The sequence below is a fragment of the Megalops cyprinoides genome, chromosome 2 (genome assembly GCF_013368585.1).
Source record: "Megalops cyprinoides isolate fMegCyp1 chromosome 2, fMegCyp1.pri, whole genome shotgun sequence".
Taxonomy (NCBI): domain Eukaryota; kingdom Metazoa; phylum Chordata; class Actinopteri; order Elopiformes; family Megalopidae; genus Megalops; species Megalops cyprinoides.
In genome coordinates this window covers 61,409,220-61,536,741 of record NC_050584.1, presented here as the reverse complement: position 1 = coordinate 61,536,741, position 127,522 = coordinate 61,409,220, and the positions used below count along the sequence as shown (strand labels likewise).

Below are 127,522 nucleotides of genomic sequence, written 5' to 3'. Positions count from 1 at the left end.
AGCTGAAGATATTGGATGTTTTCTCTCACGTTTATGGGTCTCTGATACCAATGCAAATTCTAAAGGTTAAGTACAATCTTTGACTCAAGTGGCAATTGTGTGTGTGTGTGTGTGTGTTTTAAAGTGGACACATGCAGCCAGTTTTCAAAGGAACTGAGAGTAGCCAGACATGATTTTTGTTACCCATGATGCATTGCAAGCTGGCTGCCTGCCGTCCTTTTTCCCCCTCAGCGTGAGCCGAGCTCCACCTAATCCCTCTATTCACGTTTGTTAACCCCGCCTAATCGCTTACACGAGCACTCTTTTTTCTCCTCGACACACACACACAGGGCCTAGTGAACACCCCGGTGCGTGCTGCTCTTTTAACCAGGCCCGCAGGCAGAAAGGGTAACATTACCCCCCTCCAACCCTCCACCCCAACCCCCTCAACCCCGCGACCCCGTCCCTGAACAGGCTGTGATGTCCCGGTCACAGCGGCGGGCCGGCGTTGGCCCTTACATTTCCCCACACGTCCGCCCTGCTATGTCACCGCGCGTTGTCAGGTATAGAAGCCTAATCCATTATTGAGCAGCCTGTGAATTACTCGGTCGCTGTACTTTTCGTTACAGGGGCTCAGTTACCGGCTTTAAGGCCTAGCTGTACAGACGTCTCTCCGCTCCCTATGGGAAATCCCGACATGTTTCCGAAACGTCTAATCCAGACGCGTTTCGGTAGGTGGCTTGGAAGAGACTCAAAAATGAAGCCCATGCTCTGCCAGATTAGCGCGAAAAAAAAAACAATATGCCGGCAACTGCAAGTAAACAAACTACAGCGCACGCCTGCAGTTCCGTCAGACTTCCGCGTATTCAGAGAGAGTATTGCAGCATTACCTTACTTTATTTGCATTTAGCAGATGCTCGTATCCAGACCGTGTCACATAGGTTGCTATTGTTACATGTTGTCCATTTATACAGCTGGATATTTACTGAGACAACTCTGTTGCTGCACCTTGCTCAAGGGTACAGCAACAGTACCCCAGCAGGGGAATCGAACCAGCAACCTTTTGTTTACAAGCCCTGCTCCTTACCACTATGCTACATAAAATCAATTTTTAGAGAATGTGTTGTACTACATAATTATGTGTGATTAATTTATAGAAACAGAGTACCATTGTGCACAGTTTCTGCTGTGTTGGTACCACAGGACGCTAACGGGACGAGGGTGTGGGTGTGGTACAGGGTGCACCTGCCGAAGAAACGGTATTTTTAGTGGCGTAACCAGCTTTGAGCTTTGTGAATGGCAGCTAAATGGGGAAGGGCTCATGTCGCAACCCCCCAACCCCCCCCCCCCCCCCCAAAGCTAATTCCCTTAATCTCCAAATATCTGCTACTACCTAGAATGCTTTCCAAAGCCATGCGAGGGATTTATGGTCAGATTAGCACCAGACTCCTCCTCTGGTGTTTACACTCACTGCCCGAACAGCTCTGGACTCAGCGTAGAGCCTTATGGCAATTTCTCTGATTCACCGAAATGTCTGACGATCGCTTGGAGAAACAATGTAAGTGAATTTTATTGCTGTTGTTGTTGCTGATTTAGTCTCAGTCTTGTAATCGGTGTGTGGATGACTCAGGTCAGAGCTGACTGGGCCTTCCGGATGCGAGTGTGAGCAGTGTGCTAAGCAGTCAGATTACTTTTGTGTCTGTGTATTCAGGGTGTCTTGTACAGGGATGCAACCGGCACCACCCCCCACACACATACACTTTACTTGCACAAGAACGTGGTCAGCATCCACAGTCATCACTTGTGCTTTATGGTTATTTGTAATTGAAATGCTCAACTTTTTAATAAGTTGCTACTCTCTTGTCCTGTCATGCCTCTAAATTTCTTTTCTTTCTGATGATGGTGATTTTTGCTTGGGGTGTCAGTGCCTGGATTTTAGGGATAACTTAAACTCAAAGCCATTAATCGGGGCCCTTTCTAAATTTTGTGTGAAAGGAGCAGGGGGGAGGCACAAGGCCGGTGTAAAAATGCTCGGTTCTCTGGTATCTGGCACTGGGATCTGGACTCCCGGTGACAGCAGGGTGTCGAACATGGCTTTGCCGCGGCTCTGGGGAACGGGAACATGTCAGGGAGCTGGCCTCCACCCTGTCCCTCTCGTGAGAGCCCCAGATTAAGGACATTTTTGCAGCAGGTAGGGGTAGGCTAAGGTAAAGGCATCCGTAGCCACAGGGAGGCTTACGCAACAGTGAGAGCTCACCGAGAGAGACCGCTGCGTGCCCTGGTTATGACGCCCCATGATTATCACATGCATATTACACTCTTTGGTTTATCCGTATATATCCTAATGCACGGTAAACTGACAGCATTAATACGCTTACTGTGACTGTGCTCACAGCCTGCAGAGAGGGCATTACTGTCTATGACTGAGAGGCATTGCATCAAATCAAATGTCTTTAAATCGAGTTTTAATCCAATGTTGCACAAATCAGATCACAATCACATTGTTACAGGGTGATTTATAGTGCAAATAATTTATTTAGAAATGGATTTGAGAGTATTTGACAAAAAGGCTGAAAATCATTCTCATTCGCCTTGCAAATGACTATAGAGACAAACTCTTGTGATCAAGAGTGAAAACGTAACTTGTTGGCCTTATGTAATAAATCGTTAACGTCAGTGGCGCTCGGCCTGTCACAGAGAATATGATGAGAGAGGATGCAGGGGATCTGTTTCTGTCTGTAAAGGACATTAGCACTGTATACTTTGCATGGAAGATGTCATTCGCTGTGCCATATGAATCATTGCCAGGGTTTGGTGGTTGCAAATTACTATGAAAATTCAAAGTAATGGGATACTACAGGAACACATTTCCATACAATAGTCAGAGCCAAAATGCCACTGCCTTTCTGTCATTTTAAAGTTGTTACAGTCCTCCGCGTTCAATCCAAGTATTTGTTTAATGCCGCAGTGGTGCACCGCGGTTTCCGCTGGTGGGTGTGTGCATTCGAGTGCCGGAGTTTGAAGGGAACAAAGAGGAAAGGATGGAGGAAAATTATTATAGCTTGTTATGTGGGGGCGCTGAAATCCCTTTTGGAGTGGGCCTCCGAAATTGCTGGCATGCTCTTCACTCACAGCATCTGCGATTCCTATTGGGCCCTGAGAGAGTGGGCAGGGCCGGGTGATCATTGCCATGACTCCAGAATCTGTACACATCATCATGGATGCATGTTCTTGGAATTGTTAACAATTTCAACAGTAATGTCAACAATAGGGTTAAAGTTAATTAACGGCTGCCAAATTCACGTTTGCAATTGAAAGATTTGTGCCCTTCTTGAGCTCAAGGTCACCTGCGATGCCTTTTGCGCTGTGTGGCTAATTTAAATATGAAAAGTGCATTTGCATCTACCTTTTGTGTCCTAAAGCTGTATCTTGTGGTACGCTGCGGGGGCCCATAAGGTCAGACCTGTGGCTGTCCCTGGAGAGTGACTGGGATCCATTTTATTGTTATGTTGAATTAAATGCTGGTCTGTTGACAGGCGGTAACCGCGAGTCAACCTCTCCTCACTGCAGCCCCCGGATTTTCAGACATTCCATGGTTTTCCATAGGATTACCAACCTCTGTAAAACGTTCCCTTTAATCACCGACGCTCATTGTTTAGGAAGCAAAACTTGCCTGGGTTATGCAAAAGTTAAAAAAAACACAGGGATCTATTTACACAACATATTTTGACATAGGCCCTTAATTAGACTCCTGTGTTTACAATGGGTACCCAGTTATGCTCGAAGCCTTTGATCTTGAAATTGACCAATGAGAGGCGACCAGGCATCCACACCTCAGTCAGGGATTACTGTAGCATTTCCCTGAACTCTGAGGCCATGTGCTTCCGTGTTCTTGCAGGAATTCCTGCAGGTTTTTTCTCAGGCTGAATAGCGTGGCAGAACACCATTTGCCACCAAACAGAGTGAAGCTGGCTTGGGCAGAGACCTCTCACTGGGCGCTAGGCACCAGCAAACCTTCTCGCTGTCAGCTGATTTCGTCTTCTGCCAAGCACTTAAAACCATGTACTGATACCTTCCAACAGCAGAGTAGGTCCACATGGTGGCCTGTCCACAGTAAGCCTACCACTGTGCTCTGAATAACAGTAAACTAGTGGTGAAATGTGTTATTATAATTATTCTTGCTGTGCTTCAAGCTCCCACCTCCACTACAACTTCTACATCCTTTTTGTTTTCACTTAACATGGGAAGGACAGTTACTCTACCCCCTATGTAGTACATAGCATTATTCAGCGATTTAAGATATAGTCTTTAAATCCCTGTTAGCAATCACCATTTATTTTCCCCAGCCAGTTGGTGTGATGTGATTGGGAGATCACAGTATCACAGTACTTGCGTGCCTGCATGCACCTGGTTGTTTTATGCAATTTTGCAGAGACTAAGTAAAGAGAGCTCTTCCCAGAATAAAAAAAAAACAACTCCTGACCTCCTTTTCTTTACATGCCACCATTAAAGAGCTCGACGCCCTGCCCTTATCTAGCTGTTGGTAAGGCATGCTGGGTATTGCTACAGTTCCTCTTGGATTTTTTTTTTTTTTTTTGGGGGGGGGGGGGGGTCTCTTGAAGGGCAGAGTCAAAGGCTGGGATTAAAAGATGTTAATAGCTGTTAATAGCATGGTTCATATAAATGCACAGTACCAGTCAAAAGTTTGGACACACCTACTCATAGAAGGGTTTTTCTTTATTTTTACTATTTTCCACATTTTAGAGTAATAGTAAAGGCATCATAACTATGAAATAACACAAATGGAATTATGCAGTGATCAAAAAAGTGTTAAACAAATCAAAACAATCTTATATTTTAGATTCTTCAAAGGAGCCAATGTTTAAATATATAAATATAAAATACATACCATGTAAAAATATAAAAAGTACAAAAATATAAAAATACATATTTTTATTTTTGTTTTGGAAAGAAATTCATAGATAGGCATCATAATGTCTTTAAGATAATGAGCAACATGCATTTAATCAGATGTGTCCAAACTTTTGACTGGGACTGTACCAAAAATCTGTTGTCTGAATTTATGAGTTCTTGGGCCTGAAGTATAAATCTGGAGTTTCTGAGTGATGTATCACACTGCACATGGAAACGCCCTCCTTTTCCCTTCACTAATCACCTTAGGTATCCTACTAGCCCTGTTGTTTGGTGCTGTACCCTTCTAGTGATCTTCACCCTGTGCTAGCCCCTTTATCTGCTAGACTGTACCCTTCTCATGAACTTAACTGGTCACAGCCTCTTTATCTGTTTTGGCCATACCCTTCATGTGAACCTCACCTGGTCACAGCCTCTTTATCTGTTTTGGCCATACCCTTCATGTGAACCTCACCTGGTCACAGCCTCTTTATCTGTGCATAAAACCCGCTCCTTAGCTGGCCTGCTGACCGTTGAGTTCCTGGAGAGATTTCAAAGCGTGACTTTAAAAATACACGTGGACTCAGTATTATTGAACAAAGCAAATCTTTACAGAGTCAGCAACCCACGTGGAATCAGTATTATTGAAGAAAACAAATCTGCATTTTCCTCTCTAAAATTTCCTGAGCAGTGGAGTCCTGACTGAGCTTTCCAGCACTTAAAACAGCAACACATATAGGATATAAAAGGGGTTGGCATGTTATATAAAACAAACAGTACCATTTTATCAGCTCATCTGAAACATAAATAACACATTTTTAAAAATAATTATGTTCACCCTCTAAATGGTGACCTGGGTGACTCATTTCTTAAGGCGTTGAATGGCCTCTGAAGGAATCGGCCACTGAAAGATGATCCCTGACGAAAATAAATATATAAAGCAATCATGACATGTATTTTCATGCATGTAGAGAGTTGAAGTAATTACATTACATTGCATTACATTACAGTGTAATCAATGGATGGAAGCCTAGCAATTTAAGCTTCCATTATGCGGATGCAAACACCACATTACGAGCGGAAGATGTTAGCGCAGGGATGGGGTCGAGTTTAACGGAGAAAGGCAACCCGAGGAAAGGCGCTCTCTGTCATACTCGAATGTTGACGAGGTGTTTTGAATTTCCAGGAGAACTCTCATGAAGATGTTTCCGCAGTCGGGGAAATCGATCGTCTTTGACAATTTTCCCGACCCCACCGACACCTGGGAGATCATCGAGACCATCGGGAAAGGGACATATGGGAAGGTCTACAAGGTGCTCAACAAGGTCAACGGAAGCAAGGCGGCTGTCAAAATCCTGGACCCTGTCCATGTGAGTACAGGACTACAGCTCATATTCTCTTCATACAGCATATGAAGCTAGCAGCTATCTCTAGCAGCCAGCTTGTACCTTGTCTGGCCAGGTATTGAAACCTGGTCATGCAGCACTTCCAATATTGTTGGCTTCTTATATGCCTTTTTGCTTGTGTTGTACTCTGCCTTACTTGGAAGCCCCCTTGGATAAAAGCATCTGCCAAATGAATAAATGTAAATGTAAATGTAAATATAGAAGCCTGCTGCACTTTCCTACTGTATAGATAGAGGAGGTGACAGCAATTACAGCATAACTGCATGCTTCATTTAGAACGTTACAGGATGTAGGGGCATTTGAATGTGTGTGTGTGTCTGTGTGTCTCTGTGTGCGTGTGTTTGTGGTTGATGTGTGATGGGGGGATCTGGGGAATGAGTTGGTACATAGGAATGTAAACATTTTTAAAGGGTGGCATACTTGCAGGCACAGTAAACAATATCTGGTCAGATTGGGCATTGTTTAAACAAATAGCAGATGGTACGAAGTCTTTCAGGCTTTTTTGACATCCTGTACTAGAAATACCTAATTAATTCGTACCCTTTGCCCTTTGTGTATGAAAACCAGCACGTTTCCATTCCAGCACCCAACCTCCTAACCTTGCACACACTGCTCTTGCTCACAGATAACCTTATCCTATTTTCACCCAGGCTCTAAAACCAACGTAACGTTGCACGCAGGTACAGCACAGTAGTCATTTCGTGTTATCGTTCGTGCCCCAAAACGCTGGTGGCGCAAACAGACAGAGAGCACGGCGCTTCTCCCATATCCCCAAGAATCGCCCCCGTGGGCCACACATCTGAATCCGGGAGACGGCTCAGGGCTGACATGGATCACGATGAATAATTACTGTCAGGCTGAGGCTCAGAAGGCATGTAATATCTCGCCCTGGCTCCATTGCAGAGCGCCTCTCGCTAATCATGATGAAACGCCGCTCGGAAGCAGGTTGTGATTTGTATTCATTAAAGATGGCCAAGGATTCACCACACTCTTCACACACTTCCTCATGAAGTCCAATTTTGAGAGAGAAGGGGGGAAAGGGAGAGAGAGAGAGAAATTATTATTTGGCTTCCCTTAGCGCAATTTATTTCCTCAGAGTTACACTTCTGACTTATGAATTGGCTGCACCTTGCTTGACACAACTTGGCAGTTTTCCTGCAGTGAAACTAACACCAGTGTGAACCATACCTCCGTTCTGCTATGGAAATTACCAAATGATATTCAAGTAGCTATACTCTCAGAAACCAGCATAATGTTTTCACTGAGCGAAGGCCTAGGTGTAGATATTTTCATACATGATACAGAGGTGGTCACTGCACAAATTAGGTGTTCCATTTTCTGACCCAGGATTGGCAGCAAGGAGGCTGGTCCTGTGCTTTGTCCACTCACCTTCATAAGAACATTCAGTGATGTGAAGTAGCTTGTGCAATTAAGATGCATTTTTTTTGCTTTTGTTATTCAAATCACACAATTAACTGTATTGTAAACCAAGCATAATGAGGAACAATTTTCCTCAATTAAATCCATTCTCACTTTTTTTGATAAGTTCCTAATTGTACCTCATTACACTTTAGAAAGTCTATTATTCTTTCTCATTATCATGGAATATTCTATAATTAACCACCAGCTGATTTGTTGAACACATTAATTATGTCTGGATCCGTTTCCATGGGTGCGGATAGACAGACGTCTTGACATCTCAGACTAAAAATGATGCTATAGAGGCCTTGATACTTCACCTTATAAAGTCTCTACAGCCACACTCTTAAAGGGCCGGTGTCTGAAAATATTATCCATATTATATAAGATAAAAATAAAAGTGCAAGATGAAAAATGCATGCAAATGTCTGTTATATTTAAAACTAAATGGTGACAGGGACTGATGCACGATAAGAACAAAAACCATGTAAACTGGCCAGGCATGAGGCCTAATTAAATCTAAAAAGAAAAAAAAAAAAAAAACAGTGCAGACAAACTTATTTGTTGAAATACGTTAGTGATGGTGAAGGACACGCTTCATTGCATTTAGGTTGAATATGGCCCTCAGTATGACCAGAAAGTCCTTGCACTGGTCTCCCAACTTTTCACAAGTCGAAATTCCATTGTCACTACTAAAGAGAAGGCATGTGAAATTAAGAATTATGCAACCAAACCTCAGGCCTGATTGTCTTTACTTCACTTTCTTTTTTTATGTGAGGGCTTTTTAGCACTTGCCTGTTTGGTAGAGTGCTGTTAATTGCTAACTTCCACTCCTCCTCTACCCACGGGCTACAGGCCACCAAGTGGGGCGCTGTAATTCTACCTCAGCTCTGCCTACAGCTTTCCTCTAATATAGCCCCAGTGTCCCCCTCTTCAGGACCTGCAGAGCTTCTTGGTTCATTTTTTGTGACCTTTTTTTTATCCCGATGAAGGCTATTTGGCAAACACATCGTTTAATGTGTTTTGCCCACTGAAACAGGCATTTTATACATTATACATATTTCTGTGGTTGAGTTCCCTGTTTTTGGCAGCTGTTTTGCTATATGCGATTCCATTCTTTTTTCAGTCTTTGATCCCTTTTCTTTTCTATTTGTGACCCTCACATTCAGGGGCGCCTTTTGGAGTTTTACTTGTCTTTTTATGTGCTCCTACTGTACTTTTTTTCTTCAAATTTTCTATTTGTTATGATAGGAGGTATGGTAGGGACAAATATAATACAGAAGAAAATGAATAAATACGTGATGACGCATCAATTTAAAACATAAAAACACAACAAGGGAAAATAGTAAAATTTCCCTTCTCCTCTCCCACTCCCCCCCCCCCCCCCCCCCCGAAAGACCCCAAGGGAACCCACCACTGTCACCAGCAAGATATCACATCATCTTAGCTCAGCATCAGCATCACTCTATAGCTTGACCTTCTGGCTGGTTCATACGGGGCGTTTGCAGTGACTTACAGTTAAGCTTCAGCAGGTGGGAAGAAACCAACAAGCAGCAAAAGAACATGGCCCCAGGAGCGTTTCCTGAAACGGAAGATGCCCCAGATTAAGCGTTAACATTTATGCACTTGGCAGACACCCCCCCACTGGGACAGATACAAAAGAGCGTATGATAGGATCACGTGAACAGCTCTGCATACGGGAAACAATGGATCACAGCACACAGCTGCCAGTGCATCACATGGTGATGTCGTAACAACCATTGTCCTGAACACAAATGTCCTACAATACTAATACTACATCACATCACATTACAGTACATTACGTTGCGTTATTGTCGTGTAGCAGACGTTCTTATCCATTTACATTTACATTTATTTATTTAGCAGACAAGAATGACTTACACAGGTGGATCCTTACTAAGGCGATTGTGGGTTAAGTACCTTTCCCAAGGGTACAACAGCAGCGTCCCAGCATGGAATCAAACCACCAATTACTACTATATATATATATGTATATGTATGTGTGTGTGTGTGTGTGTGTGTGTGTGTATCACAATACACATAGATATATAAATACCAATATAATATAACACTGCAATATAATATGTATACCATCACGTATTATGTTTATATATATTATTGCAAATTCTACACACACATGGCATTGCAGTCATAGAAGTTTAACTGGAAGCAAACAAATTACAGATCCATACTTAATGGAAGCTGTACACCACGTGTTGTGGGTTTTGGCTATGCTGTGTTGAATAGTCATTGTTTTGTCACCGCAGGACATCGATGAAGAGATTGAGGCTGAGTACAACATACTCAGGGCCCTCTCGGACCACCCCAATGTGGTCAAGTTCTTCGGGATGTTCTACAAGAAGGACTTGAAGAATGGGGATCAGCTATGGCTGGTTCTGGAGGTATGTGCCGGTCTCTTTCTCACCCCTGCACTCTGTGTCACAACAGGCCCCGCAGTGTGTCAAACCCGCTGTAACAGACGTGCTGGCGTGAACCTCAGCTACTGCTGCCAGCTTCTTCACACTCGATCTCACGACTAGAGGGACCTTGATTTGACTCAGAGGTTGAATCCAAGCCTGCAGGGGCAGAACTGTACACAGCCTCTCCGGTTCGTTTTGAAAGCGAAACAGACCACAGTGAATGACATACATGAGGTGCAGGTGAAAAGTATCCCTGCTATACTAAGTCATACCTTTTGTGAAGTCCCAAAACTGATCTTCAAAAGGGCTAGATTTGTCGCAAGGTGCATTTGGAATAAAAAAGCAGCTGAGGGTGGCTGAAAGGTTATTAGATTTGGCAACAACACTGACCCCCGTGTCTGTAGCTAAGCAGTGGTTAGCTCCCTGTGTGCTGTCCCTTTGAAAAAGGGAAGACCGCTGATGTTGGGTTTCAGATTATTTCAATATACTATATGACAGCAAAGTTGGTCAAAGAATTTATTTTGAATATATTCGTGTTTTTGCCAATTTCAGTTTCATCAAAATCTTCTCTATGGTAGCGACATAGAATAGAAACCATTCCCTAATACTTGCTCCAAAAGGCTGGACTTGGCTGATTATTCCAGTAGCCAACTCTCCACATTGCAATGGGATATATTAACTAATATTATGCCTTTATCTTTACTCCAAATCTTGTTACAGTAATGAATGATGTGCACTTCAGTTTTAATAAACATGGTATTTTTTTTAATAAAGAAAGACAAAGAAAGACAGTACACAACTATTTGTTGTTTTTTAAATTTTTCTCACTGGAACCACCAACTGACAAATCATAAAAAATCTCTTCAGAGTTTAAATCTTGCAATCCGTCTGTCAGAATTTTCTGTTACACAATAAGTCTTTGACTCTGCTTGGCATGGGGATGTCCTTGTGTGGCTTGTTAATGCGAATCAGAGCAGAATCACGTTTGTGGCATTTTGGTCTCACTGTGACGTACATCCCATACAATGGTTGCCAAAGTCAGCTTGGATCATAACTTTAACTCCAGTGCAGTTTACATGTGTCCTGTATGTGACTCTGTGCACATTATAGAGCACCATATCTGTGTATTTCGTCCATATGACGTCTTATTCATGTATGCAAAACTGTTTTCGGATAAGGTGCACATTATATAATAGTCTAATCCATGTGGGATTAGACCGTTTGACACATTTCGTCAGCCCTGTTGGACAGGAATGTTTTGGATTGGACCTTTTGGACAGGGTGTTTTGGATTTAACAGTGTCTGGCAGAGACGGGCAGTGCTGGGATTGTTCCCCCACAGCGTCACGCCTAATTGCCTCAGACACAGACTCTTCGTCAGTCCTTGCCGGCTTTCAGAAAGGTGTGTGCTCCGGGTCCAGGGGAAGGGTTGGCCACTGTGTGATTATCCTTTGGTCAGAGTGAAGCTTTAAGTGGCAGATTTCTGTAACAGTGCTGACATATAAGGCCATAATGGAGAAAACTAGGATTAAGTATTCTCTCTGTGAAAATGCCATAAGCGTTTGAAGATTAAATGTTTGCTGGGGAAAAAAGTACCGCACGAAGACTGTTCTGTCAGATCAGATTGAAATCAATTCTTAAAACTTTACATTACCACATTGGTATTGTTAAATTTCGTGGGAAGTCACCCACTGAATGCAATCTTCACAATTCTTTTTTTTATCTTCATATACATTATTTATCCAGGCACTGAACACAAAAATATATAAAACCATGGCATTCAAGACATAAAATAAAAAAAAAAAAAAACATCTCGAAAAAAACCCATCCGTTCATCTCGACAGCACATCCATTTTTACCTCCCAAAGATGCTGCAATGCTTTAGTTCTTCCAGTTCTGGAGTTTGAAGGGAAGTTGACAGAGGCATGGAATGGCCTCTTTCTTTCGTTCAACAGTCATGCTCTGAAGTGACCCTCGGTTCCCTTCCTTCATATGTCATTCGGCCCAGAAGCTCTTTCCAAATGCCAAGTGCTCTGTAAGAGTATAATAGAGGTCAGGGAAAGCTCAGGAGTCTCTGGGAGGTTCTGACGTGGTCAGTGTGAAGGGATTTATTTGCGCATCACAAATTTGCCCTTTCAGTTTTTTTTTTCTTTGCTTTGCGAGGTCGGCTGCACCAAGCAAACAAACAACAAACAGGGAAAAAAAAAAAACAAGTTACGGAGGTCAGTGTGTCTGAGACTGTAGGAGACAGTGGGTTGGCCAGTGGGCAAATGTCACAGTCAGTTATTATTATTATTTATCATGAGAAAAATTCATTCCAAGGAGATTTGCTGAGTTACAGAGTATTGCTTTCGTCATATTTCCACCTGGGCCTGCAGTCTGAAGAGGCACCTGGTTATCGACCATTCAAAAAATATGTATGGCGCCAACCATACAGTATCACTCTGGTGGATCCACTTGATTGGTCCATTTCTTCTTACGTGAAAGGAGAATGGGCTCTGATTGGTCGGTTCTGATTGGCAATGCCATGTGGGTGTGCCCCTGACTTTGCTTGTTTTGCTGGGACACGGCAATGTTGATGCTTGCTGTTCCACACAAGACCCCGGAAACGCTCTCATCCTCTGAGCTATTATGGTCTGTCTGCCACCGCGGCCACGCTCATTGTTTTAATCTTGTTAAGGATCTGTAACGCAAGGAAGGTTTCTAGGCTGCAGAGGCGGGAGCGGAGGGGACATATTTTAGTAACTTAAGCAGCAGACAGACGGCACCCCCCTCCACGGCACTTGGAGCTCTTCTCAGGTAGACGGCTCAGGTGTCTACCTGATTTGATCCCAGTGTCCCCTCTTTAACATTCAACACGGTGGCCAATGTAAATGCAGCATAATTACCTGTCTCCATTTAGACACCATTGTCAGGTGAACCCCCCAGAATAAAGGCAGGTCACTGCCTCAGTGGCCATTCAGTCTAATCCAAAGTAAAGCTGGATTGATTTTTTTTTTCCGCACTGCTAGGTTGTTTTTTTAAACGGCTTATGAATAATTGATCCCTGACACATTTATATGATGGTATCACACCACTGACCTGTGAGACTGTCAAATCAACAAAACGTTGCTGTTACCAAGATGTTATGCTTAATTCTTACCACCGTCACTTCCATGGAATAGAGTAATCTGATGTTACTAAAAAAGCAAAAAGCACTGTAAATAAACTGTTGTGATAGAAAAAAACATAAATCCTTCTACTGTTTTTTTTTTCTTCATTTTTTTTACAGTAGAGCTTTGCATCTTGGTATGCAAAGTACTGCCTCAAGTAAAGACAGACTGGCAGTCCAAATCTTAAAGAGCTAATCCTGAGGCAGGAATTAATGCCTGCCATTGGGGCCAGGCATAATTGTGAACTTGGGGGTGGGGGGGGGGGGGTTGGATGGTTGTGATGAGTGCAATCACCATGGTTACTGTTCTTCCCTCTGAAGTGTAATTGTCCGTGATTTTTCAGAGATCAGACGAGCTGCTCGACCTCTCATTACACTGCAGCCTCCCACAAATTGCGCCCACCATATTCTTACCCATTGTTGCCTCTTCAGTTTCACCCACCACCCCCCCTTTCCCTATCTCTGTCTGCTTTATACTTCCATTTATATCTAAAAGACTGAAAACACATAGACGGATATGTTTTTTAATGCCTTGTACTTGTGCCTAAGCAAGCACCATTATGCCCCTCGATCTTAAACATCTGCACATTTGATAGTCAGCGCCAGACAAGAGCAATGTGCTGTTTGTTGGTTATGGATCTGGGCCTGCATCCAGAAGGTGGCGGATTCAGGTCCACTGCTGTTGTAATAAACATAAGTTGCAATAAACAAAGTTGTGTCACTTAATATCCAGCTGTTTTGCATCATTCATAACAGTGCTGAAAGACAGGCGTAATGTGCATGTACACAGCTGGATGTTTACTGAGGGAATTAGGATTCAGCATGATGCTCAGCAACAGTGGCCCCTCCCAGGAACTGAAATATAAGGGCTATAGCAAGGACTGAAATACACTAACTGCCTGACAGCACGGCGTGGCACAGCTGAAGCTTTTCGGGCTGTATTATTATGTCAAACTGTCTGGTGGAATTCTTCAATGAAGCTCCGTTCTTACTTTCATTCATTTTGGATTTGTGTTAATAACATTTGGTAAATTTAGTAGGACACGTGGTACCGCTAATGTGATCAACTATATATCATACTGAGGTAGCTTTCACCGAAAAAAAAAAAGAAACATATAATTTGATCAGCCAGGCTATTCAAATCAGCCCTGTATGCCAACTCTAATGTGGTGACTTTTTCCTAAGATGCTCCTCGATTCGATTAAAAATGTTTTTGTTGTCTTTTTCATTTGATGAAGACAATTTTCTCAGTATTGAAGGTCACATTAGTTGTGTTTTGTTGTTGCATTCTTAATTAAATGAGTGGATATTAATTTGGCCTTTAAAAGCATCACGAAAACGATGTAGCTCCATGAAACATAAAGCAACGGGACATTAATGTTAGAAATGGACTTGCTTTTACAACGGCAGTTTGTTTCGCTACACCCATATATTACATAAGCCACTCATCAGCTCGGCTGAGAGGGTGCACCATCCCAGCTTGTTCTCAGGGCTTTCATAAGCAGGGCAAGGGCAGTTTGTCAGTATCCAGAGCACACTGTTCCCTGGAACACATTGTTCCCTCTTTACTGTATATTAGTGTACACAGGGTTTCCCCTTGCTCTCGCAGTGGCATTGCCCCTACGCATTGAAACAGGCCCTGCTGAACTGACTGCTCTGTTCTCCCTGGCCCGGCTGGTCCCATTACCCCATGACTCAAAGCTGCGTTCCCATTTCTCCTTGTCCTTCAGAGGGAGCCGTCAGCAGTGAGGCTCCAAGCAGTGCCCAAAAGACTCCTGTCAGGAAAGTCTCATGCGCTGAGCTCTGTTACTTTTTCCAGGAAGGGGGTGGTTCTGCCTCTCCCTGTTGAGGAAGACATGCCAACCCGAACCGGGGATGGTCGTGGGATCCTATGTGGTCGCTTTAACACAGCGAAGCAAAAGGCCTGTGGACTGGGTAATAGTACAGTGGTTTATGTTAGAGCAGCTGATGTTATGGACTACAGCATAGCGCCCCCTATTGATGTGGTATATGGATGGCACCTGGAAAGGTAGGATGGGTATGACAGCTCATGGTCTGTTCTTACTGGCAGCATATAAGCGCGAGTGACCGATGCTGTAGAGGCTTGGAACCCTTCAGAGCAAGGTTGTAGATGACATAGCGAAGTTTTTAATATCACATTTTGAATGGGAGAGAACCTTTCTAGAATGGCGGAGTCACAGAGTTGTGTAGCGTGAAAGTACCTGTCAGAGTTCACTGCACAGGGTGACACCACTCCCACCAAGCATCAGAGCGATGGTGTGATTGGCTCGCTTGGATCGGGACTTTAGTCTTTAGCCTTGAAAGCTAACTGTATCTCTTGTTGTGCTATATGGATGGTGGAAGCTGAAGTTCGAAGCCAGCAGCAGACCTACAACAGTGCCGTGACCCGGACAAGGTAGACTGATGTCGGATGTCTATCAGTTGCCTAAGAGTTTCCAGGAGATTATATGTGGCAGCTTTAAAGCTTGAAGCAGGCATGAAAAACTAATTTAAACAATAAATTCAAAATTAACCTTTAAGTAGGCTACCCTAGAAATCAATGCATATCATACATTAAATAGAATAATTCAGTGGTGAAACTTCCTGTTGGAGTAATGGAGGTTGCTTATTTGATGACCTCCTTGATTGTAGGGAAAAAAACAGGTGGCCCTCAAGCCTGATATTTTATTTTACAGCAGGAGTACAAAATTTATTTCCCTTTTTATGCAGCCCTGATTTGGAATCGCCAATTCTATACTAGGCTCATTTCGCTGCGATAACCTCTGCCCTCACACAGGAGTACTGAGGCGAGGCGAATTCAATCCTCTGATACACTCACGTAGCCAGCGGCCATTTTTCATGCTACAAGTCACACAGCCCACTACAAGGGAGTGGACACTCATTAGAGGAATGACGTAACTCTGGTGATGTCATCCCAGCAACTTGGAGGCCCCTGGTGAAACGCTGGGTGCCTCAGAGTAGTGAGGCGAGAAAACCCTGCCAATATACCGACCCCTAAAAGCCAATTTGCTCTGCTACTGTGGGCACCTGGTCATCAGTGACCAATGACATGGCTGGGATCAAACCCAGGCTGTCGAGTTCAGCTTGCACTCAGGGAAACTGCCTTAACCACCAACATACTTGAGAGCATCGAGAATATAATCTTGATAAAAATGAGCATCTTCATGGCTCCAAGCTCCTCAAACATTGTTTTTGATTTGGTCAGCTTGGCTAGTTGTTAGATGGATGCTTATGAATTATTGCTTGTGGTGTAGCCATGTGTTCATTTAAAAGTTAACAGGTTAAAGGCAGTTTATCATTGCTATGTCAGTGAAATTGCTATGTTTGTAGTTAGCCCAACACACACAATATAACTGAGTTTTAACGTAAAATAGATTGAAATTCATTTGCGTTACCTCAGTAGTTTAATACCCACAGTAGGCTAAGTGATTTTCTAATTTCCTGCTCTAGTTTGGTGTGATAAGGTGCATCGATCATAGGAGTCATTTCCACAAGCTCACCTGTAATATGGTCACAGGTGTCCTTTCAGTCTCAGGTGTGTTATTTTGATGAATGAGGCACAGGAAGAGACAGTGTTTATTGTGTGCTTGACCTGTCCGACTTCCAGCAGCACGGCTTGTGTTGCCTGTAACTGTGTTGCTAATGCTATTTTTCTGCTTTTCATCAGATTGCAGAATGAGCCTTCACCGCGTTTATTGTGACACCGAACCTTAACCTTGTACATCACAGCTGACAAACTGCAGACAGCAGTTGCATTGTGATGTAAGTGTAAAATGAAAGATGCATAGCACTGCAAAATGGTTGTCTGGCCATGGAGAGAGATTTGTTTTCACATTATGACCTTGGGGTTACAGTATCATACCTTCAATAACAATGCTAATTTGGAATGGCTGACATTGGGACAATATTAAGGGTACGTTTGTGTCCATTATAAAGTAAGAGACACAAAACGATCATTAGAAATCGTCTGCCACCGCTTTCTACCCAATTTGACAAATTAGACGGAAGCTGAGAAATGAGCCAGCTGTCATTTTCCTACCTGCTGCGGCTTTCCCTCCCTTAACATCAATCATAGGTTTTTTTTTCCAAAACCCCAACATTATGTCACCTAACAAATGATGGAGCTATTGCCACAAGTCTGAATGCAGTGTGTGAGCATATGTGGGGTGGCAACGCAACGAAGAATCACCCCCAGGAAGACAGGCAGACCATGAACGCCGACGTCTCTTGTGGATTTGCATTACCATTGCAACAATATGCATTTTGTTGCATGCACGTTTCTCTGCACAGCGGACAATAAACCCGAAGGCATTGTTTTTACGACAGCCCAATGCATGATTCCGAGACAGTAACGTGACACATTAGGTTATCTGCAGTGCTCATTGTTTCATACATCATGTGTACGTTGACATTGGTGTGCCCATCCATGCTTGGTTCCTTTAAATAATCAGAGCCCGCTCCGAGCCTTTCAGCTCTGATAACTTTATTGATTTCCCCCGCCGCTTGAAATGAAGCCTTTTCTCACGGTTCCAAGTCGTCTAGTTTGGCGTTATTAATTGACAATGAGGTTTAAAAAGCCATTGTTCGCACGGGGCCTTTCATTAAACGTGGGCAGAAACCGGACACCTCGCCATTATCGGAGTGTAAACGATAACGGCGCGGGCACAAAGGAGCGTTTCTCCAAAGCAGCCCCGTGGAGCCTGTCCGACAAAAAAGCGGTTTTGCTGACGCCTGTCCTGTCGCGGCGCGACGTGATGATTAGGCTGATCCACGGGCCGTGGCTTAGTTTGCGGCTGGAAATTCAGTGCACTTTTGCTGCCGTTCCTAACACTTACTGTAATGTATCCGGTTAGTCAGAACCGGGCGCCTGGAGAAAATACAGAGGGGGTGAACTTTTCAATTCACGGGGGGCACAAAAATCTTTAAATAAATAAATAAATAAAGAGACAAGTGGGGGTGCACTGCACCCCTAAGCACCCCCATAGCGCCGGACCTGGGACTCAGAACCCTATATGCAGTTTCGTTTTCATTGAATAAAGTGTATTGAAGCTAACCATTTAGAGGCTAGATTGATGAATAGAAGAATCTTCTTTACACTATAAGACAGCGTTTTCTGCTTCTCATAAAGTGATCATCAATGCTGCATTTGGCTCATGGCGACAGAAAAAAACATTAATAGCTATTTGCTTTCCAGGAAATGAAGGCCCTTTAAAGGTCAGTCGTGGAGCTACGCACCTGTTTGACAAATTACCTCTGAAGTTGCGCGGCAACACATTAAAAGCCTCATTTACTATACATATCTTAATAAATTCGTCCATTTGATCTCTTCATCTTTGATGTATTCGTTACATATGAAAGGCGAGAAGATTTTTTTTCGATTGGGGGTGGGGGGGGCTCACGGCTGTTTTTCTGTGTAAGCGTTCTTAAATCCCATGACCGGGGACTGGTCAGGTGTTTTCATTCAGAAAATTTTAGTATTTAAAAAAAAAAACACATTTCACCGGAGCATTCTGTACTGTCCCTGTACACAACGTAGAATCTAGAATACAGAAACATGGGGATTTGCAACAGAATGGGCTAGGTTCAAATACCATGACAAAACCCACTCTTACCTAATGCATTTTAGGGAGCTGATGTAAGACGGTCTGCTAACATGAGACTTTACACTCCAAGCCAAGAGTCCAGCGGATCGGAAACCACATTAACCATAGGTCCTATCTTAACGGATGCGAGAAATCAAGTTGATGTGTTGTTTAGAGTTCACATCAATAACGTGCTGACAGATACTTGAATTTAATCAATGGTGATAGGCATGAGGTATAAAAATAAACCAATATCCACCGTTAAAGAAGTTACTTTTCTTTTTTCAAACAGCCCTCGCGTTTTCAGCTGTTATTACAGAGTAGCTCCATTATGGATTGGTGAACTGTTTTGCCATGTTCAGACTAACGAGACTACTGAAAGCACGTCGACTCCATGACATCCCACATGCAATTGTTTGATGGCAATAATCTGACTCTTGTCTGTTTTCTTGTCAACTGTAAACTCTTGTTTCGAGCGTGCAGCGGGAAATAGGAAACGTAACCGCTAAAGATAATTCCGTCTAGCAGTCGTATGCCAAAATACTTAAGCTTTGCGTATTAAAATGTATCCCTTTCCTCTCCGTGTAATTTAATGATGACAGGTGATCTTAGACGTGCTGTGGACTGACGTCAAGCTGCGCTAGCCCCGCGGCGGCTCCCGTCTGTACGGAATTCTGATATGTTACTTTGCTTGAGTGGAGTCCGCCTGCAAATTGATCGGAAATAACCGGGTCTTTAAAGCATTTATGAACTCTCTCTCTATGAGCAAGAATTCTCGTGTATTATAAATAGTTCTGTGCCACGCGAACGAATCGTCATCATTAGTCATTATTATCACCATCATTTTAGCCATTAGAATTACAAGATTTCAATTTACACTAAAAAGCAGGAATTTACAACCTTAGAAGGTTTAAATATTCAGAAGAGGTTAGGTTTACGAGAAAATGTGCGCTGAAAAAAAATGCACACGAAACACAAATGCATCGTTTATATCATTTGTCATCATTTTCAATATTATGCCTTTTTTAATGAAGGACCTATTCCAAGTGGCACAGACGATTTGTAACTCCCTGCGGTGCGTTTAATTAACTGCTTTAAATGGCTGGAGAAACGTAACTGAAGGAACACATTTGATTACAACAGGAGACCCTGCAGCAAGAATTGTATGGAGGTTGTAAATCGATTTGGCAACCGGAGGAATTCTCCAGAAAATGGCCAGCGGGCCCTCTAACACATTGTTTTAATTTAGCACTTTCCCACCTTCCTGAGGGATTAATGGACAAACAATTTGTCGTAACTAATGACGCCAGTAACTGTCTTGTCGTCTAAATCAAAGTAAGTGTAAATAAATATCTGGTGATTTATGCCTTTTTTTCCAGTGAGCTTTATCACCTAGTTATTATTATTATTATTATTATTATTATTATTATTATTATTTTCAGTTTAGCTAAGCAGGAGAGCCCTCAAATTGTATGATTCTTCGCCAGGGTTTCTGTCGGGCACAGAGTACATTAGAATCACATTCCCGTTGAAATTCTGGCAAAGCTTGCAGTGTCTGACTACGGTTTTTTTTTTAGAAGATCTAGGCATACGGTAACCAGTGGGATCAGGAAGTGGCACCTTTCACATGAAAGGAGACAAAGCTTAGTTATGTACACAATACTAATGTACATAATGGACATTAATAGTAACCTGTACTAATGTACATAATATTAAAAAAAAAAAAACCTTGGTTACCATAATAAAACAGCAGACGCTTTACAATGATCTAACGGCAATATCTTAACATCAAGCGACAAGTCAGTAGGCCAATATACCTATTTGGAATAATGCACTGCAAGGAAAATTAGGCATTTTAGTGTTTTAATGTTTTAACATGTTTACACATAAAACGCAGGTAAAATATATGAACATACAGCAGAATTACGTAAACATTGACACTGGTGTTGCAGAGGCGCTGGATCTGATGTTCATACAAGACAGTAATAACGGTTTGGTGATGGAATAATGATGCAGAGATGTTTCAGAAATTCATTTAGAGCAATGATCCATTCCATTTTTCATACAACATACTGTATTATGTGATACAATTCTAAAATGTAAGTAGACACTGGACCGGGTTCGTTATTTTACATTGAGGCCTACTTGGCGCATTGACGTAATCATTGATGACATGCAGCATTTATGGGGGGGTGACTGGTCTTTTTTTGTATGTTTGTATTCAATTTGCCCAGAACTATGCTAACTATCTAATGGAAAATCCATTTATCTTAAAGCCACATGCATTTTCATTAGCAGTTTGCCAGGTTGTCGTGGCCTTCATTTGTGGCATGAATCCAAATTTTTATAAAGCTACCCACTTTGATTGCATGTGAACTGAAATTGACGATGTCACGGCACGGACATGATTGCTTTGTGGGTTGTTTGTGGTTCCAAAAATGTAAAAAAAAGCCCAAATGTTTCTTTCTAAAAAACAATAAATTACTCAAAATAAGATGCTTCAGCATGCGCTGGCATGTTGTTTTGGCAGAGGGCTTTTCAGCAGTAATTATATTCTCTCGCTCTGTGGGATGACTGTGGGGTAAACTCAGAGCACAATGATCCAGAGGACGCTACCAAAGAAGAGATCATGCACAATAGTTGCAGCACTTGCACTTGCAGTTGTTTACTAAAGTGTGTGTGTGTGTGTGTGTGTGTGTGTGTGTGTGTGTGTGTGTGTGTGTGTGTGCATGTGAGTGAATATGCACACACACATTTGAGTAAGTATGTGTGTCTGAGTGCATTTATGCATTTACACATGCATTCCAGTGTGTATGACTGCATGTGTGTATGCATGTGTGTGTTTGTGTGTGTGTGTGCCTGCATGTGCAATAACAGGGATTAACCCACCCACCTACCTACTATGACATAAATAGACAGCTACCTGGAGGCAGAAAGTATTTAATTCCAACCATGTACCCAAGGAGCTCAGTATTTTAGCACTGAAAGCAATCTACAAAATCTGCTGGTTTGCGGCATTCATTAACCTGGATGTCCTGCCTCGTAGTTGAGGAGCCTGCTGCCGACACAGTATACAGCCAACAGAGTATGCAAACGGAAACATGTCTGCCTAAACCTCCATGAACAGGGCTGCTAATGATCTTATCAAGTATCCTTTACAGGCTAATTATCTCCAGTGCTGCTCAGTGCTTTGTGGGCCTGCCACATCGAAAGAGAACTGAACCATAAACTACACACACAGCAGAACAGGGTTTTTCTTATTATGTTTAAATCAGACCGTTATTTTCCTCAAAAGAACCTCCTTCCTAGGCAATGATTATTCGCATATAGACGAATAGGGAAGAAAAATGGAAAGACATTAGGGTAAATTACGTTGAAAGCGCACGGACCTGGGCTGTTCCATCTCTTGTCATTAGTGTCCACGCAAACGCACACATCGCCTTTTCATGTGACTTTCCGAAGTCGGTGTTGTTTGTGTCCCCCCCCCCCCCCCCCCATTACGCACATTCAAGGGTATTTTGATTTTCGTTTATTTTGGGGGCAGACTGAGCCGGCAGAAAATGAGGGGTTATTGTTGTTGCCATGACAACACTTGACAATTTTGTACAATTTTCCTTAGAGGGCTTGCTGTAGACCAAGGAGATGCGGCTCACTTTCTGCACGTACAGACACCGCCTCTACTGTAGCGCAGATAGCAGGGGCGTTTTTCAAGTAGCCCCATGCACTAGAGCACAGCTCTTTAGCAGAAAAAGCCTTTGAGGAATTAAAACTGCAGACAGAAATACTGAACTGCATCAAACGTGAGTCACATCAGAGTCAAATAAATTCAGAGGAGTTAAAAAAATTATTTGCTGGAACATGGTGGTGGTGGTTGAAGGGGGGGTTAGGGTTCGGGGGGGGGGGGCATAACTTCATGGAGGGAACATGGCTCTTTCAACTCTATACAACTAAACAGCGTCAGGCACTGTCAGCCCACGTTTCAAACAAATTTGGAATAAACGCTGTAGTTTTCTGAGATCCTCTCCACTTTTTCAGTACATGCAGTGCAGGAACGGAGGGTGGTTTGTCCTTCATTGATTTTTGTTTTCATCACGAGTGCCGGTAATTAGGCACCCGCCGGAGTTATCCCCGACTCCCTTGAGATAAAGAGAAGGCGCAGGGGTACGACCTGGCCCTCGCCTCGGCAAGTTCAGACGGCCAGGAGGACACTGATTTAGCACCAGAACGCAACCTGTGCGCATGGTCATTGAACTAATGCAGATCAGTTGTTATTATTGCCATTATAGTATTTATTAGCCTTGTAGGTGTCCTTACCCAGGGTGACTTACATAGCCTGACCTTGCGAAGCTGCGTGTTTTACTGAAGAAATTCCAGCCGAGTGCCTTGCCTTAAGGACAAAGTAGCAGAGGTGCCGTCTGGGAATTGCAGGTGCATTGTCTATACATTTATACTGTATGTTCAGTTCCTAAGCCATGACGACACCAAACTTTTAAAAATGTGTACATCTTTTCCATATCAAGGTCTTTTTCTCTCTTAGCCTTTAGATGTGTTTTCTGTGTACCGTTAGTAATGTTGCACTTGTAAACATAAACCGAACTGTATAAAAGTAAGCAGTTCACAACACAGAACATATAATGCTGAAAAATATGAATATTGATTTATTTGAATGTAGATGACGCAAAGTATGGGGGAAATCTGACTTCATATTTCATGACATTAACAGCGCATTCCACGGCAAAAATAGTACAAATTCACAGAATTAAAAGGGTTGCTTAATTTGAAGACCACGGCTAGAACATCCTTAATAATTGCAATGTTTAGTCATCGCAAAGCTGAATAAATCCTGCTTATGGAAATATGTGGATTTTTTTTTTTCCAAAGGCAAATTCTCTCGCCTTCCCCTGACTGTTTCTGATAGATAAGCTTTTAGAGATTGGAGAGCAGACTTCACACTGTCAGGGAAGCCGCTCGTCTTTGAAGCCAGATTTGCTGTGACATCATCACGTGGTTCCAAATTCCTTATCTTAAGGAGTAATACATAAGAAATGAAGCAAGTTCAGATGCCGCCGATATGAGCTCTTTGTTCAGGCTCTGGTCTGACCAGGGTTTGCCAAGTCAACTCTTACCAAATAATAAACGAACGAAACAGTCCAACTGTCTGACCCCAAAACGTGAATCGTGAATTATCTGTGAAATATTTGCCTAATCAGCATTTGATTGACTTTGTCCTTTTTGGTCATTTTTTCCCTATTTTTTTCCGGCTGACTGTTGTGTACTTGTGCTGTTCAGACGTTTGGATAATAGTGAGGCTTTTTTCCTCTCTCTTTTTTCTGCAGCTCTGCAATGGTGGATCTGTGACTGATCTGGCCAAAGGCTTACTGAAAAGAGGGGATCGCATGGATGAGGCTATCATCGCTTACATCTTACACGAGGCATTGATGGTAAGCCTGCGTCTATTATTGGAGAGGTGTTTGTGTGTGTGTGTGTGTGTGTGTGTGTGTGTGTGTGAGAGAGAGAGAGAGAGAGAGAGACATACATCCCCAATAGAAACAACCTGTGAAACAGTAGGGAAAAAAAAACATATGCTGATCACTCTTCTAAAAAAGTTCCTGTCAGCATGCATTCATTGACCCATCCATTGATGTTTTACATATATGTACTGTGCTGTCCCATAGCAAAAGCCTACCTGGAATCTCATGCCTGTGCTCCCTACCTGTCTCTCATGACTCTCCATTGCCAGCCAATACAGGCTGTGCAGAACCATGGAGTCCTTTTCACCGTCTTTATGGACCAGCACCATCAATGCAAGGGGGTGCATTGTGTTTCCTGAATCATGCTGACTTACTCAAGGCAGTTACTATGAAAGATTGTTATTATCAATCTGTCAATTAAGGTTGCAGTTCTAACGGCTAGGATGATGATGATGATGATGATGATGATGATGATGATGATTATAACCCATGCATGTGGTACAGAACTATTCAGAATACATGAGAATTCTGGCTCATCTTAAGTCAATAGTATGGCAGAGAGAGGCCTACATGGCCTTGGGACTCATGCATGTCTTTCATTTGGACCAATGAAAGCCAGCTTGTGTTCTGTGGTGCAAAAGGAAGTTTATTGTAAGGCTTACTAATTACATTACATTATTTAGCAGACGTTCTTATGCAGAGCAACTTACATAAGTTATAGTTTTGCTTTTTTAACAATGTTATCCATTTATACAGCTGGATATTTAGTGAGGCAATTGTGGGTTAAGTACCTTGCCCAGGGGCACAGTAGCAGTGCCCCAGCAGGGAAATGAACCAGCAACCAACATGTCTTCTCTGTAGGCCTATACACTACACCCCTCACACACCTTTAGGACCTTTAGGACCCTCCCCACCTCATTTGGGCTGGGATGTCATGACTGGCCTGTCTCCCTGTCTGCAGGGCCTTCAGCATTTACACAACAACAAGACCATCCACCGGGACGTCAAGGGCAACAACATTCTGCTGACCACCATGGGAGGGATCAAACTGGTGGACTTCGGTGTGTTTTCCAGAGCACTCGTGTGTGTGTGTGTGTGTGTGTGTGTGTGTGTGTGTGTGCTAGAGTGCATGTGTGTATGAATGTATGTGAGTATGCCTGTAAATGTGTGTGTATGTTCATGCATGTGAATGTGTGCATATGGGCTTGTGTATGCATGTGTGTCTGTGTTTGTGTGTATTTGTGTGTGTATTTTTCTGTGTGTGTTTGTGTATGTATGTATGTGTGTGTCTGTGTGTCTGTGTGTGAATATGTGCTTGCATATGCACATATTTGTGTGTATTTTTGTTTGTGTGTGTATTTGTGTTTGTGTATGTGTGTTTCTCTGTGTGTATGTGTGTGTCTGTGTGTGAATGTGTGTGTGTGTGTGTGTGTGTGTGTGTGTGTGTGTGTGTGTGTGTGTGTGTGTGTGTGTGCATGCTCGCGTGCTTGTGTGTATTTGTGTGTCTGCGCATGTGAATTGTGTATATGGGCTCGCTTGTGCTGGGCTCCCACTGATGGGTCGTAGCCTTTTATGCCAAGCTGTTTGTGGAGTTAATTGTTTGGCCACTTTATAAAGTGCAGAATACATTAAGGGCACACAGTGAGAGTGGGGGTGGGGGTGGTGGTGATGGGGGGGGGGGGGGGGGGGTCAGGGCTGGTAATGCGCTTCTTGGGAACATTGTTGTAGTGCATTAAAAACGGAGCCCCTGCTCATTTGTCAACAGCGTGGAGGGCCTTTTTTATCCTTGTTATTATCTGTTAGGAATAATTTGCTTTAGATTTCCTTACACAAATGAAGCTCTTTCCCATCCCGCTCTCACTATAAACAGGCTGATGAAACGAAAAGGTTCCGGAATAATTCCGCCGTTGAATCACTGAGTCTCTCCAGGGGCTGGAAACACCGTCTCTCTCCATTAGAGCACAAAGGTTGAACTTTTTTAAAAACAGATATTAAGTGTAGGATTTAGCATGAGAAAGCACAGCCTCCAAAAAAGGCCTTCTCCGGTCTGCTATAACAAGGCTACATTTTTTCCTTGTTTTAAACAGGCACCATTAATAAAAAAGCTTTTAGACCCCCACATCTATTTGCTGTCCTGATATGCTTTTCAGAGCTCAATTATGATAAACACCCTTTCTATGGTTTGGTACATTCTCCGCAGAATTCTCCACTCTCAGTGGAAGCTCTCTTTTTGATTTTGAGGTCTGCATTCAGGCTTTGTCTTTAACTTTGTGCGTCTGAAATGAGTGTTCCTTTTTTTTTTGACGTAATATTTTTTTTTAGTTAATTTCATGGGCTGCTGAACTTGTGATGGTGTGCAATACAAAAAAAGAATGAAACAAAAAAAAAATATATATAACTCTTGCTTGAGTTAGTTCCTCAAGGTTAAGGACAAAGCCCTATAGCAGTTAGATTGAATGGCTCTTGCATAGCCTCTTACATAGCCTTTCCCTGTGTGTCTATGCCTCGGCAAACCACTTGACGTCTCTGTCACCTTCTGTCTGGTGAAGCATCTGCCTGAATGAAACATCAAATAAAGCCTTCAATTATAAAAAAAAAAACCCTATGCATGACGCTGGTGCACTCTGGAATGACTGTAAAGGATCCACAGCACTTCTTGTTGAGTCATAAAGTTAAAAGGCCTTTATTTATGTCTCATTTTCTTACCAGAAAACAATATCTTTAAAAAGGATTAATTTAAAAGTGACTACCACCACGTTGCTGCCGCTATCAGACCTCAGAGCCCTTAAAGATTTTGAGGGGAGGGGTGGTGGTGTTGAGATAAGCGAGACCTCTGAGTTTTGGGATGGGGCACAGATATTTGGGATGGGTGTGGACCCAAAGCTCAGGCATGGTAGAGGACAGGAGGGAAGGGGGCTCTGTGTTTCAGACAGCACGGTAAAGCCTATGACTTCAGCATTAAAGTTGAAGCTCACCTGGCGTAGGGAAAATGCAGTTTCCTCGAGGTTAGAGGTTTGCAGAGAGGTGATGTGTCACAGTCTCCCTGTGTCACAGGGAGGTTACGTTGTGATCAGAGCTCAAGTTTTACCTACCTTCTGCCATGTCTGCCTCTAAAGAGTCCCTGGACTTGCATAATGATATGCGCAAAAGGGGTGCCTTATTCCGCCCCTCCCCAAATTAGCAGAGAGGTTACAGTCATTTGATTTGCTGTTGTGCCAGGCATTATGTAACTATTATTTCGTTGTATTGAGAGATAATAATTCAAGTGCAGTACTCTCTGATGTGGAAGGCAAAAGACGTGACCCTTGGGATATTCCATAGTAACCTATGCAAGCTTGACTTGAAGACTGCAAGCTTGACTTGAAGAACAGGGTTGCTGGACTGGAAGGCTTGTCACAGTGCATTAGAGTACAGTGTCACTGGAGGTGTCAGTTTTGAATGAGTGGGTGGTGGGGGAGTGGTCACATTTCCGAGTTCTGATGAAATCTTTCTAGGAATTTGAAGCACCATCTCAGATTACACATTGTTTCTATGATACTGCGGGTTCCTACCTTATGTTGCTAATTTTATTTGCTGCCTGACCCAAAAAAAATGATGTCATAGATTCTGACAGCCAGGTGAAAGAAGCATTGTGTTTTATGATGTGATGCTACCTGTTCTTTGCATGTTACTGAAGCCACAGATTGTAATGTATGACTCGGATAAGGAGACTGCATTCACAAGAATTCATCAATGTGCACACAGAAAAATGACTATGAAAAGTTTACCGAACAGGTAGCGAGCTCAGTATATTTTGTAGTATAACAAAGCATGCAGACATGAGATATATATATAAAAATACATGATTCAGACAACAAGTTTGTCCAGTGGTGCAATTGTCCAGCGGTGAATTGACTTACATGAGGTTTTAAACCAGAGGATTGATGTCCAATATAGTCTGAGGACTGGGATTTTTTACCATTCAGTGGACTTCCACATCTTTAGCATATCACTTCCTTATACACATGTATATTTAACACTGATACTTACGATTACTGCACCAACGTCCAGTGTGGGATCTGAACTAGTAACTTTCTGATTGTAAGTCCACATCCCTGACCACATAACAATGTTATTCAGGACATGATTTTGGGGAAAAGTGGGGAAGTAGAGATGTGGGTGGAGGTGGAGGTTGGAGTGGGGGGAATGAGAGTCGGGGTGGAGTTTGGGGGAGGTTGGGGAATGGGGGTGGGGGTGGAGTTTGGGGTGGGGGGAATGAGAGTCGGGGTGGAGTTTGGGGGAGGTTGGGGAATGGGGGTGGGGGTGGAGTTTGGGGTGGGGGGAATGAGAGTGGGGATGGAATTTAGGATGAGGGGCGGGGAAACGGGGTGGGGGGGCTGAAGTTGGGGGATGGGATGTGGGAGTGGGGGTGCTGGTTAGGGCGGGGAGACCCACGCCCAACACTGCGTGTTCAGTGTTGTGTCATGCTGTGATAAACCTGTGCGTGAAGTAGAGCGTTTTGAACGGAGCTCACGGTTGGCCGAGCCACTGAATTGATAAAGCCCCTGCAGTGACTTATCGCTGAAGGAAAAAGGACATTATTTGGCAAAAAAAAAAAAATAACCCACAATGAAGGCAGCTTTTGGGTTTCTTCATGAATATTCAGATTGACAGTGTTATCTCCGCTGATAATTATTAAGAGGCCTGGCCCCTGGATAGTGTGGTGGAAAGGAAAGGGACAGAGGATGCTTAAAGCTGTATGTGTATTTATACAGGGGGGGTTTGTGTGTGTGTGTGTGTGTGTGTGTGTGTGTGTGTGTGTGTGTGTGTGTGTGCATATGCGTGTGTGTGTGTGTGTGTGTGTGTGTATGGAGCACAGTGTGCCTACCTTGGAAATGGTTCGCACAGTACATTTCCATAATCTCTTTCTATCACTGCTGCTGTTGAGAATCTATTTATTCTCAATTGTTTCTGGTCTCACTTTAACCCATCAAATCAGTGAAACAGTGCAATCTGCAGGAATAGGCTTCTTATTATCCTATAAATTCATAATAGCAGTATTAACTTTAAGATTATGAATGCCTTGGAAAAATGGTTGATATCTAAAGACAGGCTGGTATGATCCCTTAATGCCAATGTGTGTGTGTGTGTGTGTGTGTGTGTGTGTGTGTGTTGGTGTATGTGTGTGTGTGTGTGTGTGTGTGTGCGTGTGTGTGTGTGTGTGTGTGTATGTATGTGTGTGTACAGACAGGCATACATTAAGGACAGACAGACATGCATTCTTTTATTGTCTGGCAGTCTCCATGACTCCAGATCATTTGCGAATTCAATTTGATCATTCCTCTCACAGTCCATTACAGCTTTACGTGGTGATTTGTATGAAGTGAAATCAGCAGCTTCGGCCAGCGGTGGTTGCCAGAGTACTTTTCCACATACTAAAGCACTAAAGCAAAACCAACTGGACCATATTGGGCACAACTTTGTGTCACACACCGCTAAGGGCACAATGACGACATTTGCTGTCAATTATGTTGGATGTAATTATGCTCTTTCATCATGCTTTAGCTGCAGAAGATACAGACAGCATATCATTTATGGATACAGCTGAAAGCTTGTGTAGCAAAGCTGAAAGTAATAGCTTAAAAGTCTCACGTAAAGCTGGTGGGGTAGCAGGTAGCAGAGCACTGAATGGTGATGGCACTCACCAAGAGTTAGCTTGCATCATTGCCTATGGAGCTAGGGAAAATTTCTTTTAGCTCAACTGGTAACGATGTTGGTGATGAGCTGTGTGACAAGAACACAGGTTCGGCTATCACTTGTGTAGATATGGACCTGTTTAATGTTCACTACACTACATTACATAATTGGCATTTAGTGGATGTTCTTATCCAGAGCGACTTACATCAGTTACAGGTTTTTACAATGCATACATTTATACAGCTGGATATTTACAGAGGCAATTGTGGGATAAGTACCTTGCCCTAGAGTACAACAGCAGTGCCCCAGTGGGGGATCAAACCAGCAAATTTTCGGTTATGAGACCTGTTCCTTAACCACTATACTATGCTGCCACACCTCAGTAGAAAATATTGAATGATGTAAACTGTTCTTGCTGTATTGACGTTTTCCTCAAAGGCCCATGGGCTAAAGTGACAATGTCATCCTCAATGTTCTACTCAAGAGTATAAAGTGCACTGTGAGGATGTTTTTTTTGTTTTGTTTTTGTTTTTTTGTTTTTTTTACAAAAAGAGCAGCTAGACCAAAGGAAAACATTAAGTAGTAACACACAGCAGCGCTGAGGCAGGCATCTTTTGGAAAGACGATTTAACAAACAAAAATCAAATCCTCCTTATCCTCCCAGCTGCTTTGCAATAGAATGTTTTCACTGATTCTCCATTCAAATGATTTGTTTGAGCCTTGGTTCACCGCCTGGGGTTGCATAACTATTTGTAATTCAAAGTGATTCATCACTTGCACGCAAGATAACAATTTGCGTGTGTGCGTGTGTGCGTGTGTATAAGTGCTCATGCCCTTGTGTGTGTATTTTGTGCAGTCACTTATTTTTGATGAGAAGCAAAGCTACATACACAGTGCTTATGCGTCTTCGGCGTAGGCTTGGATGTTGAACAAAATAACACCCACCAATTTTAGACTAAGCATAATCCTTAAAACCCAAACTGTTTATAATGAATTGAGTTATGAAACAAAATCTAAGCCTAAAACATTGTAATTACTGATTATGCGGTTTATTATAATGTGATTATTTGAACCACCACATTGGCTATAAATCCAGAAGACCCATATAAAAATACTCTATGGTCACAGCTTATGTTAACCCATTCATGTCAACTGAAGACAGCGGGACTGTGACCCCATATGTTGCAATATTTTAATTTCATTTGGTTCATGAAGTTGTTTGTCAGTAATGGTTACAACCCCCCCCCCCCCCAAAACAAAACAAGTTAAGTTGATCTCCTTCAAAGTGTCAGTGCTGCTTGCTGATTGGTAGATCCCCTGACCGATGTCTCATTCCTTGTCCAGGTGTGTCTGCACAGTTGACCAACACGCGTCTGCGCAGAAACACTTCGGTGGGAACGCCGTTTTGGATGGCTCCAGAGGTAGGCCTCCCCTTCCACCTCAGTCCTCACAAGCCGTTACAGCTTATGTTCTTATCTCCTCAGTCCATTCACCTGGTGGTCATGGGTTCAAGGCCCAGGTGGAGAAGTTGGTGTTGTACTCTTCAGTGTGGTGCTTCACGGTTGCCGTCTGAAGCATATTCAAGTGCATGCATGGATTGCATCATGCGAATATGGTCTGTTGCCCTAGATAGGTGCACCTGTTTTGCCAGTCAGTGACAGGACCAAGATGTTAGCGGTCTGTTGTAATGAGACATTAGTCTCATTAGTCATCATCATCTCTATTATTACTATTACTACTACTATTATATAGCTTGGCAAGTCTGAACATATAGGACTATACCTTTTATGTTTTGGTTTGGAAAATGCTCAGCATGGCTCATCTTATCATATAATCATATAATATGATTTATGAAAAAATTACTCAGCTTACTACTCAAACTTTGACCATTGTTCTGGTCTATTGTCTCTAATCTGTGCATAATAATAATAATATGACTTTATCATCCACAAATGTGGAAATTTGTCTTTGGCTCCACAGGTAGTTGTTAAAATACAGACACAATAAATACAATAAAACACAGTTAATAAATAGTACACATACACGAAACAGACAGCAGTATAAATAAATATGGATTCCATATGGGTGGCCTATTGTGAGTTAAGCAAAGTTATTGCACTTGGTATGAATGATTTTTTGTAGATATTCTTAGTTGCTGTTGCGGCTCTATAACGTCTTCCTGAGGGCAGTTTAATGAATTCTTTGAACAGGGGATGTGTGCAATCAGACAGGATTTGTTGGGCTTTTTGTCTCATCTGTGTTTCATAAGTGTGTCCCAATTGTTTAAATTAAATTAAATTAAATTAAAAACATTTTTGTAAAACTTTATTTTACTCTGTATACATCCTGGTTCAGAGGTCAAAGGTCATCTACTTTTCATTTGTTTTCTGGCATTCCTTTTTTAATGTTTTGCTTAACACAAGAAAAACAGCAAAGATTTTTCCTCCTCCCATTGGAAAAGGTTACTTTTAAGTTTACATAAAGTTTACATGAGGGGAAAAAAGAGGAGGTTCGCAAGGTACGGGATTACGTACTCCTCAGTGTGATTTGAAAGAAAAATAGTATCCAAAGGTATCCAAAGTTAGCAGAATCCTTCGGGTGGGAAGGACAGGGGGCTGCTGGACTTCAGATATGGATTAATGATTCAGGATATGTCTTTGAAATATCTGGAATCAAGGTCAGACGGATAGCAAGCCAACCCTGGAGAAGGAACAGAACAAGCAATAAAAACAATCCGTTTTTTTTTTTCAAATCGAAGAAATTAGGCTTGTCAGAATACATTGTCCCACAGGTTGGTAAGATTTATTATTATGTTTGTTCAAACCTAATTTACTTTGTGCTTTTGAGCTATGCGTGAGTTTCACGTCAGATAGGGATCTCATGACAGAGTGACACCCATTGAGTATTGTTATTTATAAAAAAGGACACAATGCACACAGATTTGAGCAGAGAGTAAGCTACCTTGAATTCAGTCTACTTCTTTTTGATCGTGGGGGTATTGTTTTGCTCCTGACGTAAGCACACACCTTTCAAACTTCCGTTCTTTTTGGGGAGTTATTGTTTTTTCTTTTTTTTTCATTTACCGTGAGGTGTTCAGTTCCATGTAATCTTTTTTTAATCCGTGCTTTGGGCTGTAGTGACCTTTACCTCCAGTAGCGATTATTGTACACCTGCGCTCTCCAGGTTATAGACAGCCCAGCATATCTCTCCTGTGGGGCGTGCTTATGGACCAGCCCTGAGGTGAGAGGAGAGGTTGGTCTGCCGAGGAGAGGTTGTGTTTTTGGGGATCTCCCTCTGATACGGGGTGCGCCGTGACCCTCCGCAGGTGATCGCCTGCGAGCAGCAGCTGGACTCGACCTATGATGCCCGTTGCGATGTGTGGTCCCTCGGCATCACCGCCATCGAGCTGGGGGACGGAGACCCGCCACTCGCTGACCTTCATCCAATGAGAGCCCTCTTTAAAATTCCCAGGTAAGCGGGAAGCTGGCGTGGCTGGTTTGCAGACCACAGACCGGCACTGTTAGTCTTAATAAGCAGTGTTACTATTGCATTGCCACCTTTTCTAGAATCTGTTTCTGTGCCCATTTTATTGTGTATTTATGGGCAGCAGTGTAACATGGTGGTAAGGAGCAGGGCTTGTAACTGAAAGGTTGCTGGTTTGATTCTATGCTGGGGCGCTGCTGCTGTACCCTTGGCCAAGGTGCTTCATCAAGAAGATCCTCAGTAAATATCCAGCTGTATACATGGATAATATGTAAGAGTTGTAACCTGTGTATGTCACTCTGGATAAGAGTGTCTGCTAAATGGCAAAAGTGTAACGTAATGTACTGTTTTGTACGTAACGTAATGCACTGTTTTGTACGTAACGTAATGTACTGTAGTGAATCCGTTTTCTGCTGTGCCCCTTTGCAGTCAGTGAATGGAGTAATAGAGGAGGTCTGTATGTTCTCAGAAACCGTCAGATAGCACACAGTCTCTCTGGAAAGTTATTTCCATACGTAAGCGGTGATGTTTCACGTCTTTGTGTGTGAGCGCAGTCAGGGCTTCTTATGTTTATAGATTGTGTATGAAGACAAACATGCACTGGTGCCCTCTGTTGCAGAGAAACCCAAACAAAACCCAATGCAAATGCAAACCCAGCCATTTCACAATTCTGACACTAAGAGCAACCGATATTCAAAATGTTGATTTTGTGTTGGTTACATTTAAGTGTAAGTAATATTGGGTATGAATTTGCATTTCAGTGTTAGTGAAGTTGGAAATGCTTATTTTTAAATCTTGTGAGAATAAGACCAAAAGTGGAGATTTTCTACTGCAATGCAAAAATGTGGGAAAGAAGCAGAAGAGATAAGCAGATTTTACGTAATATTTGGTTCATATAATAATTGCAATTATTCCCTGACAGGAATTTCTAAAAGCAGTGAGAAAGCATTGCTGAGAAGCATCAGTACAATCCCTTTTTATTTCCTCTGTTGGAATGTACAACTGGATGAATTTCCTTCCCAAACAACCTCTTTTAAGTCTCTCACAAGGCAGAAAGCAGTCTTTTGGCCCCAGTGGCTTTGTTTGGCTTAATGCTGCTTAACTGTTACCCAGCTTTCTCTCTGTTGTTATTATGTTCATTCCACGTGGGTGGAGTGGGGGGGGGTTGTTTTTTCTTGCTGCCTATGAAGGTAAATTCAATAATCTATTATGCTCTCAAGTCATATTTATATTCAGCTGCGGTGCCACATCATTGATGTCATCTCAGAGGCTGAGTGCTCAGTTGGTTTGTTTTTTTTTCTTCTTCTCCTTCTTCCCCCTCCCTGTGTCTAATTGGGTCACAGACTGCCACCGTGGCTGTTCCCTCTCTTGCTGGAGGGGGGGTTTCTCCGGTCAGGAGTATGCATCACCAATCTTACTCTCGGCCTCCGCGACTCCCGCGAAAAAAAAAAAAAAAAAAAACCTCCGCCGAAAGCGGTCTCGATCCGATTGGCTGATTGGTTCCGGAGATTCTGACACAGCCTCCCCCAGTTTGAACGCTTATGACTCACGCCGTCTCCTCCTCTCAAAGGCACTGCCAAAAGATCAGGGGGAGTTTGGGCCAGGAGGAAAAAAAAAAAGCGAACCCCCCCCCCGGGGCTCCAAATAAACTCTGTCACGGGATTATGCTGCAGTTTTCCCTCCTGCGGATGCTGCCCGGAGAGGCGTAGACTTCAATGAGGAGAAACGTGAGAAACGTGAAACGGCGCTCTGTTAGTCAGCCGCATCTGCTGTTCCTCTGCAAATTCATCAATACACTAAATGGCAACAAAAAGACACATAAACACACACAAAAAAAATAGGTGGTGGTGGTGATGGTGGGTGGTGAGGGGGTGACAGATAATAGTTAGACAGATAGTGAGAGCAAATTTATGAATTTAACTTAATTAAGTACAAAATCATGTATACGTAATAGAGGTTAAATCAGACGTCTGACAATCTGGTGTCTCCCATACACTGGTGGCACATCTGGTTGATAGCTCAGGATGAAGGCATGATAGCACAGTACAGTAGGTATCACTTTGCTCTTTGTTTCTGTGTAATGAGTGTCATGCACTGCTGAATTATGGGTAACCAAGCCTTCCCATTGCAGTGTTACCACATTTTCGTCACATTGCAATAGCTCTGTCGTGAGCTGAGCTGAAGTGCAACCGTGTAAGCGAGATGTTCCCATGTGTCGGATTTGAAGCGAAAGGCCGTAAAGTGTAGGTGCGCTCGAGAGCCGTGTTCATGCTTAACCAGCTGTCTCTAAGATACAGAGATCGCGTGCGCTCCCGGTGATTCACAGTAAGATTCATCGAATCATCCGTGAGCCACGGCGAATTACTGGCAATCTTCTCCGCCGTGATCAGCGTTCGCGGAACCGTTATCCCATCAACGATTCGAAATTGCTCTCGAGTGGTGTCCTTCCTGGATCTTGCAATGCAATTTGACTGGGGTGGGTGGGGGGAGATTCATCCCCCATTCCCTCCACCATAGCTAGAGACCATCGAGAACACTGTTCTGAAAAAATTATCTGTAATAAACCTTACCATTTATAATGTAACACTTATATATGGCTGGATCCAGGGGGAGCTTTAAATTGAATGCTTGTACCTTGCTGTCCTCGGTGTCCTGCATTTTTTGTACATTTTTTGATCCCACAAAGAAGAGCCCTCCATTTATGGCAGGCTTAATATAAGCAAAGAAATCAATGCATGAAGGCTGAAAGTGGTATGAAATCTGTATGGCTAGGTTATTATTTACACATCCTTATTACAGAGAGATGTACTGCTAAGCTCCGTAGGGCCTCTTCCAAAACCTTAGATAACTGATTTTGTCAGACATCTGATCTCTATCATGTATATATAATTTGTTGTACATATTACATAACTTTTCTCTCACTGTTTTCTTATTTATCTGTTTGTCTGTCTGTCTGTCTGTCTGTATGTCGGTCTTTGTGTTGCTGTATGTTTGTCTTGTGTTGCGTCCCCTGGGATTTTCACAAGTACGTTGTCACAGAACGACTTACGGTGTCTCTTAAGAACAATCTCATAAAAGCCGCGGTGACATCACAATAGCTCACTGGCCTGGCCGGTGGCCCAGGTGGCAGGAAACGATCCTATTGGATTATGCAGTGGGCAACCTGTGCTGAGGATTATCCCACAGTGAAAGCTGTGAGGACCTCTAAGCCCTCCCACTTTCTGGCACGGCCAATCACACGCTCCAAGTCATGAGAGGGAGTCCAGGGACAGGGCCCGGGGTCTTTTCCAGAGAACATACTGTACAAATCAAACCGCATAGCCTGTTCCTATTGGTTCCGATCAAGAGAAGTCTACCAAAACCGCTCTCTTTCTGTTGTCTGAAAAATAAGAGGAAAAAAAATCTCTTCGTTTGTGGTAGTTCTGTCATTAGCCCTAAGAAACAGACTCCATGTGAGGGCTTCAGTCACGTATTTGATTCTGCTGATTGTGCTCTACATGTTTCTTTTTTTCCTGTGTGTATGCAGATTTTAAGTAGAGTTCCTCTAACATAAAAGACTGCATTTTAATAGTCTGAGAAGCTTCCACAGTGGGGGCAAATTCCCTTTCAAAAACCTGACAGACATACATCTGTGTGGGGTGCAAAGAGTGATACCCTGGAGGCGCACACTGCCTATTAAAGCAATTTATCGCTGTCAGGTGGTCCAAGGAGAGGCCCTGCTTTTTCATTCATGGTCAGCATTGACTGCTGCCTCACTGTGGTAAAGCACACTTCCTTAAAGAGCTGTTTAACCCGGGCCAGGAAAATTACATCAAATTAATGTCGGGGTTCTTTAGTGTTACTGCCTGATTACCGCTGCAACGGCATCTGTATGTGTGTGTGTGTGTGTGTGTGTGCGTGCGCGTGTGTGAGCGCGTGCGTGCATGCATGTGTGTGTGTGTGTGTGTGTGTGTGCATGTGTGTGCGTGCATGCGTGCGTGCGTGTGTGCGTGCGTGCATGTGTGTGTGTGCGTGCGTGCGTGCGTGCATGTATGTGTGTGTGTGCGTGCATGTGTGCGTGCGTGTGTGCGTGTGTGCGTGCGTGCATGTGTGTGTGTGAGTGTGTCTGTGTGTGTGCGCACATTCACCCATGAAGACAGATGCTGTGTCTGACGGGTGCGTGTGGCGGCAGCCTAATAGCCTATGACGTTTCCTCACATTAGGAGAGTGACTAAGAGCATCATGGGTTTCATCCCCCCCCCCCCCCCCCCCCACAATGATGTCCTGCTTCTCTGGCCCTGCTGTGGAGGAACTGTCTCTACAGCTGCATCTGCAAGCACGATAAGCCTAAAAACAAAAAGCCATAGAGAATCATTTTTTTACTCCTCGTTGAGCAGCTCCACTCACTCTTTCATCTTTCAGTCCGAGGGATTTTTTTTTTTTTTACTCTTCCTGTTTGTCTGTCCTGTTCCTCACAGAAATCCTCCCCCGACCTTGCAGCAGCCTGAGCTGTGGTCCGCCAACTTTAACAACTTCATCTGCAAGTGAGTGGCCTTGGGGGGGGGGGCACGCTGGGCACAGAGGTCATCGTGACAGTGCAAGTGGACAGGGGGGAAGGTGGGGGTGTGGGGGTGAGAGCGATGGTTGGGGAAGTGTTAAGAACCGAAAAAAAAGAATTACTGGAAGTACTTTCCCTACCAAAACAATGTACTCAAACAAAGTACTCAAAACAATGTCCAAAGCATTATGCAAAGTCTCTCTCTCTCTCTCTGTCTCTCTCTCTCTCTCTCTCTCACACACACACACATATTCAGACAGGCAGATGCATAAAAACACTACAAATATAAGCACACGCACACACACACACGCACACACAAGGATATGGATATGGAAATGTATACACACACACACAGGCAGATGCGCACTACAAATTCAAGCACATACATGCACTACACAAACACACACACACATACACACACACACACACACACACACACACACACACACACACACACACAAACACACACACACGTACACAGTGATCAAATATGGTTTACATCACATATTCCCATTCCTACAGCTAGCACTCATCGCAGTAATTTGGCATCTGTACCTTGTTAAGGGGTGCACAGCGATTCTCTGTCCTGACGTAAACCTCGCTGATAGCCATCTTTATTGTCCAATCAGAGATTAATGCCTCTGGTAAAAGAGAGAGAAGACACTAAGAGAATTGATGGTGGAATAATTACTTGTAGCAGTGATAAATATCAGCATGTATTTTTAATGTATATTGACGGTGCATTGTATTGTACTCTGTTTGACATTTCCCAAACACATACCTTACTTTTGTCTTCAAAATTTATTTTTGCTTACTGCTCAAGTGACAGCCTGGTCTTAAAAATGATGTCCCTGCCATAAACTAACATATTAAATACATAAGAAGCATATTCTATGATAAATAATGGCATGATAAATATATACCCACAGTATCCTCTGTGGCAGCTGACATAGCTTAAATTTTATCCCGTATTTGTATGTGTGTGTGTGTGTGTGTATCACCAGGTGCCTCATAAAGGACTTTGAGCTGAGGCCGAACGTGCCCGATCTTCTCCAGCATGCCTTTATCAAACAGATCCACGGCAGAGAGAGAACTCTGCAGAAGCAGCTGATGGAGCTCATCGACCTCAATCAGCAAATGGGAGTCATCGAAAAAACCAGGTGACATAACGGGGAGCAGTCATTGGCCAGATTTCACTATCGTTACCCTAACTGTGCATGAAAGCACGCATACAGGAAACACACTGACTCTTTGACTTAAAAGCGAACTAGCTTGTCAAAGTGCTTTTCCACACCTACTACTATACAACCTCTGATGGAAACATAGTAAATGAATGTGATGCACTGTGCTTTAAAGTTAGTATAATGTGGTACATTTAAATCAGCTTTCACTAAAAGGGATCATAGATTATTTTAAAATACCTCCTTTAGTACTCAGTTCATTATTTCAGAACTTTTTTTTTTATCTCTTGATCTTAACTGTTGTGCTGTGACATGTTTAAATATAAATTAATTTGTAACATGTAATTTATGAACGTCCTGCATAGCTGTGCCCACGTTATTTATGCTCTGTAGTCATAGGCAGTGTTTTATGTGTCGTTAATTAAACTCTCTCGCTTTCTGTTCTTTACAGTGCATTTCTTATTATGAATTCTTTTTTTCTTCTCTCGATGTCCTTTTACTTAGCAGCATAAATAATAAGCACAATTACCATTCCCTTGTTTGTTATTGTTTTGTAAAATTAATTTAACAATGAGCCCCGGGCTCACATTGCATTAGGGTTGATACAGAAATACGTCATAAAGGGTCCAGTTTTGACCAATCAGAACGTGAGCACATTAGCAATGCCCCAAAATGCCCCCCCCCCCCCCAAAAAAAAAGCAGTCTAATCACAACAAGATCTTTGTCCAATTTTTCTAATTAATTTTGTCCTCTAGAGAAAAAAATGCATATCTGTAATACAATTACTGCCAATTCCAGTTGGAAGTTAGTTGTACTGATAGCAGACACATAGATATTATGTATACAGATTCATATTGGGGTGTGTGTTGAGATGGCTCCATGTTGCCTTGGGTAGCTGTGTGTGACAGAACACAGAGAACTTCCAAATACCTAACGTTGTATGTGTCATGTCTGTCCAATAAGCTGAAGAGTGTTGTATGAAATGATCCGTAGAATAAATTATTGAAGGCAAAAAAAGAAACACTGGCCCACTACAGGGTTTAATTTTCAAATAAATTGCTCTGCTAAATGATTTCTTATGAGTTAATATTTTTTGTCAGCTTATATAGCTATATATTCTGAGCTGAGGGTTATTATGGGTCAGAACCAAAATGATAAGCACTGATCTCCTGGATCTGGATGGAGGACAGGGAGGGGGAGGGGAGGGGAGGGGAGGGGAGGGGGGGGACACACTACAAAAAAAAAAACATCAGTGAAATTTAAATGTTATTTCTGTCATTTAAGCCAACATGGAAGGGCAGAGAGAAGCACAGACAGTAAAGACAGGTAGGAGATACTGATGTCGGCGCTCGCTAGCTAGAGGGGAGCCTGCTTGCTTTGTGATTAGCCTGTGCGGCCGTAGAAATAGGCTTCGCTGTCTGTGCTGTGGAGAAATCGGGCAATGCTGCGCACCGGCAAAGCTCCCGCCCTGTTTGAGTTCATAGCCCCCATCCCTGTGCCAATAATATTCCTCTCTGTCTCTGTGTACTGAACCCCTGGTTTTCCCTGATTTTTTTTAGGTTATTTTAACCAATCGTGTTGCTATTCACTGTTGGAAATAAGTGCCAAATCGAAAGCCGCTGCAATTTTTACGTGTTAAAATCTTAGGAGGGCCTGCGTGCAATTAACTGATCAATGCAGTGCTTTGTTCACCTGTCGAAAGCCCTGCTTTTTTTTGGTGATGTGGTGAATTGCCTTCATGTTGTGTTGGAACAGTCAACGGTCCCTAACTGCCACTGGCGAATGACATCACCCAACAGAACCACAGTTTTTTTTTGTTTTGTTTTAGTTCTTTACTGTCCTGTTTTCTCAATGTGAATCTCCGCTTAATTCCCTGAGCAGGTTGTTTTAAAGGGATTAAGGCTAGCACTGTGCTGGGGCAGACCGTTGCGTGTGAAGTGAAGGAGATGAGGTGAAGCCGGGTTTGGGTGCTCTGTGTGCAGCCCTTGGCCGCGAACTGGTCTATGATGATGCAGTAGATTAAGAGCCTGAAAAAAGTATTGGAGAGCAGAAGTCCTTTCCTGTCCACAGGATAGCACAGTCAGGGTGGCAGGGGAAGCAGAGAGGTACCCAGTGGCGATACTGCCATACTAGAAATGGTATTTTTTTTTCACAATCGATAATATTACATCAATATAATTGGCTGCTGTCAAATGGGTAGAGTAGTATGTAGACACAGGAAATTAAGACCGCGCCATTTGAAGCGTTTGTTGTTATTGTATTTATTGTGGCAGTAAGGAAGTGGCAGAAGTGATTGATGAAATAACTGTAGCTCATATTGCGAAGCAGGCATGGGCCAGATGAAGCCGCAACATTAAATTGAGTGGATTCTTTTTTTTCTGTCTTTTGCTTTTCTTTTTTTTTTCTTTTGTAATGCGCTTTTCCAGTCATGGTCATCTCTCATTGTCTTAGATATTTTGCAAGATGCCATTTTTATAATGTGTTATTTACCAAGAGACCGGTTTAAAAATAGAGTTTGACTGATGATATACTTCATCTCAGGCTTCAGAGGTAACTGTGACCTCTGTGTTGCAAATTTTTTATTACCGAAAGTCCTTGGTCCAGTTTTGTTTTCTTTTTAAAATATTTTTATCTTCACATGATCATGCTGACTTTTAAAAAAATGTTTAAAAGTGTTATTTTTATTTGTAGTGTTTTACGACTTGTTGTGAGACTGTCTGTTACCATGGCGTTCCAGGCATGAGCGAATCCACACAAAGAAAGGCAGCCACATGAAGACTTTAAGCTCCGCCCTGGACGACGTCGATGACTTGGCCACCCTCGAGGTGCTTGATGAAGTAAGAGCCTTTATTTTTACCTGTAGTCTGATCACCTTTTATGGACACAGCGTGTTCCTTATCTGTGTCACAGCCCTAAACTTAGGCCTGGATTTAATCAGCATTTGTCTTTAACACTGACCAACACATAAATGCAAGTGTTACTTTCTTCCAAAAAAGAAAATGCAATTTATTTACAATTCACAATTACATTCACCAAAATATTTCTCTTTGGAGATTGCTGAACTGTGATAAGAATGAAAGAAAAACTTGAATTTCTCAATTTTGTGAGCTGAAGACAAATGTTGATTGAATCCAGGCCTTGGTGCACAAAGGCACCTGCGTGAATTATTTCATTGGTCCAATTTTATGGTGATTTTAATTTGCCTTTTGAAGGCATGGGCTATCCGCCAAATACTCAGCTCGTAGTCGAACATTTTCTGAATACTGATGATCGTGCAGCCACAGATGTTTTTGGCGGGCAGAAAGAATAATTCTTGAGCCATCCGTCGCTGGAACGCGGCGTTTTTCGTGAAACTGGATGGAAATATCATGGGAGGAGCTGCAATGTTTACGCAAAACGCATTCAAGGTGATTTATTGCACCGAGGGGGCCATTGGCATATTGAAAGATAAGGATCGCTCGGTCGTGTGCCTCTCCCCAATATTTTTTCATCCTCCACCACACAGAACTCTGTCCTCACATCATTTCTTAGCTGCTTCAACGGCTTCTACAATATTCTGTGAGAGACATTTGTTTTACTGACTGTAGGTGTCTGTGTACACTTGTTACATTCTAACCAGAAACAATACATACACATTAGTGCAGTATAATGTGCCGTTGTTTTACAACATGTAGTTGCTCTGGTGTTCAGTTGTTACCAGTAACTTGATATAAAATTTATATTATATATTATTATGATATACTTCTAGTGATAGTTGTCGTGTAGTTATTTAAGTTAGACTGAATTCATGATGAACTCTGATCTGTTTGTCGTGGGAGAACTTCCAAAGAACAAGGTTAGATAACCCAGTGGCCAATGAATGAACTTTTAAAGCCTTTAAAAAGGGGTGAGACAATGTTAAGAAAATAGACACTCTCGTACATTCCTTTCTTATCCGTTTTCTTTGCAAATGCCCTAATCCGTTTAAACATACCTATCACCTGTTTATACATCTTGATAATCACTTAAGCAAACCAGGGTAAGCACCTTGCTGAAGATTACAGCAAACAGAAGCTCCCCACTTAGGAACTGGATTCGCAGCCTTCGGGTTATAAGCTCAGCTCCCTCACCAGCTCACCACTCCTCTGTCCAGTTGCTCTGCAGTCATGATGCGCTGATGAAGACACCCTGGCTGAATATCGATGAACCTGTGATTTTTGTTTTGATTTTGTTCTTTTTTTTTCTTATCTTTCAGAACACAGTCACAGATCAGTTACAGAAGCGCTATGCCAAGGAGCACATCTACACCTATGTGGGAGACATTCTTATTGCCGTCAACCCCTTTCACAAGGTGGAGCTGTACAGCCCGCAGGTGAGAAGGCTGCCTTTCACCACATTAACTCTGTTACCTATTCAGAGCAGGCTGCATCTCATTAACTCTAACTCTCCCAGCATATCAGAGCAGGCCACATCTCATTAACTGCCCCAGCCTATCAGGGCAGGCTGCATCTCATTAACTCTCACAGCATATGAGAGCAGGCCGTGTCTCGTGAACTCCCCCAGCCTATCAGAGCAGGCCCCATCTCATTAACTGTCCCAGCCTATCAGAGCAGGCTGCATCTCATTAACTGTCCCAGCCTATCAGGGCAGGCTGCATCTCATTAACTCTCCCAGCATATCAGAGCAGGCCACATCTCATTAACTGTCCCAGCCTATCAGAGCAGGCTGCATCTCATTAACTCTCCCAGCATGTCAGAGCAGGCCGCATCTCATGAACTCCCCCAGCCTATTAGAGCACACTGCATCTCATTAAATTCCTAGTTTGGCTCACATCATATATTTAACAGATTTAACATCATGACCATTGTCATAATTTTGTAAATGCTCTAAAATCACATTAACTGAAGGTGGCATGTCCATCACTTAGCTCTTTGGGTTTGTTAAATGTTACTAAAACTAAAATTGAATTATTTCTGCAGAACTCACAGACGTTTTGCTTAAGTATTGAACATTGATTATGTAACTGTAACTAACAGTAAATGCTATTTTACCTTCCTCCCTCTGACAGTACTCAAAGATGTACATTGGGGCCAAGCGAACCGCAAACCCTCCACACATCTTTGCTGTCGCCGACATAGCCTACCAGTCCATGGTGTCCTACAACACAGATCAGGTAGAGAAGTGTTTTTTTTCCCCAAGTACAACATTCATATGGGGTGGCAGTGGCATAGCAGTGAAGGAGCTGTAACCCAAAGGTTGCAGGTTTGATTCCCAGATGGGGCACTGCCATTATACCCTTGAGCAATGTGCTCAACATGAATTTCTTCATTAAAGTATCCAGCTGTATAAATGGTTCAAATGCATAATAAGGGTGCTTGCTCAGGAAATGTGTAATGTAATATTTGAAAAACTAAGCTGGCCTTTTTTTCAGTGCATCGTGATCAGTGGAGAGAGTGGTGCTGGGAAGACAGAGAGCGCCCATCTTCTGGTGCAGCAGCTGACGGTACTTGGAAAGGTAAGTGTGGCATAGGTTAGGGACCTTGACTTTTAACCAGAGCGCTGCAGGATCCAGTTGAGGCACTGCTGTTGAGAACCTAAGGATGGTGCTTCGCCTCCAATGTTTTGGTAAATATCCAGTTGTGTAAATGGACAAGGATGTTTTTGGTTATCTGAAAAAGCTCAGTATTTTATGAGTATCTGTTTGAAGCTTGGAATGACCTTTAAGCTCCCAGAAGGTAATGTGGTGTTTGGTATTTTTAAATGACCCCAAAGTGCAATGTTTTTTTGAATACACAAATGGTGTTAACACAAACACGCTTACATGCACACGACATGCGCGCGCGCACACACACACACACATGCGCACATGTACACCAAGCGCTCGGCGCACACACACACACACCAGGTGCACAAGCACATGCACACACAAATGTTTGCGTGCACTGTAGGGGTAAACAGTCCACACAAAATCCACCACAGGATCATAGAAAAACAAATCCATAGTCATAAATACCTACCGCAAAACAGCAGAGCCCAGATGCGGTACCCGGCTCAGCCTGTGAGCCGAGCCAGACGCCCTGTCGTCTCCTTTGATTATGATTATGTAGTCCTGATTTGAAGATCCTGCGGCCGTCACCGAGAGAGACAGCCGTGATTTTATAATGCAATGTGAAAATTTGCATTTCAAGTGCTACAGTTCATCATCTTTGATTTAAGCATGGGTGAAAAAGAAATGCACATGAATTATGGGAGAAGGAAAAAATGTCTTTTGTGATAAAATGACAAAAGGGGGGCTGAATAATTAGATGGTGTCAGATCAGAATTTTAATCAGTTTCTCCCTTCATGTTTTATACAAACCATATCTGTTTTCCCGCAGTCACGCGAGTCGAGTTGAAACACGGTTTCATAATATTGAATATATTATTTGTTTTTTCTCATTTATTTTCACTTTGCCAGAGGAATGTCACCCTTTCCACACACGTGCGGGCTTTTTCTTTGTAGGCAAACAATCGGACACTGCAAGAAAAGATCCTTCTGGTCAATAACCTGGTGGAAGCCTTCGGGAACGCCTGCACCGTCATCAACGACAACTCCAGCAGGTTCGGGAAGTACCTGGAGATGAAGTTCACCTGTGGAGGCACAGTGGTGGGGGCCCAGATCTCCGAATATCTACTGGAGAAGTCCAGAGTCATCCACCAGGCTGTGTAAGTCCCTTCTCTGTCCACACCTTCCCTTATATGCACACGTATGAGGTCAGATAGTTGGGTAGTCCTTCATTTTACCCACAGAGGGATTGAGCTAATTGCTTGATTTGTTTTTTTTCAGAGTCTTTAGTTGCTCTCAGTAGGCTCAGAGAGTAACTGTTTTATCATTCCACCCCCCCCTCCCTTTTGAAGTCACTGACATGCTATCACACTCAAGTTAATACATCCCTCTCTCCTGTCGCCTGAGGGGGGGGGGGGGGGTGCAGGAGTGGGGGTGGATGGGATTTTTTTTTTTTTTAATTTCTCCCTGGATCCAAGATTAGAGCTCTGAAATCATGCCAGTGGGATTTTAAGATGTGGCTTTTAAACCTAGTCCTTGTGTGGAAGGAAGACTGAGGATGAAGTAACAATCTGCTTTTAATCAGTCCTCTTTGTTTTAGCTCATCACAACACGTATTACGGTGAAATCACTGGAGCATCATGAATTTGGCTGTTGTCCCGGACCATTAAACAGGTTTAAAATGCAAGCAAGGCGGAGAGCTTTGAAAAAAAAAAATGTTAACAAAAATGAAATCTGACTGGTATGGTCTCATAAATCCATAATTGTAGCCCTTTAGATTTTACATGCAATAGTCAAAATCAATACAAAATAACACACAGTAAAGATAATAAAAGACACCCTACATCTGTCTACTCACCCCAGTTTTACCTGTTGTCCTTCCCCTGAGTTATCCAGAGCCTTTAATACGCTTCCAATCTGCATACAGCACTATATATGAGCAGCACAACAGTCAACCAAAAGAAACATCATCATGATCAAAATGCATTGACATGAGTAACATTTCTATTTCAAATGATTAATATCTTTTTCCATTGTTCTCATTTCTGTGACAGTATAAAGCATACTTTGGGAATGCCTGCATATGGCTGTGGCCATGCGTATCTAGCAATAATAATAATATACAAAACAAAAACTTAAAAGAAGTAGTGTCGTATGTGTTCTACGCTATTTGTTGACAAATGTTTGTTTGATTGCATTATGAATGGGAAACTGTCCAAACCTCACAGTCTCTATTATCACCCTACTGTATTTAATCACTTATGGGATTTTTCTTCATTATGTTAAAGTGTTTGAGTTATTGAGTGTTTATTATAATGTTAATTTTTAGTCATATCCTGGAGCTCAGTGTTAATGGAGATAGCTGATGAACCATCTGTGTGCTGTCATCTGAACTGGGTACCAAACCCCATCCAACTGTTTAACATCCATAATAACACTGAAAATGGTTAAAGGCGTGAGCCTAGATTGATTGCTGAGAAAAAGACAGCTCGTTCTTCTTCGCATTGAAACTCAAACGCCACACATCGCCGGACATATGACATTTTGTCACTGTGTCTTCCCAGAGGAGAGAGGAATTTCCATATTTTCTACTACATTTATGCTGGTCTGGCCGAGAGGAAGAAGCTGGCTCATTACAAGCTGTCCGAAAACAAAACCCCCAAGTAAGTTTCTGACGAGTTAATCGATTTTGTTTTTGTAGATCTGCTCATGGATCATAAAGCAGTTTATGATGGGGCCGGGGGTAGCACGCCTCAACCAGCTCAAATGTAGAGGAGGCATATTGTGTCTGAATGCCCACCACATATCAGTTAAAGTGAAGAAGGAGGGGTTTATTTAACCAGTGAAAGTAGGAGATGTCTAGATGCTCAGACTGATAGAACTAAATAGGGAATTTGGACAAAATACTGAGCCTCCCCACTGCTTTTTGCAGTAGGAGTAATGGGCCTTTAATGAACACAACGAGTCAGAACCTCAATTTAATGCCTTATCATTTTCATGCCATTTCTGTGTCTATGTTTTCTATACATATATTTTTTTTTCAAATTCGCATTACCATTTGGTCCACATTTAATTAAATTCCCTTTTTTTTATCTTTTTTTGTGATTTGTCTTTTCATGTTTTCCTTCTCAGGTACCTTCACAGCGAGCACATTAAATTAGTGCCTGACATTGTGAACAATGCCTTCTATAAGGAGCAGTTTGCATCTGTGGAGCAGTGCTTCAAAGTCATTGGCTTCACCCTGGAGGTATGCATGAGAGAACAACATTAATTACAACTGCAGCACAGCTTTACTGATTGCATAAATAAATAAATAAAGTTATTTAAACTGGATGTAAAAAAGTGTACACCCTCTTATGCAAACCATTTTAAGTCAATGTGCACAGTTTTTTTTTTTTTTGTAAATTGCCTTTTTGTGGCATGTAATTTCACATTCTCAGAGACAAACCAGGGAATGCTTAGAAGGACACATATGTGCTTTGCTTAGCACACACATATCCTTGTTCCGTTTTACACTCCTAATTTTATGAAGTGCCTGAAAGTGGGATTTTGAAATTATGGAGATTCGTCAAATGAATCAATTCAGTAGATATGAATTTCCATACAATCAAAGCATGGCGGTTGTGTGTGATGTGGTTATAGGGGTATTTTTATTTGGCTTGGAGTCTGACAAAGGGATCGCACCTGGCCATGGGCCAAGGTTGTTGACCCCCCGAATTGGACATCATAGACAGGGAAAAATAAAAAGGGGGAGATGGGGTGGAGGAGGGATGCTGTGAGCAGCTAATATGAGAAGGAAGTGGTAGGTGCGATTTTTTATAGTCGTGGACAGGACTGGTTTATTTAAGTCTGATTAATTGTACAGGGATCGTCTGAAAAGTCTTCTCCAAAATCTCTCTCTGGAACTTCAATCAATGGCAGTTTCTGAGAAGTAATCAGTTCATAAGCAACAACCTCAAGCTGGCACATTAGTGAAATCTTGTATTGTATTGTTTTGGATGAATAATAAATAAATAAATTGCTCATTGCTGTCATTCGAGAATGAGGATGTGCCATTAGTATGAGCAAAATCAATTCATCTTCCCGAGGTGCTGTGAATTTCCAATCACTGGTGGAATCCACACATGAGTTGCACTTATCACATGATCACAGACACTGCTGTGCAGCAGTGGTTTCTGCTTCTCTGTTATCTCTGGCCAAGGAAAGCCACAGATTAAGGACATGAACATCATTAATAACATATGAACATCATGCCACACAGCCATAATATGTGCCAAGAAAAAGCGTTTCACCTTAAAGTAGTGATATGAGCATAAAGAAACTCTCGGTACAGTAGATTGTTTTTAATCAGTGAGAGATGCAGAACAATCAGGTATTTGTTGGTGACGGTGGCCTGACTTGAATTTAATGGGAGGAGGCAAGTAACAGGGATGTCATGTAATCAAGGAGAAGTTCATGTCAGCATGCCTCCGCCGCTGGTTAATCCAAGACAGACATAATCCAGACGTAATCCAGACGTAATCCAGCGTTTGGCACTCGCATGTCAAACGGTGAAATGTCTCATGTCTGAAGACAAGAGTGCAGCTCACAAGCAAATACAGTCCAGTTTGTGTTGCCTCGTATGATTCTCTGCTGTTGTGGCGATTTGCTTGTTGTTGAGTCTGGGATTTATTTATGTACTCGATGATTCATTTGTGTACTCAATCTTTGTGACGCACTCCGAGTGAGGTTAGCCTGACTCGTTTGTTCTCCATCATCTCTCTCTCTCTCTCTCTCTCTGAACCTTCAGGAGCTGGGAAGTGTGTACAGCATTCTAGCTGCGATCCTGAACGCTGGCGACATCGAGTTCGCCTCGGTCGCCTCCGAGCACCAGACCGACAAAAGCAATATCTCAAACATGGGCGTGCTGGAGAGCAGTGAGTCAGTTCTCCCCGTTATATAAGTGTAAAATTACTCTCACCCCCCCCGGCAGCCCCACCAAGGGTGACCTCTAAATAGAGTCAACCTGGCCTGAGCCGTGGAGGGAAATTTACATAGGCTCACGACAGCCAGTGTGTGTGCAGTTGATACATCGTCGTGTAGGGGCTATATGTAATGCTTGACTCTTACCATCAATTCATGCTACCCCACAAACTGTGCATGCTCGCATGAAATACATATTGTATCAGCTTGCCACACACACATGCACATGCATACCCACACACACAGACACACGCACACAGACACACACACACACACAGACACGCATACGCACACAGACACACACACACACACACACACCACAAACACACAGATACATACACACAGATACATACACACATGCACACGCATTCCTTTATGTTCTATAATTTCCTAATCAAATATTTGCAGCACAGAAAAACATTTAAGTTGTCGTGACATGATTTAAATGCTGTATACAGCTCATTTTGTTAGTTTAACATAAATGAAAAGAGTACAGGCTCGACTCCATATAAGTCACTGTCCCAGTGTGTGTGTGTGTGTGTGTGTGTGTGTGTGTCTATGGGGGGGACCCTGACATACCTGAGCCTCTGTGCGTTTGTCCCTCAGCGGCATCCCTGCTCCGCATTCGCCCGGACGAGCTGCAGGAGGCGCTGACGTCCCACTGCGTGGTGACCCGGGGCGAGACCATCGTCAGGCCCAACACGGTGGAGAAGGCGGTGGAGGTGCGGGACGCCATGGGCAAGGCCCTGTACGGCCGCCTCTTCAGCTGGATCGTCAACCGCATCAACAGCCTGCTGAGGCCAGACAACCAGCTCAGGTGGGCGGGGTGCTGGGTTCGGGGGCGGGGCTTAGTACGTTGGGTGTGGTTAAAGCGGCGCGGGAGGGCGGTGTAAAGACATCCACTGCTAGGGTGTGGTATAGCTTCTTATTTTTTACAATGTATCTGAGTTGATTGATGCCATGCACCCCTTTATTCAAGGTTAATCGCTTCACACAACTGCATGTATTTCATATTGTGCAAGCCTATGGCCATTTTACACATTAAATATCCCCAAACCACTTGAACTGCACCACCATCCTTTACATCAAGATGGGCCTGCTGAAGGCACAATCCCCAGCTGATCCCCACACCCTTTGTTTCTAAGGTTAATTGCGTCATACAGCTGTGTATATTTCATAATGTGCAAGCATATGGCCAGTTAAACAGCAAATATCCCCAAACTATGTGAGTTGCACACCATCCTTTACATCGAGACGGGCCTGCTGAAGGCACAATCCCCAGCTGATCCCCACACCCTTTGTTTCTAAGGTTAATTGCGTCATACAGCTGTGTATATTTCATAATGTGCAAGCATATGGCCAGTTAAACAGCAAATATCCCCAAACTATGTGAGCTGCACACCATCCTTTATATCGAGACGGGCCAGAAAACTTCGTCCCGCTGAAGGCGCGCGACTCGCATTGAAATTCAACAGCAGCTCCACGAGGGCGAGTCTGTCAACGAGGCAGACGCAGTTGTTTGGTTTCATTAAGCGGGAGGATCGATCCAGTGAAGTTCCTTAATGTTTACAATGAACAAAGAGCTGGAGATCCCTGCAGGTGCCAGGGCACTGGGGCTGTAATCCTTTCACTTTGTCCAAGTGACAGACTGGTCAGGAGTTCCTTATTTTCAGGTTCATCGTGGGTACACAGACGGTAGACGAGCATTAATAAGTTAAATAAGGTAATAAGGCAAGTCACTAGCATCAGTGTGGAGGTCAACTATAATTTGCATTTTTGTCGATTTATTTTATATTTTAATGTGCTCATTCATTTAGCAGATGCCTACATCCGGGGCATGTAACTGGTCACTAAATGGTGGAGTGAATGATCAGCCAGGTACCCATGGCCCACTGACTTGAGCAGGCCAGCAGATGAATATGTAGTTTATTTGTTTTACTGATGAAGCTTTAGTGAATTCACCTGCCCTCATCGGGTTAAGTGTTACTCAGAATGTGTCAGAACCCACGCCCTCCCAAATCCAGCCCATGAAATGATCAACTTGTTGCTTTCAGAACTCAGTGTGTGTATTAACCCTTCAGTTCTTCATCTTTATGTAGATATTCTTCACCTCTCCTTAAACTTGGGTAATTCTTTCCAACCCCCCAGTGAGGAGGACAAGGGTCTGAACATCGGAATCCTCGACATCTTCGGCTTCGAGAACTTCAAGAGGAACTCCTTTGAGCAGCTGTGCATCAACATCGCCAACGAACAGATCCAGTTCTACTTCAACCAGCACATATTTGCCTGGGAGCAGGTACAGCATACAGCTCTCCCTCTGTCTTCTTCATAGCTGTCTTCTTGAGATATTAATAGCATGCTCAGTACTGCGTGACTCCTGGGAGCAGTTATAAGCTTTTATAAGCTTTTATTTTCACCTTGAAACTGCCTTATTTCCATCTAAATGGTGATTCATATTAATCTTTTTGCACTCCTGGGGTTTAGGATGGAGCAGGCAGAGAGAAAATGGCTCTGGTTGTTATTGGAAAGATGTTAACCTTGCTCCCAATGCTGAAGTTGCTCTCGAGGGGTGATGTTAAATCTTTTGATTTTTTTTTTTTGACTGCAGCCTTATATCCTAAACCCCCTACATAAACTTAATAATCCTAAATTCTTCTTCTTTTTCCTTCTTCTTCTTCTTCTTCTTATTATTATTATTATTATTAACTATAACAATACTACTACTCCTACTAGAAGTGACAATAATAATAATAACAAAGCTCTTTTTCTTAGTAAACAACTTCGAAAGTAACTTGCAGTACATATATTTTGAAGAATGTACATTAACAGAAGGTTACCACTAAAGCAACCTACAGCCGCAGTGGCCCACCTACAGACCGCACTCCGGGAGGTTGCAGGTTCATTTCCTGAGTAATACAGTGCTTAAGTCAGATACTTGAGTTGCTTCAGTGGAAATTCGGCTGTTTGAATGGACTATCTGTACAATGTAGGTAAGTCTTGTCTCCTGAACCCCCTGAACTTGGAAGTAGCCACAGGGCAAAGGTCAATGGGGATGGGATATAGCAGCGACAGCACAGACAGGACCGATTCAGTGTCACGTGTTTTTCCATAATGAATAAATATATGCAGAACAGAAGAACAAACACAAAATTGTTTGCCTTTTGAGATTTTGCATTTACAAAGCTGACTTATGCACTTGTGTGTCACTCAGGACACACATAACTGATGAAAAAGTGTAGCATATATTATGTGATAAATATCATATGGTGAGCTTTTTTTGCCAAGCAGAGTACTGTTTTACTGGAGCAATTGTATAGTAAGGGCGGCTTCGTGCACCTCTACATAAATATTTGTCCCTTGTTATGCAGTGCTTTGTTTTTAATCCACTGGGGCATATGTTTTCAGATGCAATACTTCTGTCCCAAAAAGAGGATGCTTTGTGACTGCGAGATGACTTTACCCACGGCTAGGAGTAGTATTTTATTTTCGGAGATTAGATTTCTCAGACGCGCGGAGCGCAGCTACCCCGGGGGGCTGCGAATAGCAAACGTTCGCTCGCTTCTCGGTTTTTCTACCTCGCTCCCGCGTAGAGGAATGTCATCCCTCCCTTCCTCCGGCTGATTCGCGCGCTGCCCTTTCTTGGTCGGTCATCGCGATTTTTATCGTGTCTGGTAAACACGAGGGCGGAACGCCGCCACGGTGTCCTTGCGCTTTGAGGTTATGTTGGAATGCAGCATCGAGGGCCTCCAAACTCCGCGCTGTGCCTAGATGTGTGGAGAAATGCGACCACCCAATCCAGCGCTGCCTCTGCTGCCTGTCGCTCAGGGCTAATGGCTGATTGGCTATTCCCAGGTCAACACCCCCCAGGCCCGACTTCAGTCAACACTCATCCTTCACTTAACAATAAATGCATTTTTTTTTTGTATTCGAGTGTACAACATCGTTTATCTTATTATTTTTCGCTGAACCATCCAACCTGTGTTAAAAAAAAATTAACAGTTGTGATTACTTATGGGTCAAAGTTCAAAGGACAAATTGAATTGATCACAGCTGATTGAATCCAGCCCGTACTGTTAACATGGCAGTCTTCGCTTCGTTAACTCTTCATCTGAGATTAAGTCTGAGGAGTGGGCTACGCACTCCTCAAGTATACCTGGGGTCAAAGAATCATTTTTCAAGTTTTTGGATTCAGTTTATGCAGTTCAGTTCAGTCTGGCCAGCAAATATTTCTACAATGCAATTGTAAAAACACACTACTACACAGAAAATGCATTTTCACTGATTGGTCAGTTGAGTGTTTCCACAACTACCATTGCCATTGATCGCCTGCCTTAAAAAGGGCCAGAGGGGTTGGCGACAGGGTGTTCGTTCTACACCAGTCACACACCAAGAAGGGGGGGGAGATAACAGAAATGTGAGTTCCCTTATCGCCCCCTGTGGCAGGACGAGTACCTGAACGAGGATGTGGACGTGCGCATGATCGAGTACGAGGACAACCGGCCGCTCCTGGACATGTTCCTGCAGAAGCCCATGGGCATGCTGTCCCTGCTGGACGAGGAGAGCCGCTTCCCCCAGGCCACCGACCAGACCCTCGTAGGTGAGTCATCCCCGTTACCTAAACCGTGACATCGAAGTCACCAAACCCCCTGCAAGTGTGTGGCTATGACCACCCTGCTCTGAGATACGTCATGGCGGCCATCATATATAATATGTCTAAATAATGTCAAATAATAATAATAAATAATATAATGTCAAATAATAATAAATAAATAATGCCAAATAAGTCTCATTGGCCACTCCACCCAGAGCAGAATGCCCCCGGCGGCTGTTCTTTTCCCTGCCGAACGCTTCGACCTTGAAGTGTCTGGTGACAGAGGCCCGAACAGACACACACAATGAGACGCTTTCATCAAACATTTACCACCATGCTAAGTTTACACCTGTTTTCTCCTATTAAGAAACCGACACAATGAATTTGCGAAGTGTCACATGAATATTTAAGGGCCCTAATTTAAGAGGCCCTAAAGGTAGGTTAAACATAGCTTTTTAATTTGTAACATGAGAGGCACAGTTTATCTTTCTCATGCTGATGTTACATGAATATGTTTTGGGACACTGTACATTGATTATAATGCACCTTTTAAACAGTCAAATGCATAAAATGAAATGCATAAATGGGCCCTTTGGATTATGCAGTTTAATATTGCTTTACCTGAATTGGCTTTGAACCTTTGAAATGAACAGATTTTTCATTTACGCAGAAAAGTTTGAGGACAACTTGAAGTCTAAGAACTTCTGGAGACCAAAGCGGGTTGACCTGGGCTTTGGCATTCAGCACTATGCAGGAAAGGTAAGTCTTAAGTAGTGTTTAAACATTCCCACCTTCTCCAGCACATCACAGCAAGTGAACGTGCCCTCTTTGTTTTGACATCTTCAGGTTATCTACAACGCGAGCGGCTTCCTGGCGAAGAACAGGGACACCTTGCCTGCGGATATCGTCTTACTGCTGAGGTCCTCGGAGAACGAGCTGATCCGCAAGCTGGTCACTCACCCCCTCACAAAGACAGGTAAAGCCTGGCAGCACCAGTGGTGACGTGCTGTCAACAGGTGGCGTGTTGCCACTGCTCCTGATCTCTGAGGCAAACTGACATTCAGCAGTCTAGCACAGTGGTTAAGGAGCAGGGCTCGTAACCGGAAGGTTGCTGGTTCAATTCCCCATGTGGGCACTGCTGCTGTACCATTGGGCAAGGCACTTTACCCAGAATTGTCTCAGTACATATCCAGCTGTGTAAATGGGAAACATTGTAAAAACTGTAATTGATGTAAGTTGCTCTGTATACGAGTTTCTGCTAAATGCCAGTAATGTAATCTATCAAACCCAGCAGCTATCCGATAGGCAGCCAGTGTGTCATACAGGTACATTGTAATTTAATTCTTAATAACCACAGTGCACACTTGCCTTTAACCTGGCTCTAGTAACGTGCAACTAACCGTGAGCACCTAGTAGTTTTTAAATGTCAGTCATTTTATGGTAAGTGTTACATGGATGAGATTGTGGAAGAAACACTCACACCTAACCAACACTGTCGATGCAATGATTAAAAGTGAGATTATTATTTGTTCCAGTGTAATGGCTGTGCTGTTGGGGGAGGAGATAAAAAAAAAAGCAAACCGGTTGATTTCCCCTTTTGCAGCGCGTGGTCCTGCAATGGGATCCCAGCCTTTCGTTGTGAATGGCTGCTCACTGCAGCGTGAGTACTCTTCCTCACAGAGGAGCATCCAGCGCCAAGCCAATCAAATCAAGTAGCCCCGTAATCAGTCTCGCGCGCTCTGCTGTCCGCTTTGAAAACTGTGAAAATGAAAGGAAGTGCAATGATGAGAGCTGCAGCTTTTCCTGATTTCTTCGTGGCGTCGCAACCCCGGCGAACCCGTGAAAGCACATGCGCTGTCCGGGCCTCCGGCCGACGGAGCCACAGGTGACACCTACGGAAGGGGTCACCTGTGGGCACGGGATGGGCAGGTGGGTGGGGGGAGAGTTTTCAATGGTGCCTCTTTAGCCGAAGAAAACAGAGCGGTCTGCAGCGGGCCGTGCAGCGGAGCTAACCGCCCAACCGCTGCAATCTCACTTGTCCGTTGTCCACGTAGCCCACGCAGAAAAATTGACTTGAAAACACAAGCTACACTCAGGCCTCTTCCTGACGGCTCTTTGGGCTGCGAGGTGCCCTCTGTGTGCTGTTTTGACACAATGTGCATCTGTGCAATTCATTTTTCCTCATCTGTCATTGGTCAGGTAGGTTCTGGAGTGGTCAGTGGGGATTCTGGAAATCCCCCACACCAACCCTGGCAACCGCTTCCTGTGTTTTTAGTCCATCCTCCTGTCCTGATTAGTAACGGTGATGGGAGTGGGGTTGGGGGTGGGGGTTAGGGGAAGGGGAGTCAGAGAGAGGTCACCAGACACCCTGCTGATGGAAATCGCTGGGATCGATGACATTTGCAGCGTGCTCGTCCATCTCCATCTCCAACAACCCGTGGTTTTGGGCCCTGACTGAGTCACGAATCACCACACCCCTGCTGAACCAGCTCAGGGTGCAGTCAAATATCACCTGAGACAATGAGACTAAGAGGATATAAGCTTAGGCTAAGCTAAAAAATTGGGTGTTTCGTTCATTTGATTTTGGCTGTGAGATCTCAAATCAAACAGTGCTTTGAGATAGCACTGTTGACATAGCAGTACTCTCTGAAAGTGTCCTCGGGATATTGTCCCTGAATAAATGGTTGCTTTACGCTTACATCTCAGTTACAGTTTGAATAAACCATAGGATAACAACTGGAAATTGACACCCTGATGAAGGGTTAGGTCGTTGGTTGGGTCATACCAGGAACACAAAGTTCCAGGGTTGTAGATGTGTGGTATGTCAAGCGATACCCTTATCCTGAGTTACATCACTGTACATTGTGGAATTTTTGAGTCCAGCATTTTTTGCCAAGGCTAAAGTAAGCAGATACAGGCAAGCACATGCAGTCAGAAATAGGCCTATGCACTCAGACAACAGTAGAAACAGACACAGTAAGAGGCAAGCAGTCAGACAATGGCAGCTGTAGATACAACTGCCCTATATATTTCAACAAAGGCAAATATTATTATATATTATTAATATTATAGACAAAAATGAATGATGGCATGGTTGATCAAACAAAGATACCTACATATAATCTTATAAGAGCACATACTTTAAAGTCAGATAAATCCAAATATTCTGTTTATTAAACAGTAATAATTTAATCATTTATTTTCCATCCTAGACCACACTTCAATGGTTTGAAAATGTAGTGATTCATGTGACTGTAAGTACTTATAATGATGTAATATATAGAATATAACAAAAATATACTATATATAAACTCATATAAACATGCAATGAAAAATGAAAAGTAAGAGATGCCTCTCATCAACACTGAAAATTTAAGCACATAATGATATCCATGATGGAGAAACCATCTGCAAGCTCGCAAACAGACAGACAGACAGCATCTCAATTCAAAGCATGGGACATACATGGTGATTATTAGAGAGTTTAGGACAGTAGGGTTTGTGGACAGCAGTGGTAAGGAGCAGGGCTTGTAACCCTGCTGGTTAGATTCCCCACACCTCCTCTTATACAGTTGGGCAAGGTACTTAATCCACAATTGGCTCAGTAAATATCCAGCCGTATAAAGGGACACAATTTTAACCTACTGCATTCTAAGTCTCTTTGGATAGGAACATCTTCTAAAACCGACAATAACGTAATATGCAGAGAAGGGGGATCCTACAGTAAAATACTATAACACCCTGTGTATTAAACTTATCCTTCTGTTAGGCCTGACTACCCGCAGTGGATGACAGCCTGAAGTCACTCGGCTCCTCTCTCTGCCTCCTCTCTGGGTGCAGGGCACTTCAGTACAAGGCGTTCCCCTCTCCCTTGCGGCAGCTCACTGCTTCTGAGTTTTGTGCACTAAAGCTGCTTATCAACTTCTATCAAAGTCACTTGCTCCGGTTATTAATGCACTAACACTGATTGCTTCCTGATTGCTTTATTAGTGTCTGCCGGCACTAACTGCATCCCTCACGGGGGTTTGTAAAGCCCGATGCTTGTTTGGGTAGAGGACGAAGTCACGGACCATCCCCCAAGAGATGGTGGCAAATTGATAGGAACTATATGGCTCAGTGGAAAACATGTTCATACACTTTTTATTGCCATATAACGAGTGCTCAATTTACTGTGTAATAAAGTTTACAAACCTAATATGTGATAGTAATATTGCATATTAGGCCTGGAGGGGTATTGTCAGTTATTACCATTATCAGTGCTGAAGCATAAACTGAGAACCACCCACCTAATTGTTGGAACGGCCCTGTTTGACCCCCTAATGTGGCAGTGTTCCCCCTCTCTCCCCCCCCTCCAGGTAACCTGGCCCACACCAAAGGGAAGACAATGGGAACCATGCGCACCCGCACCCCTCAGCGCACCATCAACTTTGCCAAGGTACACCCATCAGCCCCATCGCTGCACGGATCATTTAAAATATGCATGAACTGCAGTTTTGCATGCTGTCTCTCTCTCTTTTTTTTCTCTCGCTGTCTCTTTTTCTCTTGTCTGTCACTGTCATTCACTCATTCACTCACTCTCTCTTAATCTCTGTCACTCACTTGCTCACTTTCAAATTCACTCACTCACTCACTTGTTAATTCTCCCTCTCATTCAGTCATTCACTCACTTGCTCTTTTTCTCTTAAACTCTCTGTCACTTTCATCAGCCTCTCTTTCACTCACTCACTTTCACTCTCACTCAGTCATTCCCTCACTCTCTTTCACTTATTGTCCCACTTGCTCACTCTCTCTCACTCACTCACTGATTCTCTCTCTCTCTGACTCATTCTTTCACTCGCTCACGCTGTTTCTGTATCTCTCACTTGCTGACTCACTGTCCCTCTTTCTCTCTCTATCTCTCTCTCACTTTCACTTACTTCTCACTCAGATCAATTAACCTCAAGTGTCCTCCCTGTCTCTCCCTCTCCCGGTTTCTCCTTGTATAGATGGGAATGCTTGTGTTGTTGAGTTCATTATCAGTCAGTGAGGTAATAACAATCTTTTCCCCCCCTCCCTCCATCTATACTCCATTCCCCAGAGAAAATTAGACAGTAGAGCAGATTAAAAACACGCTTTACTCTGCGCTTTCTCCCCTTTCCCCGCTGTTTTTTAGGTCCCGCTACCACATAGCGGCGCGGGACAATGTCTGTCATCACTGTGGCTTTCTGCTTTCTGTCTGTGAGTGTACGTGTGTGTCTGGCTCTGTGTCTGTCAGTAGATGCACTCTGGTAGACTGATAACATAAGAGCGGAGCTCACTCAAGTTGATGGTCTAATTAAGTTCAGGGATCAAGTGCTCTTACGTATATTATGTAATATATAATATTACACATTATATATATAGTATTATATTAATATTACAAAATGTATAATTTAATATATAATAATTTTTATATAATTTTATACAATATTATTTATTTGCGTATCTATAGATGCACGAAGAATGATTTGTTTTTGCAGTATTATATACATTTTATGGGCTTAAGGCAGGGGTGTCCAAACCTCTCCTGGAGGGCCACTTGTCCTGCATGTTTTAGATCTCTCCCTGCTCCAACACAGCTGATTCAAATGATCAACTCGTTACGAACTCCTGAAGCTGCTGAATAACAAACTGATCATTTGAATATACACTCATATATATGTATGAATCCCTGTGCAATTTTGTTTTAACTTTCCTTCCTAAATGTAATAAAGAGAAGGCCCTCCTCTTGCCCTTTTTCCCCCTCCCTTTTTAATGTTCATACATACGCACATACAGACTACCATATAACTTGTGCAAAATCACATAAATTGTTTTTTTTTAATCCACCTGCATCAAAAAGATGGTGCTTTACACAATGTTGAATGTAAATTATATTACCTCATAGGAAGGAACAGCCTGATCAGCACACACATATATTTGCATTTTATTTGCATGCTTAATTGGGATATTGTATTTTCTTAAGATCTTGAGCTCAAGTTTAAGGATCATCTGTTTGGCAGTCAGTGTTTCCACCCAAAGCGAAATTGGACTAAATGACAATGAATTAAACTTGCAGATATTATGTGCCCGTCCACTTTTAATACTTCTGCAAACATTTGTTCACTATGCTCCCTCTGTGGCACCTACCATTACTGAAGGTGGTGAAATTATTACAGCTTTACACAGCATGCATGTCTTTTATTGTTTTTTTTGTTTTTTTTTTTGCTTTTGCCAGTTGCTTAGCATTTACAAAGAACTAAAACAGTACATTTAATTGACTGTGGTCAATATTAGAGTAAAAGTTTAAATACCTTCTATGGATCTCCCTCTAAGGATTTTGTTAGCGGAACATTTTATTAAATGCTGGAAATAAAATACACCTGTGGGTTTCAGAGCCACACATGAGTTAGTTTGCCTCTTTAATTTAAAACTGTCTAGTCAGTACCTCTGAAACTTTGCGAAATGCCAGTGAGTTCTGAGGGATTTTTCAGTTCTGCGTATGTATGTTTTCCACCTCAGTTTATTTTCTTACAGGATTTTAAAATTAAACAAATAATTCATAATGTGCTTTTTCAAAGGTCACTCTTGAGGGTGGAGAGGTTTTTTTTTCCCTGAATGAAATCATGTCTCCACGTAAAGGCAGGCAGAGTTCCCTCATGTGTACATATGAACGCGTGCAGTGTGCAGTGAATGTGGTGTAATGTTTTAAGTGCCAAGTGTCTTACTCACATGCAGGCTGACAGTGGAGATTCTACCCGTCATCCCAGGGAGACCACCAACATGAGAACGCAGACAGTTGCATCTTATTTCAGAGTAAGACAACAAGATGACCTAATAACTACACTGGCGTAAATGACTTAGCTTATCAAAAGGGCTTGACTTTTGATCAGCTGATATTTCCTTTGCTATGCCAGTCCCTTTTTATTGTCAGTTCTAACGTTTGCCCTCTTATTAACCTTTATGGCTGTATCAGAGATTCACAGGTTGCCGTGCATGCCAATCAAATTTGCCAATCAGAGTGTTTCTGTAGTGATGGCAGGGCAAGGCTTCATGAACCCCAGAATGGGTGGAGCTACAATGAACTGTCAATCACTGATCTTACTGAACTGATTTGTTCAAGTCAGTCAGTCATTGATGGCGTATGGTAGCCCCTCCCATTCTGTGGTTAATGCGGCCTCACTCTCACACCAGTGGACAATTTTACTCAAATCCTGTAAGTGTAGCTGAAACCTCCATGTTAGATTGCTTCTGTGTAACTCATATTTTGTACTCAACACTCACTGGTCTGGGAGTGTTGTTAGCCTGGTCTGTTGCTCATTCAACTTGAACAGATACACTTCTGTTCTCTTGTGCTGGAATTTGCTCTGGATAAGAGTGTTTACTAAATGTAATGTAATGTAATGTTATGTCATTCAGTGGTTATGGCTCACTATCTGATTCCTCCTCCAGTACTCCCTCATGGACCTGCTGTCCAAGATGGTGGCGGGGCAGCCACATTTCGTCCGCTGCATCAAACCCAACAACGACCGCCACGCCCGCAAGTTCGACCGGGAGAAGGTCCTGGTCCAGCTCCGCTACACGGGGGTCCTGGAGACTGCGAAAATCCGTAGGCAGGGGTACTCTCATCGGATCCTGTTCGCCAACTTCATCAAGCGGTGAGCGTGCACGCCTCTCGCGGTTGGTCTCGGTGTGTCGGCGTGCCTTCTAACAGCGATTTAAAAAAGGCCCTGATTGTTGGGGCCAGTTTGTGTAATAACATGTTTATTACAGGTACTGCATACTGGCGTTCCGAGCCAATGAGGACCCCCCGGTGAGCACGGACACGTGTGCCGCCATCTTGGAGAAAGTCAAACTGGAGAACTGGGTTCTGGGAAAAACAAAAGTAAGGCTTCCCCACGGACACCGCTGCTATAGCGTCATGTGTCACAGTTAGGTGCGATGATCAGACAGTATATATGCATTCGTGTAACGTTGAGGATAGCACAATGATAATGAAATGAAGTATTGACAGGCTGGGATGACAGATTGACTGAATACGTGTCAGTACAAACTGTGTGTGGTTGCATGAAATTATGGCAAAGGGCACTATAAAGCTATCAAGCTATTGGGCAAAAAGCAGTTGTCATCAGATCTTATTGTCGCTGTGTGTGTGTGTGTGTCTGTACGTGTGTGTGTGCACGTTTGCACATGTGTGTATGTGTGCATGTATATGTACGTGTGTGTATGTGCGTGGGTCTGTCTGCATGTGTGTGTGTGTGTGTGTGTGTGTGTGTGTGTGTGCGCGCGTGCGTGCATGCGTGTGTGCATGTGTGTGCGTGCATGCGTGTGTGTATGTGTGTGTATGTGTGTGTGTGTGCACGTGCATGCGTGTGTGTGTGTGTGTGTGTGTGTGTGTGTGCACATGCATGTGTGTGTGTGTGTGTGTGTGTGTGTGTGCGCATGCATGCATGTATGTATTTGTGTGTGTGTGTGTGTATGCACGTATGTGTATGTGACAGGTGTTCCTGAAGTACTACCACGTGGAGCAGCTGAATCTGATGGTGAGACGGATGACGGACGGGATCGTGCTGCTGCAGGCCTGTGTTCGGGGCTGGCTGGGGGCCAAGAGGTACCGCAGGATGCAGGAGAAGAGGGAGCAGAGTGCAGTGGTCATCCAGTCCGGTACGCACACACACTCACACGGTATGGTCCTCTCTCTGTGTCTCACAAACATTCCCTCTCTCTGCCCCTTTAAATCGCTTTCTCTGTCACTGAATCTCTCTCTCTCTTTCTCTGGCCATCTCTCTCTCTCTCTGTCTCTCTCTCTCTCTCTCTCTCACACACACACACACACACACACACACACATACGAACATGGGATGGTCCTCTCTGTCTCTCACACTTTCTCTGCCTCTTTAACTCTCTCTGTCTCAATCTGTCTCTCAATCTCTCTCTCTCTCTTTGACACCCATTTAAAAATGATGTTTGTATAGATGATATTCCAATGTGTAGTAGAAATTCAGAAAATCAGAGGGTTGTTTCTCAGTGGGAAGATGTGATGTAGGCTTGTTGTCAGTATACTGCACAAATTTACCCTTGACACCATGGATACCGTTCCTTTGGGACATATGCCCATTTGACATATGGGCATAATACGGTTTATGCTTTGTGGAATCTTGTCCGATATGTCATTTGAAAATGTATATGCGCATCAAATACAAGACTAGTTATTGGCTGACATTGAGGAGCACATTCCTACAGTAACGATACTGTGTGCTATGGTATGGATAGTGATTGGTTGTTACCCAAAGGACCCCACCCTGAATGGTAATCACAACAGTTCCATTGTCTTCTTCTCAGAGCATTAAATTTGGTGGATATTTTCCAATTTTTAAATTCAAATTTCATTCTCACCAGCATACAGAGGCCATAAAGTCCGCAAAGGGGTCAACGATGACAAGAATAAAGCTAAACTGGAGGCCTTCATCACCCGGTTTCAAGCTGGTAAGAGATACCTTATGGGCAGTTTCTGTTTTATAGATGTGTATATTGCAGTATGCAGTCTCAGGCTGTTTGTGAGTAAGGAGAATGTATACTTTACATATGTGTAGATTTAGGTAGCCATTCACTAAACAAGGTGATTTTACTAATTAGCTCCTCTACCTGGCTGAAGAGTTGTGCTAATTAAATTCAGCTGGTGTATTGAATGGGTGGAGCAAATACATGGCAGGACTTTTACTTTCTGAAGCCAGGGTTTTCCACCTCTGGTAGGGACACGTCCCTACCATCCCTACCTAAATCTATGCCCATGATACTTTATGTATTTTCTAAGATATAGCTGTACAATTCAGACGTCCGGTGAAGGATACTGTCACACCTGTTGCACTGTTTGTTAGTCTGCAGAGCCTACCTTGCAAGGAAGATGTACAAGGAGTTAATAGATGAAAAGAATAAAGCTGCTGCCAAGATTCAAGCTCAGTACCGTGGACACAGACAGAGGAAGAGCTTCAAAAAGAAAAAGTATGTGTTCTGTGTTTGGGCTGCTCTCCCTCTCTATTATCCTCAAACTCCCTTTTTTTACCTTTCCTATGGCACTTAGCAGAATGCTGTACTCAATTTAATCCCACTATCAGTTGCAACTGATGATTTGGTATTCCTCTCTGCCCTTAGCCTAAACATTTCTATTTGCTTTTGTAAGTCGCTCTCGCTGAGAACATCTGCTAAATGACTAAATGTACATGTGAATGTATTTGCCTCCGTTACGTCTAAATTTGCTTGTCCTAGTAGGTTCATCTGATTGTCTTTGCGCAGCTGTAGGATAATGGTCTGAAACAAATGGGAGACAGTTAAGAAACAAAAGAGTGTGTAACAAGTACCTGTATGGTCCTTTCCCTCCCTGCGTTTAAGGGAAGCCATGCAGAAAGACAAGCAGCAAGCGCAGACCGTTGACAACGCGAAAGAGGAGGCTCTTCCAGAGGCTGTGAGCGGAGATCCAGGGGGGACAACCATACAGCCGGCGCCGGGGAACGGCGCGTGCGTGGACGAGGAAGAGGAGGCCAGAGCGGCCGTGGTCCTGCAGAGCAACTACAGGGGCTACAAGGAGAGGAAGAAGTTCAAAGAGCGGCGTCAGGCCGGGACCGGCGGCGAGTCCACCTCGGACCCACTGAGCCCGGCAGGCGAGGACGACGACGAGGTGGAGATGGCTGTCGCCGTGGAGGAGGATTTCGGCATCCACGAAGAGGAGGAGCCACAGGAGGGGCAGGAAGTGGACCCCGAGCAGGAGGCCAAAGCCGCCACCGTCCTTCAGAGCAACTTCCGGGGGCACAAGGAACGTAAGAGGCTGCAGGAGGAGGGGAAGATCCCGGCGAGGGGGAAGCAGGGAAATGCCCCAGACGCCAATGAGCATCAGCCCTCTCAAGAGGCCGTCCAGATCCCCACCGATGAGGAGGAGGAGAGGGCGGAGCTTGTGGACGGAGGGGAGGATGAGACCAAAGCCGCCACAGTCCTCCAGAGCAACTTCCGCGGCCACAAGGAGCGCAAGAGGCTGCAGGAGGAGGGGAAGCTGCCCAACAGGAAGAAGCAGAATGCAGAAAGGGAACCGGCGAAGGAGGAACCCGAGGCCCAGGAGCAGGAGGAGCCGGGCCGGGAGGCGGAGTCCGAGCAACCCGGAGAGGAAGCGGATGCGGACGCGGATGAGGAGAAGGCGGCCACGGTCCTTCAGAGCAACTTCAGGGGCCACCGAGAGAGGAAGAGACTGAAGGAGGAACAAGAGGCCGGGAAACAGTCCGATAAGAAAGAGGAGGAGATCCCAGAGCCAGCTAACGTTCAGCCAGAGCATGAGGAGTCCGGCCTAGACGATCAGAAAGAGCAGGAGCAGGCGGCTGTGAAGATCCAGAGCAACTTCCGGGGCTACAAGGACAGGAAGAACCTCAAGGCATCTGCAGAGAGGGAAGTGGAGGAGCTGCAACGTTTTTCTAAACAGGTAAGGTGAGACAAGGTGATCAGGCTGTTTCTTTTTTATAATAATTGCTCTTAAGTAGTCTAAAATGGGAAAACTTCTCATCTGGTGATTCACTGTAAATAACACATGTGGTTTGTTTGCAACCATATATGTACATGTTTGCTTTCATGTTGAGGGACATTCAGGGCAGCCGTTTGATGTAGTTGTAAGGAGCAGAGCTAGTAACCAATAGGTCGCTGGTTTGATTCCCTGCTGGGGCACTGCTGTTGTACCTTTAGGTACTTAACCCTCAATTGCCTTACTAAATACCCAACTGTATAAATGCATAAAATTTTAACCTATGCAAGTTGCTCTGCTAAATGAGAATAACCTAATATTAATCACGCTAGACCAAAAAGGTGTGAAATAATTACTTTTCTATCTGACATTTACACATGATTCCTCCTGGTTCAGATAACCAAGGCATCAGAAGACTACCTGTCGCTCCAGCTGAAGCTGAATGAGATCATTCTGGCCCACCGGATAAGCCCTATCAGCAACGGCATGTTCATGAAAGTCAACGGGTATACCGCTAACTATTACCAAGCAGGTGGGTTTCACAGTGGGCTATACTGAGTGATCAGGCATGGCTGTCTGGTTCTTAGATAGCAGTAGTTAGTAGCTACTTAGTTAGTAGCCTGCATGAATTCAAGTTCAGTGTTTTTTGAGTTAATTAATTAATGAGTCTTGCTGAGTATGAATTTCTTATCATTTGGGTGCTTGCGCCATATTGTTAGAGAACCTTGAAGAGGATGACATTTTGGCCTAGATTTACAATTAATTACCTGAGGGGGTAAAATTAAAAATCTATTCCCAGGAAAGTCAGCATCCCTTTTTTGTGAAGCGGCGGCTCTCGTTCATGGATTCCGTCTTCGATCACACCGTGTTCAGGAAGGCCCAGAATTACTGAGTCATCCTGCAGTTCAGCAACCCTTACAAACACCGACTCGTGCAAGAGCTCGTCTCCGAAGAGACGAGCAAAATGATGTCATCAGACGAGACGTGAATGGTATCAAAATCACAGGCTGCGTGAAATTAAGTGGAGTTATTTAAATACATGTGTTTTCAGGAAAAAAACAAAACAAAAGGTAATAGGAGACTATGGTTCTAATGTTGGCAGTTAAAAAAGACACTTAGGGACTTAGAGATTTAGAAAAGGTGGAACACACCAACGGAGAAGTAGGTTGTGAGGAAATGAGAGCATTCATAGGAGGAAATGATTCTGAGCTCGAAGATAAAGAGGAGAATGATTAAGCCAAAAGCGGGAAGCAAAAATAAAGCTTCTCTAACGACTCTGAGTATCAACAAGGAGTCAGAACAAGGCGCTGAGCAATGCATTGGTGTGGGAGATGTGAGAAAGAGAGAAGGCAGCTTAGGCAGCAGAAAGCCAAGTAAGTTTAAGGGGAATAAGAGTATAGGAAAAAAAGGCCGGGACGGAGAAAACCGCAGCAATCAAGCAGCTGCCCTGTGCTTTCCTGTCTGAACAAAAGCATGAAGTTCAACGTCTATCAATAGATCTTCTCGACAGCTCTTGCCCCCTCTGCCAGCGCACAGCAGGAGGGTGGCTCCCTCATAAACGCTGAGCAGAGAGGGGTCTCTGACATTTGCTGAGAGGAGACGGAGTGTTCCCGCAAATTGCCCGCGCCTTTCATCTACCTTGGAAAAAAAAAAAAGAGTACTCGTCCTGGCCACACATCTTCCGTCGACTGATTGATCGAGCCCGCTCTCGTGTTTGATTTCTCCCAAAAATAATGAGCGGGAAGATTCCAGTAACTGCGTTCCTTTCTCTCTCGCTTCACCTGTTCCACTGAGTTTTTCATTCATCGTTCCTTCCTGTCACGCATTTCAGTCACGCCTTCAGCGCCTCACCTCCTTATTGTATTTCAATAAGCCTGTCTTAATTTCATACGTAAACTCAGTTTGAAAATGCTTAGCTTTCTCTTTTTCCTCTGTCACTGATTTTATCAGTGGAGGAAGTCCCGTTCTTGCGTCTTCCGAAACCCGACATCATCACAACCAAGGGATGTCAAGCGCCGAGACAGGAAACGGGTGGTTTTTTTTTTCCACTGTGATGTGACATCTGGATTTGGCAGAGTTCTGCAGATCTATTGTTCACTTGATTTTTGAGATTACGCAGGTAATTGCTTTGGTGTCCGGGGTGATGAGTGAGGAAACCACGTGAGTGAAGTTCGCCGCCGTTTCGCTCCTCACGTCAAACTGCACCGGCGGCAAAGATTCTGTTATCTGAAGTTACCGCTGTCCAGGGAAATCGTAATCATGGTGTCAACTATAATTATCTTTATTTCCCGTTGTAATGATGGCCTCCGCTTTCTCAGTCGTGGCAGAGGGTTATTTCTATCACTGTTTGCCTCCTGCACTGTTCTCTACAGTTTTCCCTGTGACCTTTTTACACTGTGAAAAATTATTTTGGAGCAACCTTTTATTTTATTCCCATTCCCAGACAAATGCATGATAGTGAAATGATGTTTTGTGAAACCAGATTGCCCTAAGAACTTGAAATGTAATTTTTACTGGCAGTATTGCAATCATGTCTTTTTTTTTTCAAATAATATCTTGATAGATTGGCCTTGCTTAATCGAGTTCTGTTTGTGAGTTCTAGTGTAATAATAATAATTATAATCACAATCCATCATTTGCAGATGGCATTTTTTTCCAGGGGAAAAAAGTTGATTGCACTTTGAATGGCAATAACATTGTTCTTTATGCCAGTAGGTCATTAAATAATAATTGCTTTTCATTAAAACTAGCATGGCAATTATAAACACTAATGTGTGAATTTCAAATGGCTTTTATTCCTCTGAGCGATTCAATATTTACAATGACCTTTTAAGAACCGCATTCAATAAATATGACAGCCTTTTTCTCCAATAACCAATTAACTTTGATATACATTCATAAATGGTTTTTAACATTCACTGCCAGGTCAGGCTGGGGGCTGTCAAAATTATTTACTCTGGAATACATCACCTGGATATCATTCATACTTGACATAATACCACCAAAAGAAAACTTCACCTATGAAGGGATATGTAGAAGAATTACTGTACTTCATACATGATCATATTCATAATTGCATCCATTCATGGCCATTATATGAGACTTGAAACATATTTTGTAGCATTTATCAGGAAACAAATGTGTATTTATCTTCTGTTTTTATCTTTCTGCAATTTATTAAAAAATACATGTGTACATAAAGGTTCAGACAATTTGTGCACCTGTAATACATGACACAATTGTATGGGTTAAAGGTACATTGTGTCTTTATCTGATATAGACACACATGTCAGTATTTCAAAAGGGCTTCCAGGAATTAACCTGTTCACTACAGAGGAAAATGAAAACAAAAACATTTTTGCTTCTGTAGTTGGTAAAACATTTCATCTCTGTCAGTGCTCCACCTCCTTAGCTGTTGTGTTTTTGTTTTTCCTTGCCCATGTGCTTTCGTTTTCCTTGTGTTTTAGTCCTGCCCTGCTCCCCACCCGGTCTCCGCCCGCCTGATTGCCTGCACACCTGCTTCCCATCCCCTCGTCAGCCCTGCCCTATATCTTCCCTGCTTTTCCCTGTCCTTTTGCTAGTTCATCACAGTGTGTTTCTCCTGTTTTTCGACCCTGCTCGTATCCTGACCTCGTTTTTGCCTGCCGCCTTGCCACGTTCGCCTGATTGCCTGCCTGTCCGGTTCCCGACCCTGCCTGCTCCGGTTTCCCCATCCCCGTTCTGTCCACGGACTGCCTTCCGGTTTTCGACCCTGCCCGTTTCCGATTAGCGATCTGCCTGACGATTTCGTTAAAGACGCTTGGAACCCGAAGCTCCCGTGGTCCGCGCCTGAGTCCTTGCCTGAGCCTTGACAATCTCAAAGCTTTCCCTTTCTGTTTTTTGTTTACAAATTGAAAAAAGTACACCCATTTTTGAGCCTGGATGAAAAGGGGACCCCTTGAGCAACTCTACAACCTGTTGTATTTGTGTTCAGCTGTTCTGTTATGGCGTCTGTGTTATGAGGGAAACAAACCAGAAGAACATTAGGAAGGTGAAAAGTATGAAGCAAGCATGAAATATGAACATGCAATGAACAGTTGTATTTTACGAAGAATCCATCTCTAATTCTCGATTTTGAATCGAGAAATCCAGTGTAAAGTGCCTTGACTCAACAGAAGTGTCTAGTCTTGGAATCAAACCGATGATGATATGCACACAGGTCGGCAGAGATAGTGCTGCTTTTCCATGGCTGAAAATGCATGCATTCGTTGCACTTGAGTCCTTGCCAAGAACTGCAGGAGGTGACTCCTAACACTGTGCGTTGCCTTGCGTCTGTGCAAAGCTCCTTTCTCCACAGGTTCATGCCCAGTGAGGTTAGACGCCTCTTGAGGGGAGACTTCTCTGGGGCTGCAGAGTGCTTCTCTTTTCTGCAGACAGCAATTACACAGCAGGGCTTTTCCTTATGATTCCCCTCTCCTTGCTAGCTGCAGACACCTCTTACACAATGGGGAGCCATTTTCAGGCAGATATTGATTTTCAACAAGATGAAAAAAAGTTGTGTGTTCTCAGCAACTTTATTCAAAAGAATGGAAAAGTGCCCGTCAAATCCCTCCTATTTCGTCTGTCACGAGGCACAAAAAAAGCCAAGACCGTGACAGAGATGAGGGTTTCTTTAGAAGTCGACCAGAGAAATTGTTCTGTTGCCATAGCTCAATCTGGCACGCACAGTATTCCTTCTCTCAGTGGAAATCTCTGGGCTTTTGAGGCTTTGACGTGCGTTTTGTTCCTTTGCTGCCTCTAGTCGATCAGAAACAGACAAGGACACCCCGCAGAACGCAGCAGCCAAAAACGCTGAACACCCCCGAGGACTCCACTTACTACAACATCATCCATGTGAGTCACTGTTGTAGTAGCATGTGTGTGAGACTGTTATAATAACTGTTATAATTACCACTTCCTTGCAGAACCGTGCATGTTGTACTTCTGTGTGCAGGTAATCGGAATTTATACATTTTGTGGAGTCTCTGGACCAGGTCTTAGTATTGGTCTTGGTATAAGATTTGGTCTTATTCTCAACTACCAGGCCACAGAAATGTTGTCATAGTCTTGGCTTCAAAAAGAAAATGTACTGAATTTGTGTCTTAATATTTGTCTGGGCTTTGGTCATGCACTGAAAAACAACTGATGATCACTTTAGGCATTGTCTTATTCATAATCAGTTCTCTGTACATATAGACATGCATACATGTATATGAGTCACAGTCTACATTTAGGTCTTCTACTAAAATGGTCTTAAAACCTGGGGCTCAGTCTTGGTAGTCCTCACTCGTGCTGTTTTCAGACCTGGGGCCCAGTCTCGGTAGTCTTGACTTATCCTGTTTTCAAACCTGGGGCTCAGTCTCGGTAGTCTTGACTTATCCTGTTTTCAAACCTGGGGCTCAGTCTTGGTAGTCCTCACTCGTGCTGTTTTCAGACCTGGGGCCCAGTCTCGGTAGTCTTGACTTATCCTGTTTTCAAAGCTGGGGCTCAGTCTCGGTAGTCTTGACTTATCCTGTTTTCAAACCTGGGGCTCAGTCTTGGTAGTCCTCACTCGTGCTGTTTTCAGACCTGGGGCCCAGTCTCGGTAGTCTTGACTTATCCTGTTTTCAAACCTGGGGCTCAGTCTCGGTAGTCTTGACTTATCCTGTTTTCAAACCTGGGGCCCAGTCTCGGTAGTCCTGACTCATTCTGTTTTCATCTGGATAAATGCAAATAGCCCTTATGACTCACAAAAATATCCCTTCCTGCTATGGAAGGAGAGCAGTGCCATGACCCAGTGTCCTGCAGTACTGCTCCACGCAGCTGCATCAGTATTCACTGTGAGCTGCGGTGTCTGCAGTGCCAGATCTGTGTGGTCACTGCGTACAGTGGGATTTAAAAGGCTACGCAGGGGACCTTGAAGCTTTAGCCACTTCTTAATGAGCATTAATGTGGAGTGATCGTACGGACTGAAAACAGGCACTTACCGTATAATGCATCAGGTTGGAAAGCAGGATGTCTTAAGCAGGCTATCAAGACGTATGATTACATTTAGGAATTACGGGGAAATTACAAAGGGATAATAATTTTGAAATCCAGCTGGATTACACAACTGCCACAGCATCATCACATCAAAAAGTGTTTAATTTTATTCACATTTTATCCACAATTTTACCCACAAAGTGGGTGAAGTGAAAGGCCTCCAGGCATGCGTGGCCTAATGTAGCTGAAAAAACTAAACTGTTGTTGCTTATACTCAGCGCATCCGCTAATGTGTGTTGTGAAAGCGGTCGAGATGGCTGTAACTCACCTCTCTCTCTTTGTCTACTCATCTACAGAGATCGGTCCAGGACGAGAAACGGAGGCCAAGGAAACAAAGGTAAATCGATATGTTTGCGTTGCGTTTGGCGTTAATGACCCTGTCCCGCTCGCCGGAGCCAGCACGGTTCTGCTGCTTGCTATTCAGGGGATGAGTAATGACAGTGAGGAGGAGAAAAAGCCCAAACAAGCCAGTGGGCTGAGGCTTGATGCCAGGACCACAGCACTTTTACAGACGCAGAGATTATCTGACAACAACCCATATTCATCAATCAGCATCAGTGAGGCCTCGCTTTGGCTGTTGCTTACAGTGTTTGCCTAAAGCACATGAGGGAGAAATTAAATATTATCATTATAAATACAGCATAGGGATGGTGAGATAGTATGAGAAGAAGGCAATGTTGAATGCAAGTTATGACACTGTTGCAATTTCTGATATCTTTATGCTATTTCTTAACTACAACTGGGTAATCTTTATGCTATTTCTTAACTAGTGTACAACTGGGTAAATTACCTAAATATCAGCAAAAGGTTGTTGTGAACCACTTATTATTTATTCATACACAGTTATGCAATCGATCATAATGTTAAAGCATGGCAGCCTCATTTTGCACTACATTGATTTTGATCCTGTATGATTATATATAAGTATTAAAGGTTATTTAAGTAAATATGAGTAATTAATGTTGTAGTTTGTCCTTAGATTAAATACAATCCATATTTCCTTAAATAACATGTGCAAGCATGTATGTATGTGTGTCTGTGCACATGCTTGTGTGTGTGTATGTGTGTGTGTGAGAGATAATGTGTGTTTGTGTCCGTGCACATGTATGTGTGTGTGTGTGTGTCTGCATGTGTGTATATGTGTTTATGTGCACATGCATGTGTGTGTGTGTGTGTCCGTATATGTGTTTGTATATGCGTGTGTGTCTGCACATGTGTGTGTGTGTCTGTGTATATGAGTCTGCGTGCATGTGTGCGTGTCTGTGTGTGTGTGTGTGTGTGTGTGTGTGTGTGCGTGTGTGTGTGTGTACCTCAAGGTGAGCCACCGCACAGAGAGATGATGGGCCCCCCCCCCAAGAGTAGCAGCAGATTGACAGAGAGGTCTGTGCTACAGCAGGAGAGGGGGCACTTTATTACCACAGCCTCAGAGACGGGTGCTGCAGCCAACACAGGCGCAGGCCGTTAGCATCCAGGCCGATAATTTGTTATCAGATAAATAAAGCTGGGGATGGGAGGTGGTAGTTTACATGCATCATTAAGGAGGAGAAGGTCAGTGGAGAGATAGCATCTCCGCCTCCTGTTGACAGCAAGCCGGGGGGGGGGGGGGGGGCAGCAACAGAGAGGGTGTCTGTCCAATGTGTTACATTCGCAGTTCATCTGGCCCACAGGCAACAAGAGCAAAAGTCACTCTGATAAAGTGGGAAAACACAAGGCATAGAAGGAGGTGTCCCTGTAAACCACCAATCTGCTGCAAAAATACCATCTAATCAGTGGTGCTGTGGTGTAGATTGTTGATACAACAAAAATGAAAGTCAGTTTGTTACTTTGCAATGCTACTGCATGATGTTGGCATCCATTCCCGCGCAGAAATGGCTCTAATCATGTATTTAAATTATTAGAAATGAGGTGATATTGTTGTGGAGTAACATCTCAACTGGCAGAGGATTATTCCAAAACCTTGGCAAATGTGTTCATATTTTAATGTAAAAGAAATAATACGTTTATGAAGCATGATGAAGAAATTTGCATAGAGTTGTGCCCTCAAACATAATTGCTTACAATCTGTTTTTTGGCGCGCATACTGTTGTGGGTGATGTCGACACTTAGTTTGAATTCTATCTGAGTTCTGTGATTAGACAGCCATACAAAGGACAATATTTAATGCTGCTTATCAATATACAGCACTTTTGCTTTTTATTGTGTATATAGAGAGCCTTGTATTCTTTTTTTTTTTTTTATGATTTCATCTTGAATCTGAAGTAAAATGTGAGGAAAAAATGTTTATAAGGTTGTCCTCTAAAGTGGAAGGCTAAAACAGTGGGGTGATTTTATTCCATCCTTAAGACTCTCTGCACAGGAATTCAGAGGAATTTGACCTATTTCAGATTATACTAGATATTACATTACATTACATCAGAGTCATTTAGCAGACACTCTTATCCAGAGTGACTTACGTAGGTTACAATTTTACATGTTATCTATTCATACAGCCGGATATTTGCTGAGTCAATTCTGGGTAAAGTACCTTTCCCAGGGGTACAACAGCAATGCCCCAGCGAGGAAATTGAACCAGCAACCTTTTGTTTATGACACCTGCTCCTGGATCCAATACATACCTTCATACTGAAGACCAACAAATTGAACATGTCCAATTTAATTCACATTAAAGCCCAAATGTATTTAACCAAATTATATTCACTTTTAAACCCAACTGTACATAATTAGTCCACAAAGGCAGGCTGCTTCTCTCTGTAGAAAAAATATATAAATAGATAAAGATGTGAATTCAAATCCATCCTTGTTCTGGCATTAACTGTGCACACCGCATTCAAACTCAAGGCAAATTTGAGACTGTGGAAAGAAATTTAAGTAACGGACCAAATTCAACAGGGAAAGAGATTTGCGGTACTTCTACAGTTGGATAGTCGGAATTGAGTGATATAATACCTTTGGATGCCTGGTTGACAGATTGGAAGCAATGGAGCTTGCAAGTAGCATAGATTGCTTTTTTATTACGTAACACAGCCAATAGGCCTAAAGAATGGAGATAAAAAAAAACCTTCAAGGGGAAGGCTTCCATTTTAGGAATCAGAGGCAAATGACTGGCTTTATGAATTGTTACGAGAATCAGGAGGCCTACCAGCATGGCTGAGGGAGAGGGGTCACGTCAAAAAGCAGGTGTGACGTTGTCTCTTCTACAAACCCCGATTTCTTTTCCGCACCATAAAAGAGGGAATTGGGTTCTAGAGGCTTTAACACTTTGTTGCCTAAAAATAGAAAGCACCCTAACCATAGGCTGAGGCAGGATACCAATACCTCAGCTTTTTAGAAGGGGAAACACCTCCTATGTGCTACACCCACTAATCCAGGGCACCATTAGGGTGGTGGCCGAGGATGCTGCACTGTACTTGTGCACAATATTTTACTACTTCTTTGCAGAAAATACTCGCTGTGCAAGAGCTGAAGAGTTGAGTCTGCCTTGTTCTGTATCTCCTTTTTTCCCCCAGTTGGACAATACCCTGAATAAGCAAATGTTCTCAAGGATATAGGTTTGATAAGTTGGGGTTGGACGGAGTTCTGTGTTTCAAAGGACAGTGCGCTTGTTTCAGTTTCACCTTTATGAACGCTTATGTGAATATGAATGAGGTTTGGCAGTACCTCTGTACTGGTCTCCTTGCTTTCTTTCAAAAAGATGTTTTTTTTTTACATTACATTGCCTACACAATGTCATAAATTAGCTTTTAGCAGATGCTGTTATCCAGAGCGACTTACATAGGCTACAGTTGTTTACAATGTTATCCATTTATTCTGCTGGATATTTGCTTTAGCAATTGTAGGTTAAATACCTTGCCCAAGGGTACAGCAGCAGTTCCCCAGTGGGGAATTGAACTGGCAACCTTTCAGTTACAAGTTCAGTCACATGTTTGAAGGCATAAACCTTTTTTAACTGTCTTTGTGCTCTTTCCCCTTTATGTCAGCCCAGGAAAGCTCCTGGACATGGATGACCCATACTACCAGGGGCTCACCACCAGCAAGTCCACAAGCTGCCTCCCAAGTGAGCGGAGGACTGAGGCGGCCAGGGCAGGGTCGACAGAGAGGAAGCTGTCCGCAGAGAGGCCGGCCTCGGAGCCAGACTTCCCAAAACCTCCCAAAGAGAAAAGGTGTGCTGCCAGTCCCTAACGGGGAACGTTTTCCAGCCCCAGTGTGGGGATACAATCTCTCCGATTCCCACAAATGAACATTAGTATGTGGGACAGAAAGCAGTTACATTTACATTTATATTTACATTTATTCATTTGGCAGATAATTTTATCCAATGGAACTTACATGTGAGGTAGAGTACAGTTAGAACCAAAGGAATCTTAATTCTGATTCCTGATTATGATTCTTTTTAAAAAAAAAATTCCATTTTCTCCCCAATTTGAAATGGCCAATTCCCTGAATTCTGGGATGTCCAATGTGTCATCATTGATGTATGCATGTGGTGTGTAGTGTGTAACGGGGGGGTGTGTTTTGTGGGAGATCAGTTAGATGTTTTATTCTTTGTTTGCTTGTGCATTTCTACTTCTTGTCGTCACCCTGTTTTTTCTGGACATTCACACTCCATCTTCTCCCCTCCAATTCCCAGGCATTCATTACCCAGAATGCCCTCCACGGACAGCCAGGCCGAGGACAACCCCTATGACTACAGAAAATTGCTCAGGAAGACCTCTCAGAGGCAGAGACTCATAAAGCAATACTAGTGGTGATCTGGGAACCCGTGCATCATAGGGACAATGCAGTGATGTGTATGTGCGTTTTTTTGTAAATAGCGTTTCACAACTAACGGTCTCAGATTCACTTGCATACTGATTGAGACTAACATTGCCATGCTTGGAGAACTCTGTGACTCAGACTGAGAAAACTGTCTGCATATGGAATGCGGGCTGCTTGGTACATGCTGTCCGTTGCGGGTTGTGATGTCCGCTCTGTCCTCCCCATAACGTCAGTCAGGAGGAGATATTTCCAGTCTTGTGCCAGGCGCATGGATGTCTTGGCATGGCAGACGTGAAGACTCCTGCACTCAGACCTGAAGACTCTGGATGTGTAACGAGTGGGATCTTTGCTGCATTGTGTATTAGGTGTTACCGGGGTTCTCACTGCTTGCTGCCCACCCCTTATGGCCAGCGTCGTTGCCAGGTGAGCTAAAGGCAAATTGCCCCTAGCCTGTCGGCAACAATGCTACTTAACCAGGTCTCGGGGAGTGATGTAGCCGCTGCAACCACTCGGCTACCTGCTACCCACTACCAAGGCTTTTACGCAGGACTCACACAAGCTATTCACTTCAGCTCTGCTAGCCATGTTCATACAGGTGCGATTAAAAAGAACGTGGTTGATATCCCTTCTGGGGTGACGTCAGTACCCACCACAGGCCCCCAGTAGCTGACACAAGGTGGACGTTGTTGTGAATATAGTGATCACTTTTCTGATCATCAAATTCAAGATTGTCCTCTGAAAAGTGAAGGTACACACAGTCTGAAATGTTTTGAACCAGCTAAGAGATCTAAACTTACCCTGGTCCATCACATTTTAAATTACAGTGTCTGAAGTCATTGTGACATTTTTAAAAGGCCAAAATGGGATCAAACGTCAGTGTTTTCTCCAGGAAAAAAATCACTAGCAGATTGAAAGATTTGGAATAACCATCATTTTTTCATTATGCACTAATGTGATGTACTGGAACAGAGGAATAAAAGCATAGGGCATTAGAAGAAAAAAATAAATACTGAAGTGTGTGAAAGGGTGCTCTTATAAAGCACATTTGTACAGTATGAAATTTATTTTTGATTGCACTGAGGCATTAGGAGAAAATTGTTTTGACATGTGTGTGGACGTATAACACATAAGCCCACACTTATTATTTTCGCACACTTTATACAATTTGTTAAATTTATGTAACGTTTGGTGTAAGCTTTTAGTTCTGTGTATCAGACAAAGTTTGAAAATATGTGTTAAAAACTTTGTGTATAATATGGAAACATCTGTAATTACTTGTATTTAGAATGGGACCCATCCCAAGAGTGACTTTTTTAACTACAATGCAAGGTAAAGGCTATATTATGTAATATCTTGGTTTTTTGATAGTTGTTAAAAAGAAAAAGAGGGTTTCTTCGTTTACTTTGTATGTGTCATGGTAAAAGCCAAACATGCATTTTCTGGAGTGTATTTGGAAACATGTATATTTGCAGCGTACATTTCATGTCATCTGTTTCACCTATAGCTGTAGTACTGGTTTAGTTTAATGTTCTTTGGTTAAAAAAGGCAAAATACATTGACTGCTTTATTACTTTTGACTGTTCACATTTTGTCCTTTAAAATACATTATTACTTATGAACTTTTGTCCAGCTGTTTCTTATTATCTAGCAGTGACTGACAGCACAAGTTCTTTGTGTCCTTGTTGGGACAGTTTGGGTTAATGGTTGTTTAGTGGGAGTTTGGGGAGGGAGGGGGAGGGGGAGGGGGGGTCCTGACAAACTGTCACTCTTTTTGTTTATCCTTTGTCCATATTTCCAGGTTCTTAAGTGTCTGTCTGCGGCCCAAGATGCTCAGACTCCATCCGTCAATAACCTTCCCTGTATCCTAAATCGTTTACTGATGTGAAAGTCCTTGAATCGTTGATAGCCTGCCACACCAAAGGACACCTTTTTGTTGCTATCCTTCATGTCTTTTGTGAGCAGGGTTGTAAATATCTAGTCAAGTCCGAGATTTGTGGGTATTCAGATTTTTTTTTTTACAAAAATAGCCCGGTGATGACATGAATTTTAATTAAAAAAATGTCCGGGGGAGTCCCATCAGAAGCAGCGGCACAACAACAACAACAAAAAAAACTTACGCAGCCAGTCTTAAAGACACACACATGGCCCATCCGTCAAACGAACGTATAAAAATCACACAGAAAGATACATGGCAAATACGTGTCATTCCATTGTATTTCTGTGGCTATAAATTATTTTACCATGCTGCTAAAAACGCCAATCCTCCTTGTGTACACAGTATCGCATATGACAAACGACGCATGTCACTGCAGTGTTCGACTGTCTAAAGAGAACCCATTACCTGAGATGACCTTATTTATATCCTGCTGCTGTTTCTGTGACTTTTGTGACAAATGTAGGCAACATACATTTTCCTCAATTGCCTTGGGCTAGTCTCTCCCGTTTGCCATGCACCTTTGGGCAAGTATAGAGTAGCATGGAATGACATGAAAGAAAAACAGCGTGTCTGTGAGTGTGCGCTTGCGTGCACGTATGAGTGTGTGTGCCTGCGTCTGTGTGTGCGCGCATGTGAGTGTGTGTGGGCGCGCATGTGTGTGTGTAAGTACTTTAAGTAATATATATATATATATATATATTAGTAATAGTAATCTATATATATAAGTAATATATATATATTACTTATATAATCTATATATATATATATATATGTGTGTGTGTGTGTGTGTGTGTGTGTGTGTGTGCGTGTGTGTGTGTGTGTGTGTGTAAAGTCCAGTACGTAGTAATTGCTATATCCCTGAACAGACCTCTCTGTTATGAAAGTGCTTCATAATATAAGTGCTTTATAAAATAAGAAGCCGGGCCTGTGACTCAGAGAAATTGTCCTGTCAGATTTACGCATTTAGTTTTCAAAAAAAAAATAAAAATAAATCTATACGTTAAAAGGACACACACACTATTCTTCTTCTTCTTAATCTTATCATTATTATTGCTAAACGTTTAAACATATTAAACGTGTTAAACAATTATCATATCATTATCATAAACGTATTGAAAATTACTGTGGTAAGCACAGATGTACAGGACTTTAACATGTCGGATTTTGCTTCTATGAGCGTTTCACTGGCTGATAACAAAAACAAATGTCCTGTAAGTGTTCCTGTGCGCTGCGACATCTGGTCATATATCATTAACTGCAATTCCAAATTGACATTTGCTTTTATACAGTTGTTTGTGTGAGAGTATGAGTCCGCCGATCCAAAGAATTATTAAATTGATGAACCTCGGGCAAATCGTAAATAAATTTGCCAATATTCCCACTTTAGTTGATTGCACTGTAATTCGTTACATTTATCAATAATAATTTTTACACTTTCCGTTTATTGTAACTTTGCCACATATGTCTGACACTTGATAACGAGCTTAAAGGAAAACATGCTGATGGGCCTTCGGAGCACAATCACAGTAAATGGACCGCTTATTTGAATACCACGCTTCACGGAGCACTCAGCATGAAGAGAGAAGCCTCTATGTTATTGCTAATGGTGTCTGTGCACTTAAGTTATTTTTACATGAGGGAAGCAATTACGAAACTTGCGGGTAAACACACCGTCACCGACCAAAGTGTGAGTCCAACTACTACATGAAAAAAGATCCAAGAGATTGTCTTCCCCTGCCGCATAGATCGGTGTAATTTTTCCGGAGGAAAAGGAGGGGGCCACAGTTGTAGATTAGTGGTCACGACTCACGACGTAACCCCGTCCGTCATGAAGTGAATCACGCTGGAGATTTATGACGTAAAAATAGGTTAGCACAACACTGGGCACGAACCTTTCATCACTGGCTAATGCCATTATAAACCCGGGCACTACTCTCCATGGTGGGTTACGATACAAAATGATAAAGGGACATCGTCGTTCTCCCACACAAAATTAAGGACTTGCACATTAAGTACGTATAGCAGATTTGTTTTCAGGTCACATGCGACACAAACAAGTGTGCCTTTATTTTCCGTTACTTGAGAACAAGAATAAGCCTCTTGGTTACATGCACTGTTAAATGCAAACACAGAATACAAGTCATTCACGCGGCATCGGTGATCCGCGGCATGTGCACATCTGGTTTGGAGTGACTAATTGCCCTCTCTCCTAAACGCTCGTGGTGCTCGAGCGTTTGACTGCTTCCGAATTCGCGGCCAGACGTTACGCAGTGCCATCTCCAGCGTTCTGCATTTCAAGTGCTCGGTACCTGTGGAAGTCCGATCAGAGAGGGGGAGCTAGCTCTCCGGAGAAGACGGACGGAGCGGCTCCGTGCTTGGCGTCGTGCTGCGCGCTGAGCTGAACGCTCTGGTGGATTTCTTCGACCTGCGGAGAACTCGAGGAGACACGATCAGCACCGCGTCTCTGAACAGCTCCCCGTTTCCTCCTCGGTGTGTGTTTTTTTCCGTCTGGATGGGCGCTATTTGTCTCCGTCTGTGAGTGCTGATAACCGCTGGCGACTATTTCCAATGGCATCCCACGGGTTCTGGTCTTTCGGCGCTGAAAATGCGGGTGACAACAGCAACCAAAGCCCCAACTCGCGTAAGTCACAGCAAAACAGAAAATTGCAGTGGTGATCTTGTGAAAGTGTGAAAGATAATGCGAATGTTTAACAGTTATAAAGGACACATTTGGAAGCATTCTGTGCAATATATTTTTCACGACACCTGTCGTGTTTGTTCTCAAACGTAACCAATAAACATAACAGCTCTAATGTTTTTGTCTATTTCATTTATATTTTTTAGATAAATGGGTACCTATGCACAGTGAGTTTAGGCTCATTATCTAAGTTTACAAATTTTCCTATTGTCATTACGATTAATTGAACATATTATTTGTAGACGCTCCCAACGGCGCAATACAACATTTTTACATTGTACAATTAAACTTCCGACAGACTGTTAGCCACGCTCAACGATTATCGAAGCTTTTACTGAAATTGCGTTCAGGCGATTGTCAGAATTAACGTTTTTGTCTGTTTCGCTGTTGTTTCTGTCATTGCCATTTGTACCAATCTGAATTTATTGCTCTTTCTAGCAAGAGCCTGGTGTCAGGCGGCAGCCCAAAAATTCACAGGAGGCATCGGCTCAAAAATATGCGGTATGTTTGGTTAGAATATGCCCCGATATGCATGCGCTCCGCGGGTTGACGGACACACAATATGTGTCACTCGCGTTGCATTTGTTTCTTATTACATGGGCTACACTCGACTGTCTAATGTGATCACCCATACCTCAGGTTTTTCTTGTATTTGTATTTTTCTCTCTTTTTTTTAACTTTGGATATTTGTTTAGCTCTGCTTAATGTCGGGGAGGCCGAGAAACCGGCGGACCCCATCGCCAAGCAAACCGAGACAGAGACAGAGCCCGAGCCATGCGGGTGCAACAATCCATGCAGTTGTTCCAAAACCGGTCTGGGTTTCTCAGATCTCTATTCAACAGGTACAAACATGTTTTACAACAGCTCCTTTGAATATAATCGTACTGAGAAAAAAGAATAATTGGGGTTAGTAAGAAAAAAAAGGACATCAAATAAGCAGCCTATGTCAATAATAAGCTTTTCAATGTGATTTTTCTGGAAGTACAACACAATTATTTCAAATATTGTTCGCTTAGAATTTTAATTCAGAGTCGCATAATATGCACGTATAAGAAAGAACAAGTTTAAGAGCAGTCAATAATAATGAAAAAATTAAAAATGTCTTGGATCAATTATTTTCCACCTGGCTGGGTTTGTACTTCAGGCTGATAACGTGTTTTAAATCACAATTCCATTTATTTCGTGCCGTGGAATACCAACAGTCTTTCGCAAGGTCAGCTCAGTCTGCTCTGAATACGACCTTTGAACGCAAATCTAAACGCCTGTATTTTCGTATTTTTACAGACCTGCTGCCAGCGACGAATGGGGATATGAAGACAATGAATTTTCTTCAGGAGGTCGTGGACATTTTGCTGGCATACATAGTGGAATCGTTTGACAGGTCGACGAAAGTCATTGATTTTCATTATCCAAACGAATTGCTTCAAACAAACGACTGGGAGCTTTCTGACGGGCCGGCAACCCTGGACGAAATTTTAATAAGCTGTCGTGCAACTCTGAAATACGCCATCAAAACAGGTAGAGCTGTTGCGTTAAATACATTTTCGTTTCTTGCCAAACTATTTACTGCTGTTTTTACGGTCAACGGCATATTTTGGAAAGTAGAGGAGACAAATGAAAAGACAATGGAATGTGGTGTAAAAATATATATATATAAAAAATAACATTTATTTAAGTGATCAGTTTCCCAGGGTGTAATTTTAAATAATTTATATATCTCTTAAATGCATGTAGCATATGTCGAGTATAAAATGCTTGCTAGGTTTGTGGCCCGTTTACATTTGTTTTAACTGAGCAAGGTCATAAGAGTTTTAGCTCAAATTTATTGAAACTCAAAATAAGTGAATGAAATGATCGGGGTTACTGAGCTCCGTTTCCCTTGGCCATCAATGACACGTATAAGCGCAGAGTTATACCTGTTACTTTGTGATCTTCTGAAGCGTGAAATGATCAGCTGGCTCCGCTGAAGGCAGGATGTTTCCTATCGCAAGACTGCCTGGCGCTCTGTTATCATAATTAGCCCATATTGAAGAGGAAATTGGAAATGGCAAGTTGCCAGTTCATTGCTCTGGTTAGCACCCCCCACTCCAAACCCATCCCCCAAAAATGTTCTCAAAATAGTGAGCGTCCCGTAGCGTTAGTGCTATTACTCGGGCTACGAGCACCGCCGCTATTGGATTTTTCTTTTTTCAAGAAAACCTCAATCTCCTCTATCCCACGCCCACCGTTTAATGTTAAACTGGATTCTGCCTGAATTTGCACTTGCAGGTTTATTTTAACTTTAGAAAATGCGTGCAAATGAAACACTTTCTTGACATTTGATTTGGAAGCATACTGCAATCTGGCCTCTCAGTTTTATCAAAATGCAAATACAAGACCCTAGTTTATGGCCTGGAATTTAAAAAATAGACGTCAGTGCACAGGATATCGGCAAGTAGCAGAACAACACACCGAAACCTGAATGTGTGAATGATATATGTATAGAGACACTGGAGTAAAAATTCATCAACTGCATTCAATTTCTTTTCTGGTCTCTATTTATAGCCCATCCCAGGTACTTCAATCAGCTTTCTACCGGATTAGACATGGTTGGTTTAGCAGCTGACTGGCTAACATCGACTGCCAACACAAATATGTGAGTGTTGCTCTGCCTCTTCGTTATAAAAGCTTTTTTTTTCCTTTCCCCGCACAGCAGTACGAATTATTCCTGCGCCTGCTACTCGCAGATAGCAGGGTTTCGCCGTAGACATAATCGAAAAGAAATTAGATATGTGAGCCAGCATTGAATGCAATCGTGCGTTCATTTCCGGAAAGACCCTGATAAAATGAAGAACGGAACTGAAATTCACCTTTTTGGTTCAAGTTAATTATCATTTAATTTATATTACGCCAAGGATCATTTGAGCTGGCGATGGCACTTTGTTGGGTTGTACACAAATTTGTGTTTATGTAGAGAGTGGAGATTTTAAAAAAGTAAATCCAATAGAGAGTAATGGCTCTTTGGATTCCAGCTGATATGCAGAAACAAAGTAAAAAATAGATACTAAGTCATGCATGGCCGACACACGCTATAATTCAATTAACCACATTGTAATGGAAGAATATTATTTTAGTCATTTACAAAATATGTACAGTTCACTACATATTCTACACAGTAAAAAGTACTTAAAACTATTTGCGCGTTTTTGGAAGCACACTTTAAAAGTGGAAATAGAAAAAAAGCAAAATTATATAGCGGGGCTTGAAACTGAGACGTATCTCATATTTTCAATTACTATTGATTACAGTTCACAAATTCCCTAAACTCTACCACAGAGCATACAAATGTGAATAAATGATAAAGGATTAGAATGTTGTCACACTATCTATGGCCTACAACAGACAATTTAACTGGACATACTTTCCAGCATCCAATAATAGACCTTATACAGCTGTTGGTCAAACAAAGATAAACCCAGGTGGCCTAAGGACATTTGCCCATTGGTAATACTGAACAACTGGAATCATAGTCCTGCCTTTGGGCCCTTAGGTGACAATGTAGTGTATGCTCATGTCCACAATTGCCTTTTTACCAATGATCAAAACCATTTAAGATTGTATTGAAATCCATCATTTCATTTCAGCAAGAGCAACCCAACAGTGATGTTTGGCTGCTCTGTGGATGCCTCTTACATTAACATTAACATTATCAAGGTGAAAATCCATTTGGGTTTGATAATAATAGGAATAATAGCCTTTACAACCTCAAGATTGACGTGGGTGGTGACAGAGAACAAAATAATAATTTAGAGAAATAATGTTTGTGGACAGGTCCCAGCTGCCTTGAGGCAATTTTGTGATTATACAGTGTGTTGTTTTTGTTTTATTTTGTTTTATTTTAATTTATTTGCTTCTGGGCAGAGCAGTACCAGTCAATGAAATAAAATTTCATTTGACATCATGCTCCAAACAAAGAATTGTCAGACTTCACTTCACAGATTGAATTTCATAAAAAACTTTGTGAAACATCCCACAGCAACAACCCTGTACATATATTAAGATATTATATAAATTACATAAAGATCAATCTCAAATATAAAGTGAAAATTTTCCTTTGATTCCCCCACTGGCAACTAATGATTAAGTTTTAAGAGCAAATATCTCATCCATTTAGGCGGATAGCATTTTATGACACAATAATTTTACTGGGTTAAGGACAACAAGGGTTAATCATATGTACACAATTTGCAAAATGTATACCGATAACCAATCAGCTTTTTCCACAATAAAGATCACTGCATTTCACCTACCTACCTGGAGTCCTGACATTCAGTGAAAACTGTTGTAAAACAGTCATTGTATTTTTTTTGATCTGGCCTGGTTTTTGCAAGACAGTCATGTGACCTCCCTTTTGGCTCTAGGTTCACATATGAGGTCGCCCCCGTGTTCGTCCTGTTGGAGTACGTCACCCTGAAGAAAATGAGGGAGATCATTGGCTGGCCCGACGGCCGGGGGGACGGCATATTCTCACCGGGTAGGTGACCCTTCAAGGTCTCTCCTGGCATCTGTTTTTTTTTTTCGGGGAGGGGGGGGGGGCACTTTGCCCGTCTCGGCTGGGGGGGTTGTCAATGTATTGCTTTTCATTGCAGTGTCAGTGATGGACAGCCCTCCTCGGGCAATGGAGATAGGATGTTTTGTTCTTTGTCATGTATGTTAGCCCAGCTGTCAGCGCTGTTGTTGTTTTTCAGATGCTGGGTACAAACCTAATTAGGGCACGGCCATACGTACCGTGGAAGCATATTTGCTGACAGCGTGTACATTCATATAAGCATGTGCCATTTGGAAATGTTGAGATTTTACATTTAGAACAGCATTTTATCATCTTGCCAATTCTACACCGACTGTATCAAACAGGAGGGCTACAATGTCCACTTACAATGTATAGCATTTTTTTTGTTCTGTTTAAAAAAAAAAACAGCAACACAGGTCATCATAGTGATGCTTAAGTTCTACACCTGCCGCATTTAATTAACATGTAAATGAAGATCATCCAGAGTCTGTCCTAGTTGTTTCAGGCTGATCAATGTTGCACAATACACTGGAAAGTAGGGCAACACTGCATGTTTCTAAATTTGATCTCAAACACGGAACAAAAATGCCTGCAAATGATTTTGATGTGAGAGGCTGAACGGGCTGGTTTTTCCTCTAGGTGGTGCCATCTCTAATATGTATGCGATGCTGCTCGCTCGATTCAAGATGTTCCCCGAAGTGAAGGAGAAAGGAATGTCATCGGTGCCAAGACTGGCCGCCTTCACATCGGAACACGTAGGTGGCGGTTTATTCTGCTGGTGCTTTTAAAAAAATGCCTTCCTTTGGCTTAAACAACAAATGCCACATCAACAGTGTGAACAAGGGTTGGGTAACCCAGCTGTTTCGGGTGGGACTACATTGCATTGTGTATTCATTTAGCAGGCACTCTTAGTAAGGGCCACTTGCATTTACTTTTTCTTTTCATTTTTAAACATTGCACTCGATCATACAGCTTATGAAATTCAGCGATGAGTTGCTCAAAGATGAAAAAGCATTTGGTACACTCAGGATTTTAACCCCTAACTTTCAAATTAAAAGTCCCCGTTCCCTTGACGCTAACTTACACTGCCACAATGATCATGTCATTAACACAATCATTTCTAATCAAATGAACCAGATAAATAAGGCAGCTGGCGTGAAAGCACTGGTGGCAGCAGGAATGGGGTGGCTGGGATGCAGATATAATTACAAAGCATCCTCACAGCTTTTAAACAGCAAGCCATTCAGACGCACCGCTCTGTGTCTCTCGCATTGACGGAGATGTGGAAGCAGGCCTGGCGTTTCGTCCATTAGTTTGCGCAGCGCTGTAGCAAATGTCAGCGTGTCACTTTTACACTCGCACGGCTAATGTGAATCTGACATTCAGTCTGGCAGCGGCGAGGACGCCTCGCTGTCGTCCCCCCCCACCCCAGGCCCTTGTCTGCATTTGTGTCTGCATGTGAAAAACATTGCAAATGTGTGTGCATTCAGGAGAAGCCGTCCCCCCACCCCCACTCCCTGCCCCAAGCCCCATCTTTTAAGGCAGGCCACCAGAAACAACCACTGAATATTAATGTGAGCAAATCACTGTCACACCATGGCCACCTTTCATTTTCCGTCCTCATAATAAAAACACAAATATTGAGAGCAGATGGGTTTGGCCACCCATTTTTCTATATACAGATTTGTCTGGTCATGGTCAGCCATAAATTATTCATCCGGTTACTTACACACCAACGGCTTGATTAAAACCATCAACCGAGCTGATTTTGGGCAGTAGTGTGTTCACTCTGCGTTTCTGCATTGACTCTTGTGATTTTTTTTTTCTATTTGGAGCACTGCCATATGAATAGCTAGTCCATTGAGAAACATTGAAGAACTGAAGTCACCTGTACTGCTCAGCTACTTGATTTCTTACTGTCTTGAATGGCATGTGTGCATGCTGAACGTGGCATACATTCATTTGCCTATAATGATAAAGACTCGTAGACTATTTTTAGCTTTGCCTCGCTGTGTCTTTCAGAGTCATTTCTCAATCAAGAAGGGGGCCGCCGCCCTTGGGATTGGCACAGACAGCGTCATTTGCATCAAAGTTGACGAGAGGTAAGTCTGGTCTAATGAAAGAGGGATGTAAGGGGAGGGAGTGTATCGGAGCTGACGCAATATTATGTGTCTTAATGGCGAAAGCATACGAGCAATAAAACCCGGTTTCCTTCTCCAGGGGTAAAATGATACCATCTGACCTTGAGAGGAGAATAATGGAAGCCAAACAAAAGGTAATTCAACCGACCGCATGAAGAGAGAGGCCCTTGCCACACACATCCCATCGCTTTGCTTGGTTTTGTTGTCTGCGGTTGCTTTAACGGGGGACATTTAGCTGATTGGGCTGGCATGACATCTGCGTGCCAGCCTGGGTCTGTGCCATTCCCCGTTACAGAGTCGGGGTGTCTGTAGCGTCATTCCCGTAGCGACACCACAAACCTCGACTTGTGGCCTCTCCTCTGCGGGGCAGTTTTGGGTGGCGTGATATCTGTGTTTTCTGTCCAGTCTGAGAGCCAGCATTTAACCAGAAGCATACCCCTCTCAAAAACAGCTTGGCTGTGAAAAAAAAAACTTTGATGTATTTTATTTATTTACTTATTTATTTATTACTAAATACATCTATCATATATTATCATCATTTTGATGCGCTGACATTGAATGCATCATCATGAATGCCACATAAAAAGCATTCCATAGGCTGAAATGCAAAAAAATCAGCAGGTTTTTGAAAGTATTGCAAAAAGATGTGAAACAACTGAATGCTGGATAACTATTCCCTTATTCACTCGTATTTCAACACTTAGGATAAACAGACACAGCTGAATGGGGTTTAAATTAGCATCAGAGAGTCGAGTGCTCTCTTTCACACTGAACCACTTCATCTTCACCTACTAATAAGATTCTTCCACACAAGCGGCATGCATACAGTGACAGATTGCATCTTCCAAATAGTCATGTGTTTGGCCTCATGCTCCTCTTAGCTACAGCCAGGGTAACGTAGAGAAAGTGTGGTGTCACTGGCGTTACATTCTTGCTCATAGAGTACATCATGGCATCCCCTCTGTATCGGTGACTCTCATGTTGGTGACTCTTATGTTTAGACGGAATTGTGTGTATCCTCTTAGCTACAGACTAGGTAATGTGGAGAAAGTGCTGTATGACTGGCATCACAAATTTGCTCATGGAGTATGTTACTGCAGCCCTTCGGTGACGCCACAGTGGAGGCTCATGTTGGCGACTCTCCCCCCTCTCCTCCCTCTCCCCCCCTTCCTCCAGGGCTTGGTGCCGTTTTTCGTCAGTGCCACCGCCGGCACCACCGTGTACGGTGCCTTCGACCCCCTCATCGCCATCGCCGACATCTGCAAGAAGCACAACGTCTGGATGCATGTGGACGTGAGTGGAGACCGCGGTCAAGCTCATAACATTACGCAACATCTGTCCAGCTTATCCGGGGCCAGTTACACAGCTTACATATGATGGATTTTATGTGCCTGAATAGTTACTGAGGCAATTCAATTAAGAGTCCTGGCTCAACGGCCCCACCTGCAGACTGAAGACCCACCTGTTCAGACTGCATCTCGATTCCACTTCAATCCAAGCCCCCTAACACCTGATACCTCCAGTATTTGATACTTATTTTGCACGTAGTATTGTGTTCTATTTTGTATTCTGTGTTCTAGGGACTGTTGTATCGTATTATACTTGGCTTCTATCAGATTTGCACTAGGTAACTTGTGGTAGCACTCAAATAGTGTTATGCTTACCTTCACTGTTCTGGGAGTATTGTTAGCCTGGTCTGACACTGTTGCTCATTTAAATTGAAAGGATACACTTATGTTCTATTGTGCTGGAAGTCACTCTGGACAAGAGTGTCTGCTAAATGCATGTTATGTAATGTAATGCATTTATGTGCCTGAATAATTACTAAAGCAATTCAATGCCCTGGGTCAAGCTTTACAACAGCAGCGCTCCCACCCGGGACTGAAACCCGCAACCCTTGAGTTACAAAGCCACCCCCGCACTGCGCCATTCCCTTAAAATGCGCTGGTATTGTGTGCGCTCCAACATTTGTAAAGCTCCTTCCTGCCCAAAATGTGGCGCTCAGGAAATGCAGCTGGAACGCCTCGCCTTCCATGTGTCCTCGGAAGCCTTTGAGATCGTCTTTAAAGGGAGGCGTGTGACTGCGGCTTCGACTCCAGTTATCTCTTCTGCCAACCCGCAACTTCAAAAAACCCCGAGCCTTCTCTGCGGCAGATGCAGGGAGCTGAAATTAAATCCGGGAGAGTGCAGGCTCTGAGATTAATTGGTCAACGTTTTCATACGCCAGCTGTTTCGTAACATTCAGCTGCTGGTTTTTTTTTTCTTTTCTTTCTTTTCAGAAAGGCCACAGGACACAAAAAAAAAAAAATGCACGGAGGTCCGTCCTCCTGACTCTGCCCATCCCGTCCGGGTCCCCTCCGCTGGTGTCATGTAACCTAAATACTCAGGGGCTGGTGATTTCCCTCAGCGTAGATGAAGAAAACTGGAGCAGGGCCATATATCTTTTTTCCCTCTAAATTACCCATCATCCTTTGCCATCCCAAGATCTTACTCATAGGCAGTGGCTATTAAGGAACGCGGCCACACTGGGGCGGAAGGATGGCTCTGTCTACAAGGGAAGTGGGTCATTTTATACTAACTCAGTGTGCTTTCCAATGTGACACACTGAGTCTCTTTATTATGAATAAAAACAATAAGATTTTAAAGGATGCCTGTATGGGCCTACAGTTGGATCACAATTTCGTAACGGTTAACGCTGAATCTGAGGGATGCCGTAAGGAGTGGCTTAGTCAGCAAGGGGTTCACTCTGAGCACAGGCTGAACCCCATTCCCCGAGTTCATCAGCTTCATCATCTGCCAACAATGACCAGGATCCCACAGTGACAGAGCACATTGGCACCATTCTGCTGGGGATTGGGGTGGGTAGGTGGGCCAGGGTTTCCTTGTCTAACCTTTCTCATTCATTTAAAACTGGTGTCTCTACATCTACATCTCATACAAACGTGAGCATTCAGCAACCTGTCAGGCATCTACAAGTTGTTCAGTTGTTCATCAGAGGGCAGCAGTGTAGCATAGTGGTTAAGGAGTAGGGCTCGTAATCGAAAGGTTGCCGCTTCGATCCCTCACGGGGGCACTGCTGCTGTACCCTTGGGAAAAGTTCTTAACCCACAATTGCCTCAGTAAATGCCCAGTTGTATAAATGGATAACATTGTAAAAACCTGTAATCGATTTAAGTCGCTCTGGATAAGAGCATCTGCTAAATGCCAGTCTGTTGACTGCTGCTGTGTGCTGTTCAGAGAATGTCAGTGGAGGTGGTGTGTTGTGTGACTTGTGTTGTGTGGTTTGTATTGTATATGGATTTTGTATTGTATGAGGATTGCGTTCATGTGCGTGTGCAGAGGTTGTTGTGGTGAACTGAGCACAATATACAATTGGCCATTCCAAAAAAGCAAGATTGCAACACGAAAAGGAAGCATTGAAGATGATTAAACACAAAAGGTGACGCAACGGTTTGAATGATCAATATTATTTACCTTTACTGTCAGACACGCATTTGCTATTTGGGCTGAGCAATGCCTTTGACAAGAGAAATCTAGTTTGGTGCCAACTTTTAATTCTAATTTCATGCTCCAGCATAAATATGACCACTTTAATGTCCGCAAGCATTAACAAGAATATTTGAAAAAGTCCATGCAGATTTTCATGACATTTAGCTAAGCTTTGATCCCAAGGCCTACCTTTCACCACACATTTTTTACTCTTCTCAAAATGTGATATGTTATGGTTTTGTTTGTTATGGTCCATGAAATGATTTGTTGAACCATATGGTTTCATGGAATCACTTCTTTTGTTTATTTGCTAGGGGTTACCAAAACAAAACACCAACACAATATTCTGTTTATCCTGCACCGCCTTTGACAGCTTATTTTTTGGGGCCTAGGGGACTCTAGCATTTTACCTATTATACAAGGTGGCAAATTGGCCAAAGAAATTCCCTTAGAAGGAGAAAGTATGTGCCAGGAAATGTGAGAGGGTCATGTATGGAGTCAAAAGACCCTGTGCAATGTTGGTTATTTATGACATTGACCGACCCTTTGCAGTGGTAGTCATGTACGAAGTCCAGGGTTGGCTAAACATGTATATGAAGCTGAAAGACCTTGTGCAGTGGTGGCCATGTCTGAAGTTGAAAGACCCTGTGCAGCGGTGGTCATGCGTGAAGTTGAAAGATCCCGTTCAGTGTTGGTTATACATGTATACGAAGTTGAAAGACGCTGCTGGATTTGTATGAAGTTGAAAGGCCCTGTGCAGTGGTGCTTATGCCCCCTGTCCTCTCTGCAGGGAGCCTGGGGTGGAAGCCTGCTCATGTCTCGGAAGCACAGGTGGAAACTGAATGGAGTGGAAAGGTTTGCATTCATTTAGTTTTGTTCTCTGTTTGAGACTAGTGTGGCGTGCGTATACTTTCAACCATGCGTATTTCGTTTTTCCCCGTTTGTTTGCCGTGTGTTTGGGAGATTCCTTTTCACTTTAGTATCTGTTTCCTATTTCCCGTCCAGTGTCCCTTATACTATCTCCAGCTCAATTGCCTAACTCCCCCCCCCGGTGTTCCGGAAAAAAGAAAAAAGTTTGATTTGTGTCCTTATTGCAGCAACACCTCTCCAAAATACTGATTTGTCATTAACAATCCATATGTTAAAAGATGCATGCCCAGGAGAAGCGTTTGGTTTCAGACACTGAGTGCGATATCCTCACGGCTCGTTTCAGGGCGAATTCGGTGACATGGAACCCCCATAAGATGATGTCTGTCCCGCTGCAATGCTCTGCCCTGTTGGTCAGAGAGGAGGTGAGGGATCGACTGTCTGATGTCCCACAAAAAATTCATCCTTTGTTCCTTTATTCTAACTGAGCAGTGTTCAGGGTAAAAGCTATGGTGCTTCACTCACAAAATCTGAGAGATAAATTTAAGCAAGAATGAGTTTTTATTTTATTTCTATCCAGCTCTGTTTTTTTTTTATTACAGCATATACCAAACTTGAATTGTTGAGTAAGGAGTGGAAAAACACTCATAAAAATGCACAGATTCATCAGTCAAAGTTTGGCACAAAGTATTGTACAAAGACAAAGCACCATAGTGCTTAAACTGGGTCTGCTAGAACTGTCAAGTGCTGTTGAGATTCTTTGCCCAGAAGACGAGTTCTGACATTGTTATGCTGTACTATGGGAGAGAACATCTCACCTCTATTGTCCTTTCTTTATTTCGCCCCCTGCAGGGCTTGATGCAGAACTGCAACCAGATGCATGCCTGCTACCTGTTCCAGCAGGACAAGCATTACGACCTCTCCTACGACACTGGGGACAAAGCTCTGCAGTGCGGCCGCCATGTTGACATCTTTAAACTGTGGCTCATGTGGAGGGCAAAGGTGGGTGCAGCGCAAAGAAATCTCTTTAAAAATCAAAAAAGAAACATTGAATGATGGCTGTTAATTTCAACGAGAGAAATTGAGAAAATGTAACAGGCTCCACCGGAGGAACTGAAGAGGCAAGGGGAGGTTTAATGACACGGTTCACAGCATTCTAATTTCTCTCCACAATGTGAAGGGCCGTCATCTCTTATGGAAATTATTTCAATTTCCTTGTTAAATGTTAGTTTCCACATAATGTATGCAAGTCGGAGTGCATTTTGGTTTAAACATGCACATTGATATTCTGTTTGCAGAGGCAAATGGGCTGGGTATTGAGCACACAGTGCACTATAACCCAGAGAACATTCAGTGTCCTCGCTGCTCTCTTTCCTGTGAGAAAAACTCTTGCATACTCCTGAGTGGCGCTACCGGTGTGAAAAAACAAAGCCCCCTGTTCACATCACCTGACAGTGCGATTCAATGTACCGTCAGTCCAGATCAGCTGGTATCAGGTTTGATTTGTGCTGTCTGACAGGGGAGGTCCTGGGTAATTGCTTCCCTTACAATGAGAAGTGGCAGCAACCTACATCGCGAGGACAAGGAATTTTTTTTTTTTTTTGCTTACATAGCATTGGACTTGCAGGCGTGGGTGAAAGCTCATCTTTTTGTCAGTTTGAACAAGTGTTTTTTTTTTTTTTTTTCTTATTTCCCTATGTGGAAAAAGAAAAGTTTCTTTGGATGATACTTTTGAAGGCATGTTCACATGATGCACAATCTGATCTGAACAAAACCCAAAAAGCCAAGAATAGTTATTGGTAGTCCTCAGAGTACTGTGTTATCTAATCTACTTAATTGTCATTCATTTTGGCTGTCTGAAGACCACAGTGATCACATGCATGAGATCATCACCAAAACTGTTACTAAGTAGCGTGTGGGCACACTTGGTATACAGATTTGTCCTCTCCGATAAGTGAGTGTATGTTTTTCGTGGTACACTGGGGCAGTGTTCACGCCCTTTGCCGACGATGGTCATCTGATCATGCATTTCAAACCAGAAATTAAAGTGAAGCCCTTGTTAATGTGCTCAGCGTATACAAAACAACTGAAAATACAAAGGTGCATTTACCTCGACCCTCTCATACGTCTAATGACATGGTTGACATTTTTTTTATGATTGTGCGGAGGCTGTAAAAGCAATTGTTAATGATAAATCACAGTCCCACGTACTGTGCTTTAGGAATAAGAGAAATAAAGCCCTTAGTTTAGAATGAGACACCAGCAACTCGGGCCTCGGTCTTGATTTGAACTTGGCTGTGGGGTAGACTTGAACACACAAACCACGGAGAGCAAAGCAGCCATCAGCTTGGGGTTCTGGAATTCTGCAGCCAGACGGTTTTGATTAGAATCTTTTGCAGACGTTCTGAGCTGCGGATTTTTCTGCCCCAGAGCCCACTGGAACGAAGCTGCCCGGCCATTACTGGCTGTCATCTTTAGCCTTCATCCCGGTGCGTTTCAGCGGTTCTGACGGAGGCACATCAAAGCAGGGTTTTATTTGTGCTCATTTTTTAAGACCGGCCCAACACAATTTCTCATTGAATGTTTCTTTTTTTTGTTCATTTGTTTGTTGTTTCTTTTTTTTAACAAAACAGAGCTTGCCATTATACATTACATTAACTTGAGATTTTGGCATAATATTGGCACTGAGATTTTTGTTGACTAGAATCTGTCTGTCTTTACTTGAAATATAATAGCTCCATACTCCATACATAATAGTGAATCAGCTGAATGAAATTAATTATGGACTGAAACTGGCATCTGAAAATGCTCTTCTCCTTACAGGCATGTATCCTATTTAAAAAGAATAGTCCCCTCCACTTCTAAAAAAAACACACACAGCCCACAGCCCAGATAATGACTGCATGCTTTCTTCTAATACCAGGGCACCATTGGATTCGAAGCTCAGATTGACAAGTGCTTGGAGCTTTCAGAGTACCTGTACAACAAGATCAAGGACAGGGAGGGCTACGAGATGGTGTTCAATGGAAAGGTCAGTGGACATCTGCCTTCTCTCATTCACCGAGGGCCATCTCATCTAGATCCACCTGTGCTGTGATTAGAAAATAATTAATACCTGACGGATAGTGTTTGATTACAGTGTTTTATCTGTAGCTTTGTTTCAGGGTCTGAATTTCCCCTTGAATGACAACCCATGTACCAATGCTTAGTGTCAGCGTGGTGTGATCCAAGCCTTTGTTCCAGCTGCTGTGGTGTTGAGACAGTGAGCTGTAATTATATATAATGGTAGCTACCAACAGCACACATATATAACGCAGACATAATGTAATGAGTGCCAATACAGTGAGTCAATACACAAATAGCTTTATGTTTTAACCAGTGCAGACAAGGCCAAAATTCTTTACTCAGCTACAATGAAATAAATCCGATGTATTTCCTTCTTTATTACATTAAGGCAGTATTACAATGTAAATGTTTTATTGGGCTAGGAAGGCTTGCATATGATATTCACCCTACACGACAGGCTTATGAAGAATTGCATCCGGTAATATATTAATCTGGTTCTGTAGTAAATTGATCCATCCTAGAGGATATTTTTAAGGGGAACTAAACGTATAAATGTTTTCTTTTTCTCGTGTATAATTAACTGTGCTGTTACAAACATGAGTGACAGTGCTAGACACCAGGATGTCGGGATACGTGCCTTTTTAATGGCTTTTGTCTGGCCAACGTCTTGGGTTCCCCCCAAAATTCCACACACGCAGAGCTGATTTGCAGACAGGAGATAATGTGACATCATCAAACAGCCCGGGGTGAAACACAGCCCTTTGGTTCCGTCCCAGGTGCTTCACCCAGCTGCGTGGGACCCAGGGACAAAAATCAAAGCACAGAGTAAATTGCAATTCAAAGACTTACAGTATAATAGGGCCTTACGCTCATCACCAGCCAACGCTCTATAATTAATACTTGCTCGCTCCCTAAAAAGGCCTTGCGCTAAAATGGCCTCTTGCGCCAGAGCGGTGTGGAGCTAGGGAAAGTGCTAACCACCCACCCCTAGCTCTGGAGGCTTGAGGGAGCAATACAGAGTACTTTGTGTTTGAATGAGAATTGTCATTTTAGGGCACATTAATGTTGCTGATGGTTATATGTATGTCCTCACACAAATGTATAACAGGAGCAAATCCAATTTTTTGCTCATTCCAACAGTTTGTGCGTGTGTGCGTGTATGTATGTGTGTGTGTGTGTGTGTGTGTGTGTGTGTGTGTGTGTGTGTGTGTGTGTGTGTGTACGTGTGTGTGTGTGTGTGTGTGTGTGCGTGTGTGTGTGTGTGCGTGTGCGTGTGTGTGTGTGCGTGTGCGTGTGTGCGTGCGTGTATGTTCGCTGACTCTTCACGCTACCACGATGTAATGAAAAAATAATGCTGATTGAATAGGATGCATAATGAATGGTAATTACAGTAATTAGTAATGACTAATAATTATACATCATTATCGATCCACCGGCTGTACATGTGATTTCGTGTTGTGCTTTCCCCTCCAGCCTCAGCACACCAATGTATGTTTCTGGTACCTCCCTCCCGGTGTTCGCTACCTGGAGGACAAAGAGGAGAAAAAGAAGAGGCTGCATAAGGTGAGGAGCAAAGGACTGCGGCACATTTTTCAACTGTGTGCTGTCTTTAGTCGACGGCTTTGGCTAATTTCGCTGTATTTTTAACGCCACTGCTATGCTAAGCTAAGCTACACGTAGCTTTAGCCTCATAGCTACGAGCCCTCTCCTCTCCCTCCGCCCCCCCCACCCCCCCACCCCCCATCTCCCCACGCTATCGTGTAAAAACAACCCTTTTGCATTAATGGCACATGAAAGGGACAGCAAAGCGGGGGTGAACACACCCGCCGAAAAGGAAGGGGAATGAAAAGACGCGTTATTAGGAGGAAGGGTTGAGAGCACACTGTCAGACTGTGACGAGCGGTCTGTCTCCCCCCGCCCCACCCAGGATGAGGGGCCTAAAAATAGGCAGTCATGCTTTACCTGTTACAAAGACGATAACGGCCTGGCATTTATCCAGAGCATTTGTGGTTCCTTCCCTTCAACAACCTGGAAATCGCAGCACATTATCAGTACAGTTAAGCAGGGGCAGAGGAACAAACTTAACCTCAGAGACACAAACAAGGTTTTTAGCACATAATTTCCAGTCACAAATAGGAAATCTTAAAATCCTGTCCCAGGACTGCATGTCTAATGACTTTGACATGAACAGGGTTACAAAAAAAAAAAAAAAAAGCGTATCTTTTTATCTTCAGATTTATAATGTCCTGTCATTTCTTGCAAAATCTCACCGGGTGATTTCATAATTACAAGAACACCTGCAGGCCATTTGCAGACATATTCTCCCATTAAAATGCAATGAACGCTATAGACTGTCTACCATGCAAGAAGCTCTGCTGTTTGCTCAATGAGGTTTGAAACAGGGCTTTGTTGAACATGGCAAATGTAATATACCATATATATATAAACTCTACCATACACCAAATACAATATTTTTGTTTGTAATGTTTTTCTTGGGATTTTCTTGGATAACAGACATTTCTTCTTGTTGACGTAACCAGTTACTTGTAGTTTTTCCTTAACGCATGAAGTTTAATTTCGTGCTTTATCAGCATTAACACACTGTGACTCTTCTGTAACGCCAAACTGTAAATAACGTATCCTCTTTAATGCCAACTAACAAACCATAACATTCGAGGCATATGAAATAATAAGCCTTGCAGGGTAGGGTTTAATTTGTTGCCTCTTTTTTTTCCATTCCTTTTGCTGAAGGCATTTAAATGCAGCAGGAGAAACATTGCTGGGCCTTGTTAGTGTTTTCTTTTAAATCCGATTCCAAATAAGTATGGAATAGAGCCGAAAGAATAACTCTCTTTAACACGCAAAACCTCCATGCCTTCGGGTTGAACCAGAGACTTGCTCACACAGCTTGAATGAAAAAACCCTTTTTTCATTTTTTTCACTCGGCCTTGAGAAGTGATCCTACCTCATCACACTGTACTTACTAACTCACTTACAGTCTATTGTGTCTAGTAGGAATAATAAAAAAACACAAGCACACATAAAAACACACAGTAAATAATATTTTATGCATTATACATTGTATATATAATAATTTATCATTGTGTTGTTTTACAATCATAGTTTGTATGCACTAGCCTTGTGCAGGCCTTTATCAAAGTGGTTACAGTAATAGTAATCAGCAATAATTTGGGATAAAACAGTATGACTGCCACAGGAAACCAGATTAAACATATAGCTAAAAGGTCTTAAATCTTACAGCATCCTATATGTGCTGATTTTGTTGTGTGTTCAGTCCTGACCACTCAGAAGCCATGTTTTCTAGTTTTCTAGTTTTCTAGTTTTCGGTGATTTCTAATAATATTAATTTCTGATGGAAAAATTTACATACACCTTTCTGCTTGAATTTTTTCAAAGAAACATTCAATTACATGAAGTGCAGCTTTCAGAGTTGTTGACGGCATACCTAAATTCTGATGACTCTGTGGTGAGTGATAAGCTGTTATGTGTTTCTAAAAGAGTACTTTTCAGTGGGAAAGTAGGTCCCTGTAATCAACACATTCCACTTGTTGTTTCAGGCCAAGGTAAGGTGTACAGAGAGTGAGACTCTTCCACACCAAGGACTTTTATTTTTGTCAAGTTTTGTCGAAAATCGTAAAGTGAGTCACTGGAAGGTTACCTGGGGAAGGGGAGACTGGCACTGTCATTAGCCGCTGTGACAGAGTGCCACTCTTGTCCGCTTCTGTGGAGAATAATTGAATCAGCCTCCAAACATCAGAGGGAATATTTTGCCCGGCCAGAGGTACCGGCTTGAGGAGGAAATAAATGACTTCGCCGTGACTTTGAGGCGCGGCGGGCGTCGTAACTTTTTTGCGCCAGGTGAACTCTCGCGACCTTCTCTTGATTCAGCTGTCGCGCTCGCCAACATTCAAGTCTGCAAAGAAGCTGTCATGGCCCCTTAGAAAGCGCAGTTTAGCTCGTCTCCAGATGGACTGAAATAAGAAAACGCATTTCTCAGAAGAAAGAGTAGCTGTTTGGTAGAGGAAGATGGACCCTGATTGCGGGCCATTAAATGCTCTTTGCAGAATTGAATTTGCAGAACTGATTTATACAGATATAAGTTAGGTTGAGCGTTTCGGATGTTGATTAAAAGCCACACAAATTGTGCGTTTCTTTTGTATGGAGTGTGCTGGTTGTACAGCTGATCTCAGAATACCTGTGCATTTAAAAAAAAAGGCTTGAGATTTTAGCTTGATGGAGGGCCAGAGAGGAAGATGACACTGACCCACTGTTTCCTGTCGGCAGGTTGCCCCTGTAATCAAGGCCAGGATGATGGAGTACGGGACGACCATGGTGAGCTACCAGCCACAGGGGGACAAAGTCAACTTCTTCCGAATGGTCATCTCCAACCCGGCAGCCACCTTCGAGGACATTGATTTCCTCATCGAGGAGATCGAACGACTTGGACAAGACTTATAAGACTACGCAACCAAAACACATCCAACCTTTCCTTAGACGAATGAAATGTTTGTTGTGAATGTACCAGTATTTTATTTTTTTCCCTTCAAAAGCTACATATATAGATATATATTAGAATAATGTATATTTCCGTACTGTAGTGTTAATGTGAGAGAAAAAAAAAAAAACATTGTCCAAAGCCCTGTTAAAATGCTTCTGTCTGCCTTTCATGTCTAGATTAGAGTACTCGATGTTCCTTCATACATTTTTGCATATATGATGTTCCGTATACAGTGTGATTTGCTCCATGTTGGTGCAATAGGTGAAAAGACTAGAGTTTACATTTAGCTGACTTTCTGAATTCTGCTCTTAATCTGCAGTTCAAGCGTCATGTGAGGCGTACAGTAAGTGTAAGAGGGCATTTCAATTTACCTCAACCCAACCTGCTGCCTTTGCGTGGGCAATCTTCTCTGTTGAGGTTCAGGTTCAGGAATTAACCAATCCCCTCACAGAGTTCATTTGCTTGTAATTGAAAGGTCGTTAGGAAACCGTCATCATTAGATAACTCCGAAAGTCCAGACAAAAGTACAATGAAAATGCAATGGCATATTACCTCCAATTTAACTATTTTTATAGATTCTGTCCGTTTCCCAACACCAGTAATGCAGCATTTACCTGTATAACAGCAAACAACTTCAGAGTGTAAAGGACAAGCACACTAGAAACACATTAAAAAAGTAATTATATTAAAAATATAGCATTATTTTGTATTATATCTAAAGCATATATGTATATATATTTCAGAGGAGTCCTTTGCCATTCAAAGTAATAGCGTCACATTATCACTGTAGTTAACAACTCCCAGAGTTCAGGAAGCCTTGTGCAGCCATAATGCCAATCTCACCACATCAGTGCAAGAGTAGTTTGAAATAATAGAGCTCCAATCCTGCTTCCAGTGACTTCTAGAGACACATTTTTCCTTCTGTGTGGAAAAGTTGCTATACCCTACTGTGACTTTCACTTCTTTGGAGACAGCAGCTAGATCTTGTCAACATGAGGAGAATTCAGCCATCTGGCCAATGGGGGGGGGGGGGGGGTCGGTATTTGGCCACCACGAATCTCCTCGGGGTTTAAGGCAGCCTTATCACGCACAGTTATAATGTTCTGCTGTCAAATGGCTTACATCAGACCTCTTTAAAAAAAAAGGGGGGGGGGGGGGGGTACAAAAAATTCTCTGACAGTAGGAAAAGCGATTGTGGCATTCGCCCTTTGTTGGTTTCCTGAACTGTGTGAGGGAGTTCTCGGAGATTGAACGGCAGGAGATTTATAGTGCTTTACAAAAAGAAGTTTGGCTCTTTGCCCGACTCACAGCTAGAGAGAGCCTCACTCGCCCTGAAACAAGGGGAGACAGAAGAACTTGTCCTCTTTCGCTGTCACTCCATTTATATTTGATGTCAAGCAATATAGTGCGTCGGGTCAAGCGGAGTGAGCTTCACCATCAGTATTCACAATACTGCTCGAAGATGACATCTGAAAAAGCACAATTAACTCCTCGTGGCATGCTGACTTGGCCTATATTAGCTTCGGATTGCGTATTGTAAATAAGATTTTCAATGACGTTCTTGTCTAAGTACATATCCGAGTGTATACACCTGTGTATATACGGCGCACAGCCAGAGAATATTTGTGAGGTACTGACAATTATTTTCTCTATTCTATATAAATACCTAAGTTTATTTCCTCTGTTAGTAATGCTTTAGTGCGTGTTAAATACTTGAAATGGTGAATATGACGGCATACTTTCAATCATACAGTGTGTGTTCAGGGATTGGCTTTACGCGGGGGAGAGAAAATGCCTCCCGCGGTTTCAGTGAAGTAGACCCTTTTGCTTTGAAAACAGTGTGAGAGATGCATAGGACCACTTTACAGGTTTCAAACGAATATGCAAAGCCATGACTAAACTGAGCCCTCTGTCCTTTGTGTACAAGTGATACATACTTGATAGTACAAGCCAAACTTTTTATGGGCCAAATGTGTTTTTTCGTGTGCGTTTGTAACTGTGTTGCCTTAGTTTCAATTGCCAGTATAGTCTAGTGATCCTCGGACTGAGGTTGTGCACTTTAGAGATTCGTTGCATATGATGCCTGAGTATGTGCAATGTTCCATGGTTGTTCATAGTTTGATGTCTAAACCGTGATAGGTGAAAAGTTTGAATGTGCCGCCAACTTCAGCGTCCCCTTGGAGCTCAAAGCCTGGGTTTATTTATTTTTTTATGGCCTTGCTTTTGTTGTTCCTTTGCTTTTGTAGTTTTGCTGGAGCAATTTGTAGATAGGAGGAAGCTGCCTCATTACAAGCGTGTGTGTCCGGCAACAGCAAACAAAAAAAAAAAAAAGATAACAATCACGCCCTTCTACCTTGCTTTCTTCCTTCCTGAGTGGATACGTCGGTTGTTTCTGTCCTAAATTGTCGAGCACACTGTGAGCCTAATGGCTGTGGCACTTAAATGAACAAAAAGAAAAAAGGAAAAAAAAAAGTCATCAATCCTGTCTTCAAAATTTAGCCATCTTTCTCTGCTGCTGCTACTAGATTTTTGCTTATTTTGCACTTGCATGAATGCCTTGCCTTTTCCGGTCTTGCGATGCAAACCCTTAGATGCAGTAGTAATAGCTCTCTATTAGTTTTAGCTACACAATTGCATGGCTTATCAAGTAGCAGCATAGCGCACCAGTAGCTAACCTGTGGCCAGTGCTGTAGCCTACCCGTGGCTTTTCCTTCTTAACGCTTTGTAAGCATGCCCCCGCTTGGCTTAGCTGCCAATCACCTGCTCTGCGTAGATCGACGCCCTTTCTCCCTCTTTTGCTTTCTCTCTCTGTCTTTCTCTCTCTCTCTCTGTCTGCCGCAGCTCTGAAAGTAGAATATGTGTAGATCGTAGGCCTGCCCTTTCCTTCAGCATCTTTAGGTGTTTTTCTTTATGTAGCCTCTTGAGCTTTGCTCTCTAGCAGCCATAATAAAACCCTTTGCCGTGTCAAAATGGAGACTTTGCGTTACCGCCATCGGCCACATTTTCGGATGCCTGCTACTTTGTAGCCATCCGGAGTTTTGAGAGACGGGGTTTCAACCCTTGTCGCACAGAGGCAATATCATTTGTGGCAGTTTGTGACATGTTGGTAATCTTGATGTAACATGTACGGAAGCTTGCTAGGACCAAAACAAAGCTGTGCCAGAGTGCTACTCAAAGTGATTTTATTCGCTGATCTGCAGCTGTCTTAAACTGGGAAGACCATGAGCTGAAGTGTGGGAAAACATCACTGTAGGTGTAAGATGCAAGCTCCTACATGCAGTGGTACTTTTTTTCTGGAAATGTGTGTAATGTCTTGGGGAAAAAAAAATCAAATAAATATTCTTGCCAAACACTAATTTGATTCTCGCTCAAGATTTCTTGTTGATTGGGTTTATAGCCTTTTCTCAGTCTAGATGTTCTTCCTGTTGCTTATATGATGCTCTAGGTTGCTTATATGTGGCCAAAAAAAGAGATGCTTTTAGCTTAACAAAGGGATAAACCTGATAAGACAGAGATAGGGGTAACTGTGCTTTCAAGAGGCAGTACAGAATTGGTGTGATTTTGACACCTAGCGCTGTACCAATCTGCACAACAGAATTCACAACAAAAGCCCAAGCCTCCAAAAAAGTTAATTCTTACATAAAGGCCCGAAATTGCCATGGTTACATAATCACTCTGCGGATGGCCACTTTGCTTCGAAGTGGTGCTTAGAAAACAGCACTGCCTAGCGCTAAGGATGGGGATATGTCGTGGGAGTTGGGGGGGGGGGGTCTGAGAGTAAATGGCTTGAGGCATTGTATACAGTCAGCAAAACCAAAAACAGCACCAAAAATGATTTATTTGCACCAGGTGGGGCACTGATGTTGTGCCCTACAGCTTGCTACCTTGCCTTACCTGTACTGAGGTAAGCGGTTTAAATCGGTCAGAATGTGTCTGAATTTGTAAGCACTTTAATCTGCCATGAATGGGGGAAGCTGCCAAGCAAAAACAACTGCTTTTCATTTTTAATTTATTTAATCATTTCTCTGCCTTCAAGGCAGAAATTTATTTAGTTTATTTAAATTTGTTTAAACCCTTTGAATCAAAGAAATAGTATGGTCACCCGAGCTACGGTTGCATTTTTTTGACAAAGGGCACCAGGCCATCAAACTTTTCCTCCTTGACTCAATTCATAACCAGTCGAAACACGTTCAATTCAGAATATGCTGTAACTGAAATTTTCTTTGCAGCCCTGGTTAAAAGCTCATGTCACGTTGTTTAGCACTACACACCAAAACACATGGATCCCGAGGCTAAGGGTGTTAATAGGAGGGAAACAGATAAACATGTCAAAATGACATGAAGCAGAACTGGGGAGGGGGATGTCCTGAAACAAATGCAAACCATCCCTCCCTCCCCAAAATACAGCCCCTATTGTGTATCCCACACAACCTCTCAAGTTAGCTTTATGAATTCACTCAATCATTTTAAAAAAGGAAAAGTTACAATCCACAATATAATCAATTACAGCAGATTAGAAGTGAGTCCTGCTAAATAAAATCCATTTAAGAAAGCAGGAAATGAGGTACTGGGAGTGGGGAGCACATAAAGATGGAGGACTGAAGGACAGCTGGTTCCTGACGGGTTCAGCGCCTGGGTAGGACACTGCAGTCGTGTCCTTTCTCAGCAAACTGCGTGTAACCTGAACTGCCAGAGTAAAGGAGTAAACAGCTCTATGAATGTGAAATATACAAGCCTGCATAGTGAGACAAGGGCATCTGCTGCTGAAAATATATAAATGTGAGGAAAAAATGAAAAAAAGTGAAAAGAGTGAATACAGGCAACAGAAGAGTAACCTCCACTGTGGCTTTGTGGAGTTCTCTGGGGTTAATGGCTGCAAATGTGCTAGATGCTATGATTTTTAATTTCAGAGAGGTATTGACTTCATAGTAAAGGTTTATTGAAATGGATTATACAGTGCTTTGAAGGAAATAGGAGGAAGAGATTAACTGCCACGGCACTAGTCTAAATCGTGCAAAATCTGTAATATATTCATAGTTATTGGAAATGTGAATCAATGGGAGGAAAGTTTTTTTTTTTTGAAAATTTAACATTGAAACATTGTTTTAAAGGTCCCAGAATATCTATAGAACTAATTGAAATATTAAAACTATCGACAGAAACACATAGGAAACAATGAGGCATCGCAGACTACAGAGAACAGGCAATTTCTTTACAGTAGTGATGAGTTTGTTTCCTTTTTCTCATCTATAGATGGCGCTGTTTCCCCGTGTTCCTGAACCGTGGAACAAAAACTGAGCTCTCAAGCAGAAAACCGTACAGACAGCATAATGTCCCATTATCTGACTAATTGATTAGCTCACTAAAGCATCTGTTCACTGATTTATGCATCTTTCTCCATCACCGCATGGATAGGCATGTAAATCTATACATCCAATGACACAAAGTTGTTGTTTTTTTATATATATAGCCTTACTCCAAGCATCGTTTCGGGACGTGGAAAGTACTGTATGTTGTGAGGAAAAAAATGAGGCAGACCTCACTTCCTAAACACTATGAACCACTTCCAGATGGTGGGCTACATCGATACCCCCCCACCCCCCACTTCCCCACCCCCCTACCCCCACCCCCACGACAGGAAGAGGGAGTGTATTTCCCGGCACAGAGAGACAGAGAGCTGTCACAGTGAGTAGCGCGGTCTGCGCGCCTGATGGCGTTTCCATATAAAGAACCCCGCGGCAGCGCTGTCCATATTTGTTTACTCGCACAGTACGGCCCCGGCGTGGTCCGCACTCATGCCCCGCGTTAATTACGTGCACCGTTTGGAGACCGCGTTATCAGCGCCTGTCATCGTTGGCTCCTGTAGCTCCATGAGTGAAGACATGACCTTCCACAACATGTTACAGATACACTGATTAGACTCTTCTGTACAGAGGGCAAGCCTGTCCTGAGGCGAGGTGAGAAAGCGGACCGTCCAAAAGTGCTGTATGCAACCCCACCCCCCCGTGTCCTCACACATGCAGAGAGCGCGAACTAAAAATGCACGCAGTTGTCCAGCCAAACCGCGGCATCCTCGCGTTGCCGTCTATAGCGTGGGGCAACACTGAGAGAACTTTTCATGCTCACAAGTCTACGGCGCCACATGAGAGGGATTTTTTTTTTATTCACTTTAACGAGAGATGGACTCGTTCCCGGTATGCCGGTTTTTTCTGTAATTGGAAAACGAGACGGAGACTTCCCCCAGTGAAGGTAACCACATCCTTCATAACCTCGTTCCTCTTTCCCTCCTTCTCCTTGGATTCACGGCACCCTCTCGGAGCAGAGCCTTCTAATCCCTCTCACTAATTTAGACAGCCCTACCCCCGGCAGCTCCAGACACCCAGAGAGTAAACCGCAAACACTTGTACCAACTGCCTTAACTTTGCTTTCTTCCACTGCATGGGCACCGAAGGAACTGAAAATTCCAGAGATCAAAAGGCCTCAGACCCACGCTGTTGTAATATACCGTACAGCAACAGCTTTACATTCATGTTGCATTTTTGGCATTTTAGCAAGTGATTGTATTCAGAGCGCCTTACATAGGTTACAGTTTGACATGTTATCCATTTACCTTGTCCAAAGGTACAGCAGCAGTGGCCCACCAGGGAATCGAACCAACAACCATTCGGTTATGAGCCCTGCTCCTTTCCACCGTGCCACAATACTGCTTTGTTGTGAATTATAATGCAGAGAGGAACAGATATATTCTAGAGTCTTTTTCTTTATACTCATAATTCTGCAGCCTCTACAGACAACACAGGAATAGTGCTGCTAGGTTTGTCCTATTTTTTCTCTCTTCCTTCACTCTTCTGGTCCTCAGCCCTGCCTCTACAGGTTTCTTTTTTTGCTGCCCAGCTTTGCCTGGGATACTCATCCCTCAATATACAGTCATTCTCTGTGGCAATGATGTCAACTGCTCTGCTTCTCTCTGTCTTCAGGAAGTCATTCATTCCTGCAGCTTTTCTCATCGGCTGACATCTTCATCATCTCCTTTTCCCCGTGTCTAAAGCTCCATCTTACCTTTTTAAACTCTTTCGTGGTGGACTGCAGTACCTGCCAGCATTACACCAGCATGGTCTCATTAACATCTATTCATTTATTTTTTGTCACATAATTCCTACATTTTGCTTTCTCTGATGTCTCTAATGCTTTTCACACCCCGTTTAATTACTTCAGTTTTCCTGCCATAGATTATATAGTTCTCCTATGCCATGTGATGTCCCCGTAGCAGTTATTCTTCTTAATGTATTAAACATGCATCTCTAATTACATTTTATTGCTGTTTTTTTCAACCTACTTTATCCACAAAAACTTGTATTTGGTTCTTGTTATTTTTCTTTTTGTAGTTGTTATCACCCTGACTGTTGCACTGTAATTATTCCCGAACAAGAGTGTGTGCTAAATTACTTAAGTTTAATGAAAGTTGTGTTATGAGAGATATATGTTCTTACCTTCTGGCTCACTGAAATCATGAAAGTCTTAATGTCAGAAGCTGCTGATATGTAGCTTTTACACTTTAAGATATGATTGTACTTTTCAGGAGCTTTTCTGTACCATGCAAGTGTGCAACTCTGGTTATGCATTTATTTCTCAGGAAAAAGTGCATCTTTTAAAATAAAATAGTCATCTCATCCCATCACCACCTTTGCTCTGCCCATACAGAAATCAAAATTCGACAAATGACAGCGTCATGGGAACAGGAAAAATGAGAGGGGAATACAAGTAAATTATAAAGAAAGAAGTATATTATAGTATAGTATAGTATAGTATAGTATAGTGTAGTATAGTATATATATATTTATAGTATAGTATAGTATATAGTATATATATTATACTATATTATATATATTATAGTGCAAACAAAGGTCTTATGCTCAGTATGATTTATTTATCCATAAACCTAGAATGCGTGCATGTCTAATCTCCACAAGGCACCTGCAGGCTCAGAAACCTTGAAATATAGTTCTTATTGTGAGTAAGGGGTGTTTTGCTCAGCGGTTTTCAGAGTAGTCTACATTAAGCCAAAACAGAGCTAAGTGTAAATGACACCAGTGAATATGTTGTGTCTTGAACAACACAAAAGTAATTTTGTTGTGAGGAGAGAATTCGAGGGTCTCCATGAGGTTTTTACCCTCCGGCTGTATGTCCAGTTAATGTGAGCTGGTTACATGAACCAGAAAACTTTCACTGACAAATAGCCTGTTCATTCTGCAATACACAATACATTACCACGCATTTTCTTTTGCTAACCTTTCATCCCCATCCCCCATAAAGCTTACCTTTCTTCTCCCTCACATCCCCTTTGTTACATTCCTCCAGAGGGAGAAAGATGAGCATTTTAAGCTGTTAAATTTATTGTTTCATGTCAAATCGAACACATGAAACACAACAGAACTTTCCAGAGATGACCTCCCCTGATTACGAAGCAATTTGCAACAATGATCGACGTGTTGACCTTACCGTGAATGACAGAGTCGTGATGAGAAATCTCTTTTTCTCACACAAAAGACAGTAAACTGGTCAGAAAACAACCTTGCTCAGAAACATTTTCACAACAGCATCTTTCTGCAGACAGATTAAAATAAGAGGCGCCTAAATGCGTGAAACTTTACCAATATTCGCAGTGTCTTGCACAGTGCTTTGACGTCACTAAACACTAAACGTAAAAGAGCAGAAGTTCTGGAAGTGGACAGTCTTATTCCCGATCACAGCATTGGTTCTTCGACTACCACGTCATGGGACATTTCTGCTGTATCTATGAACAGCGCGGCCTTCATTTATTGACTTGCAATATTTGGTTACTTCTTATCGTGGTGTTTGCTGAGTACCAGAGGTGGAAAACCCCGGCTTCAGAAAGTAAAAGTCCTGCCACGTATTTGTTCCACCCATGCACTACATCAGCTGAATTTAATTAGCACAACTCTTCAGCCAGGTAGAGGAGCTAATTAGTGAAATCACCTTGTTTAGTGAATGGCTAGAACAAATACATGGCAGGACTTTTACTTTCTGAAGCCGTGGTTTTCCACCTGTGCTGAGTACACAGTTCACATATTTTCACACAACCTGGTTAGCAAAAAAATGGCACAAACCATTAGGGGCCTCCCTCTGAGTTTACGCTGTCCTGAAAGTGCACGTTCTTCCTGAATCCTCAGCTGAGATATAATGCGGCACTTGCAGCTTTGTGCGCACGTTCACTTTATCCGCAGAGAAAGTTGTGAAAATAGACTGTGACTGTGATTGAGGTAAGACGCAAAAAGTGAAGCATAAGCTACTGCAAAGCTGCATGAAGGGGCAAAAATACTCCTGCGAGCCTCTCGGTGCTGAAATATGTGGTGGCGGGGCCCACGCAGGAAGCAAGTGAAGGGCCACAAGAAAAACGAAAACACTACTTTTCCTTTGAGGTCACCTGCTAAGCGCGGCAGGCAGAGGCGTTTCGCCTGAGATTATATGAAATATAGACTGTGACTGTGTATGAACCACTGAGAGTAGCTGTTCGAAGAACATTCACATGTTTATTACAAATAAAGTTCTGCAGGGGCCCGTGGTGAGTCATTCACAGCGCACCACAGCTGTAATGCATGGCCTCATCTCTGTCCTTAATACTACTTTTATGTTACATTTACGATTCTACTTTTTTTGGGTTATTATTAAAAGTATTAATGCCAACCCTTCCCTCTCCAAAACAATTCCTCTGCAATCGTAACGAGTTTATCAAGTGTTCCAGAGCTGACCTGTTTTATGTTGAGAACACTTGTTCACATATGGCATGAATCACTGTGCCCTTAATAGTACTTACCATATAATCCTCTATGTGATTACACAAGAAAAGCAATAGTAAGTAGACTAAACATGGTCTAAAGTAAAAACCCCCATGAAAAGGTATTTTTCCTCAATTGTTTCAACAATATTCAATCACAGAAATATTGCGGCCACATTATGTGTACTTAAATAGGCCTCGTGGTGTAATAAAAGATTGTGCAGTACCAGAATACTCAGCAAGCTGACAAAAGCTATCAAAGGTTGCAGCGTAACCTTTTCAAGGCACAAAGAGAGGTTAAGCTCTCTGTATGCTAACAGCTTTTTTTGTCAATGTTTTCCAGGATTTTTTTTTCACCTCCATTTTTGTTAAGCTAATTTTGTTACCTACACCGCCTCCTCCAGACCCCCGGGGAACTAACCAAAACCAGATGTTCGTGTGTTCGGTAGGTGTTTTTGTCTCAAGCAGTGCCCTCTAGGACTAACTTGACAGAGCAGTATATCTGCACTTGTGTCACCTCCCAAAGATCCTCCTGGGTCATCTGCTCCCCTTTAGTTTTCCCTCTGACCCCTGTTCACCCCAACACGGGACCTGTTCCCACATGTTTAAGGAGGGACACCCCCTGAGAAGGCGGGGTGAGGCTGGGAGTGCTGATTTTCAAGAGGAAAAGCAACCCATTAAACTGACTTTTCTTGTAAACCTCGTGTTTTAGCACTCCTAATGGATTTGTGTTCTGTTTAACACTTGGTTTGACCTGCTTCTTCAAGCACAAAAAAAAAAATACTGTTGTGAGGGTGAAGGTCAGTGGGTCAGACGAGTCCCTGGTTTCCAGTAATGCAGTGCCGTAAGGCAGGTTGAAAGGTTTTAACTGACGCTTGCAGATTTTCAGAGCCCAGTTTTTAGTAATGGCCCTATGTCTTTTACTAAGAATTTAAGGAGTTTTTGTTGGATGGAAGTTTCTGTTTGCGGTTGTGTTTTTTTTTAACTCATTAGGGAATGAATGCACACCTATTCCTGTGATCATGATTCACAGATTTTTAGCTGATTGTATGCACCACCGTTCTTGCATTTGCATAGTGTTTGTGTAATGCATATTGCACAGAATATTGTCTTCTATTTGACATTTTATTCTAAAGCCTCTAAAGGGTGCTGTTCCTGGAGTCGTGCATGACACTGGTGTTACACTGTTAGTCTTAGAACTCAGAGAGGGACTGGGGATGACTCTGCTGCAGCTCAAGAAGAAGAAGAAGAAAGAAAGAAAGAAATGACCTCAAGCAGGCAATTTCCAGCCTATCGCTCACACCTTGTAATCACGACTCTTAGGGATGAAACTTGAATGATTATGAAACTCGTCATGCCAAAGTTGTCTTTTAGCTGTAGTCTATTCAATAATCAATCTGATCGTCAGAATCAGAGATTGTCCTTCAGGTAATTGATCCAGTTAAGGCTGTGCAGTATTTGTTTTGCTGATGGATTTTTGCAATGCATGTATACACAGTTGTGTATAATTATATTATACTGCATGATCTGTGAGGCGTTGGACTGCATGTAAGTGCAGTAAATGTTGATGTGCAGAAAGCTTTTTCATTCTGCCTTCGTCCCTACCAGAGCAAACCCTTCAAAAAAAAAAAAAAGAAATTAGTTCACTGCTGTTGTACTAAGCGTTTTTGGTTCACTCATAGAGCTCCCCCATCATACAGACCCTCAGATTTGTTGATACCTTCTTGTCACCTGATGGGGGTGAGGGTTCATAGCTGTTTATCATCGGGTTTCCACAGACTCACGCCACCAGCTGTGATGATCCTGAATGCATGCAACGGTTGGTTCAGACAGATTCCTCTCGCTGTGCGAAATTCCCTTTGTCATCAGCTGAGCTGTGCCAGAGCTACACCCCTCCCCTGGAGTGCGTTTAGGCAGAGTGGGTTTATTTGAATTTGAACAGCACATAGGCAAAATACCCGTATTTTGTGTCAGGAGAGATGAGCGGAGTTTTGGACTGGATTGGATATAAAGATGGATCAGATGTATCCTTCGTCGAAAGTAAACCAACCAAAAGTATTGGTTCCTAACATCAGCTATGTGTCTTTGATGGTTTTCAACATCCAGGTTTGACTTTAAAAGCAACTGTGAAGGAAAACCTTCATATATCCCTCTCCCAACACTGTTTAATTGTATGTATCAATGAATTGTTATAATATAATATTTTAGGGCCCTCTTTGTCTTCCATCCCATTCAAATCCAACAACAGGCATGTCGTCTTTAATCAATGTTATTACAAACAGGTTAATTGTTTAATGTGCCTTTGTCATTGTCTGTGTGTGAAGCAGTTACTTGTTAACAATCCACACCTGCCCTAATTTGCAGGCCTTAAATGCAGGTGTGTGGCTGCAGATGGGAGCTCACTTTTTCTGCAATTAACTGTATCCTCAGGCTGGTTCCTTTGTCTGTGGATTTTCAAAAGATAAGTTACTGTTTTGGCTCCTTTTTGTTCATTTTTTTTTGTGTTGGACAGCTTCCTTACGGCAACAAACTCAGGTGCTTACATTTAAATCATAATGCCTCGTCATTTACTCAAACGCCAGCCCTAGATTAGTTGCGGCACACCCAGCTGCACATCCTATTTAACCCTTTTGTTGCAGATTTTATTTTTTCCATATCCAATTAGGCTGATAGGAGCTATTCCAAAATATGGCAGATGAAACACTGTCAATGAAAGTTCTGATGCTGAGTCATCTCTGTTAGATGAGTCTCTGTTACGTAATGATGTATATGCTGAGGAATAAATCACCATTAATACCACCAAACAGTATGCAGAAATGCTTGTGTGGATTATTAGCGCCAGTAGCAGTATGCCACTTTTGATATTGTCAGTGATGGTGGAGCCAGTTAGGGCATAGCCCTCTTTATTTTACATTATTTTGTACAGTGTATTAAATTCTGCCAGCTGCAGAGCGTCTGAGGCGATTTGCGTGGACGTATTTTGAAATGTTTAGCGCCTGGCAGAGAAAGCAATTAAACTCGCTGCACGTACGGGGGTTGACAGGGATGAAGGCGTTCCTCCTCCGGAGTTTAAAAATACACCAGGGGGCCTGCTCGCTTGCATCTCGCTGAAGCAGAAGTCTCTCAGTGTCAGCATTTGTGATGATCTGACGTCAAGACAAACGCGCTCCTGCTGTCATGATTTCCATGATGGTACAGCTTGCTTCCATTTCTGAGACAGATTCAGAGTGTGTATGTGTGTATGACTTTTGACAAACATGACAAAGGTTAAGGGGGGGGGCGGGGTAGAGAGGGGGGATGGTCCGCTCTGGGTAATCAGAAAATTGGCTAAAACTGGAACAAAATATGTAGAACCAGGGCCAGACCATAAACAAGAGCAATCGCAAATCAGCCGCAAGCTTTGCAAAAACAAAAGTGCAATTTTTGTCCAGAGGAATTTTTAATATTCCGTGTAACATTTGGCACAAAGGGCTCTGTCTGGAAACCGATTCAAATGCTTTATTGTTTTTTTTTTGTCTTCTCTGTTGGCTGGTTTTATTAACCACCACAGCTCTGAGAGGGCCGCTCCGCGAACCGAGCCGAGGAATCCCGAGGAAGACGAGGGTCACCGACAGCCCCGTTTTTGTAAGTCTGTAACAGTAAAGTTCACAAACATCTGTAGGTAGTGGCCCTCCGCTCGTCACCGGCACGCATCGGTGAACCCGCTAATGAGGCGGAATGGGACTGGCTGCTCGCGGGGTGCTGAATCCTCACAGCAAACAAAGCCATAACCCCCACCCCCACCACCACCTCCACCCCCCCACCAACCCGACACCCCCACCCTCCCACCCCCGCGGTTCACCAGGTTCACTGCTCTCGCACACACTCTCCCAACCGAAGCCAGTCACCCCAAACCCGAGGAAGTCAACCTCTCCATAATTGGCATTCTGCTAGTTAGAACCATAGGGGGGGTGGGGGGATGGGGGGGTGAGGAGGGGAGGTTGAATTCTACGGCTCATCACAAACATCCCAGTTTAGTTAAATGAAGATTATCTTAACATTTGAATTTAATCATCCAGCAGGTGCTCTTATCCAGGAAAACATAAAGCAAATGTAGCTCCCTCCCTCCATAAGTAGAGACAGTGAAGACACAAACAAACAGTACATAGGCTTCAGTGCACATTGCCACAATAACCATGTCCATACCGAATATAGAGTAAAACTTATAAAAGGCTTATAACACACCTATAAAGGACAAGCTATGCTAGGACATAGGAGCTAGGAATGGCCTTTTTTGTGAGGTGGTAATTCATTTAGCTCCTTGGAAGATATACGATGGGATCTACGGAGAGTCACGGCGAAAGTGTGAGTATGTCCTGTATGACTACAAAATAAAATAAAATTCAGAGTGTGTCTATGTCGTTTTTATTATCATAATGTAATACTTGACCACTGCAAATGCAAATTCCCTTTTTGTTCCTGGTCCGCCTCATAATGGACTTTTCACATATAAAAAGTTGCTGTCAGATGTGCTCTGTTTGCATGAGTGTCCTTGTTCATTACAGATGCTCCAGAGAGCCATTTTATCAGGCACTCTCAGAAGTGAGTCATCATAGACATTTATGGAGTAAAGCTCAAACGTTTAAACAGGTTGCACAACTGTTTCGAGTGAGCTTTTGAAAAAAAAAAAATGTGGGTGGGGGGGTGGGGGGGTGGCGGTAACCAGCTCGTGTCTTGCGTGAACTGTGAACGAATCAAACCCGAACAACACCGTTTCAAACGACCGAGAGAGCATAGTGTGCTGGGGGAAAAACACGATTTGCCGCGTTTGTGCCGTATTCCTGACATGGAGCCGTAACAGAATCTGTGAAAGACATCATTGAAAGAATCTTAAGGAACAAGGTTTTGTTGTGAGAGACCAGAACAAATTCGTGAGTAACTGAATACGGATGTCCACCGACTGAATTGTGAGATTACAGCTCTTTTTTTTTTGCCTTATACTGTGGGTCAAACATTTGTTGCAAGCTCGGAGACAGTCCTCTGTACATCCGCATTTGATTAAGCGAAAAATTCCTCTGGGAGTCTGGGTTTGTCCTTTAAAATCAAGATTAGGAGTCGGAGGACCAACTTTGGGTCAGGCTGATATTTTGATTGTGGTTAGAGTTCATAGAAATTGTATAAGGTACTAAAATAACAAACTGCTGGATTCAATCAACATTTGCCCTGAACGCTGACTTGAAATTAAATGCAAGTGTTATTTCTTTTTTCCTCGTGAACACAGTTTTCTCTGCTCAGAGGTCCATAAAAATCAGTGGAACAAAAATGTGGTTGTGTTGAAAAAAAAGTAAAGCTAGCATTTTGTGGCAGGCCAGAGTTAGAGACAAATGCTGATGGAATGCAAGGGACAGTGTTCTAGAACTGTCTGTTAAATGACAGTTTACAGTAGTGAGATGGACCAGCTTAATCGTGCACTGTAAGCCATTTTCAGAATGATGGCCCTTCCCGTTGAAACTCAAAGGAGATTAATATGATGTTATTCCAGTATCTCCGGCTGTGCCCCATCAAAAATAAAAGCATCTAACATTTATACATACCCACTCTTGTTTTTCTGATCAATCTAAATGAAACTTCTCCCTGATTTTTTTTTGCTACCCAATCAATGGAAAAAGTGCATTTCGTTGGGGGTGGAAAAAAAAAAGCGTAAAACATGAAAACAGAATAAGGATGACAGTCAACAGTGGTGATTTGAATGACAGCCACATTGTGAACACCAGTTATGTCATAACATGGATTCCCCTGTCATGACTCTGTGTTTTACTGGAGGTGAAACACAGCTTCAGAGCTTTTAAGTGACATCCATAATGTGCTGTGATAAAAAAAAAGCTCCTATATTCAGGCCCTTCAAGATCTCCCAGTTCCAGAAGACCATCTGGATTGTTGACTGACGTGGAAACTGGGGGTGGAACAGGAGTGGCTGTTTATCTATAGGGACTCCAGTGTGAGATTTTAAATGTGTAAGCAAACACGCTGACCGAAAGCTAAACAGAACAAATAAACTCTCCGCATGTGTGTATGCGTTTCACTGCAGTGAGTGATGTTCCCCCGCAGCCATAAACTTCACTGAGCACAGTCAGATTGAGAAACAGTGCCTGGAGACTCATAGCATCCTACAGACACTTCTTTTGTTTTTTTTTTCCTCCTTAACAAATGGTTTTGAATTCTAGTGGAAATTTGTGTAAAGTGATTTGTGTAAAGTGGTAAAGTGGTTTGGTGTTGTTTTTTTTAATCATTGAACATTTACATTGATAACCAGACTTATATTTCTCACTTTAAATCGTACCCATACTCTGGTCGTCATAATTTTTAACGTCAGCTCATCACCATGTGTTTCACTGTTAACTTTGATATTATCCTTTGTATCTCTGTAGTTCGTGGAGGGATCGCGTACAGGCTCAGGTGTGTATCAGTACATAAGTTTATGTATTAATGTGCATCTCAATGTACACATGACCATTTTTCACCAGCTGGTACAACAGCAACTGGGGCACTCAAAAGTAGGCATGCAACCATGCTGACATCTACTTCATATATATTTTGCTTTTAAATGCCTGCTTTAAAGCAAACGGGTAAAGCTCATGGTAGTTTTTTATCTATTTTTTTCAGCACAGAAAACTTTATCTTCAGTGTGTATGCAGTTTAAACCTGGGTAACTCCATTATAAAATGCAAATAGGCTAAGCCACATTCTTTTGGTGAAATATATATCTTGAGACCAGCAATTACTTTTTTTCCAGGAAGGAAGAACTATCTTCTGTTTAATCTGAATGTTCTGTTTCCCTCTCTCTCCCTCTCTCTCTTTTCCTCCCTCTCCCTCTCTCCCTCTCTCGCTCAGTAGTGCCTTTGATATATTTCGCCTTGCACAAAAGATAGGATCTCATTTGATCTACAACATAAAACATCTGGGCCATTACTCTTCGGACACCTGTTTTTAATTCGCCGCGCAGACAGAAATCCTTTACTATTTCTCACAATCAATGTTCTCTCTTTCTAATTTGAGCCCCCTTACTCATGTTATGACAAAGTCTGATTTTTTTTTTTTTTTACCTATGCATGAAATATGGTTCACATTAATTTTTCCATAATCAAGATAAATATGAAAAATTGACTGTCATTCACAGGCTATTGGCAATTGGCACCTGTACTGTACTGCACACACACACACACACACACACACACACACACACAGACACACACACACACACACGCATGGGGCGCTTCAAATAGGTTCAGTATGCCTCCGCCTGTTGACGTGAGTAACCTCGCAGATTGCATTGCGGATGCCTCCCGTTGTAGGTTTCACGGAATGTATTTCAGGGCTGCCACATGGAGGCTTAGCTGTCGTGTGTAATCTCGGCTGCATCGGCTCCGTTGTTATCGCCTAAAAAAACTCAGGAAGCCTCGGGTACACGTGTGAGATCGCTCAAAGGTCCCCACTGCCGGCTTCTGCCACGGAGAGTCAAATCGGAACTCTTCCATCTGTGTGTATAAATCTGGCATGTGTGTTGGTGTATCTTGCTTCCCGCTGTTATCCCAAACACTGATCTCTGATACTGATAACAGTTAAGGTGACTTTCGGTATGTTTGCTATCTGCCCTGGTCTGATGTTTGACCCCCTCTATTTGACCACTTTGGATATCTAGTTTATAATCAACAAGTTTTTGACCTCTGAATATTGCTTTTGGGTAAAATATCACATTTGTTGTTAGTGCCACAGGTTTGTTAGCTGTGTCTACTTTCCCAATATCAACCAAGACTGGGCGGAACCAAATATTTCTGTTCCACATTTAGCCAGCGTGAGTGATATCTGAAATCAAATATCACACAGCACACAGCATGTTACAGTGCTAAATATACAAAAATGCAGTTGCATCATGTATGGCAAAATATGTGGGAATTTTATTTGTTTTTTATAAAAAAAAAAAAGAATATGGCAATTTTTATTTTAATGTTCTTGTAGGGCAAGCAACACCCAAACCTGACATGGTGAAGGGAAAAATATGCATAAGGATTTCAACAAAAAAAGGCGACCAGTTCTCCGAATCACTTCAGGGTTTTTGGGGAACGATCAAAGAAGCAATTAAATAAGTTGTGCATAGGCAGCACTTACACGGGGCGAACGGTATTGAGGCTAACACAAAACATATGCCATTACCAACAGACAGTAGGACAATATGAAGGCAGGAATACTATGAACAAAGCATATTCACAAGACTCAAAATTCATCCTATTACCATCGTTTACCTTCACCTTCTTACAATTAATTAACGTAAATGAAACAAAATAACCACAAATTAAAAAATGGGTATAATATAATCATTCATGAAATGCTTGAATGATCTGTGAATAGATATACACATAGCATTTGTGATCATAAAAGAGTTTTAGTGTAAAAATGTTGCATTTATAAAAGTTCCCATTTGTAATTTGAGACAATACTGTATTTAATAAAAAGAAATATTCTTTAGTTCAGTTAAAGATGTCCTGGAGTCTGATTCATCTACATTAAGTTTTCTAATTGATATGATGTTTGTATATTTTCAGACAAAAACATAATGTAGTTTATAATGGGTTATAATAAATATATGTTTTCTTAATAAGTTACACTGAGAAATACATTTTGTTTCCATGAGAATTCATTATAATGCGTTCAAATATTTTATATTGTTCATATGTCAAAAACACAAAAAGTTAATTACATTTTTTGATGCACAATGAAAATACATATTCAAACACAGGTACCACAGACAGGAAAATGAGGTACAAATACAAAAACAATCGCAATTTTAAAAGAACATGAAACATTTAGGAAGTATTGGTCACTGTTCAACCAGCCTAAGTACTTTGAAAAATCAGTACTTATAATTAATTTAAAAATCCATCAGTAAAATAACCAAAAGTTTGTCATAACATAATTCTTGCGAAAAGAAATTCACCCTGGGACTGATTAATATAAACACTTTATAGATAAATAGAAAAAAATATGTTTAAATGTATATGCCAAAAATATATATTTATAGAAAACCCATATGGTGGTTTACGCAATGCCTTTGAAATGTGAAAAACATCTTTATAGCACCTGTATGGTTCAGCACAGCATGCTGAACTTGTCAGTGTGTCAACTGCTACGCCGTTATTCTTCTTTTTTGCTGTTCTTGTTTTGTAGTGATGGGAGAGTGAGGCTTCATTTGCTGCCAATCAAGGCTTTGCCCCTCCACACCAAAACACAACGATTGGTTAAAAGTGAGTCACTGTTAAAACGTAATGGCTCCACCCATTTAAGCACTCGTGATACCTCACAGGCTCATTGCTACTCTTTTGCGCTAAATAATTTTGTTTCTTTTGTGCAAACCCGATTAAAAAAACGAACAAATAAACTAAAAAAAAAATGTCCCTGTCGAATCACGACGCCACCCAGAGGATGGACATGTTGGTGCCTCCCTCATGGGTGATCTGGTTGATGCGCCCACGCACACAGTCCAGCGTGACAAAGATGACAGTGCCGTTGCGCACCTCGAAGGTGGCACGCAGCCCCACGCTGGTCCACTCGCTGCCCTCGGGCATGTGCCCGCCCACCTGCTGTGCCACGGGCGTGGGCTGGAGCTGGTCGCCCTCCTGCCGCTGCAGGTTAACCTTCACCACATTGCAGGAGTGGATCAGCTTGAGGTTGAAGGCCACGCTGGCCACACCCGCCTCGCGGAAGACAAAGTTCCGGCGGGCGAATTGGCCTGAGGCGACCAGCTGCACCTGTGCCGCACCGCCACCGTTGCCGCTCACCTGGTGGAAATGCAGGGCCTTGTTCCGCACAGCCCCCGAGGGCAGGCCGGTCTTGGTGATGGTGGCGGAGAGGGAGGAGGAGACAGCCGACGGGATCCAGATGAGGCTGAGCACGCTCAGCCCGGAGCTGTCCCCGAAGTAGCGGATGTTGCACTGGACGGGCGACAGGATCTCGAAGCTGAGCGTGTCACCCGCGTCCACAGCCGCCGCACCCGACAGCGATACCGATGTGTCCCTGTAGTTGACGCCGGACTTGAAGACCTGCATCAGCTCGGCGTTGGAGCCGTTCCTGTTCACGTAGGAGGCCAGGGAGAAGCCCTCCCGCACACAGGTGTGGCCCATGGAGTAGAGCGCCTGCTGGAAGACGAACTTCACCACCCCACTCTCGGTGAAGCGCACCCCGCGGCTGTCGTGCGTCAGGGTGACCATGTAGGGGTCTGAGACGGAGATCACCTTGAAGGCAGGCCGGTAGTTGGTCTGGTAGTGGACAGACATGGAGGTCTGCGCCGTCATGGCGACGGCACCCGTGTCGTGGGAGAGCCAGAGGAGGCTGAAGGGGGAGTGGAGGTCGTAGACGTGGACGTCCTTGCTCTGGTTGCAGTAGTGGTTGGGGCTCTTGAGGAAGAGCGAGAGGGTGTGGTTGGGCTCCACTTCGGCCGCGGCGCTCACGCTGACGCTCTGGTAGAACTTCCCGTCCGGCTGCTCCACCCGCACGCCGCTCAGGTCCTGGCCCTCCTCCTCGCTGCTGTTCATCCTCATGGACACCTGCAAGAAGTTCCTGCAGCTGTGCCTCAGGGCGAAGTTGTGGTCGACCCACACCAGGCCATGCTGCTGGAACACCAGTGCCCCCTTCTGGTTGGAGACCAGGTCACTCTGCTCTTTGCCCCGGATGACGAGCTGCACGCCGGGGTAGATGTGGTTGCCAGGGCCCCTGGTGGGAGGCAGGGCGACCGTGGCGGACCAGGCCTGGGAGAGCCGGTTCTCAGAGAGCAAACCACACACCGTGTCACTGGAGGCCGAGCAGGGGACGGCCACCGGCTCCCCATCGCAATCCGAGCACGCCTGGCACTCCTGGAGCTCGTGGTTGTAGAAGTAGTCGTGTCCGCACACCCCGGCCGCTGCGTCCCGCTCTGACACCCCCAAGCACCTGAACCCACCTGCCCCACAACAACCAATCAGCATCAGACCTTTTCAAGCTGCGGATATAGCAATTAGGGGCTAAAGAGCAACTTCAGTTTTTTCCAGTTCCATCAATGTGTTTACAATTGCTATACTTGCGGCTGCTACTGTTTTTAACAGTCTTTTTAATGTGCGTTAAGCACCAAAAATAAAATGTATTGTCATCACTTTACATACAGGCCAAAGAGAGGCCAGGGTGGGCTAAATGTTACATTTTTGTTAGTACAATGTTCTTATGCTTTTAAATGTATGCATATTCACAGTAATGTATGTGTATACACCTAAGGAAAGACCAAATCTGCAGGTGGAATATTGTACGAAAAAGAGTGAGAACGCATTTTCACAACACTTTCTCTACAGAAGGACCTCAAATCTGAAACATGAAATTAGCTTTTAAGGCACGCGGTTACTTCACATTACAGCGGACACTTCTGTATGTCTGTCCGAACCTTACCTGGCGTATTGAGGCATTTGACTCGCTCCCCACACAGATTTGGTATTTCAAGGCATTCATCCCTGTCCTGTAGCAAAAAAACAACTTAATCAACATCTGGAGGAAACTGGCAATTATCTCTCTAAAGTCAGCTGGGTTAATGTATTACAAACCCAGAGATATTTAAAGGATATACAGATATGTGTAATTTACTGTCAGACACTAGTGCATGCAGTTTTAGGTTGTGGTTCATAAAAAGTTGCAATATTTTTAAAATCTATCTTCATCGATCAAATCAATCAAGTCCTGTCAGAACACAGCCTATAGCTATAAGGCAAAGACCAAGCCGTGTCCTCAGAACAGTTAAAAACGTTATCTTCCACTTCTCACTGTGTGCAAATGGCTGAGCACTATAAGACAGGATCCCTACCTGAACAGGTAACTTACCTGACATATCCGGTCAGCGTTCGGGGAACACTGGGAGACCAGGAAGAACCCCGAAGGGCACATGGTGCACTTCTCACACTGAGGGGGGTCCCGCTGGAAGTCGCAGTACTCCTCCTGGCCACACCGTCCACAGTCCAGCAGGGGGTGCCCCACGTCCATCACCTTGGCATCCACGTCCACCTTGTGGACGGCGTAGGACTTCTGCAGGTGACTCCTCACCTGGTTCTGCAGGCCCTGCAGGTGGCTCTCAAAGTAGCTCTGGATGTCACCCTGCAGGCTTTGGAAGGACATCTGCTTGACGGTCTCGGAGAGCATGCCGTACTGCACCTTGATCAGGTCCATCTGCTCGTACATCTTCCTCTGCTGATCCAGGATCTCCCGCTGCTGGCTGACCAGGGTGTCCTGCTGCTCCATCAGCCTCTGCTGAAGGTCCCGGATCAGCACCTGCTGGGCCCTCAGTGCCTCTACAAACTTCTCCTGCCCCTTCGCCAGCTGCAGCTGGAGGATGAGGGCATCCTCGGACGGCACCTCATTCTCACCTGACAGGTGCAAAAAATGATTTACATAATAGAACATAAGCGTATCTGTTCAATTTAAACGAGCAACAGTGGCAGACCAAGCTAGCAACACTCCCAGACCAGTGTGTGTGAGCATAACACTATTGGAGAGCTGCCACAAGTTAACTTCTGCAATCTGATAGAAGCCAAGTATACTACGATGCAACAGTCTCTAGAACACAGAATCAAAATACATCAAATACTAGAGGTAGCAGGTGTTAGGGGGTGGGGATTGAAATGGAATTGAGATGCAGTCTGAAGAGGTGGGTCTTCAGTTTGCGTCGGAAGATGACCAGTGATTCTACTGTCCTAACCTCCGTGGGGAGTTCATTCCACCACTGAAGGACCAGTACAGACAGAGATTGTGTTTGAGAAGAGTGACCCCATCGAGTCGGGACAGTCAGTATAAAACGAGATTACAGTTGAGGTTTAAAATATCATGAATTTAAACCTTTTGTAAAAGACACCAGCTCCTTAGTATTCATACCATGCCAAAAGATAAACTTTCAGTAAATTCTTAATAATATTAGGGTGTATTTAGCAGAAACCCTTATTAAGGGTATCTAACATACCTTCCACTGTACATGTTAGTCACTTATGCAGCAGGGTATTTGCTGAAGAAAATCAGATTTGGTACCTTACTCAAAGTACAAGAAATTCATGTCTGCTGCTTTCAGGTTTAAGTTTCCTAACCATTCACCAATGTGCTACTCCTGAGCCTAGACACGGACCCACTGGTGATACATAGAAAACATAATATGATTGGCAGAGTCAACTCATATTTGACTCTAACCTGAACTCTTTGATGTGTTAAGTAATCAAAGGTTGCCTTTAGGTCAGATTTACAGTTAACGTGATTGTGAATAGTCACCCCAAGCCGATTAGTGATGCAGGACACACTACACTACAGGACATATCTTCTTTTAATGTGGAGATGAAGTTTGCCTATGTATAGTTCATGACATCAAAACTGTCTGCATTTTCTAGACAGTTCACTGCCAATTTTTTTTTCTAGTTCAGCTGCTCCGCAGCAGACTTCACATAACCAAGCAGATGTGCTTCTCTGAAACAGTCTTTGGGCTGGCTGACAGAAACCTCCCTTTTGTGTGCAGGTGTTAACAATCTAATTTTGTTTTAATACCAAATACAGCGAGAGGAATTGCGCCCGTTGTTAGAGACTGTTAACTAGTTCGCTTCCCCGTATCCCTCGCTATAATAATGCATGAAGTGAAATAATTCACAAGCTTTATACTTTGAATACTTAATCCACATTGACCTGGTTTAGATTACATTTCCCAAGTATCCGTTGAGTTTAAAACATTCCACATTCGAACATGTTTTATGTAGTGCTAATCCAAAGCCTCACTTTATAGCTATATGTGTCCCTAGGTTCTTCGATGTCATCGACTGTTTCCAGGTTTTAAGGATCAACCATTAAAACTTGGCTCATACGGACTAACGCGCACCGGTGGGCGTGCTTCAGGCGCATCTGATTAACCTGGTTTAATGTCGCACGTTAGCTGAACTCCCAGAGGAGCGCCGCCGAGCTCCGACGCAGGGTATCCAAAGTCCGGAAATTCCCCCAGAACCTGTGCAGCCCTGTCCGGCAGGTGGACGAAAGTGGGCTGACTGCTGACGTCGTCGGACACCGGCGGACAGCTCTCCCCCACGCACGGTCTTGGTCTGGGCTTCGGTCGTATCCTCAGCGGAAGTTTGCATTCGATGCCTCTGCATTCTCGGGTGTCGTTGCCGGGTTGTCTCTGCGGCGTCGCGCAATCCTCGCCGGTGCACCCGGGACTGAAAACTTCAGCGTGTCTGCTCCTGGCGTTTTCCCTGCCGACTTCGCCTCCTCCTCCGCGCTGAGGGTGAATAATCGTGTACGGTTCCGAAATCGCTCTGGATGGAGAGCTATGGTGGGTGTTGTGGTAGCTGGGCGCGATCTGTGCTGACCTGCCCTGTGTCGTCGGCGTGAACTGTCGGGATGGTCGGGAAGATCGCCCCGGGCAGTGCGTCCCAGCGCAGGGTCTGGATTCCGCTGTGTCCGCGCTGAAACAATGCACTCCTCTGCATATTTCTGCGACACTTCTTACATTGCCAAGCAGCGCTGTTGTGCACAGCAAAAAGAATAGCGTGCTTTTGGTCATTGTTGTACTTGTCTATTGTTCTGGGAAAGAAAAAAGAATAATTTACATTATACCCATGCGCAAGGTATAGCAGGCGTCTTCAAAACACAGGATTTTTTTTTTGACACAGAACACACACTTACAGCTACACAGTTACACAGAACAAATTAACAATCTATAATCTCTTTAATCTCGTAAGATTTAAAATCATAATGATAATTTCCATGAAAATGTTTCCACTGTAAACATCTTAATTTAATTACAGGCTCACTAATTAAACACCTAGCACACTTTTCCCCCCTTTCTCCTAGTTTTCCCTCGTTAACTTTATGTTGTAGGTTTTTTCATTGTCAGCTTGCATCATAAAGATGCAACAATAGGCTGTCAAGTAGCTCATAATGCAAGACACTCGGGAAAAAAGGGGGAAAACATTGCGTATAGACAGAAGAGAGTAACGAAAAAAATACCTGTCGTTGTTTAACTCCGTGTGTCTGCCCTGTCGCTGTGTCAATAATCATAAGAACAATGAATGTCGTGCATTTCGTCTCCCCTGTAGTTGTTTCTGACCCACTCTGAAGGGTTCTGGAGAGAATGTCAGTATGTGGCATTCCTAAGACTTAATTAGCATCAGGTTTCTCCCGAGCTTCCCAGATTAACCCTTCGCGTTCCACGTTATTCGTCTCGAGCCGCCTGGCTTCTTAGGTTTTTTTGGTAGAGTTCCAGTAAATATTGCGGTCTGACAACGGTTATTTGTGCTGTACTATTCTATATTTGAAAATGTCAACATTAGGGCAAAACAGAGTTTCCTTTTACTAAAACAACACCTTAGTTTTGATCAAATTAAGATCCGCCAGGAATGGAATTGAGTCTGGGATCTTTGCCAAAACTACTGGACAGGTCTCAGTCCCAAGTGAAACTCAAGCCATTTAAAAGAAAGTCTATTTGGATCAGATGAAAGTCCAACGGGCCTGGGGAAGTTTTTATTGATGTAGGTGTCAGACATTTCTTTGGCGATGTTGGTCTATTCAAAGGCACCATCCGTTTTCCCGCCGTCCCTACTGTAGGAGGTGTCAGATGTTTTTTGTTTAGAACGGCCCGTTTGTTGACACAGCTGTTGTCTTTTAGCCAGCGTCCGTCTATCATGTAAAACTAGCGATGTCAAGACAGAGGCAGGGCTCATTGAAGCCAGAGGCCAAAGCCAGGCCTGGCCCTGTCACTGAAGACCTCTGGTGAAACTGAGGAATTTGTGCCAGTGGGACTGTTGATAGAATGGGCCTTTTTTTGTCTTTAGTTTTACCCAAGCTCTATTTATGGACAGTGAAGTACCTGAACAGGCCAGCACTGTGATAATGTGGTATTTATTGCATGCTGCTTTAATTACTTTGTTGCAGAATGAAGATTGTAATGTTAAACTGCAGTTCAGTGATAGAATGCATTAGCTAAAATTAATAATTGTTGAAGTGGCAGGCATTAGTCACCTTTCAGGAAATCATGCAGTACTTTAAAATGACTCAGAAAAGTCTGTTCTATGGGAAAAAAAACAGACCTCCATAACCTTGTGTGGCAGTCCAACTCCAGAGGTTGGCAGCACACTGAAATAAAAAAAAAAAAAAAAATTTAAGACCTCCTCTGCAAGAGTGATAGTCATGGTGATGTTCTCTGAACTTTTTTAGCCACCTACAGACATGTTGACTGGCCCGTGTTCAGATCTCCTGTGGTCTCTTTAGGACAGGAGTACTGTTAATGCTTTCCTTTTTGTAGACTGCAAGCAGCTGAAGTCTGCTAATAATTTCTTTAAAAAAATGTTAACTATATTATCCTAAGTTGGTGGCACTGCACCACCCACCAAGTTCATAAGGATGCGGGCTGAACCACACGTGGTGTGTGATGCATAGTCCTTCAGCAGAGGGCGCTGTTGCACTCTCATAACTTTAACTTGAACCCATTCAATCTCAATTTAAAGTATTGTTAAAAAAAGGTGGGACAGTACTGTTGAATCAGACATTTATGTTGACAGTTTGATACTGGCATGAACCAGTGTGTGATGAACACTACTATATCATACTTTTTAGTATGAATTATATTGCATTAACCCTTTCCTGTGTTATAGTTAACATTTTACATTACATTATTATTATTTATACATACACTCTTATCCAGAGTGACTTACATGGCTACAGTTTTTTCTTACAATTTCATCCATTTATACAGCTGGATATTTACTGAGGCAATTGTGGGTTAAGTACCTTGCCCAAGGGTACAGCAGCAGTGCCCCAGCAAGGAATCGAAGCGGCAACCTTTCAGTTACGAGTCCTGCTCCTTAACCACTATGCTACACTGCCACCACATTTAATATTACACCACACCATTTTGCTTTTGATTTAATTCTGTTGGATTTTTTTTCCACTATTTGTGTAGCAGGGTCTTCTTTTATAGCGTTCACCTTTAGCGTGAATGCTACATATCATAGGGTTTATTGGCTTCACAACCGACTCCCCCTTTACCGTGAACGTGCATGACAGCGGTAAACGACATGGTCATCAGCGAGATGGAGGATTCCGTTGCTGAAGAGGCAAACTGTCGATACTTTTGTAACTCCGGGTTCCTCTTTTGTGTCCGTCCCTTCCCCATTACTCCGCCGTGATGAAGAGACCGCTCTCACTGTGAAAAGCCTGCTGCAGCTCTCGGGTTCCTAAGGCAAGTGCCACGGTCAGCAAATGTTGAACGCCGTGCCAGACGGCGTTTAAAACCAGGCCGTGTCCTTGGCGTGACCGTGCAATGTCACAGGAAGGCGGGATAGACAATGATTAAAAAACGAAGAAGAAATCTGAAATGGTTTCTGTCAGAATGTCCTGGCTAACTGCAGAAAAGGGTGATCTAAGTAATTACTATGTTTATTTGGAGGCCCTGCAGGATGTCAGTGAAATATCCTCTGTGAGAAATGGGGCCGACTTATTGGTGCACATCTGTTTGTCAGCCTCAATGAAGGGAAGCAAGGGGGACCCACCACACGCCACGCACCCCCCCCCCCCCCGGCTGTTTATTTAATACCTCACAGCTCCTGCAAGGCTCCCCTGGCCTGGTCGGAAGTCTTTTGGTTTCCCAGTGGATCATCGGACCACAACATGCTGACAACCTATGGCTACAGAGAGGGTGGTCCACCGTTCCCGGAGGAGCGGAGACCTCCAAAGGAAAAGAGACAGGGTTGGGGGGTGGTTGCGGGGAGCAACTCCGGTGCTAATAATGGCTGTTTAATGGACAGCAAATACTCAAACTGCTCACTTC

At 43.1% G+C, this 127,522-nt stretch overlaps 2 protein-coding genes across 2 annotated transcripts; both read left to right on the top strand.

Annotated features, from left to right (window-relative positions):
* The first annotated feature begins 6,083 nt into the window (after positions 1 to 6,083).
* Positions 6,084 to 76,612, top strand: myo3a (myosin IIIA). Its single transcript, XM_036521375.1, has 36 exons — positions 6,084 to 6,260; positions 10,004 to 10,138; positions 24,246 to 24,350; positions 25,342 to 25,441; positions 31,401 to 31,477; positions 33,382 to 33,527; positions 37,997 to 38,062; positions 39,081 to 39,236; positions 40,542 to 40,583; positions 41,995 to 42,094; positions 43,492 to 43,608; positions 44,305 to 44,409; positions 44,668 to 44,751; positions 45,739 to 45,941; positions 47,346 to 47,444; positions 47,914 to 48,028; positions 49,571 to 49,697; positions 50,350 to 50,560; positions 51,892 to 52,039; positions 54,187 to 54,340; positions 55,005 to 55,093; positions 55,181 to 55,310; positions 58,690 to 58,769; positions 59,320 to 59,361; positions 61,070 to 61,147; positions 61,784 to 61,989; positions 62,105 to 62,216; positions 62,833 to 62,995; positions 63,731 to 63,817; positions 64,210 to 64,333; positions 64,721 to 65,795; positions 66,228 to 66,363; positions 70,612 to 70,703; positions 72,167 to 72,207; positions 75,848 to 76,030; positions 76,498 to 76,612. Exons 1-36 carry the CDS (start codon positions 6,087 to 6,089, stop codon positions 76,610 to 76,612), a joined length of 5,217 nt encoding a protein of 1,738 aa, XP_036377268.1. The 5' UTR covers positions 6,084 to 6,086.
* A 3,706-nt stretch (positions 76,613 to 80,318) lies between these two features.
* Positions 80,319 to 100,913, top strand: gad2 (glutamate decarboxylase 2). The gene is made up of 16 exons (XM_036520767.1): positions 80,319 to 81,202; positions 81,698 to 81,760; positions 81,955 to 82,101; positions 82,544 to 82,777; positions 83,804 to 83,894; positions 85,660 to 85,772; positions 86,448 to 86,563; positions 87,831 to 87,910; positions 88,029 to 88,083; positions 89,126 to 89,242; positions 92,229 to 92,293; positions 92,652 to 92,730; positions 93,158 to 93,307; positions 95,229 to 95,336; positions 96,845 to 96,934; positions 99,677 to 100,913. The coding sequence occupies exons 1-16, from the start codon at positions 81,130 to 81,132 to the stop codon at positions 99,848 to 99,850; spliced, it is 1,755 nt and encodes a 584-aa protein (XP_036376660.1). The 5' UTR covers positions 80,319 to 81,129; the 3' UTR covers positions 99,851 to 100,913.
* Positions 100,914 to 127,522: the final 26,609 nt, after the last annotated feature.

Excerpts from the sequence above, each read along its gene's own strand:
- myo3a (XM_036521375.1), top strand. The coding sequence starts at position 6,087 with ATGAAGATGTTTCCGCAGTCGGGGAAATCGATCGTCTTTGACAATTTT. Across the intron at positions 61,990-62,104 it reads TTCGCCAACTTCATCAAGCG|GTACTGCATACTGGCGTTCC; the intron begins GTGAGCGTGCAC and ends TGTTTATTACAG. Across the intron at positions 66,364-70,611 it reads CGCTAACTATTACCAAGCAG|TCGATCAGAAACAGACAAGG; the intron begins GTGGGTTTCACA and ends TGCTGCCTCTAG.
- gad2 (XM_036520767.1), top strand. The coding sequence starts at position 81,130 with ATGGCATCCCACGGGTTCTGGTCTTTCGGCGCTGAAAATGCGGGTGAC. Across the intron at positions 88,084-89,125 it reads TAATGGAAGCCAAACAAAAG|GGCTTGGTGCCGTTTTTCGT; the intron begins GTAATTCAACCG and ends CCCTTCCTCCAG. Across the intron at positions 95,337-96,844 it reads AGATGGTGTTCAATGGAAAG|CCTCAGCACACCAATGTATG; the intron begins GTCAGTGGACAT and ends TTTCCCCTCCAG.